The sequence below is a fragment of the Erinaceus europaeus genome, chromosome 3, assembly GCF_950295315.1.
Source record: "Erinaceus europaeus chromosome 3, mEriEur2.1, whole genome shotgun sequence".
Lineage (NCBI taxonomy): Eukaryota > Metazoa > Chordata > Mammalia > Eulipotyphla > Erinaceidae > Erinaceus > Erinaceus europaeus.
In genome coordinates this window covers 76,998,564-77,142,742 of record NC_080164.1, presented here as the reverse complement: position 1 = coordinate 77,142,742, position 144,179 = coordinate 76,998,564, and the positions used below count along the sequence as shown (strand labels likewise).

The 144,179-nt window shown below is 40.0% G+C and overlaps 1 pseudogene; it reads left to right on the top strand.

Moving 5' to 3' along the window:
• The first annotated feature begins 45,009 nt into the window (after window positions 1-45,009).
• Window positions 45,010-134,433, top strand: LOC132537494 (small ubiquitin-related modifier 2-like; annotated as a pseudogene).
• The last annotated feature ends 9,746 nt before the right edge of the window (window positions 134,434-144,179 follow it).

The window sequence follows — 144,179 nt, the reverse complement described above, 5'->3', positions numbered from 1 at the left end:
CATCCTTTCACTTTATGTCTGTGTTTATCTTGTTGTGACAGATGGGATTCTTACAAGCAGCATATGGTTGGATTATGTTTTCTGATCCATCCCCCAAGTCTGTGCCATTTGATGGGTGAGTTTAAGCCATTGACATTTATTGATATTATGGATTTAATGTATTGTAGTGCCATTGTTCAAAAGAAAAAATTTTTTTGTTTGCTCTGATATATTGCCAGTATTATAGTGATGTTCTTGTTTATAAGAGGTCTTTTAGAACCTCTTTCAGGGCCGACTTGGTGATGGTTGCCTCCTTTAACTGTTGTTTGTCTAAGAAGGTTTTGATCCCTCCATCTAGCTTGAATGAAAGTCTAGCAGATATATTATCCTTATTTGAAACCCTTTTTCATTCAGGGCTCGATAGATATCTTGCCAATCTCTTCTGGCTTTTAGATTTTGAGTGTAGAAATCTGCAGATAATCTTATGGGTTTTCCCTTGTATGTGACTTTTTGTTTCTCTCTTGTAGCCTTTAGGATCCTTTCTTTATCCTTACTTCTTCTCATTGTGACTATGATGTGTCTTGATGTCTTCAGGTCTGGGTTGATTCTGTTTGGTACTCTCTGGGCCTCTTGAATCTTGATGTCCTTTCTATTATTCAGGTCTGGGAAGTTTTCTTCTATTATTTCCTCTAGAATGTTTCCTTCCCCTTCCTCTCTTTCTTCCTTGTTTCCAGAAAATGTGGTCAGAGCTCAAGCCATTAGCAGCTTCTCAGTCTGCCATCTTCCAGGAACCTCCCTCTTAACATTTTTCAAATGAGTATTCTGAGATCCTTTTCACAAAATATAAACAACACATTTGCATTCCCACCAAGTCTGTCTTTTTACTGTCCAAAAGAAATTATTGTTCAGTCTCAGAAATATTATTATGATTTAGAATAGAAAAAAAATCAGTTAGGAGAAATGAATCTCAATTATCAATAAATCTAAATATAAAATAGTTTTAATTATTATGTTTAATACATTCCAGTTAAAATGAAATTACTAGTCATGTCTTTCTGCACAGGTAGTTTAATGAACATCTGTATGAACAGTACACCCTGGGAATTAAAAACAATTCTGAATTCATTTTTTTAAGTTTATTTTCTTAAGAAACAAACCCTCTGGCCTCTGTCCCTACTATGACTCCATCCTAACTTGCCTGGGCAGACAATCTCACTAGTGTGTCCTAGAACCTCACCTCCCCAGAGCCCTGCCCCACTACAAAAAGATAGAAACAGGTAGAGGGTATGGATTGATCTGTCAATGTACATGTCAGCAGAGACGCAATTACGGAAGCCAGTCCTTCCACCTTCTGCTTCCCACGAAGATCTTTGGTCCATACTCCCAGAGGGATAAAGAATAGGGAATTTCCAGTAGAGGGGATGGGATACGGACTATGGGGGTAGGAACTATATGGAATTATACCACTCTTTTCTTACAATTTTGTTAATCATTATTAAATCACTAATTAAAATTATTTTTATTTATAAAAAGGAAACATTGACTAAACCATAGGATAAGAGGGGTACAATTCCCACCACCAGAACTCTGTATCCCATCCACTCCCCTGATAGCTTTCCTGTTCTTTAACCCTCTGGGAGTATGGACCCAAGGTCAAAGTGGTATGCAGAAAGTGGAAAGTCTGGATTCTGTAATTGTGTCCCTGCTGAACATGGGCGTTGACAGGTCAATCCATAATCCTAGCCTGTCTCTCTCTTTCCCTAGTGGGGAAGGGCTCTGGGGAAGCAGAGGTCCAGGACACATTGGTGGGGTTGTCTGTCCAAGGAAGTCTGGTCAGTATCATGCTAGCATCTGGAACCTGGTGGTTGAAAAGAGAGTTAACATACAAGGCCAAATTGTTGACCAAACATGGACCTAAAGGCTGGAATAGTGCAGATGAAGAGTTGGTGGGCCTCCATTTTGTAGATAGCTAGTAGGCATATTTTAGTTATATTCCAAAGGGCCTGTGGCTATACTAGTTTCCTTCTTCTCCTTCCTCCTCCTCCTCCTCCTTCTTATTCTTCTTCCCCCTGAGCCTAAAATCTGATAAGCAGGTGGATCCAAATTATTGTCTGGGGAGATAATGTCATGGCTGGAAGAAAAACCAGAAAGCTGGATCAGGAAAGAGAGTAGCTCCCTAATATGGGAAAGGGGCATAAATATTGTTGACTGTAAACCCCATGAATTTGATGTGATCAGGGGCCCATATTAAGCTGAGGAGCCTATGTGACCTCTGGATCCCTGTAGATCTGAGCTCACATTCTTTGGTCATGAGTAGGAACACTTCAAGCTGCCCCAATATCAACCCATCTTCCTGAGGTGTAGTATAGATTATGTTGTCCATCCTCCCTTTGGAGGATGGAACATTCTTTACTATTGTTGATCCAAGTTGAGGGCAAGATCCTATGGGGACCCACAAATAGGTCTATTGTGTTATTCCTGATAGAAATGACCAGTAACAATGGAGAAAGGGATTTATTCGAGGTCTAGGCCCATCATGTCTGTTTGGGAATCTCAGGACTTTGCGAATGGGGCCCCAGTTGATGGGGTGGCCTGATAGTGACTAAAGAGTTATCATTCTGGATTCTGTAATTGCTTCTCTTCTGGATAAGGGTGTTGGCAGGTTGAACCATACCATACCCCCAGCCTATTTCTCCTTTTCCCTAGTAAGGTTGGGCTCTGGAGAGGTAAGGGCATGTTGGCGAGGTCATCTGGCTGGGGATCCCAGGAACATGCATTGTTTTAACCTCTATTGTCTAGTCATAACTCTGTTTTGACAATGACTAGTAATTATTTTTCTCTGGAGGCACTTAAGGTATGTTACCTGGAGTTCCCAGATAAGGCATTAAGGGTAAGTACAGTCCTCAGTAAATTGTTGCTGTGTCAACTTCTTTTTTTTTTTCCCCTTTTGTTGCCCTTGTTACTTGTTGTTGTTGTTGTTATTGATGTCATTGTTGTTGGATAGGACAAAGAGAAATGGAGAGAGGAGGGGAGGCAGAGAGGGGGAAAGATACCTGCAGACCTGCTTCACCACCTGTGAAGTGACTCCCCTGCAGGCAGGGAGCCAGGGACTCTGGTCCCTGTTTCAAGCCATGTGGCTTAACCCACCACTACTGCTTACTCCCCTGAGGTTATTCTTTGTTATTCAGTGAGTGGACTGAAAACTTTGTGACACCATCTGGAAGCTTTCTGGTCCTTTTTCCAGCCATGATATCATCTCCCCAGACAATAACTTGGATCTACCTGTGTATCAGATTTCAAGTTCAGGGGAAAAAAAACTAGTATAGCCACAGGCCCTTTGGAATATAACTAAAATATGCCTACTAGCTATCTACAAAACAGAGACACCCCCCCCCCTGCATGCACCAACTCTTCATCTGTACTACTACAGCCTTTAGGTTCATGTTTAATCAGCAACTTGTTTTGCTTTGTATCTTAACTCTCTTTTCAGCCACCAGGTTACAGATGCTAGCATGATGCCAAGCAGACTTCCCTGGACAGATGACCCCTCCAATGTGTTCTGGAGATCCATTTCCCAAGCACCCCACCCCACTATGGGAGAGAGAGACAGGCTAGGAGTATGGATCGACTTGTTCAGTGGGAAAGCAATTATAGAAGCCAGACCTTCCACCTTCTGCATCCCACAATGACCTTGGGTCCATAATTCCAGAGGGTTAAAGGATAGGGAAGCTATCAGGGGAGGTGATACGGAGATCTGGTGGTGGGAATTGTGTGGAGTTGTACCCCTCTTGTATCCTATGGTTTTGTCAGTGTTTCCTTTTTATTAAAAAAAATGCAGAATTTTGGGCTTCTGGGAAATAGCTCAACTGGTAGGACAAGGGGCTCCTGGTTTAAACCCCAGAGCTATATGTGCTGGAGTGGTGCTCTGGCATCTCACTCTCTCATGTGAGACACTATCACATATGGAATAAATTGAGTATTGTGTAAAGAAAAAGAAATGCAGTCTCTAGAGCCCACTCATACCCACTGATGAGGTCTCCAGCTTATGCTCATTCACACTGAAATCTGAAAATATGCACTACTATAGTTGAGCACCACTCTGTCTTAACTGTACATTAGAATTACTTGGGATATTTACCTACTTAAAATCTTAAACCAGTTCTTAACTGGGGGGTAAGAGATGGGGTTGACTTTGCCCCTCTACAGGCAGTTGACAACATCTGGTGACATTTTTGGTTATCAAAGCTGTAAGGGCATTGACTGACATCTACTAAGTAGAAGATTCTGTCAAACATCCTAACAAATAGCTGACAATCTCTTCAGCACAATGATGTATCTGATTCAAAGTGTCAGTAATCCTACATAGTGAAACCATGTTCGGGACCAAGTTTATAAGGATCTCTGTGAAGTGGGAACCATTGATCACACATATTTTAAAGAATACCCCCCAAATGACTCAATGTTCAGTCAATGTTGAAAACTATATGTAGATTTTTTTTAATGTAGACCCAGTAAGACAAAGAGTTGGGACCCAAGAGGACCAGAAAGATTTGCCCTCAGTATAAAGTAAGTTGATAAATAAATAAGCAGATTCAGAGATTTACTCTAGTTCCAGTGCAGGGAACTAAAAGTTATAAATTAAGACCAAAAGTCTAGTCATAGACATTTGTTCTAGTGATTTATTTCTGTAGAAACAAACCACTCCAAAATCTTAGTCATTTTAGATAGGAATTGCTAATCATCTATCATAGTGCTGTGGCCTGACTAGGTTCAGCTGCACATTTCTTTCCTAGGGCTTCTCACACAAATGCTGCCAGGTATTGTCTGAAGCTTCAGGTTTCTGAAGGCTTTCCTGTGCTGGACATTTGGGATGATTCAGTTACAAGACACTCAATTGATGTCAGCTGTGACTGAGAGTCCAGTAAAATGATCATCTGGGAGTGCAGAGCAGAATATCTCCTCATGACTTCCCCCTATGCTTTGGATTTCTTTCAGTCTAGCAACTAAGTTCCCAGAGGGAGCCTCTCAAGTGCATGCATTATATGAGTGTAAGAGTTGAGTTGTAACCTAGGCTTCTTATGATGTGACTTTATTTTTACTAATTTATTTATTTTTTATTTTATTTATTTATTTATGTATTGGATAGAGACAGCCAGAAATTGAGAGGGTAGGGAGATAGAGAGGGAGAGAGAGATCTGCAACACTGCTTCACCACTTGTGAAGCTTTTCCCTTACAGATAGGGACTAGGGGTTCAAACCTGGATCCTTGCACATAGTAACACGTGTACTCAACCAGGTGTGCCACCGCCTGGCCCCTATTTTATTTATTTTTTTTATTATTGGATAGAGATAGAGAGAAGTTGAAAGGGGAGGTGGAGATAGAGAGGGTGAGATACAGAGAGACACCTGAAGCCCTGCTTCACCACTTGTGAAGCTTTCCCTCTATAGGTGGGGACCAAGGTCTCGAACCCAGGTTCTTGCTCACTGTAATGTGTGTGCTTAGGCAAATACAGCACCAACTGGCCCCATAATGTGACTTTAGAAGACAGCCTGTGCTGCTTCAGTTCCATTCTGTGCCTCAAAGACCCCAAGACCCACTCAAATTGAAGGAGGTTAAGAAGCACATTTTAGCTTTTGACTAGGAAAAAGACAGAAGGGCATATAGGGTAGGTGATATTGTAGTTTTATTATTATTGTTTTTTTGGGGGGACGGGAGAGGGGAAATACCATGTAGCATAGGGGCCAGGCAATTATAGTGAAGGTTAGGGAAAGGAAGTCTGCTGCTTTATAAGGTCTAAGATAGATGGGAATTTCTTTATGGTCTAGGGACTTCTATAGTGCTCCTAGGTTAGATGTGTTTTAGTCAGAGTATTTATTGTAGGAACCTGTTTAGCAGATGATTTGTTTTAGATGCATCTAGAAAGGATTGGGAAAAGCATGAGTGCTATGAAGACCCAAGATGGGCACCCATTTATACTTTTCCTGAATTTGAGATTATACTGTGTATGATGAGACTGGTAAATAGTCTCTCAATCACCAGCACTCACATCTCAAAGTGGTTGTCTAGAGCTTTGTATATAAGCTTTCTCTAATATTATAGGGGCCAGGTTTTGAACATGGTAAAGTAGCACACTCACCAATTGAACTATCCTGCTGTCCTTATCTATGTCTTTTAAGATGTTGACATCTGCTGATGTTTTCTCAGGAATATTGATTTCTGGGAATTGAAAACTTTATGTAATTAAACTTGTAGACTTAGGTCAGGTCTTGTTGCTCACAGTTCTGGTGATAAGATTAAGAGTTAATTCCATAAGTATTGGAATAAATTTATATTGAAATATCTGTGAAACAAAGGACAGCTAATCAAATATAAAATATCAAAACTCCTACCTTCTGCACCCTATAAAGAATTTTGGACCATACCCCTGGAGTGGGGGTAGGGGGGTGGTGGTAAATGACCAGAGATTTCAGGACCTCGGTTCTACTGGTACCCAAAATGTTTGTCACCTGGAATCTTTGTTTTTACACCATCACAGAAAAGGAAGCAAATCTGGAAAACACCAGAGGAAGTCAGGCACAGCTCTGCCTACCTGAGAGAGAAAAGAAAAAAGGAAAGACACTCTCAAGTATTAATAGGTATAGGTGTGACTGAGAAAGGGAGTGAAGGCAAGACCATAGGGAAAAAAAATGGGCAGATATAAATACAGATTTAGATAGGTATAAAGTCACCTGTATCTGTGACCCTGGAAGAACTATTGCAATTTCTGCTGGAGAGGGGTGGGGATACAGAACTCTGGTAGTAGGAACAGTGTAGAATTATACCCCTATTATCTTATAATTTTATAAATCACTAATAGTATGTTTTTTAAAAAATGATGCATGATAGCAGAGACATTACCTTAAGTGAATTATTCCCTTTTTAAGGATCAGTGAACTACAGACCAGATAATGCATTTCACCAGGGTAAAAGGTGCCAGCAGATTAAGGGGAAACTTCCCTACAGTTTGCTACTTGCCGTTGCCAAGGAAGAAAGCCAAGCAATGATTTGAGCTGCCTGCCTTTTTCAATAATACACTTCACATTTCCAGCTGGGAGAAGGGCTGTATGTGGGACTGATATTCCCCCTGCTGCTCAAGCCCACCTTCGGCATTTTAAAGTCATCAGCTTTAACATAAGTCGTAGGGGTTAAACAAATGAGTCAAGAGAGCAGATTTTTAGTTTAAAGAGGGATTTCAGGAAGTCAATTCTAGTCCCTACAGGACAGAGGTCAAGCTACAATCCAGTCAAGACAGACTAGCCTTCTGGAATTTACACAGATCTGTGGAAAGGTTATGTCTCCCTCCACTCATGATAGAGGAACGCAGAAGGTTTATATGACTTTGTTCTCCTTTGGCTTTTGTCCAAGAGAAATGCTCTCATTTCATTCTGGTGGTATTTACTTGCAGTAAAATCACTTCAAAAGTACATCCTCTCTTACCTGTAAATTTAGTCAGTCACTTGAGGATGCCAGTGGCTAAGGAGTCTTCTGGGCACATTATTTAAATTCTGCTGACTCCCAGTGAGAAAAAGGCAGGTCATTGTTTGGAGATCTCTGGCAAAGTGCAAACCTATCTATAGATTCTCTGCTTGGTTCCATGTGTAATATGCCATCCCACTACAGTTGTCACCTGTTAAAAAAAAAAATGGTTAAGTAGTCTTGATTATTGACTCTCCAGAGAAACAATTCTAATTAATCTTAGAGAATACTTCACCTGTGTAAACTATGGGACATGTCTACTACTTTTTTTATCATGGCCCTAAGAGACAACTCTAAACAAACTTCAAGTACATGGATAGCACTTAATTCTGAATAGACCCTCTGCTCTGAAGCCCTGCAGGAAAAGGTATTGATAATGAAAAAGAGAACTCTGGCTTTCCATTTACCTCATTTGCTGAAACCCTCATACCCAATCCAACTCATTAATTTCCTGACTGTCTCTCCCTTTGACTATATTCTAGCTTCTCTTAGGTAAGTAGGGATATTTTTTGTTTGTTTTGATTTGTTTTTGCTTTGTCTGGGGGGAGAGACTGCAGGAAAGTCTCCAGGGACATTTAGCAATGTTTAAGATCCTAATGGCTTACACATTAATGAGAGCTTATATAACTTGGGGGGTGGGGGCTCGCTACTAGTATCTCATGTATTACTTGAGGTCTTGCAATACACACACAGTAGCAGTAAAGTGAAGGACTCTTGAGTAGATGTGGAGAGCACGTTGAGAGGTCAGGGGAGACCTAATACACAGTGGTGGAGAAGGACTTAGGTTGGTGATGGGAGTGGTGTGCCGATATCTATAATAGGGAGATAAGAAATTGTATTCATTTGGGCTAACAAAGTAACTCACATGGATAGTGTGCTGCTTTGACATGTTCATGACCCAGGTTGGGGCCCAAATGTCACTATATTTAAGGAAGTTTAGTGTGTTCATGTTACTTAAATATTTGCTGAAGGAATAAATCACTCACACTCCTCATGTCTATAAAATTAGCTTTCCTGTAGTCAACATCCCAGGACTTTTTCAGGCAGTGTGTACAGTGCAGCACTTCTCAAACTTTAATATACATATAAATCATCTGGATCTCTTATTTAAAGTGTAGGTTATGATTCACTGGATGGAAGATGAGATTCAAGCGTCTGCATGTCCTATAGGCTTCCAAATGAAGCCGGTACAGCCCGGATCATTCTCTGTGCATCAAGAAAAAAACTCTATAGTTTTGTATACTCTATAAAAAACTCTATAGTTTGTATCCCAAAATAAAAAATTCCTAGTTGTTATGGTTTAGTAGATTTTATTCAGTTCTCAAAATACTCAGTTTTTTTTCTCCACATAAATTATTGCTAATAGCATTCCCAGATGCTACCCCACCCCACCCCTAAAGAATCTACCAAACCACACTTAGTGGGAATTTCTGCTTTCAAATATCTTGAAAAAGCTTCATGCATGATGGTGGGAAAGGACCTAAGTTGGAAGTTAGAGTGTTTTGTGGACACCCATCACAGGGAGATGAAAAATTGCACCCACGTGTCAACAACTCTTCTATAAACCATTAACTCCCCCAATAAGATGATACTAAAATAGTCAAACAAATGAAAATAAAGCACAGAGGATAATCCACTCACTGCAAGTGCCACAAGAAAAAAATCATTACAATAATTAAACTACAATTTTTAATTGATTTAATAATGATGAACAAGATTGTAGAACAAGAATACTGTATTCTATCCCCTTCATTGAAAGCTTCCCTATTCTTTTTGTTTTATATAATTTTTATTCATAAAATAGAAATACTGGGGAGTCAGGTGGTAGTGCAGCAGGTTAAGCGCACGAGGCACAAAGCGCAAGGACTGGGTAAGGATCCCGGTTCAAGCCCGTGGCTCCCCACCTGCAGGGGATGAAGCAGGTCTGCAGGTGTCTGTCTTTCTCTCCCCCTCTCTGTCTTCCCCTTCTCTCTCCATTTCTCTCTGTCCTATCCAACAATGATGAAATCAATAACAACAACAATGAAAACAAGGGCAACATAAGGGAAATTTTCTTAAAAAATAGAAATATTGACAAGCCCATAGGGTAAGAGGGTACATTTCCACACAATTCCCATCACCAGAACTCCATATCCCATTCCTTCCCCTGATAACTTTCCTATTCTTTATCCCTCTGGGAGTACGGACCCAGAATCATTATGGGGTGCAGAAGGTGGAAGGTCTGGCTTCTATAATTGTTTCCCCGCTGAACATGGGCGTTGACAGGTAGATCCATACTCCCAGCCTGTTTCTCTCTTTCCCTAGTGGGGCAGAGCTCTGGAGAGGTGGGATTCCAGGATACATTGATGAAAGAGTCTACTCAGGGAAGTCAAGATGGCATAATTGGTAGCATCTGGAACCTGATGGCTGAAAGGCAGTAAGATATAAAGCAGAACAAATTATTTAATAAGCAGGAACCTAAAGGCAAGAATAGAGCGGATGAGATTTGGGGTCTCCATTTTGGAAAAAGCTAAGAAGTCTATTTTAGGTAATTCTAAGGGGTGCATGACTTTACTAACTTTTGCCTGAAACTGACAGCTAACATGCAGGTGGGCTAAAGGTATAAACAACAAATTTTTTTTCTGTCACAATCTAGACACTTTACAAGGGACTTCACATATAAAAAGCTAAACTCTTCCCTCCTTAAGTGAAGAAACAGAGGCCTGAAGTCAGCTTTACTTGCCCAAGGTCACACTGGTAAATGAGCACAGAGCTTGAAGCAAATCCTCACCCTGATTGCCACTTCCCAGATCCATATCCTGACAGTGCACTGCCTGGTGCCCGGCTGTTGTTTACTTGCCTTTGCTTTTCCCCCTGATGGTGTTGCATAATGCCTCAGCTAAAAATGAACCCCAGCCGTTCCTCCATACTCACGGGCCACTCCATCCACATCCCACTGCCACATCCAGGGAGACCAGTCAGCTCATGCTACGGCCCTGAAATCAGTCTTTACACTTTGCTGCCCCATTTTGTGTATCATGATGTCCTTACACTAGGTTTGGCTTCCCTGAAGTATAAGAGAAGTACAAACCAAATTAACTGCAGAGGGGAATAAAAAAAAAAAATTAAAAATTAAAAAAAAAGAGTAGTCAGCCTGATTCCAAGCAACTCAGCAGGCAACAAACCGGGATTAAAACCCCACTTTCTGATTCCCTGTGCATGCTCTAAACCTCTTCAGGGAGAACACAGCCCTTCACTGTTTACACCAAACCCTCATTAGTGCAACAGCCTGTTGTCTTAATACTGAAAACCTGCTCATCAATAGCAATTTAGGTGAAAGGAAATTATATTTAAAGAGAAACATTCTATCGTTTATAAGTTGGCTTTGAGGGTTCTACCCACCAATTGTCTCAAAATAATTCTGGGCCTGTTTTTCTTCTCCTGCAAAGTAGATAATAATGTACTAAGAACTGAAGTTGTTTTCCTGTCCTAGGTCTCATTGCCCCATGGACTATCCTGTGGATTTTAAGTGCCATCTAGTGGTAAATCTTCAAATGGTAAAAATAAACATGTGTCTCCAGGTAATGGAATAATCTCTATATTTAGGAATCACTAGGTTGGACAAGGAGAAAATATAGTGGTTAGGCAAAAAATTATTTCATGACTGAGGCACCAAAGAACCCAGGTTCAATCCACAGTGCCACCAGAAGCCAGAGCTTAAGAAAATCAGTAATACAAAAATACTGTATAGGTTTTTTTTCCAAATAATCCTGCATATGAGTTGGAGTATCTTTTTTAAAGACTCTACAGTTTCTAAATCAGAACATAATTGGAAAAAAACCTATCAGTTTTTTGTTTACCCTATAGACAAATTGGAACATTTTGAATAAAACTTTAATTTGAAAGACAAGGTTTTTTTTTAAACCAAAAATTAACTTACCCCTTCTGAGTATCTTTCATATTTTTTTTTCTATTTGCTTTGACAACTCTACAAAAAGGAAAAGCAACTCAAGGTTTCATTGTACAGAGATAAAAAAAAAAATGTAACTTTCTTTCTCTTCCTCAGAGGGAGATTAGAAAGATTGAGCCTCACTTTAATGATGGACTTTTTGGACAATGTCAGGCCACTCCATCATTTGAGGATCTAGTCAGGAGATCCTTGGATTCCCACATAGATATGATGGGCCTAGACCTCTCATAGACCCCTCTCTCTTCCATCACTGGTAATCTCCATCAAGAACATCATCCTAAGACTTCTTTGGGCCTCTCCAGGACCTTGCCCTCACTGTAGAGCAGCAATAGTATGGACTGCCCCACTTTCCAAAAGGAGGATGAGTCAACATACACAGCTACTCAAGAAAGACTGGTCCTGAAATGAGTGCAGCCTAGAATGTTTCTAGCTATGACTTTGACTGTGAGCTCAGACTGACAGGGATCCAGAGGTTACACAGGCTCCTGTGCTAAATATGAATATATCTGGGTCCTAGGTCAGATCTATGGGGTAAAGAATTAATGGTATGTATATACTTTCCTTATGTTAAGAAGCTACTCTCTTCTCTAATTCAGCTTTCTAGTCCTATTCTCAACTCTGACACCATCTTCCCAGAGTAGATATTTAGGCCATCTGCATGTTAGCTATTAGGCTCAGGAAAAAATTAGTAAAATCATGAGCCCCTTGGAGCATATCTAAAATAGACACCCTAGCTTCTTCCTACACAAAGACTCCTAATTTCATCTGCTCTGTTCCTATCTTTGGATTCCTGCTTATTAAATAATTTGTCCTGCTTTATAGCTTACCATCTTCCAGCCACCAAGTTACAGACACTACTAGGATTCCATCCTGATTTCCCCTGGCAGATGACCTCACCAATGTGTCCCAGAACCTCGTCTCTCCAGAGCCCTACCCCACTAGGGAAAGATAGTAACAGGCTGTGGGGTATGGAGCCACCTGACAATGTCCATGTCAAACAAAGAACCAATTACAGGTGCCAGACCTTCCACCTTCTGCAGCTCATAAAGATTTTTGGTGCAACCACTGGTCGCTTCCATCAGCAACGGCATCTTGTGGGCCCTCCCAAGACCTTGCCCTCACCATAAAGCAGTGCTGGTAGGGCCAGACCCAGTCTCCAAAGGGAGGCTGGGGGTATCCTGCCCTGCCACTCAAGAAAGACTGGTCCTGAAATAGGTGCAGCCTGCAGTGTTCCCATCTGTATCCATGAGCTGCGAGCTCAGACCAATAGGGATTTAGAGGTTACACAGGCTCTGGCCCTAAATATTTATATGCCCTGGGCCAGGTGGATGGAGGTAAATAGTTCATTTTACCCACAGATTTCTTTGTTCAAGAACAGGAGCTACTTACTACCCTAATCCAACTTTCTAGCCCTTTACTCTGGCACCATTCTCTCAGACAATATTCTTTTTTTTTTTATTTAAGAAAGGATTAATTAACAAAACCATAGGGTAGGAGAAGTACAACTCCACACAATTCCCACCACCCAATCTCCATATTCCACCCCCTCCCCTGATATCTTTCCCATTCTCCATCCCTCTGGGAGCATGGACTCAGGGTCATTGTGGGTTGCAGAAGGTAGAAGGTCTGGCTTCTGTAATTGCTTCCCCGCTGAACATGGGCGTTGACTGGTCGGTCCATACTCCCAGTCAGACAATATTCTTATCCAACTTCAGATTAGCTATCAAACTCAAGCAAAATTAGCATAGTTGTGTGCCCCCAGGAACATGCCTAAAATGGGTTTTCTAGCTTTCTCCTACCCTAAAATCCTTAATCTCATCTTCCCTAATCCTACTTTTTGGTTCCTGTTCATTAACCATTTTGTCTCAACTTAGGTCATGCTACCTTCCAGACACCAAGTTACAGATGCTACCATGATTCCATCCTGACTTCTTTGGGCAGAAAACCTTACAGGTGTCCTGGATCCAACAACCAACAGGTGTCCTGGATCCTCACACCTCCAGAGCTCTGGTCCAATAAGGAGAGATAGAAACAGGTTGGGGTATGGATTGAATTGTCAATGCCCATGATCAGCCCCTGCAGCTACAGACAGACTATGACCCACATAGTCAACGACTGCCACCTCTCCAGATTCAAAGGAGGTCTCGAAACTTTACATCAGGCTCAACCTGACGCTGTTGACTGACTACGGAAGAAGGGCAAACGCTAGAAGAAGAAGAAGCAGAGAAGCAATTACAGAAGCCAGAACTCTTATCTTCTGCACCCCATAAACAACCTTGATCCATACTCCCAGTAGGGGAGAAGTGATAGGAGGAAGAAGATAAGAGGGCTCTGAATTCCAGTTCCATCAGCACCCAGAGAGAAGGAAAAGGAGAGGGACATAAGGAGGTAGTAATGTTGTCATGAGTGGCTTGGAGGGCAAAAGAAGATTGGATCAGGAAGAAAACTGGGGCAATTTTGTGTAAATGTACAGATAGTTGTAGAGATGATGGTTGGCCCATGTCTACAAATTTAGGGGAACTGTGGTGGATTACAATGAGGTGACTGAAAATTCAGAATACTGGTGGTGGGAATGGTGTGGATTTAAACCCCTGTGGCATGTGATTTTATAAAATAAAAAAAATTAATAAGTAAAAAAATAATTTTGGTGCGTACTCCCAGAGCGATAAAGATTAGGGAAATCTTCAATGCAGAGGGTAGGACACGGAGCTCTGTTGGTTGGAACTGTATGGAATTGTACCCTTGTTATCTTACAATCTTATTAATCCTTATTAAATCACTAATAAAACATTTTTTTAAAAGAAGCTTGGGGATGGGTGGTAGCACATCTGGTTGAGTGCACATGTTACAATGTACAAGGACCCAGGTTCGAGCTCCTGGTCCCCACCTGCAGGGGGAAAGCTTTGAGAGTGGTGAAGCAGTGCTGCAGGTATCTGTCTCTCTTCCTTTCTACCTTTCCCTTCCTTCTTCTACCTCCCCAGTTTATGGATTTCCCTATCCAATAAGTAAATGAATAAATGAATAATTTAAAAAATTAAAAAAGAAAAATTCTTGAGTCTTTCTTTTCTCTCCTCCACCCACAAAAACTATCAGTAAGCACTTCTTCCTGGATTTGAGAACTCCTAGCCCACCACCTTTGTTTACAGGAATCTGGCTCAGTGCTACCTTATTTTGAGCATTCTATCCATTTTCTGTACAGCTGCAGAAAAAAAATAGTAACAGATAAGAATTTTTCTGCACATGTCTCATCAGTTCATAACAGAGTTGGAATCATGATTTAAATTCCCAGCTCCTTGTACCTCAAGATCAAAGAGTTATGGGGAAAATGAACTTACAAAAGTAGACAACAGGTACTCAGAGAAATATGCACAAATGAAATCAGTCAGAGAGATATTATTATTATTGCAGCACAAGCGGAAAGTTCAGAAGGAATTGTCATTAAAAATGATTAGGTGGGAAAAAAATAGTTAGATGTCCTTTAGAAGCAGCTATTACTAAATGATAGCTCACCACACTTACTTCTTTTTGTTTTGATAACATTTTCTTTTATGAGTAAAAAGAAATTCAGGCATAAGTATAATATAGAATATAATTTATCCTTCCTACATCCTATAGATAAAAACCCTACTAACTAAAAACTCCAGAGTTTTCTGCTGCTGATATATAAATAAAAACTGGCATTATATATGCAAAATTTTTTCCAATAATATAGTATAAAATGTTCCAATATCATTAAATTAATTTGCAATATCAAAACATCCCACTTTATGAATATACATGTATAAACTAGCCAATATTTACTGATATTAGACTGTTTCTAATTGCATACTTTATATCTAAATAATTCTGAGATAATCTTTTCTGCTTAAAAATAAGAAACACGTAAATATTTATTCTAAATTTATTTATAGTACTTGAACTGAAGGGTCAAAGAATGTAAATTTTTTTAATTTATTGTATAGAAGCACAGAGAAATTGATAGTAAGGGGAAGAGAATGAGAAGAGAAGAGAGACATTTGCAGTACTGCCTCACCACTTGTAAAGCTTTCCCCCTGCAGGTAGGGACCAAGGTCTTGAATGTAGACCCTTGAGCATTGTAATATGTGTGCTCAACCACATGCCCCACCACCTGAACCCCCAAGGATGTGAATGTCTTAAGTTTTGTGATGCACAACAGCAAACTGATCACTAGTTATGTACCTTTCACTCTGTCCAGGGCATTTTCTCAGACCACCAACCTTTCCCAGGGTGTCTCCTTGATCATACAGCAGGTCTGATTAAAAGAGTCAACCATTGGGGTTGGCAAAATAACTCACTGGGTTAGTGTGTCCGCTTTCCCATGCCTGTAACCTAGGTTTGAGCCCCCACCACATTGGAAGAAACTTTAGTGATGTAGTGTTCTCTTTCTCTCTCTCTCTCTCTCTCTCTCTCTCTCTCCCTCTCACCACAGTTATTGCTGGGGCTCTATACCTGCACAATAAATCCACTGCTCTGGGAGCCCTTTTTTTCTCTCCTTTATTTTATAGGACAGAGAAAAATTGAGATGGGAGGGGAAGATTTAAAAAGGAGAGGAACAGAGAGATACCTGTAGTACTTGCTTTACTGCTCACAGATCTTCCCCCCTGCAAGTGGAGTGTGGGGGCTCAAATCCAGTTCCTTGTGCATGGTTAAGTGCATGTGCACTTAACCAGATGTACCACCACCTAACCCCTTCTCTCCCCACCATCTTTTTTTTTTTTTTTTTTTTGCCTCCAGGTTTATTGCTGGGGCTCAGTGCCTGCACCACCAATCCACTGCTCCTGGAGGCTTTTTTTTTTCCCCTTTTGTTGCTCTAGTTGTGGTTGTTTTTTTTTATCATTGTTGTGGTTATTATTATTAATGTTGTCATTGTTGGATAGGACAGAAAGCAATGGAGAGAGGAAGGGAAGACAGAGAGGGGAAGAGAAAGACAGATACCTGCAGACCTGCTTCACTGCTTTTGAAGTGACTCCCTTGCAGGTGGGAAGCGGGAGGGGGAGGGCTCGAATTAGGTGGGTCCTTGCACTTTGCACCATTTGCACTTAACCTGCCGTGCTACCACCCCACCCCTCCCCTACTATCTCTATCTCTCTTTCTACCAGTTGGAGCAGTGATACCCTGATAACGACCAAAAAAAAAAAAAAAAACTTCAACTTTTTAACTTCATAGTGTAAAAGGCAGTAGCCTTGAAATTCCCTTTTTATGCAGTTGTTTGTTAAGTGCTTTTAGTATGAGTTGCTTGTAGTATGAGGTGGAAAATTCCTTGCCCTTTTCCCTTTGAAGAACGGGACTAATCAGTGAAGGCCATCAGGTGTTTTGCAGAAGTTCTGTGTGAGGGCTAGCCTTATCAGGACCTCTGCACAGCCCCAGCAGTATACTGGTAGCCAGATGGCCTGGTATGGCCTGGTAGGGGGATGTGAGGACCTAATACCTGGTCAAGTCTTATTGGTTGTCTGGTTTTGCAAGATTTGAAATTAGCCTGCACTTTGCTTTGTATGGACCCCGCTTTTTGCTAAGTTTGAAATGATTGGATTTTGTGTTTGCTACAGCCTGTTATTGGATGTAGGTTGATAAGGTGATGTGCTCCACCTCCCTGAGTGTAGTCTGAATTCCTATAAATTGTGTGGCTTGAGCCCTGTTCGGGGTCGAGCTTGGTAGACTAACACCAGTCACCATCTCGGCCCGGATTGCAATTCGTCAATAAACATCTTTGCTTCCTTGCAGTGGATGGTGGTTTGATTTATGCTCGCTAACACATAGTTAATGTTTACAGGCTTTGAAACAGACCTTGAAAGTGTAACAAGGAGTGGTGGGAATTGTAACTCTATTATACCAAATCTCAGTGATTATTAAATCACTATTAATAATAATAATTTTTTAAAAGTGGAACAGAGAATTTAGGGTTTTTTTTTTTTCCTCCAGGGTTATTGCTGGGCTCGGTGCCTGCACCATGAATCCACCGCTCCTGGAGGCCATTTTGCTCCCCTTTTTGTTGCCCTAGTTGTTGCAGCCTCGTTGAGGTTATTATTGCCATTGTTGACATTGCTTTGTTGTTCGATAAGACAGAGAGAAATGGAGAAAGGAGGGGAAGACAGAGACAGAGGGGGAGAGAAAGATAGACACCTGCAGACCTGCTTCACCGCCCGTGAAGCGACTCCCCTGCAGGTGGGGAGCCGGGGGTTCGAACCGGGATCCTTACACTGGTCCCTGCACTTAGCGCCACGTGCACTTAACCCACTGCGCCACCGCCCAACCCCCTGTTTTTTTTTTTTTAACCAAAACACTACTCAGTTCTGGTTTATGGTGGGGGTGGGGGAAGCTGTTTGGTGGAATGAACCTGGGACTTTGGAGCCTCAGGCATGAGGGTTCATTTGCATAACCATTAAACTATCTACCCCGCCCAAGACCTTGAAAGTGCAAATGCCTCCAGAATTAGTTTAGGTTCTCTCACACAGTCTATATAAGATGATCATAAATTCCATCTCATGGTTTTCCAAGAAATTTTAGTTGTTCTGTCTTTTCTTTTTCTGTATAAGTTTGATAAAAATCTGCTCCTGTGGATGTCTCGGCTGTAGTTTGAATGAAGTTTGCTAAGCTTGTTAGTTGTCAACCCTTGTTTTAGTCCCCTAAAACAACTTTGTGTCCACTCTTACTCAATGGCCACCCCTCACTTTTTTCATGCAAGTCTAATAATCACCCAATATTAAAAATATGTATCTCCAGGCTGGGAGTTTGGACCAGTCTGTCAACGCCCATGTTCAGTGGGAAAGCAATTACAGAAGCCAGACCTTCCACCTTCTGCACCCCATAATGATCCTGGGATTAACTGCCACGGATTAAAGAATAAGAAAGCTATCAGGGGAGGGGATAGGATATGGATCTCTGGTGGTGGGAACTGTACCCCTCTTATCCTATGGTCTTGTCAGTGTTTCCATTTAATAAATAATTTTTTAAAAAAAAAAAAATCTCTCCCATATTGGTACAAGCTATCTTTTGGTTGTGAAATTCTCTAATTTCTCCCAACACATGATGAGAATTGAAAATTTTTCAAACTACAATTAAGTTTTCTTGACTTCTTACATCATCATTTTGTTGATAATAGCTGATATCCTTTTATCCTTTTTAATTTGAGCATGTATCAAAGTCACTACTTAAGTTAGTAAATTGTACTCAAAAATTTTTTTATATATATATTTTTGTTGATAGAGTTTACTTTGTCATGCTTGTTTAAGTTCCCTTCAGTAGAAGCAGAGGACTGGCATAAGGATCCCTGTTGGAGCCCCAGACTCCGCACCTACAGGGGAGTTGCTTCATAGGCAGAGAAGTAGGTCTGCAGGTGTCTTTCTCTCCTCGTCTCTGTTTTCCCCTCCTCCGTTCATTTTTCTCTGTCCTATCCAACAACGATGACATCAATAACAACAATAACTATAACAACAATGAAAAACAACAAGGGCAACAAAAAGGGAAAATAAATAAATAAATAGAAAATTAAATAAATAGAAAATTAAAAAAAAAAAGAAGTTAAATTCATCAGGTGTAATGAGCCTTCAGCCTCATTACTCCGATGAGACCTTTTCTTTCATAATATTCTCTAATTCCATTCCAGGTGTTTCACTTCCTAAAAAAGTCCTAAAACCTAGATATAGACCAGGTCCCATGACATAGAGTATATAAACTAGGGCAAAATATATACCTGAAAGCAAAAGTACATAATAGTCTGCAGTGAGTACCCCCCCCCCCAACACTTCATCTGCACTATTCTAGCCTTAGGTCCATGATTGCTCAACAATTTGTTTGGCTTTGTATGTTAACTCTCTTTTCAGCCACCAGGTTCCAGATGCCAGCATCATGCCAACCAGACTTCCCTGGACAGATGATCCCACCAATGTGTCCTGGAGCTCTGCTTCCCCAGAGACCCACCCTATTAGGGAAAGAGAGAAGCAGGCTGGGAGTATGGATAGACCAGACAATGCCCATGTTCAGCGAGGAAGCAATTACAGAAGCCAGACCTTCCACCTTCTGCATCCCACAATGACCTTGGGTCCATACTCCCAGAGGGATAAAGAATAGGAAAGCTATCAGGGGAGGGGATGGGATAAGGAGTTCTGGTAGTGGGAATTGTGTGGAGTTGTACCCCTCTTATCCTATGGTTTTGTTAAGGTCTCCTTTTTAAAATAAATTTTAAAAAGAAGAAGTTAAAGTCAGATATAATGAGGCTATTTCATACAGTGTTACTCCAAGGTTATAAAAGGTGTTAACTGCTTTACAAGTCTTGACCATAGCCCAGCCCCACCACAAGGTAAAAATCAAATGGACATTATTTACTCATTATTAGAAACATATCTTTTGTTGGAATCATTAAACCCAAATATTATTCTCTCTAGATCATTAATTTTGAAATTTCCTTATGAATGTTAATAATCTACTTAGCTTCCTGTGAGACCTTGTAACTATATTGGTTATTTTACTTTCTTTGCCTTGAGCATTTAGGATCTTAGGGTTTAATATCTCTGGAAATTTATGGAGCTTGTCTAAAGAGATGGCCACAGTGGTTATCTTATATGTTAAATAGCAACTAAATTGTAGTTAATTCTTCATCTGTCCAGAACTTCTTGAGCTTCAAATAGTCACATTCTTAACAATTTTCTCAAGACAAATCTCTGTTCTTTAAGCACTTGAGACAAGTATGTTTCTTCAAAGCAATTTTAAAGTTCAAATATCACATGTTTATAACCATCTGCTTCTACAAAACTTCAATGGGTATTTGAAACCCTAGCAAGTTTTCTGTCTCTTGTAGCCAGAAGGAATGCCTGCATGTCTTTCCCATGATAGGTAAATACTTCTGTTTATTCAACAGTATATAAGTGATGATAGGTGAGACTAGCATGCAACAGACAAATATGCTGTTCGTGGCATAAAATTTATCTTTCTTTTCTTTATTTCCTCAAGGTTATCATTGTATTTCATGATCCCCTAAAACTGTATTCACTTTTTAAGGAGCAGAAAACATTCATGTAAATAACCTTTGAATAAAAATATCCCTTTGTGCTATCAATGAGCAATATAGCTCAACATCTGAGTTCTTGACAGCATTCTGCCTGGAAATGGCAAGGACTGTGAACTGGTTTTACTCATTTACTCACTGTGACACCAAGAGGGTGAATACAGCCCAGTTTGGGTTATAATATAGAGGAAAAAAGAAGGAAAAACATTTTTATTATTCCCGAAGTGCACCCCAGACTCCCCCATAACCAGACCCTGGGTGCCAAAGAGCTACTCCTAAGAGGCTTCCCTGCTGAGCTTCTTTCTTTACCAAGATTCCTGGCTCAACAGGGGTTGCATTCCAAGTCTATTCCTTTCTGAAACCCTTGGCTCTTTTTCTTTCTAAATGGCCAATTGGACCTACAAAAGGGAAAGACTGCCCTGAGGTTTTTTGTTTGTTTGTTTTTTGTTTGTTTTACTTTCTTAACAATCAGATGCTTCTGCTCAGGGGGCTTGAGGCAATCTGGGACAGGTTTTTTAACCCTGCTCTATTTTATTATTAATATTATATAAAGGTGTATCTCTTTCCCCCCCTCCTTTATGTTGGCCAGAATTAACTCTTAGTGTATTTTCCATTGCTAGGGGACCGAGAGTCTTATCCATTGCAAGAGGAACTTGTCTTACTACTTTTACCTCCTCTACCCACTCTCCCCTTCTCCCTCCTCCTAGATAATTAAAAAATAAAATAAAAATAATTAATTAATTAATTTAAAAACTTTCCTTTCACTGCTCCCTTATTACATTTCTATTCCTTATCTTTTTTTTTTTCTTTTCTCTCTCTTGTATTTCGTCCTTTTTTTTTTTTCTTGTCTTCCATTCTTCTTTCCTTCTGCTTTGGCTGTCTGAATTCACTGATGCCCATTTGTGAATTATTTCGTGGAAAAACCTGACTCAGAGTGGACTCTCTATGTGTGTATCTCTGCTCTATCTCCCACTCTTCTTGCTACCCCTAGAATATACAGTGGATAGTAAATTTGCATAATTGTCTATTCTTGCTATCCCTTCTTTCCTTTCTCTTTCTTCTACAATTGGACTTGGTTGCTATTTTTTCATGGACTAGAAACATTGTTGGGCTAACTGGTAGTGGTTAAACTGCTTCAATCCTTGCTTGAGTTGCTACTGTAATTTGTGAGGTTGGTGGTTGAATTTGTAATAAAGGTATTTAGTACAGTGTTGCTTGTACTCAAAACACAACAATTGAGGAACAACAGAACATAAAAATAAGAAACACATAAATCAAAAACCGGGTAAATCAGAGCAAATAAAACTACTACTATAATGAATGAAGACAAGAGCCCAGAAGAAACAACAAAACAGCCAGAAGTAACAATAGATAAGAAAAGTATGCAAGCAATAATAAACTTATTAATCACAGAAATGTAAACAACTTAGGAGGAAAGGAATGGCAGTATTAGAGAAACAACAGATGAGACCCTCCAGAAAAATACTGATTACCTTGAGGCAATTAGAAACTGAAAGCTGAAATAGCTAAACTGAATAAAGCAGCTGAGGGAAGGGAAAGAAGACTAGCAAAAGCAGAAAACAGAATTAGTCATACAAAGGATGAGCTAGAGAAACCTAAGAAAGAGGTGAAAGAGCTCAAAAAGAGATTGAGAGACACTGAAAACAACAACAGACACATATGAGATGATCTCAAAAAAAGTAACATTCATATAATTGGACTGCCAGAGGAAGAAAGAAAAGAAGGGGAAGCAAACATTCTAGAGGAAATTATAGAAGAAAACTTCCCAAACCTGAATAACAGAAAGGACATCAAGATTCAAGAGGCCCAGAGAGTTCCAAACAGAATCAACCCAGACCTGAAGACACCAAGACACATCATAGTAACAATGAAAAGAAGTAAGGATAAAGAAATAATCCTAAAGGCTGCAAGAGAAAAACAAAAAGTCACATACAGGGGAAAACCCATAAGATTATCTGCAGATTTCTCCACTCAAACTCTAAAAGCCAGAAGAGAATGGCAAGATATTTATTGAGCCCTGAATGAAAAAGGGTTTCAACCAAGGATAATATATCCTGCTAGACTTTCATTTAAACTAGATGGAGGGATCAAAACCTTCTCAGACAAACAACAGTTAAAGGAGGCAACCATCACCAAGCCGGCCCTGAAAGAGGTTCTAGAAGACCTCTTATAAACAAGAACATCACTATAATACTGGCAATATATCAGAGCAAACAAAAAATTTTTTTCTTTTGAACAATGGCACTACAATACATTAAATCCATCATATCAATAAATGTCAATGGCTTAAATTCACCCATCAAAAGGCACAGAGTTAGGGGATGGATCAGAAAACATAATCCAACCATATGCTACTTGCAAGAATCCCATCTGTCATAACAAGATAAACACAGACATAAAGTGAAAGGATGGAAAACTATCATACAGGCTAACGGACCACAAAAAACGGCAGGAACAGCCATTCTCATCTCAGACACGATAGATTTTAAATTAAATAAAGTAATAAAAGATAGGCAAGGACATTACATAATGATTAGAGGATCAATCAGCCAAGAAGACTTAACAATCATTAACATCTATGCACCCAATGAGGGACCATCTAAATACGTCAAGCACTTACTGAAAGAATTTCAAAAATACATCAATAGTAATACAATAAAAGTGGGAGACTTCAATACCCCACTCTCACACTTAGAGAGATCAAAAAAGCAGAAAACCATCAAAGATACAAGAGAATTGAATGAAGATATTGACAGACTAGACCTCTTGAACATTTTCAGACTCCTTCACCCCAAAAAACTGGAATATACCTTCTTTTCAAATCCACATAATGAATACTCAAGGATAGACCACATGTTAGGCCACAAAGACAGCATCAATAAATTCAAGAACATTGAAATCATCCCAAGTATCTTCTCAGACCACAGTGGAGTAAAACTAACATTTAACAACAAACAGAAAATTATTAAAAGTCACAGAATTTGGAAACTAAACAACGTACTCCTCAAGAACCACTGGGTGAGAGATTCACTCAAGCAGTAAATTCAAATGTTCCTGGAAACAAATGAAAATGAAGACACAACATATCAAAATATTTGGAAAACAGCTAAAGCAGTACTGAGAGGGAAACTTGTAGCCATACAATCACATATTAAACACCAAGAAGAAGCTCAAATGAACGACCTTACTGCACACCTCAAGGACTTAGAGGAAGAGGAACAAAAGAACCCTAAAGCAACCAGAAGGACAGAAATCATTAAAGTTAGAACAGAAATAAACAACATCGAAAATAAAAGAACCATACAAAAGATCAATGAAGCCAAATGTTGCTTCATCGAAAGATTAAACAAAATTGACAAACCCCTAGCCAGACTCACCAAACAAAAAAGAGAGAAGACTCAAATTAAAAGAATTGTAAATGACGGAGGAGATATCACAACTGACACCACAGTAATCCAGAGAATCCTGTGAAACTTCTATAAAGAACTATACGCCACCAAGCTAGAGAATCTGGAAGAAATGGAAGAATTCCTAGAAGCATATGCACTTCCAAAACTGAACCAAGAAGAACTACAAAATCTAAATGCACCAACCACAGACAAAGAAATTGAAACCATAATTAAGAACCTCCCCAACAACATAAGTCCTGGACCAGATGGCTTCACAAATGAATTCTACAAAACTTTAAGCAGACAGTTAGTACCCATACTTCTTAAGCTTTTCCATAAGATTGAAGAAACAGGAATATTCCCTTCCACCTTCTATGAAGCCAACATCACCCTGATACCAAAATCTGATAGAGTCAGAACAAAAAAGGAAAACTATAGACCAATATCTCTGATAAACATAGATGCCAAAATATTAAACAAGATCTTGGCCAACTGGATACAGCAACATATCAAAAAGATTGTTCATCACAACCAAGTGGGATTCATCCCAGGAATGCAAGGCTGGTTCAACATCCTAAGTCAATCAATGTCATTCACCACATCAATAAAAGCAAAGCCAAAAGCCACATGATTATCTCAATAGATGCAGAGTAAGCCTTTGACAAAACCAACACCCATTCATGCTCAAAACTCTAAAAAAAAATGGGAATAGATGGGAAGTTCCTCAAGATAGTGGAGTCTATATATAGCAAACCTACAGCCAACATCATACTCAATGGACAAAAGCTGAAATCATTCCCCCTCAGCTCGGGGACTAGACAGGGCTGTCCACTGTCACTGTTACTCTTCAACATAGTGTTGGAAGTTCTTGCCATAGCAATCAGGCAAGAGAAATAAATCAAAGGAATACAGATTGGAAGGGAAGAAGTCAAGCTCTCACTATTTGCAGATGATATGATTGTATACATAGAAAAACCTAAAGAATCCAGCAGAAAACTACTAGAAGTTATTAGGCAATATAGCAAGGTATCAGGCTACAAAATTAATGTACAAAAATCAGTGGCATTCTTTATACAAACACTAAATCTGAAGAAGAAGACATCCAGAAATCACTCCCATTTACTATTTCAGGAAAAATCAATCAAATACCTAGGAATAAAGTTGACCAAAGAAGTGAAAGACTTGTATGCTGAAAACTATGAGTCGCTACTCAAGGAAATAGAAACTGATACCAAGAAATGGAAAGATATCCCATGCTCATGGATTGGAAGAATAAATATCATCAAAATGAATATTCTCCCCAGAGACAGATACGAATTTAATGCAATACCCATCAAAGTTCCACCAAGCTTCTTTAAGAGAATAGAAAAAACACTACAGTCATTTATCTGGATCCAGAAAACACCTAGAATTGCCAAAACCATCTTAAGGAAAGGAAAAGAAATGGAGGAATCACACTCCCAGACCTCAAACTTTATTATAAAGCATTCATCATCAAAACAGCATGGTACTGTAACAAAAATAGGCACACAGACCAGTGGAACAGAATTGAAAGCCCAGAGCCAGAGCTGAGCAAGGCTCTGGTCTCTATCATCTATTTGTCTGTCTATCTATTATCTGTCTCTCTCACTAAATAAATCAATTAAATACTACAAAGAAAAAGATTCTCCTGGGATTCGACTTCCGGAGGCGGAGCTACGAGCAGCAGATCGCTTTCTCTCCTCTCCTCTCCTCTCCCGGATCAACTAGGAATACCAGAGGAGACTACCCAGACCGAAACAAGACAGGACTAGAATGACCACAGGAACCCAGTAAATCACCCGTGAGTACAAACACGCGTGGCTGGTGACAGAGAGGAGAGAGGGGCCTAAGGAGAGATTAAGTGACTGCTAACAGTTCAACAGTTTGTCAGTGGAGACACCACCTCCAGTCTGCTCCACCAACAAGGGGACAGCTGAAGGGAGGAAAGGACTCCCCAGAGACTCACCAAGTGCAACTCTGAGTCTTCATTGCTACTACCCTCAGAATCTGGAGCAGCAACAGGGATGGACACCAGGGTACAGAGATCTAACCGGGAAACTCAGGAGAAGACCTATACCTCGGTGGCATAGCTGAGGGGCTGTGAAAGTCTCTTTGCATAACCACTGGATTATCTCTGCCACACCCTGCTTTATCTCTTGGTCAGGAGTCAGTGATTAAGCTAAGAAGCCTATTGATAGTTTAAAAGCCCTCAGGCTCCCATAGCCTACAGGGGAAAAAAAAATAGGCTTTTACACCACTGAACTCCAACTCAGGGATTGAAAAAACTGTTAACTTATATAAAATGGTTAAAACAACAAGAAAAAATATTGGAGACTCGAACCAGGACAAGAGTCCAGCTAAAAGTCCTCCAGAGGGTGAAGCACAAAACAACGAGTTCAACATCCAAACATTAGCCAAGGAAATAATAACAGGAGTGAGTAAAGAATTTGAAAAAATTGTAATCAGAAATGCAGGAACAACAAATGAGAATATGGAAGAAAATTCTAATTATCTCATGGTTATTAGAGAGCTGAAAGCTGAAATCGCTGAGCTAAGAAGGCAACTAGCTGAACAAGCTAAAACAGTATCAGAGCAGGGCAACAAAATAGATGAACTCCAGAAAGCAGTAGAGGGCAGAGAGAATAGAATCAATGAGGCTGAAGACAGAATTAGCAAGATTGAGGACGAATTAGAGACAACTAAAAAAGAAGTAAGAGATCTCAAAAACAGATTAAGAGATGCTGAAAACAACAACAGAGTCCTATGGGATGACTTCAAAAGAAACAATATACGCATTATTGGCTTACCAGAGGAAGAAAGAGAAGGGGAGGAAGAAAGCATTCTCCAGGCCATAATAGCTGAAAATTTCTCTAGTCTAGACAACACCAAAGACATAAAGATTCAAGAAGCCCAGAGGGTCCCAAACAGAATTAACCCAGACTTAAAGACACCAAAACATGTCATACTTAGATTGGAAAGGAATAAGGATAAAGAAAGGATCCTCAAGGCTGCAAGAGAAAAACAAAGAGTCACCTACAAAGGAAAACCCATAAGATTAGCAGCAGACTTCTCCATAGAAACATTACAGGCCAGAAGAGAATGGCAAGATATCTATCGAGTGCTCAATGAGAAAGGCTTTCAGCCAAGAATACTATATCCTGCTAGATTGTCATTCAGACTAGATGGAAGCATCAAAACCTTCTCAGACAAGCAACAGTTGAGGAAGCAACCATCACCAAGCCTGCCCTGAAAGAAGTTCTGAAAGGTCTCCTATCAACAACCAGACCACCACAAATAGGACATATATCAAAACACTCTAAAACTCTACAAGAATGGCGTTAAAATATCTTCAATCTTTGATATCAATAAATGTGAATGGCCTGAATTCACCTATTAAAAGACACAGAGTAGGAAGATGGATCAGAAAACACAACCCAACAATATGTTGTCTACAGGAAACTCACCTAACGCAACAAGACAAACACAGACTTAAAGTGAAAGGATGTAAAACTATCATTCAAGCCAATGGCCCACAAAAAAGGGCAGGAACAGCTATTCTCATATCTGACATGATAGACTTTAAAATAGATAAGATTAAAAAAGATAGGAATGGACACTACTTAATGCTCAGAGGATCAGTCAATCAAGACGACTTAATAATTATTAATATCTATGCACCCAATGAGAAGCCATCTAAATACATCAAACTTCTACTGAAAGAGCTACGGCAATATATTAACAGTAACACAATCATAGTAGGGGACTTCAACACCCCACTATCTCAACTTGACAGATCATCCAGGCAGAAAATCAGTAAAGACATAAGGGAGCTAAATGAAGAGATAGATAAACTAGAACTATTGGACATTTTCAGAGTCATTCATCCCAAGAAACTGGAATACACATTTTACTCAAATCCACATGGATCATTCTCAAGGATAGACCATATGTTAGGCCACAAAGACAGCATCAGCCAATTCAAGAGCACTGAAATCATCCCAAGCATCTTCTCAGACCACAGTGGAATTAAACTAACACTTAACAATCAACAAAAGATTAGTAACAGTGCCAAAATGTGGAAGCTCAACAGTACACTTCTTAACAACTTCTGGGTCAAAGAGGAAATCAAGGAAGAAATCAAAATGTTTCGAGAGTTCAGTGAAAATGAAGACACAAGCTATCAAAATATTTGGGACACAGCTAAAGCAGTCCTAAGAGGGAAGTTCATAGCTATACAAGCACACATTAGGAAACAAGAAAAGGCACAAATAAACAGCCTGATTGCACATCTTAAAGACCTAGAAGAAGAACAACAAAGGAATCCTAAAGCAACCAGAAGGACAGAAATTACTAAAGTTAGGGCAGAAATAAATAACATTGAGAATAGGAAAACCATACAAAAGATCAATGAAAGTAAATGTTGGTTCTTCAAAAGAGTAAACAAAATCGACAAACCTTTAGCCAGACTCACAAAACAAAAAAGGGAGAAGACCCAAATAAATCGGATAGTAAATGAAAGAGGAGAAATCACAACAGACACTGCAGAAATTCAACATATCATGCAAGGCTTCTATGAACAACTATATGCCACCAAGCTAGAGAACCTGGAAGAAATGAATGATTTCCTAGATACCTACCAACTTCCAAAACTAAGTAAAGAGGAAGTGGATAACATGAACAGGCCCATCACAGCTAATGAAATTGAAACAGTTATCAAAAATCTTCCCAAAAATAAAAGTCCTGGACCAGATGGTTTTACAAATGAATTCTACAAAACTTTCATAGAAGAACTAATACCTCTACTTTTAAAAGTCTTCCAGAAGATTGAAGACACTGGAATACTCCCTGCCAACTTCTATGAAGCCAACATCACCCTGATACCAAAAGCAGACAGGGACACAACCAAAAAAGAAAACTACAGACCAATATCTCTGATGAACATAGATGCGAAAATATTGAACAAAATTCTAGCCAACCGGATACAGCAGTATATCAAAAAAATTGTTCATCATGACCAAGTGGGGTTTATCCCAGGCATGCAAGGTTGGTTTAATATACGTAAATCAAACAATGTGATCCACCACATCAACAAAAGCAAGACCAAATACCACATGGTCATATCAATAGATGCAGAGAAAGCCTTTGACAAAATACAACATCCCTTTATGATCAAAACACTACAAAAAATAGGAATAGGTGGAAAATTACTGAAGATAGTGGAGTCTATATATAGCAAACCTACAGCCAACATCATACTCAATGGTGAAAAACTGGAAGCATTTCCCCTCAGATCAGGTACTAGACAGGGATGCCCACTATCACCATTACTATTCAACATAGTGTTGGAAGTTCTTGCCATAGCAATTAGGCAGGAGCAAGGAATTAAAGGCATACAGATTGGAAGAGAAGAAGTCAAACTCTCCTTATTTGCAGATGACATGATAGTACACATGGAAAAACCTAAGGAATCCAGCAAGAAGCTTTTGGAAATCATCAGGCAATACAGTAATGTGTCAGGCTATAAAATTAACATTCAAAAGTCAGTGGCATTCCTCTATGCAAACACTAAGTTAGAAGAAATTGAAATCCAGAAATCAGTTCCTTTTTCTATAGCAACAAAAACAATAAAATATCTAGGAATAAACCTAACCAAAGAAGTGAAAGACTGGTATACTGAAAATTATGAGTCACTACTCAAAGAAATTGAAAAAGACACAAAGAAGTGGAAAGATATTCCATGCTCATGGGTTGGAAGAATTAACATCATCAAAATGAATATATTACCCAGAGCCATCTACAAATTTAATGTTATCCCCATCAAGATCCCAAGCACATTTTTTAGGAGAATAGAACAAATGCTACAAATGTTTATCTGGAACCAGAAAAGACCTAGAATTGCCAAAACAATCTTGAGAAAAAAGAACAGAACCGGAGGCATCACACTGCCAGATCTCAAACTGTATTATAGGGCCATTGTCATCAAAACTGCTTGGTACTGGAACATGAACAGACACACTGACCAGCGGAATAGAATTGAGAGCCAAGAAATGAGGCCCCACATGTATGGACATCTAATCTTTGACAAAGGGGCCCAGACTATTATATGGGGGAAGCAGAGTCTCTTCAACAAATGGTGTTGGAAACAATGGGTTGAAACATGCAGAACAATGGAACTGAATCACTGTATTTCACCAAATACAAAAGTAAATTCCAAGTGGATCAAGGACTTGGATGTTAGACCAGAAACTATCAGATACTTAGAGGAAAATATTGGAAGAACTTTTTTCCGCATAAATTTTAAAGACATTTTCAATGAAACGAATCCAATTACAAGGAAGACTAAGGCAAGTATAAACCTATGGGACTACATCAAATTAAAAAGCTTCTTCACAGCAAAAGAAACCACTACCCAAATCAAGAGACCCCTCACAGAATGGGAGAAAATATTTACATGCCATACATCAGATAAGAGTTTAATAACCAACATATATAAAGAGCTTGCCAGACTCAACAACAAGACAACAAATAACCCCATCCAAAAATGGGGGGAGGACTTGGACAGAATATTCACCACAGAAGAGATCCAAAAGGCCGAGAAACACATGAAAAAATGCTCCAAGTCTCTGATTGTCAGAGAAATGCAAATCAAGACAACAATGAGATATCACTTCACTCCTGTGAGAATGTCACACATCAGAAAAGGTAACAGCAGCAAATGCTGGAGAGGGTGTGGGGTCAAAGGAACCCTCCTACACTGCTGGTGGGAATGCAAATTTCTCCAACCTCTGTGGATAACAGTCTGGAGAACTCTCAGAAGGCTAGAAATGGACCTACCCTATGACCCTGCAATTCCCCTCCTGGGGATATATCCTAAGGACCCCAACACATCCATCCAAAAAGATCTGTGTACACATATGTTCTTGGCAGCACAATTTGTAATAGCCAAAACCTGGAAGCAACCCAGGTGTCCAACAACAGATGAGTGGCTGAGCAAGTTGTGGTATATATACACAATGGAATACTACTCAGCTGTAAAAAATGGTGACTTCACCGTTTTCAGCCGATCTTGGATGGACCTTGAAAAAATCATGTTGAGTGAAATAAGTCAGAAACAGAAGGATGAATACGTGATGATCTCACTCTGAGGCCGAAGTTGAAAAACAAGATTAGAAAAGAAAACACAAGTCGAACCTGAAATGGAATTGGAGTATTAGACCAAAGTAAAAGACTCTGGGGTGGGTGGGTGGGTGGGGAGAATACAGGTCCATGAAAAATGATGAATGAAATAGTGGGGGTTGTATTGTTAAATGGGAATCTGGGGAATGTTATGCATGTAAAAAAAAAAAAAAGTAGAAACGCAAAGCAGAAATTGACTGAGTTTGGAGTATGGCACCAAAGTAAGAAAGCAGAAGTACACTAGAGTTTGCAGTGAATACCCCCCTAACACTTCCTCTCCACTATTCCAAGCTTTGGGTCCATGATTGCTCAACAATTTGTTTGGCTTTGCATGTTAACTCTCTTTTCAGTCACCTGGTTCCAGATGTCATCAGGATGTCGGCCAGGCTTCCCTGCACTGAAGACCCCACCAATGTGTCCTGGAGCTCTGCTTCCCCAGAGACTCACCCTAGTAGGAAAAGAGAGAGACAGACTGGGAGTATGGACCGACCAGTCAACGCCCATGTTCAGCGGGGAAGCAATTAGAAGCCAGACCTTCTACCTTTTGCAACACACAATGACCCTGGGTCCATGATCCCATAGGGATGGAGAATGGGAAAGCTAACAGGGGAGGTGGTGGGATATGGAGATTTGGTGATGGGAATTGTGTGGAATTGTACCCCTCCTACTCTATGGTTTTGTTAATTAATCCTTTCTTAAATAAAAAAAAAAAAGAATGATCTAGTGAAGAAAAAAAGATAAAAAAAAGAAATGTTATACATGTGCAAACTATTGTATTTTACTGCTGACTATAAGCCATTATTTCTCCAATAAAGCAATTAAAAAAAGAAAGAAAGATTAAACAAAACTGACAAATCCCTACCAAGACTCACTAAACAAAAAAAGGGGAAGACTCAAATTCATAGAATTGTAAACGATAGAGTTGATATCACAACTGACACCACAAAAATCCAGAAAATCATGCAAAACTTCTATGAAGAACTATACTCCAACAAGCTAGAAAATCTGGAAGAAATGGAAGAATTTCTAGAAGCATATGGTCTTCCAAAACTGTACCAAGAAGAACTACAAAACCTAAATGCACCAATCACAGACAAAGAAATTGAAACTGTTATTAAGAATCTCCCCAACAACAAAAGTCCTGGACCAGAAGGCTTCACAAACAAATCCTACAAAACCTTCAGGAAACAGTTAGTACCCATACTTCTTAAGCTTTTCCATAAGATTGAAAAACAGGAACACTCCCTTCCACCTTCTATGAAACTATCATCACCCTGATACCAAAAGCAGATAGGGACACAACAAAAAAGGAAAACTACAGACCAGTATCTCTGATGAACATAGATGCCAAAATATTAAACATGATCTTGGCCAACCGGATACAGCAACATATCAAAAAGATTGTTCATCACAACCAAGTGGGATTTATCCCAGGAATGCAAGGTTGGTTCAACATCCATAAGTCAATCAATGTTATTCACCACATCAATAAAAGCAAAGCCAAAAACCACATGATTATCTCAATAGATGCAGAGAAAGCCTTTGACAAAATCCAACACCCATTCATGCTCAAAACCCTACAAAATATGGGAATAGATGGGAAATTCCTCAAGATAGTGGAATCCATATATAGCAAACCTACAGCCAACATCATACTCAATGGACCAAAGCTGAAAGCAGTCCCCCTCAGATCAGGGGCTAGACAGGGCTGTCCACTATCACCATTACTCTTCAACATAGTGTTGGAAGTTCTTGCCATAGCAATCAGGCAAGAGAAAGAAATTAAAGGAATACAGATTGGAAGGGAAAAAGTCAAGCTCTCACTATTTGCAGATGATATGATTGTATACATAGAAAAACCTAAAGAATCCAGCAGAAAACTACTGGAAGTAGCAAGGTGTCAGGTTACAAAAATCAATATACAAAAATCAGTGGCATTTCTTTATGTAAATACTAAATCTGAAGAAGAAGACATCCAGAAACCACTCCCATTCACTGTTGCAGCAAAATCAATAAAATGCCTAGGAGTAAAGCTGACCAAAGAAGTGAAAGACTTGTATACTGAAAACTATGAGTCACTAGTCAAGGAAATAGAAACTGATACCAAGAAATGGAAAGACATTCCATCCTTATGGATTGGAAGAATAAATATCATCAGAATGACTATTCTCCCCAGAGCAATATATGAATTTAATGTGATACCCATCAGAGTTCCACCAAACTTTTTTAAGAGAATAGAACAAAAACTACAATCATTTATATGGAACCAGAAAACAGCTAGAATTGCCAAAACCATCTTGAGGAAAAGAAACTGAAATGGAGGCATCACACTCCCAGACCTCAAACTTTATTATAAAGCCATCATAATGAAAACAGCATGGTACCAGAACAAAAATAGGCACACAGACCAGTGGAACAGAATTGAAAGCCCAGAACTAGCCCCCCACACCTATGGACATCTAATCTTTGATAAGGGGGCCCAAAGGATTAAATGGAAGAAGAAGGCTCTCTTCAATAAATGGTGCTGGGATGACTGGGTTGTAACATGCAGAAGAATGAAACTGAATCACTTTATCTCACCAGAAACAAAAATCAACTCCAAATGGATCAAAGACCTGGATGTTAGACCAGAAACAATCAAATACTTAGAGGAAAACATTGGTAAAACACTTTCTCACCTAAACCTCAAGGACATCTTTGATGAATCAAACCCAATTGCAAGGAAGACTAAAATAGAAACAAATCAATGGGACTACATCAAATTGAAAAGCTTCTGCACAGCTAAAGAAACTATCACACAAACAAAGAGACCCCTCACAGAATGGGAGATCTTCACATGCCAAACATCAGACAAGAGACTCATCACCAAAATATACAAAGAGCTCAATAAACTTAGCACCAAAAAAGCAAATGATCCCATCAATAAATGGGCAGAGGATATGAACATAACATTCACTCCAGAGGAGATTCAAAAGGCTAACAGACATATGAAAAACTGCTCCAGGTCGCTGACTGTCAGAGAAATTCAAATAAAGACAACATTGAGATACCACCTCACCCCTGTGAGAATGGCATACATTAACAAGGACAGCAGCAACAAATGCTGGAGAGGCTATGGGGACAGAGGAACCCTTTTGCACTGCTGGTGGGAATGTAAATTGGTACAGCCTCTGTGGAGAGCAGTCTGGAGAACTCTCACAAGGCTAGACATGGACCTTCCATATGACCCAGTAATACCTCTCCTAGGATCTACCCTAAGGACTCCATAACACCCTGCCAAAAAGATGTGCATACTCCTATGTTCATAGCAGCACACTTCATAATAACTAAAACCTGGAAGTAACCCAGGTGCCCAACAACAGATGAGTGGCTGAGAAAGTTGTGGTATATATACACAATGGAATACTATGCAGCTACTAAGAACAATGAACTCAACTACTCTGACCCATCTTGGTCAGAGCTAGAAGGAATTATGTTAAGTGAGCTAAGTAAGAAAGATAAAGATGATTATGGGATGATCCCACTCATCAACAGAAGTTGAGAAAGAAGATCAGAAAGGCAGGATCTGACTAAATTGAAAGTAGGGCACCAAAGTAAAAACCCTGTGGTGAGCGGGAGGGTGGACATGTGGCTTCCTGGGCCGTCAGGGGGTGGGGGTAGGGGTGGGTGGGTGGGTTGAGACAGAATCTTTTGGTGATGGGTATAGTGTTTATGTATACACCTATTAAATTGTAGTCATATAAATGACTATTTAATTAATATGAGGGGGGTTGATTTTATGTCTAACAAAGGGACTTTTCAAAGTTAACCCAATTACCAAATAATTTGATGATGACAGTAACTATCCATTGTCTTCTTGAACCCTAAGACAGCAGAAATCTCACATTTCCAATATAGAGCCTAAACTTCCCCAGTCCTGGGACCCTAGGGTAGGGCCCACTTTCCTGTATGCTTCTCCCAATTCTTATAAAATAATACTGCATCTGCTGATTGCAACCTAATCAACGCAACAAGTGCCACCCCAGCATGCTTCACCTCAGACTGTGTCCAGAGACTTCAGGTGTGGAAAGACAACCCTTCAGCTTCATCATTCAGGTGAAACCTTTCCTTTCATAGTATTCTCTAATTCCATCCCAGGTGGTTCACTTCCTAACAAAGTCCCAAAACCTAGATATAGACCAGGTTCCAGGAGAGAGAGCATATGTTCACACGTATCCATAAACTAGGGCAAATATATACCTGAAAGCAGTAGTACACTAGTTTGCAGTGAGTACCCCCCAACACTTCATCTCCACTATTCCAACCTTTGGGTCCATGATTCTTCAACAATTTGTTTGGCTTTGTATGTTAACTCTCTTTTCAGCCACTAGGTTCCAGATGCCATCAGGATACCAGCCAGGCGTCCCTGGACTGAAGACCCCACCAATGCGCCCTGGAGCTCTACTTCCCCAGAGACTCACCCTACTAATGAAAGAGAGAGGCAGACTGGGAGTATGGATCAACTGGTCAACGCCCATGTTCAATGGGGAAGCAATTACAGAAGCCAGACCTTCCACCTACTGCAACCCACAACGACCCTGGGTCCATGCTCCCAGAGGGATAGAGAATGGGAAAGATATTGGGGAGGGGATGGGATGGGATGTGGAGATTGGGTGGTGGGAATTGTTTGGAGTTGTAACCCCCCTATCCTATGACTTTGTTAATGTCTCCTTTCTTAAATAAATTAATTAATTATTTTTAAAAAACTGAGCTTACTGTGGAAATATCAACTAACTAGTACTATATATTGAAATGAATATTTGGTCTCAAGCTCTCTGCCTGGACCATCATCCATCAAGTCCCAGATGCTGCCACAACCCCACCCTGACCCCCTGCACAGATGACCACATGGTGAGGTATCCAGAAACCTCATCTCTCCAAAGCCCTACCCTACTAGGGAAATATTAGGGACAGAGCAGGTCTGTCTAGGAGTATGGGTTGACCATCCAACAGCCTACATGTCAGCAGGAAGCAGTTATAGAAGTGCAAATCTCTGTCCTTCAGCATCCCAAAGACAATTGTGGGTCCATACTCCTAGAGGGTAAAATGTTGAGGGACAAGAAGTACCTGGAGAGTACCACTAGGAAAACAAGAGTGGTTATAGGTGTGGCTTGGAAACGTGGAGGCGGTGCTTGGGTTTTTAAAAGCAAGACCTCTGTCCTTATGCCAGCTCTCTAGCTCTCTTCCCAGACCATCATGTAAGTGGTAATTTGGTTTGTTCTCTCTCTCTCTCTCTCTCTCTCTTTCGCTCTGTCTCTCTCTCTCTCATTCTCTCTCTCATGCCATAACATGTGAATGTTCTCAATTTTCCCAAATAAAATTTTAAGTACCTGAAAAATAAATAAATAAATTTTTTACTCCTTTTGTACCATAGATATTAACACAGGCAAAACAACAATCTGTGTTCCCAGAACAGCTATGTTTATTTGGTATTTATTGGACTCAGGCAGTAGAATGCCCTCCATTCATCTAGACTATCAGAAACTACTGTAGCTGAGAATTGAAAATGTTAATAGGGATATGCAGCTTTTATTTGATCTAAGACTTTGGTTTTGAGAAGTAAAAATGTTAGGGTTCCTTTCACACATTAAAATACCACATGAGACAAATCTGAGTTTCAAAGGGTCTGAGAAAAGAAGGTGAACATAATTTCAAATTTAAGGGATAAGTGCAAGAATCTCACTTCACAGAATTCAGCAAGCTGGTCTCCCAACTTACCTGGAGGATTAGTTTAACTTCCTCTGATGAATGTTCTCAGAAAAGAAACCAACTCGCCAGTCCGTTTCAAAAACCCATGGATAAGAAGTGCGTTAATGCTGCAATATATTTCTGGTGTGATCTCAAATACCCAGGATTCTATTTGCTGTATGCACAGTGATTTGAAGGAACATAGATTTGTTCACTAAAGGGCTATAAGATTCAGGTGATTTATTAAAAGATCTGCTTACTTAATGCAGAACGGTTAGTGTAAAAGGTATGAATGGAAGTAAGGGTATCTACCCAAGACAGGAAGCCCATTGCCTGATGTAAAAACTGTAAAAGCATCAGGTATATTTTCCAAAAAAAAAATCTTTACAATAAGAAAAATAATGATAATTTTAAAAACCTCTCATGTACAGAAATATTGGAATTGATAAGCCCTGCTGTGAACATGTTCAATGATTCTATTAGACTTCTTCACTTAACTAGTATTAATGATGTGAATTCATGAAGGAATACTTTGGCAATTTTCATTAAAGCTTTTGAAGAGGATCAAAGAGTGTGGACATTGACAGATTCTGATTAAACAGAAAGTTTAATCACATTTTTGCCCTGCGTCTTGGCTACGAGGTCCTCAGTCATTTTGCAAAAACTTTTGTTGAACTGTTTTGGGAACAGACTCGCTTGCCAAATACAATTAACAATAGAGAAGGACTGAAATACACAGAATTTCCTCTCTGCAGTTTCCAAACCCTAAGTATAAAGAAAAGATATTTTTTAAAGGGAAGACCATCTCTTTTTACCTTCACCTGCAGAGGCAGTGCTGTAGACTTGACCTTTCATCCAGGATATAGACCATCTAAATTATCCAGCCAGCACTGCCACTTTGCAGCAGGATAACTCTGCTGGGGTGTTTAAGCTCTCCTCCGACAACTTCCACTTCTACACAATGAGGAGTTGGAATAAATGACCACTGAGTTGACTCCTTTCCCTTCTAACACAGGGCGTCTTGGATACAGTTATGAATCAGAAGCTTCATGTTGAGTCAACAAAGAGAACAGAGAGTACCATTTAGGAAGGTTGGTGAAGACACCAGCAGATTTGGAGGATTTTCCTTTGTCCAGAAGGAAGAGCGATGTGCTGACCCTCCACACTGCGGTATTGAACTTCCACCTGCAGATATAAGCTCTTCACACATACAAGGCTCTGACCAACATTAATGGAACCTGTGTGCACACATCAATGCTAGGATCAGTGACTGTGCTTCAGAAGCCCCCGGTATATAGCCAAAAGGAAAACTATGACTAATTTAAAGTTTGTCTTCTGAAAAAAATGAATTTGATTTAGAAGGAATAAAATGGGCAAATTTTATTACCTCCCTGAGAACACTTACACTTCACCTTATGGGGGAAAGTGGAATTAGGAAGCCTGGTTTTAGTGAATTAGCTCTTTCAAAATGGTGATTGCAAAGAACAAAAGAATGGTCTCTCAGTGTATGTGTTTTCACTATACAGTTTATCTCATCACATGATAATAGTCTGGCATGTGATGCAGCAAAAGGGAATGTAGAACCATTTTAAAAGGTCGTTTTTGTTTGTTTTCACTAAGTAGCACTTACAGAATTAGTAGCAACCTAGCACAGAGCTTTTCAAAATTCAGTATAGAAATGATTTCAATTGCCTTTGCAGTTTTTGATAAAAATTAATTTGATGATCAGCCAGATACCATCAGCACACACGATTATCCATATATAGAATGTGATATGAGAAGCTAAAGCAGAACATTAATAGCATTTCAGAACTTTCTGGGATGGAATAAAAATTTTAAATAGATAGTGGGAAGTAGAGAATACATCAAGTAGTGTAAGGTTATGCTAAAAGATATAATTTATCTGAGTATCCAAGAGAGGTCATTTTTATGTATTGTTCTATTTATTTTTTCTTTATATTTTTTATAGAATAGAAATATTGGCAAGACCATAGGATAAGAGGGGTACATTTCCACACAATTCCCACCAACAAAATTCTGTATCCCATCCCCCTCCCTTGATAGCTTTCCTATTCTTTTTTTTTATAAAATGGAAATATTGACAAGACTATAGGATAAGAAGGGTACATTTCCACACAGTACCCACCATGAGAGCTCCATATCCAACCCACTACCTTGATAGCTTCCCTATTCTTTATTCTCTATGAGTATGGACCCAGGATCACTGTGGGGTGCAAAAGGTGGAAGGTCTGGCTTCTGTAATTGCTTCTGAACATGGGTGTTGGCAGGTTGGTCCATACTCCCAGCATGTCTCTTTCTTTCCCTAGTGGGGCAGGGATCTGGGGAGATGAGGTTCCAGGACACAACATTGGGGTCATCTGACCAGGTAAGTCAGGCTGGCATCATGGTAGCAACTGGAACCTGGTGGCTGAAAAAAGAGTTAAGATATAAAGCAAAACAAATTGTTGAATAATCATGAGCCTAAAAGCAAGGATATTGCAGATGAAGATTTGGGGTCTCCATTCTGGAAAAAGCTAGTAGGCTTATTTTAGGTATATTCTAAGGGGCCTATGATTTTACTAGTTTTTGCCTGATCCTGACATCTAATGTGTAGGTAGACCCAGGTTATTGTTTGGGGAGATGGTGTCATAGTTGGAAAAATGACCAGAAAGCTGGATCAGGGAAGAGAGTAGCTCCCAAATATGGACAAAGTATATAAATGTTGTTAACTGTAAACCCCATCAATTTGATCATGGCCCATATTCAGCACAGGAGCCTATGTGTCCCTGTATCCCTGTAGGTCTGAGCTTGCATTCTGTGGTCACAGGTAGGAACATTCCTGGCTGCACTAATTTCAGGACCTATCTTCCTCAGGTCCTTCAGAGAATGGACCATTCCCTTTGTTCATCCACAGTGAGGACAAGGTCCTATAGGGGCCCATAAAGGGATCCATTATTTAGTCCCCGACGGAGATGACCAGTAACAGTGGAGAGAGAGAGAGATCTGTTAGAGGTCTAGGTCTGCATGGGAATCCCAGGACTCCCCTAGTAGGGCCCCAGGTGATGAGGTAGCCTGGTAGTGACTAAAGTGTCATCATTAAAGTATGCCAGTCTCTTGCCCTTATTCAGTTTTTGTAGTCCTCTCTTTGTCTGACAAGGTTAGCATTGGAGTTATTGAGGGACATGTAATAAATAGAAGGTAGGTGAGGAGGATATCTAAGACTAAGTAGAAACTATCTCATTAAGTACTTTATGGTGTCTTTTTTGGTCTCTCTACTTGCTTGTTTCATTAATTAACTCTGCAAACTATTGTGCACTTTCCCCCCCCTACTTGAGGATACATGTTTACATAAGCCCTATCTCATAGGACCTGGTCTATATCTAGATTTTGAGGTTTTGTTAAGAAGTGTACCATCTGAAATGGAACTGAGGAGTCCTGTGAGCTAGTAAAGGTCTCACCAGAGTACTGAAGCTGAATGGTTGACATTCCACATCTGGCATCTCTGGACACAGTCCGAAGTGAAACATGCCAAGGTGGTACTGGTTGCATTGCTTACGTTGGGATCAACAGGTGCAGGATCTGTCAGGTATGACTTGAGATAAGCAGGTAGGAAAGTGAGCTCCACCCTAGAGGTTCCAGGCCTGAGAGAAATATGGGCTTTACAGAGAAAGGGGAAGATTACTGCTGTCTAAGGATTTAACAAGACAATAGATAGTTATTGCTATAACCAATTTATTTGGCAATTGGGTTAACTTTGAAAATCCCATTGTTAGCATTTTCTGTATTATATAAGACCTCACCATAATCTATGTCCTTTTATGCTCTTTATATATAGCCGTATCTAATAAAGTAATGCCACCAGTTGCTTCTGTTCTCCCTGGTCTAAGTTTTTAGGAGATTTAATATTTCAAAGAAGAAGTCATTATTAGGAATGAATTAACAATTTGAGCCCTCTGCTAAAATTCAATTCTATTACCACTTTGAAGTTTTAAGTGCTTAGATTGAAGGGACATATACTCAGAGCTATGGATCTATGCATCAAAAAGTTTAAGACATTTGATCCATTTTTCCCCTCTCATATTAATTAAATAGTGATTTATGAGACTATAAGTTAATAGGAATGTATACTAACACCATTCCCACCACCAAATGGCTGTGTCCCATTCTGCTCCCTCCCCCCCCCCCCCCCCCCCGGTGAAGCTGAACATCGACCCTCACCTTCCACCCAGAGATTTTTACTTTGGTGCCCTACTCCAAACTCATTCAGATTCTGCTTTGTTTCCCTTTCTGTTCTTCTTTCTAAACTTCTGTTTATGAGTGGGATCATCCCATACTCTTCTTTGTCTTTCTGACTTATCTCACTTAACATAATTCCTTCTAGCTCCATCCAAGATGGGTCAGAGAAGGTGGGTTCACTTTTCTTAATAGCTGCATAGTATTCCATTGTGTATATATATATATTTTCTTTTTTAAAAAAATATTTATTTTATTTATTTATTCCCTTTTGTTGCCCTTGTTGTTTTATTGTTGTAGTTATTATTGTTGTTGTCGTCATTGTTGGATAGGACAGAGAGAAATGGAGAGAGGAGGGGAAGACAGAGAGGAGGAGAGAAAGATAGATACCTGCAGACCTGCTTCACCGCCTGTGAAGCGACTCCCCTGCAGGTGGGGAGCCGGGGTTTGAACCGGGATCTTTATGCCGGTCCTTGTGCTTTGCGCCACCTGCGCTTAATCCGCTGCGCTACAGCCCGACTCCCTCCATTATGTATATATACCACAACTTTCTCAGCCACTCATCTGTCGTTGGGCACCTGTGTTGCTTCCAGATTTTAGCTAGTACAAATTGTGCTGCTGTGAACATAGGTGTACACATATCTTTTTGGTTGGGTGTTAATGGAGTTCTTAAGATATATTCCTAGGAGAAAAAAAACTGGGTCATATGGGAAGTCTATTTCTAGCCTTGTGAGGTTCTCCAGACTGCTCTCCATGGAGGTTAGACCAATTTATATTTTCACCAGCGGTTTGGAATGGTTCCTTTGTCCCCACGATCTCTCCAGCATTTGTTGCTGCTGTCCTTTTTGATGTATGCCATTCACACATGAGTGAGGTGGTATCTCAATGGTGTCTTTATTTATATTTCTCTGACAATCAGTGACCTGGAGCAATTTTTCATATGTTTGTTAGCCCTTTGGATCTCTTCTATAGTGAATATTCTGTTCATATCATCAGCCCATTTTTGGATGGGGTCATTTGCTTTTTTGTTGCTAAGTTTGCTGAGCTCTTAGTATATTTTAGTGATTTGTCTCTTGTCTAATGTGTGGCATGTGAAGATCTCTCATTCTGTGAGGGGTCTCCTTGTTTTTGTGGTGGTTTCTTTGGCTGTGCAGAAGCTTTTCAATTTGATGTAGTCCCATTGATTTGTTTCTATTTTAGTCTTCCTTGAAATTGGGATTGTATCATCAAAGATGCCCTTGAGGTTTAGATGAGAAAGTGTTCCACCAATATTTTCCTCTAAATATTTCATAGTTTCTTGTCTAACATCCAGCTCCTTGATCCATTTGGAGTTGACTTTTTTTCTGGTGAAATAAAGTGGTTCAGTTTCATTCTTATGCATTTTTCAACCTGGTTTTCCCAGAACCATTTATTGAAGAGAGCCTCCTTCCTCCATTTAATATTTTAGGCCCCTTTATCAAAATTAGATGTCCATAGGTATGGGGGAGTAGTTCTGGGCTTTCAATTCTGTTCCACTGGTGTGTGTACCTATTTTTGTTCCAGTACCAGGCTATTTTGACTATGATGGTCTTATAAAATAGTTTGATATCTGGAAGTGTGATGCATCCATTTCTTTTTTTTATTTTTTTATTTATTTAAAAAAGGAGACATTAACAAAACCTTAGGATAAGAGGGGTACAACTCCACACAATTCCCACCACCAGATCTCCGTATCCTATCCCCTCCCATGATAGCTTTCCTATTCTTAATCCCTCTGGGAGTATGGACCCAAGATCATTATAGGATGCAGAAGGTGGAAGGTCTGGCTTCTGTAATTGCTTCCCCGCTGAACATGGGCATTGACAGGTCTATCCATATTCCCAGCCTGTCTCTCTCTTTCCCTAGTAGGGCGGGTCTCTGGGGAAGCAGGGCTCCAGAACACATTGGTGGAGTCGTCTGTCCAGGGAAGTCTGGTTGGCATCATGCTAGTACTGGAACCTGGTGGCTGAAAAGAGAGTTAACATACAAGCCAAATAAATTGTTGAGCAATCATGGACCTAAAGGCTGAAATAGTGCAGATGAAGTGCTGGGGAGGGGGGTTTACTCACTGCAGAGGATACTTTTGCTTTTGCTTTCAGGATATATTTTGCTTTCAGGATATATTTTGCCCTAGTTTATGGATATGTGTGAACATAGGCTCTATCTCATGGGACCTGGTCTATATCTAGGTTTTGGGACTTTGTTAGGAAGTGAACCACCTGGAATGGAATTAGAGAATACTATGAAAGGAAAAGTCTCACCTGCGTAATGAGGCATAAGGGTTGGCATTCCATACCTGAAATCTCTAGATACAGTATGAAGTGAAGCATGCTGAGGTGGTAGTCGTTGCATTGATTAGGTTGGGATCAGTGGATGCAATATTATTTGGTATGAACTAAGGGAAGCATGCAGGGAAATGCACCCCACCCTAAGGTTCCAGGACTGGGGAAAATATAGGATGCCCCCATTTCTGTTTCTTTTCCTCAAGATTGTTTTGGCAATTCTAAGTGTTTCTATTGTTTTATTTAAATGTTCTGATGTTCATTTCTAAATGCATTATAAATTGCAACTAGCACTGTGTCTCTGTCCTGTGCATTGTTTTAAACATTTCATTTATTCACTCAGCAAATACCCACTATAGAGTACAGATTACTTGTCTGGTGTAGTCTGAGTCATCAAGTGTTCAAATCCTGCTCCAACTACACCCTCATTAATCAAAAGAGCATGCTCAGAACTTCAAATAGTGAGCACTGTGGCTAAAAATAATAATAATAGGGAGTCGAAAGGTAGCGCAGCGGGTTAAGCACAGGTGGTGCAAAGTGCAAGTACTAGTGGAAGGATCCCAGTTCAAGACCCCGGCTCCCCACCTATAGGGAAGTCGCTTCACAGGCTATGAAACAGGTCTGCAGGTGTCTGTCTTTCTCTCTCCCTTTCTGTCTTCCCCTCCTCTCTCCATTTCTCTCTGTCCTATCCAACAATGACAACATCAATAACAACAATAATAACTACAACAACAATGAAAAACAAGGGCAACAAAAGCGAAAATAAATAAATAATTATAAAATTAAAAATATATTTAAAATAATAATAATAATAATATAATATAATATAAGAGAGTGTAACTGGAAAAGAAAGGAGAAAAAAAATGCCTTTTCACTTTTTTTTTTAACCAGAATACTGCTTATCTCTTGTTTATGGTGGTGTGGGGTATTGAAAAACAAGATCCGAAAATAAATCACTAAGCAGAACTTTGACTGGAGTTGGTATATTACACCAAAGTAAAAGACTCTGGGGTTGGTGGCTGGGTGAGGAGTTCTGGGCTTGGAACAGGATGGCAAAGTACCTAGTGGGGGTTGTACTGTTGTGTGGAAAAATGAGAAATGTTATGCATGTACAAACTATTGTATTTACTGTCAACTGTAAAGCATTAATCCCCTAATAAAGAAATTATTAAAAAGTGGGGAAAGATAAACAGGGACTTTGGAGCCCTGATTCGATTCTCAGGCATGAGAATCTCTTTGCATAACCATTGAAAATGCCTTTTTAGTTGACAACTGAGTAGTTTCCTTCTGGCAGAGGAAGGTAGGAGGAAAAGCATTAGAAAGAAGACTGACAGAAGAATATGGGTAAGGGATTTGGGGCAAAGAGGTAAACACAATCTCTACTCCTATTCAGCAAAAAGGTTAACTGATGCTTAGAGAGATGAAGTCAGGACTCAGGTCTATTGTACCAAAGGACTCTGGGGAGGGTGGGGGGAAGGTCCAGGTCCTGAAACATGATGGCAGAGGTAGACCTAGTTGGGGGGTTATAGTGTTATGTGAAAAACTGAGAGAGAGATGTTACACATATACCAACTGCTGTGTTTTACTGTCAACTGTAAAACACTAGTCCCCCAACAAAGAAAAAAAAATAATAATAATTTCAAAAAAGAAAATACGAAGTCACTTTGTCTAAGTCAATGCAGTTAACAAGTGGCAAGCTACACATTAAACACAGTGCCAAGTTTCAAATAATGAAGATACCTAAAGAAAATGCATTCTCAGCAGTTACAGTGGTGAGTTTATCACATCTATGCTTCAGATCAAATGCCTCTCCTCTGAAGATATCAAAAAACGAAAGTAGTTCTCATGTCATACACTGCATTGTACAATGCCTGGAAAAATCATTATTGTCATTATTATTATTTGGCTCCCTCAGAAGCTCCCAGCTCTGGAGCACTGCCAATGACAGGAGATACGAGGTTCGCTGAACCAGAAGAATTGTAACATAAATCCTGATGCCATTTTGAGAACAGTAAAAAGCAAACAACCCATAACACTATAGAGCAAGAAGATGAACAAATATCACCTCCCCCCCTGAATATCAGAATAAAGTGCATTAGACAAATAATAGGCTGACCATAAAACATAAAGGAGATACTGATGAAAAATGGGTGAACAAAATTAATCTCTCTCTCGACAAGACAAGTCAGTGTATACCATAGATATATACAGAGCTGTCAGAAGTAGGTTCTATTCTGATGAGGGTCATTAATATAATTTGCTCCTAACACACACCTAAAAATTTAATAGGTGAACACAAGGGTCTCTCCAAAGTCTTCTATAAATGCCTCATACATTGCAAGTCCTGTGCTCCAGCTCACTGAACAAGAAAATACTTAAATATGGGGCTTAATCTCACAGAATGGGAGAAGATCTTCACATGCCATACATCAGACAAGAAACTAATCACCAAAATATATAAAGAGCTCAGCAAACTTAGCACCAAAAAAGCAAATGACCCCATTCAAAAATGGGCAGAGGATATGAACAAAACATTCACCTCAGAGGAGATCCAAAAGGCTAACAAACATATGAAGAACTCCTCTAGGTCACTGATTGTCAGAGAAATACAAATTAAGACAACATTAAGATACCACCTCACTACTGTAAGAATGGCATACATCAAAAAGGACAGCAGCAACAAATGCTGGAGAGGTTGTGGGGACAGAGGAACCCTTTTGCACTATTGGTGGGAATGTAAATTGGTACAGCCTCTGTGGAGAGCAGTCTGGAAAACTCTCAGAAGGCTAGACATGGACTTTCCATATGATCCAGTAATTCCTCTCCTGGGGTTATACCCCAAGGACTCCATAACACCCAACCAAAAAGAGGTGTGTACTCCTATGTTCATAGCAGCACAATTCATAATAGCTAAAACCTGGAAGCAACCCAGGTGCCCAACAACAGATGAGTGGCTGAGAAAGCTGTGGTATATATACACAATGGAATACTATGCAGCTATCAAGAACAATGAACCCACCTTCTCTGACCCATCTTGGACAGAGCTAGAAGGAATTATGTTAAGTGAGCTAAATCAGAAAGATAAAGATGAGTATGGGATGATCCCACTCATCAACAGAAGTTGAGGAAGAAGATCTGAAAGGGAAACTAAAAGCTGGACCTGACCAAATTGTAAGTAGGGCACCAAAGTAAAAACCCTGTGGTGAGGGGTAGACATGCAGCTTCCTGGGCCAGTGGGGAGTGGGAGTGGGTGGGAAGGATGGGTCACAGTCTTTTGGTGGTGGGAATGGTGTTTATGTACACTCCTAGTAAAATGTAGTCATATAAATCACTAGTTAATTAATACGAGAGGGGGGAAATTAATTGTATGTCTCAAAGATTTTTAAAACATAGACTGAATCTTTTTAATATATAGGCTGTGTAATTGATATGCAGACTCTCTCAAAAGCCTAGACCAAGTAGATCAGAAGCAACCAATAGCACAGCTATATACAAGATACTGGGTACTGTACAGCAAACCCTATCAAAAGGACTTTTCAAAGTTAACCCAATTACCATATAATGTGATGATAACATTAACTATCGATTGTCTTTTTGAACCCTAAGACAGCAGGAACCTCACATCTCCACTATGGAGCCTCTACTTCCCCCAGTCCTGGAACCCTTGGATAGGACCCACTTTCCCGTATGCCTCTCCCAATCCATATCAAATAATATTGCATCTGCCAATCACAGCCTAATCAATGTTGTTGAGGTGGTCTGGTGTCGGGCTGCACCACGGAGAAGAGAGCGGACGTCCAGAGCAAAGGGGTACACAAATCTTTATTATAGGATGGGGGGGGGAGGTTTGGTTCAGACCACGTGGAGCCAGCCGGCAATGGCCGACCGGGGGGGGGGGGGGGGGGGGGGGGGGGGGGGGGAGCAGGGAGTGAGACCTCAGAGAGGGAGAGCCGAGAGCCCAGAGAGAGAGAGAGGGGAGGGGTGAGGGGGCTTTTTATTGGGAGACAACCAGGGGTGACGTGTAGGGCCAGGATTGGTTGAAAGGGGGCACTCTAGGATTTAGCGAGGCATAGAAAACCTGGGGGCGGAGCCAGGATTGGTTGAAAGGAGGCACTCTAGGATTTAGCGGGGCATAGAAAAACCTGGGGGCGGAGACTGCATCAGAATAAGTCCTCAGCAACACAACGCAATGATTGCCACCTCAACATGCTTCACTTCAGACTGTGTCCAGAGACTTCACGTGTGGAATGACAAACCTTCAGCTTCATTACTCGGGTGAGACCTTTCCTTTCATAGTATACTCTAATTCCATCTCAGGTGGTTCACTTTCTAACAAAGTCCCAAAACCTAGATATACACCAGTTTCTGTGAGAGAGAGCATATGTTCACATGTATGCATAAACTACTGCAAAATATATACCTGAAAGCAGAAGTACACTAGAGTTGGCAGTGAGTATCCCCCTAACACTTCCTCTCCACTATTCCAAGCTTTGGGTCCATGATTGCTCAACAATATGTTTCGTTTTGTATGTTAACTCTCTTTTAAGTCACCAGGTTCCAGATATCATCAGGATGCCGGCCAGGCTTCCCTGCACTGAAGACCCCACCAATGTGTCCTGGAGCTCTGCTTCCCCAGAGACCCACCCTACTAGGGAAAGAGAGAGACAGACTGGGAGTATGGACCGACCAGTCAACGCCCATGTTCAGCAGGGAATCAATTACAGAAGCCAGACCCTTCTACCTTCTACAACCCACAACGACCCAGGGTCCATGCTCCCAGAGGGATAGAGAATGGGAAAGCTATCAAGGGAGGGGGTGGGATATGGAGACTGGGTGGTGGGAATTGTGTGGAGTTGTACCCCTCCTACCCTATGGTTTTGTTAATTAATCCTTTCTTAAATAATAAAAATAAATTAAATTTTTTTTTAAATATGGGGCTAAGTATCCCATTGAAAATAAAGGAAGAGTCCTCTTCCCTCGTTTTCCTTAAAGCACTGATTGTGACACTTAAAATTTTTTTTTAATTTTTATATTTATTTATTTATTCCCTTTTGTTGTCCTTGTTGTTTTATTGTTGTAGTTATTATTGATGTCATCGTTGTTGAATAGGACAGAGAGAAATGGAGAGAGGAGGGGAAGACAGAGAGGGGGAGTGAAAGACAGACACCTGCAGACCTGCTTCACAGCCCGTGAAGCGACTCCCCTGCAGGTGGGGAGCCAGGGGCTCAAACCGGGATCCTTCCTCTGGTCCTTGTGTTTTGCGCCACCTGCGCTTAACCCCCTGCGCTACTGCCCGACTCCCGACACTTAAAATTTTAAGAACTTTCTCCTCCATTGTAATGTATGTAAATCTTTTTTGAAAACTACATTGGGGACGGGGGCAAGCAGGCTCATACATTACCGTGCATGGAGACCTAGATTTGAGCCACCTCTCCCCCTTTCCCTGCAGGAAGCTTCACAAGCCCTGTAGCAGGATTGCAGGTGTTTCTCTTTTCTCTCTTTCTCTACCTCCCACCCCCTCTCTATTTCTCTCTATCCTACTCAACAAAAATAGAAAGGGTAAAAAAAAAAAAAAAAAAAAGGAAAAAATTAAAAAAATATGGCTGTGGTGGTAGATTCCTAGTGTAGGCACCAAATCCCAGCAATAACCCTGGTGGCCATCTAAAAAAAAAAATTGCATAGATAGACTGTCAACCAAGAATGTCTGTTTCAAAAACCTGAGAGATGTCTTTTCCAAATGCAAATATCAAGGGAGAAGGGTCAGGAGCTAGCTTACCCAATAGAGAAAATGCCCTCCCATGCAAGAGACCCCAAGTTTGAGTGCCAGCATCACAAGGGAACACCAGGGGGAGCTCCACAGATTCTGAAGCAGTACTGTGATGCCTCTACCTTTCTCTCACCCCCCCGCCCCTTTCCGTAGCTAAAAATAATGTAAGAATGAAAAAAATAGGCGATCCCAGGGATAGGCTGGGGTAGTGAGACACCTCCTCCCCCATTTCTGTGATAGACTAGGAACCTAAATTTGGAAGGTGTTTTGCTCCAAGTTACAACACAATCTGTTGTCATAAAGATAGACAAGATTTCTTGCTTCTCTGGATAGTCAATTAGCTAATTATTCCAGTTACAATACAAAAAGTTAGAATGAACTGTGTATGATCTAGAATTCTGTCAAGCCCTTTTACTCAAGGACTTGTTTTTGTTTTCCTTCTCTATTGGTTTAATGACTTAATGGTTTACCTTACAGTTGCTGACACATGGGTACAATTTCTCATGTCTCTATGACAGGTGTCTGTAAAGTACTCTCACCTCCAACTTTAGTCCTTTTCCACCATCATGTACCAGGACCCCAAAGCCCTCCCGCCAGCCCCTCCCTACCCTCCCTACTCTTCCTACCCTCCTTCCCCAGTCCTTTGCTTTGGTGTGATACACCACACTCAGTCCAAGTTTTACTTTGTGTTTTCCTTTCCTGATCTTGTTTCCTAAATTCCACCTGTGAGTGAGATCATCAGACATCCTTGCCATTTTGGTGTATCTCACTTAACATGACTCTTTCAAACTGTATATGTTATTTTTTGTGTGTTGTAACTTTTTTACCAATTAAAAATAATCTTTCTAGGAGTCGGGTGGTAGTGCAGCGAGTTAAGCGCACATTGCACAAAGCGCAAGGACCAGCATAAGGATCCCGGTTCAAGCCCCGGCTCCCCACCTGCAGGGGAGTCGCTTCACAGGCAGTGAAGCAGGTCTGCAGGGGTCTCTCTGTCTCTCTTCCTCTCTAACTCCCCCTTCTCTCTCAATTTCTCCCTGTCTCTATCCAATAACAAATTTTAAAAAATTTTAAAAAGAATGATCTTTATTTCCATCTTTGTAAACTTGTAGCAGATTGCCTGTAATGAACATTACCTGCTGGTTTAATACTTTTTTTTTTTTTTGTATTGCCACCAGGGTTATCTCTGAGGCTCAGTGGCTGCATAAGGGATCTTTTTTATTAATTTTTTTAAAATTTTCTAGGACAGATAAATTGAGAGGGAAGATAAAAGGAGAAAAAAGAAAAACAGACACCTGCAGACCTATTTCACCACTCATGAAGCTTCCTCCCTGCAAGTAGGGAGTGGGGGCTTGAACCCGGGTCCTAGCCTGGCTTAATACTTAGTGTTATAGTGTTTCTATTTGCTACTGCCTTTATGGAGAAACTTTATGAATTGGAAGAAGGCTTTTTTCTTTTAATTTTATTTCTCCAACAATAATTGACCTATCCAAGTGTTCTATGAATCCCAGTAGCATCTAAACAGACAAAAAAAATCCTGATTGTTTCAGCTGAGCATTGCCACTCTAAGGAAGCAAAAATATGTAATTCCAAAATATGTCTCTGGCAAAAATGGGAATGTCTAGAATAGATTGCCTTTAGAAAAGATACTAATATGTAAACCTCTCCTTTAAGGGCATCTGGGAGAATATTTAATCCTCTCTCTTTTCAGGTAGAATGCAAATTTAAATCTGCATAGCTTCTTTGTTCTTCTCTATCTGACTTGACTGCTGACCTTTATTCCAACTAAGTCAGTTTAAGGATGAATTCTCCAGACCATGACACATAGGTGAGTTCCTGAGCTCTAATGGCTATCTCCTGTGTACTCAAATTGTTTAAAAACATACATGCACACACACACACACACACACACACACTCACTCTCTCAAAAAGACTATTTCTTTTATCAACTATCCAACACTTGGATTTTAGGCCTCTGAAAAACCCAGAGGGGTGTGGAATGATTTCTTCTGAACCTTGACACCTCTTTGCCTCGAGAAATGATGTGAACCTCTTTTGCAGTCACCAGAAGAGCACTGAGAAAATTGCACCCATGCAATCAGTAGTTTGACTGTAATATATATGAGCTAATGTATGCAGTCAGCAGACCTGAATACACAAGGAAGCCCAGGGGGGAAAAAAAAAAAAAAAAAAAGGAAACACTGTGAGAAATGGTACAACCACCACTTGACTCTACTCACTGAGCATGGAAAGCTGGCTTCCCAAATATCATCTTCACAATCTGTGGATAGACAAAGCTGAATTTAGTGTCACTGTTATCAAATGCCAAGGTTTGGGGCCACCAATCAAAAGGCCAATTAAGAAGCAAGGACTGATGAAAAATTTTAAAAATTAAAAAAAAAACAAACCAGCAGCAGCAAACTTAAGACCTGCAAAATAGCTCACTTGTGCTTACTTTGTCATAGGCATGACCCCAACACACTGAGGGAAGCTTTGGTACTGTAATGTCTTCCTCTCTGTCTCTCTGTTTGAAAAAAGTCATCCTGAAGAAGTAATGTGCCAGTGATAGCCAGTAAAAAAAAAAAAAAATGAGTTTATAGTCAGGTGATGAGAAGATGGTAATGTCATGTCAAAAAAAAAAAACCTCACTCTCAGAAAAGAGTAGGTGAGTGAAACAAAAGGGAATCCAATCCCTTGGCAATCCAGCTGGCTTCGCGATTTGATGAACACCCAGTTCACCACACAGGGCAGTCTGTTACCTACAGAAATTGGAGAGACATTACAAAGCCCCCTCTGTAGGACAACTTCCAAGATGTCTCCAGTGAAAAAAATCTCTCCTACTCTTATTCACTGCATCCCTCTATCTGTGATTGGTTCTTCTTATAAGACAGAGAGAAATTGAGGGGGAAGGAGGGGAGAAAGAGGCAGAGAGACACCTGCAACATCATCATTCATGAAGCTTCCCCCACTGAAGGTGAGGACTTGAACCTGGGTCCTTGCACACAGTATTGTGTGTGCTTAAGCAGGTGAGCCACTGCCCTCCATCCCCCCTTTTTTTTTTCTTTAATCTTTATTGTATAGTGACAGAAAGAAATTGAAAGGGAATGGAGAGGGAGGGAGGGAGGCAGGAAAGGGAAGAAGAGGGAGAGAGAAAAAAAGAGATGGAAAGACACCTACAGCACTGCTTCACTGCTTGTAAAGTTTTCTCCCAGCAATGTGTGCTCTATCAGAGGCACCACCTTCTGGCCCCATTTGTGACTGATTCTTCTTAACGCACAATGCATGAGAGTGTTCATGCTTCTGTGTCATGTAAGTTAAAGACCCACAGGGAGAATGAAATATATGGGAAAACAAGATGACTTCTACTGTCGATTCATTATTTTTCTTTCTTTTTTAAATTTTTTAAAATATTTATTTATTCCCTTTTGGTGACCTTGTTTTTTTTTTATTGTTGTTGTTATTGATGTCATTGTTGTTGGAAAGGACAGAGAAAAATGGAGAAAAGAAGGGAAGACAGAAGGGGAGAGAAAGAGAGACACCTGCAGACCTGCTGCACTGCTTGTGAAGTGACTCCCCTGCAGATGGAGAACCGCGGCTCGAACCAGGATCCTTACGCAGGTCATGCGCCATGTGCGCTTAACTGGATGTGCTACCACCTGACTCCCCATTATTTTTCTTTATTTATTTCTTTTTTTCTTTTTAAAATTTGTTTTTAGTGGTGCAGGAGGTGGCTCAGCAGAGAAAGAATTGGACTCTCAAGCATAAGGTCCTGAGTTTGATCCCCAGCAGCACGTGTACCAGAGTGATGTCTGGTTCTTTCTCTCTCTCCTCCTATCTTTCTCATTAATAAATGAATAAATAAATAATATATATTTTAAAATTTTTGTTTTTATTAGGGATTTACAGGATCGTAAGATTATAGGGGCAGTTTCATATCAAAAACACCACCACAGGTCTGCGTCCTGCCTCCCTCTAGCCTCCCAAGGATAATCACCATAGATTTCACATTTTTCTTACAGGTTCCTGTGTTAAAATTCTTTATATTATGCACATGATCCAAACCATCCAGTAGCTACCTTTCTGATAAACATGTAGGTCATTTGTTAACATGTATTTATTTATTTAATTAATTTTTACTTTTGGTTCATTTTTCTAATGACTAGTCCATTACATGACCCCACACAAGGGAGAAAACCACCCTGCACTGCTTTCTTTGGCAGTGTCCCAGAAAAGGAGAGTTTAGGTCAGACTATATTAAGAGCTAGAAATTTGATTTAAGGCAAGTTTATCAGGGATTTGAGGAGCAACTTTGAGATATGATTAGGATAATGTAAGGATTACAAAACAAAAGTTCAGGATTGGTGAAACAGTAAAATTAGGATATTGAGGAATAGAATTATAAAAGAGTACTATAGCTTAAATTGTCTCTTGATGTTTTCCACTGAAGAGCTGATGAGTCTTTGGGGAAGTTCCTAGAATGAATAACCATGCCATTTACCTGAAGAATCGAGTTATGCTAATGAAGACAGAAATAGCAGGACGTCATGTAAATACAGACCTTACAACACAGTTTCAGCACTCAATGTCCAGGCTGAATGGAAGAGGTAAACAGTTTTTGATTACCAGGAGCTCAGTTTACAAGTCAGATGTACAGGACACAAACACTCTATTTTTCTCTTGCTTATCTTATTTTCTAGTTTGGACCTTGTTAAGATTTTTGTTTGTTTGTTTGTTTTCATCAGTATTTAAATATACAAGAGGTCCCTGGAGCAGAGAAGATTATCTATCAAAACGTAAGAGGACTAATTTTCCCTTAGGTCCTGATTATACCAGAAAATTAATCTCAGCTCATTAGGGTCCATCATGCAAAATTCCCCAAGGATGCAAGTAGGTTTCAGAAACTCTCAAAGTACAAGCAAAAGGAGGGAGCCATTTCCAATTTTCTGTGCCATCTGGTCTGCAGGGAGCCCTTAGCATGGTCTTTGATCATTAGTCCAGCATTTACCCCAGACATAGCCTTTGTCCCTTCACTTGGTCCTCCCTGTCCGGCAGCTTATCTCTCTGCTGCAGTCTATCTCTTATTCTCTGGACTAAAAGATAGCTACCACTTTGGATTGTGACTGTTCAGTTTTTTTATAAGTGTTTTATTTATTTATTCCCTTTTTATTGCTCTTGTTTTATTGTTATAGTTATTATTGTTGTTGTTATTGATGTTGTCGTTGTTGGATAGGACAAAGAGAAATGGAGAGAGGAATGGAAGACAGAGAAGAGGAGAGAAAGACAGACACTTGCAAACCTGCTTCACTGTTTGTGAAGCGACTCCCCTGAAGGTGGGGATCTGGGAGCTCAAACTGGGATCCTCACACCGGTCCTTGCACATTGCATCAAGTGTGCTTAACCCATTACACTACCACCTGAATCCCTGACTGTTCATTTTTTTAATATCTTTTTACGTATCTGTTATTGGATAGAGACAGAGAGAAGTTGAGAGGGGTGGGGGAGATAGAGAGGCAGAGAGACACCTGGAGCCGTGCTCCACCATTCATGAAGATTTCCTCCTTCAGGTGGGGACAAGTGACTTGAACCTGGGTCCTTGTGCACTGCAGTGCACACAATCAACCAGGTGTGCCACTGCCTGGCCCCCTACAACTGTTCATTTTTGAAGCTGTCCAATTGTACTTCTTGATCCAGACTCAATTTACTTCCCCACTGGGTCCTTCTGTTTCTCCAGAGAGCAACCCAGAATCAAGACACAGCACCTTTATGTAGGGAAATACCCTCATACACATTGTGGCATTTACCTCTTTCCCTCTACCTTTATACAAGCTTCTGAAACCCAGGGAATGATAAGGGATTAGGAGAAACCCTCTCAGCTTCAAACTCCTAACTTTCAAACATTCTGTCTTTGTCTTTCTGTATTTTTAGAGAATGATCTCTCAACTTTGTCACCAATAACCAGATCATTTTTAATGGGAGCTTTCCTGTAGATTGTCAGATGTTTAACAAAAGCTTACACATAACCTACTAGTTGTGACAATCAGAAATGCCTGCTGTATCCTACAGGAAGAAAAAAACAACATAGGTTGAACTTAAAACAGAAACAAAAACAGAAGAATGGGGTCCTGATAGCAACTGCAACTTGGTAGCTGAAAGATGGTAAGATATAAAGCAGGACAAAATGGTTAATGAACAGGAACCAAAAAGCACGAACAAAGCAGATAAGAATAGGGAACTTAGGATGGAAGGAAGTTAAGAAGTCCATTTTAGGCATGTTCCTAGGGACCCATGGCTCTTATAGCTTATTCTTGAGTTTAATAGCTAATGTAGAATTCAATGAAAATATTGTCTAAGAAGACGGTGTCAGAGTAGATAGAGAAAAGGGCTAGAAAGTTAGTTTAGGATAGAGAGTAGCTCCCAATCATGAAAAAAATCTAGAATAAAATTAACTGTTTAACCATGGTCCAGGAGGTGGCACAATGGGAAAACCTTTGAACTCTCAAGCATGAGTTCCTGAGTTCAATCCCTGGCAGCAAATGTACAAATGTACAAATGGCAGAGTGATGTCTGGTTCTTTCTCTCTCTTCTCCTATCTTTCTCATTAATAAATAAAAAAATATTAAAACAAAAAAGATATGATGCCAGACAAAATGTTTTTAAAAATATTAACTGTTTACCCTCATCTACCCAACCCAGGGGATATATATATATAATCACAGGAGCCTGTGATAACTCTGAGTCCCTGTTGGTCTGAGTTCATAGTTCATGGTCACAGCTGAGAACATTCTAGGTTGCACGCATTTCAGAACCAGTCTTCCTTATGTGGCAGGACAATATACCCTAGCCTTCCTTTGGAGAGTAGGGCATTCCCAACTATTGCAGCTATACGGTGAGGGCAAGGTCCTGGGAAGGCCCGCAAGAGGGCTTATAATGATATTCCTGATGGAAGTGACCAGTAATGGTGGAGAGTGTTTCTCTGTTTCTCTGTCTTATTACCCTCTATAGTGGAGAGAGGGAGGATTTATGGGGAGGGGGGAGTAGTATCATGCTACAAAGTCCCATGATAGCCCTGCTAAAAAATAATAATGATAATAATAAAACTGGACAAGTTAGAGGGACAGCATAATGTTTATGCAAGACTTTCATGCCAGAGGCTCTGAGGTTCCAAGTTCGATCCCCAGCACCAGTATAAGCCTGGGTAGTCTCTCTATATATACCAGTTTAAGCCTGGGGAGTCTCTCTCTCTCCCTACTCTCTATCTTTTTATCTGTCTCTATCTATCTATCTCTATCATTCTATCTCTCCAATAAAATAAATAAATATAAATTTAAAAGAAATACAGGAGAAAACTCCCTAAGCATTCTCTACCTATCTGCCTCATTTTTCCAGAGATACTGAATTCAAGAGTGTTGCCCTGTGTTGAGGGTTAGGGAAAAACCAAGCAAAGGAAAAGGGTACATAGATTAATGGTGGAACACAGATTAATATTTTTAAGTAGTCTCCTTTCCATTGCCCATACCATTTCAGATATATTAGAGATTATGTAGGGATTCCTGACATATAAAGAGTCTTGGGCCTCCATCTATATCTTCTGAATTACAACCTTTGAGGTTGGACCCAGAAATAGATAGTTTCACTTGGTCTTTGGGTGATTCCTATGCCATGTCGAAATTAATGAAGACCATCCAAATGAGACCAAGCAAAGACTTGCTACTAGAGCTTATAATAACAAAGGATTCACTTAGCATCACTCACATTTAGCACAGACTCAGTGGTAGGCAGGGGAGCAGAACAGATTTATAGTAGAAAAAAGAAAAGCCTTCAGGAGTTCCCTAACTGGATGCTATTGACATGAGGAAGCTGGAAGCACCTAACTATAAGTGAGATTTCTATTTATTTATTTATTTATTTTCCCTTTTATTGCTCTTGTTGTTTTTCATTATTGTTGTAGTTATTATTGTTACTGATGTCGTTGTTGTTAGATAGGACAGAGAGAAATGGAGAGAGGAGAGGAAGACAGAGAGGGAAAGTGAAAGATAGACACCTGCAAACCTGCTTCACCACCTGTGAAGTGACTCCCCTGCAGGGGGGTAGCCAAGGGCTCGAACCGGGATCCTTAGGCTGGTCCTTGCTCTTCACACCACATGCGCTTAAGCCTCCGTGCTACCACCCAACTCCCTATAAGTGAGATTTCTTATGTGATTGCTTTGAGAATATATTTCAAGGTAGGGAAGTTAGTATAATAGTGATGCAAAAAGACATTCATGCTGAGGCATGTAAGGCCTTAGGTTCAATCCCCAGTACCAGCATAAGCCAGAGCTGAGCAGTGCTCTGATAAAGTAATTAATTAATTAACTTTTTAAAAGAAAAAGAATATATTTAACCTTTTCCTGCTGGCTCTGAGCATAAATTAATGAAGCTGACAATTACTGGTCAAGTTTAACTGTTCTAAGATAATGGCTACTGGGGTGATGGCTTGGTCCCCCCAGTTGCTGCAGAGGCTCTCAGGTTCTATTGTCATATAATTGGCCATTGTCTGCATATACATTGTCTTAACCACTAAAGCTTCAGAATCACTGTTTTTTTCCAACCACCTAATGTCAGTCAAAGTTCAGGGCGCCAGTATGCCGGGCTAGCCTTGCGGTGGGAGACAGACGACCAGGAACACATGGCTGAGTGGAAAAGCAGTATTTCTTCATTCATGAGCAAACGGTTCAAAAAACTAATCTAATCTAATCACAACCCCATTCTGTCCTGCTTCCTTCTCCTCCAGCTGAAGAGAGTCCCGAACAAAGGAAATACATAGTATAGGGGGCGGGGAGAGGGAAGAAGCCAACTAGCAAGGACTAAACCAAAATCTCCCGGAGGCAGGGGGAGTGAGACCAAACCAATGTAACAGAATGACCATGTAAATAGACCACAACGTCAAGCAATGTAACAGAAGGGATCCCAGAAGCAGAACTAGAAGCATACCAACAACCTAACTAAGTCAGGTGCTGCAGATACTCATAAGGTGCCCTTGAGGGGCTGACATTTAAAACAAAAAGAATAACACCAATAACTAAGTTACCTGCTATGCAAACCACACAGATGCAGAATTTAATAAAGATGCCAAAACAAGACTCCTTGAGAACAGAGAACAGGGAGTGATTCCCTCCAGAAGGGAAATTGGGGAAAGATCCAAGTGATGCAGCATGGGTATTAAAATTTGAGAGATCTGTGGGATTTCAAATTAAAAAAAAAAAAAGGAGAACTAAGATAACTCTCTTACTTCTGACAAAAATATTTTAGTCAAGAGTAAGAGTTTACATTATTCAAAAAAAAAATCTGATCTCATTAAGCTAGAGGGAAGTAATGGATCATACAATTTCTCTAGCACCCCACCTATTGTTCAGATATAAAGTTGTTTCTTTGCACCAGAAAAGACATAAAAGACCAGAGCTGGTTATAGGCTGAAGTAATCAGAAACAACTGGTTCTTGCTTTCTAGAAAAGAACATCTCTGTCACCAGCCCTTAAACACTAAAAGACATTGGGCCGACAATCATGCAGCAGGTTAAGTGCACATGGCATGATGGACAGGAGCCGCATAAGTATGTGGGTTCGAAAACCTGGCTCCCCACCTGCAGAGGTGTCGCTTCGTAAGTGATGAAGCAGGTCTGCAGGTGTCTTTCTTTCCCCCTCTGCCTTCCCCTCCTCTCTCAGTTTCTCTCTGTCCTATCCAACAACAACAAAAGCAATAACAATAACAACAAGGGCAACAAAGTGGGAAAAATGGCCTCCAGGAGCAGTGGATTCGTAGTGCAGGCACCAAGTTCCAGTGACAACCCTGGAGGCATATTTCACCCAGTCCTGGAAATTCCAGGGCACACCTTATCTTCATGCCTGCTTCACTTGATCCATACCATTTAATACTGCATCTATTTTCTTCTAGCGTTTGCCCTTCTTCCATAGCCAGTCAACAGCGTCAGGTTGAGCCTGATGTAAAGTTTCGAGACCTCCTTTGAATCTGGAGAGGTGGCAATCGTTGACTATGTGGGTCATTGTCTGTAGCCACAGGGGCAGTTCGGGTCGTCTCTGGCTCCCCAGTGATGGAACATAGTGGCGCACCGGCCATGGCCTGTTCGATAGCGATTGAGGAGGACCCAATCATAACGTGCTAGGTCAAAGCCGGGTTGACGCTTACAGGGGTCTGTGATGAGGTGTTTGTTCTTTACCTCAGCTGACTGCCAACTCTGTTTCCAAGAGTCTGGAACAGAGAAATTCAGTGTAGGCATAGGGGACCAGACCAGATTGGGTGACGAGATGTCAAGCGTTGGACAGGGTGGGCGAAGATATCCGCGTATATTGGCAGGTCCGGTCGAGCGTAGACGTGGGAAATGAACTTAGATGATGCCGCATCCCAACGAATATCTGGCGGGGCGATGTTGCTAAGAACTGGCAGCCATGGAACCTGGGTGGAATGGATGGTTCCAGAAATTATCCTCATGGAGGAATATAATTTGGAATCGACCAAGTGGACATGGGGGCTACGGAACCATGCTGGGGCACAGTATTCTGCAGTGGAATAGCATAATGCCAGAGATGATGATCGTAGTGTGGAAGCGCTTGCGCCCCATGAGGAGCTGGCCAGTCTTGCAATGATGTTATTCCTCGCGCCCACCTTTGCTGCAGTTTTTATGAGATGTTCGTGAAATGACAGAGTGCGATCGAGAGTAACGCCAAGATAGACTGGCTGGGCTTCATGCCAGATTCTCATATCGCCAAGCTGCACATTAAGCTCACACGAGGCCAAGGCATGGTGTAGATGGAAAACAGATGATACCGTTTTTGCAGTGCTAGGGATTAGTCGCCATTTTTTACAGTAATCAGTATTCTGCATCTATTGAGCTCAACCAAATCAGTGCAATTAGTACCACTTCCACATGTTTCACTTCAGATTGTGTCTAGAGACACCAGGTGTGGAATGTCAACCCTTCAGCTCCAGCACTCTGATGATATGTTCCTAGCTCATAAGATTCCTCAATTCCATATCAAGTGGTACCTCACAACATTGTTGATGTCTTTTGTTTAAAAAAAAAAAAGAAAAACCTAAGGACACTCAAACAGCAAAACATGTGTAGCAGGAAGAAGCCTGGGAAAGTGCCAAATCCTAGAAAAGGAGAAGAAAGCGAAACTGACATGGATAATTTGTGCAGAGAATAGAAGAAAGGCAAGGGGGGTGAGGTGGGACTGAATCCCAGCAAAGAAGGAAGTCAACAGCAAATAAATAAATAGGAAGGGAAAATTAAAGGGAAAAAAAGGGAGGAAAGGAGGGAAAGGAAGTGTTGGAGAAATCATCCCCAAACAGGAGATGAGAACAGGGTATGGTGAATAGAGAGAAGGATCCAACTGGGATCCTTGTGCTTCATAGTATGTGCTCTTAACTTTGTGTGCCTCTGCCCCCCCCTTCTATATTTAACAATGTGTATAATCATAGTCAAGTTTCTAAGAAGTAAAGGTCAAAACTTTGCTTATTCCAATGTTTTGCAAATGTATTCGCCTATGAGACCCATCCTTCAAAGTACTAGTGTCCTTTAACACACATTTGAGAAAATATACTCAGTTCTAGGAGACCAGCAACAAATTCTTTCCACAGAACAAAGTTCTGTGGGAATTGAAGGAGACATTGTGAAGACTGAGCATGTAGGCAAGCAGAGATGTACTGCCATAAAGGTAGAGAAAGAATTTGAGAGTCAGTGTAACAGAGCTCAGAACTCATTTCCACCTTTTTCTAAGGAAGTGGTTTGGTTTGTTAACCACTTAGGCTCAGTGTTTAGCTGTCAGAATTTCATGGCTGCCTTTCTATTGTTTGAATGAAGTTTTATGTGCTTGATGCATGACTTGGTGTCATAATCAAATACTGATTTTCTGCCTTGGTTTCCCCTCATAAAAAGACTAGTTATGGGGCCAGGTGGTGTCTCACCTGGTTGAGCATACATGTCACAATGCCCAAGCACTCCGGTTCAAGCTTCCCAAGTAGTGAATCAGTGTTGCTGGTGTTTCTCTATGTCTCTTTCTCTCACCCCTCCCTTCTCAATTTCTAACTGTATTGATCCAATAAATAAATAAAGATAATTTTTAATTTTTTTAAAAGTAAGCTTATTTAAAAAAGAAAACTAATTGTGTTATAGGGATTCCATAACCCTCTTTGGGCCTATGTTCTTGCCAGCTCTACTGGGCAGGAATTTCAGAATGCAGATACCCTCAATGAACCTGACAGAAATATTTAAGAAAATAGAGAATAAGAAGTGAAAGTACATGCCCCAAAGCCAGGAAAAATGGAATCTGGGGTGGAGTTGGGTGGTAGTTACTGCTCTGAAGTCAGGTACTTCCCAGGTTTCTAAGGATATTTTCCTTGTCCTCTTTCTCATTCCTCAAGTCCAGTGGCCATTGGCTACCAGTGCCAGGGAGAAAAGAGTATCTTTATCTACCTGTGATTGACTTGGCCCTCTTAGCCTGGTATGTTTGGAATGAGAGGTCCTTCAGCCATGTTAGATTTGGGTCTCTGTTTTCTCCTCCCTCTACTCTGTTATCTACTCTAACAATTACAGATACAATAGTCTTTATCTGAGGGCTGGCTCTCTCAATGACAATTCTACCTGTGTGATTATTGAGCAATGACTCTTTGTTTCAGGACTGTCACTTGGAAAAGACAGAATATTTTCTGTTGAGAATGAAATGAGGAGAAGACATTGTGGATCTGAAATAATGGATATCCGTATTTGAACTGTGACTGAAATAAAAGCTGGGTTTGTCTTTTAACGTAGGCCTTAAAGGTCAAGGCGCTTGGAAGATTAGTTTCAGCCTCTCTCTGGCTTTTCACTGATCATGAAGATAAAAGTTGAATACCTGAGGAGCCAAGATGGCGACTGAGAAGGAGCTACTGTCCTGAGTCCTGACAATAACTCCTGGAAACGGTAGGATTTTTTGCCTTCAGCAGGACAGTAAATTCGGGGTCCTAGCTGTGATGCCAAGGGGGTGAATATAGCTCAGTTTGGGTTAGAATATAGAGAAAAAAGAAAGGAAAAAATTTTATTACTCCCGAAGCGCACCCCTGCACCCTCCCAGAACCAGACCCTGGGAGCCAGAAAGCTGCTCCTAGCAGGCTCCCCTGCTGAGCTTCTTTCTTTACCAAGATTCCCGGCCCAACAGGGATACATTTTAATTCTATTCCTTTCTGAAACCCTTGGCCCTTTTTCATTCTCTCTAAGTGGCCAATTGGACCTACAAAAGGGAAAGACTGCCCTGACTTGTTTTTGGTTTTGTTTTTTCCCTTTTGTTTTGTTTTTGTTTTGGGGGGGGGGTTTTTGTTTGTTTGTTTTACTTTCTTAACAATAAGCTGCCTCTGCTCAGGTGGCTTGAGGCAGTCTGGGACAGGTTTTTCACCCTGCTCTACTTTATTATTAATATATATAGGTATATCCCTTTCCCCCCTCCTTTAGGTTGACCAGAATTAACTCTTAGTGTATTTTCCATTGCTAGGGGACTGGGCATCTTACCCACTGCGAGAGGAACTTGTCTTACTACTTCTACCTCCTCTACCCACTCTCCCCATCTCCCTCCTCCTAGCTAATCAAAAAATAAAATAAAATTTAAAAAAATAAATAAATAACTCTTTCCTTTCAGTGCTCTTTTAGTACAGTTCTTTTTCTTATCTTTTCTCTCTCTTGTTTTTCTTCTTTTTTTTTCTTGTCTTCCTTTCTTCCTTTCTCCTTCTTTGGCTCTCTGAATTCACTGATATTCATCTGTGAATTATTTTGGGGAAGAAATCTGACTCAGAGTGGACTCTCTATGTGTGTATCTCTACTCCACTTCCCTTTCTCCTCTTGCTACCCTAGAATATATAGTGAATAGTAGATTTGCATAATTGTCTCTTCTTGCTATCCATTTTTTCCTTTCTCTTTCTTCTTCACTTGCACTTGGTTGCCATTTTTTCATGGACTAGAGACATTGTTTGGCTAACTGATAGTGGTTAAACTGCTTTAATCCTTGCTTCAGTTGCTATTGTAATTTCTGATGTTGGTGATTGCATTTGTCATAAAGGTATTTACTACAGTTTTGCTTGTACTCAAAACATGATAACTGAGGAACAACAGAACATAAAAATAAGAAACACATTAATCAAAAAAATGGGTAGATCAAGAGAAAATAAAACTGCTACTCCAATGAATGAAGACAAAAGCCCAGAAGAAACTACAAATCAGCCATAAGTAACCATAGATAAGAAAAGTATGAAAACAATAATAAACTTACTAATCACAGTAATGAAAACAACATTGGAGGAAAGGAATGGCAGTATTAGAGAAAGAACAGATGAGACCCTTAAAGAAAATACTGATTATCTTGAGGCAATGAGAGAACTGAAAGCTGAAATAGCTGAACTGAAGAAAGCAGCTGAGGGAAGGGAAAGCAAACTAGATGAAGCAGAAAACAGAAATAGTCAGAGGATGAGTTAGAGAAAACTAAGAAAGAGGTGAAAGATCTCAAAAAGAGATTGAGAGACACTGAAAACAACAGCAGAGACATATGGGATGATCCCAAAAGAAGTAATATTTATATAATTGGCCTGCCTGAGGAAGAAAGAGAGGAAGGAGAAGGAAACATTCTAGAGGAAATTATAGAAGAAAACTTCCCAGACCTGAATAACAGAAAGGACATCAAGATTCAAGAGGCCCAGAGAATTCCAAACAGAATCAACCCAGACCTGAAGACGCCAAGACACATCATAGTCACAATGAGAAGAAGTAAGGATAAAGAAAAGATCCTAAAGGCTGCAAGAGAAAAACAAAAAGTCACATACAGGGGAAAACCCATAAGCCTATCAGCAGATTTCTCCACTCAGACTCTAAAAGCCAAAAGAGAATGTCAAGATATCTATCGAGCCCTGAATAAAAAAGGGTTTCAACCAAGGATAATATATCCTGCTAGACTTTCATTCAAACTAGATGGAGGGATCAAAACCTTCTTAGACAAACAACAGTTAAAGGAGGCAACCATCACCAAACCGGCCCTGAAAGAGGTTCTAAAAGACCTCTTATAAACAAGAACTTCACTATAATACTTGCCATATATCAGAGCAAATAAAAATTCATTGAACAATGGCACTACAATACATTAAATCCATAATATCAATAAATATCAATGGCTTAAACTCACCCATCAAAAGGCACAGAGTGGGGGGATGGATCAGAAAACATAACCCAACCATATGCTGCTTGCAAGAATCCTACCTGACACAACAAGATAAGCACTGACTTAAAGTGAAAGGATAGAAAACTATCATACAGGCTAATGGACCACAAAAAAAAGACAGGAACAGCCATTCTCATCTCTGACACAATAGATTTTAAATTAAATAAAGTAATAAAAGATAGGCAAGGACATTACATAATGATTAGAGGATCAATCAGCCAAGAAGACTTAACAATTATTAACATCTATGCGCCCAATGAGGGACCATCTAAATACATCAAGCACCTACTAAAAGAACTTCAAAAATAGATTTGCTATATATAGACTCCACTATCATCAGGGATTTTTCCATCTATTCCCATTTTTTGTAGTGTTTTGATCATAAAGGGATGTTGGATTTTGTCAAAGGCTTTCTCTGCATCAATTGATACAACCATATGGTTTTTGGTCTTGCTTTTGTTGATGAGGTGGATCACATTGATTGACTTACATATATTAAACCAATCTTGCATGCCTGGGATAAACCCCACTTGGTCATGATGAACTATCTTTTTAATATACTGCTGTATCCGGTTGGCTAGAATTTTGTTCAATATTTTAGCATCTATGTTCATCAGAGATATTGGTCTGTAGTTTTCTTTTTTGGTTGTGTCCCTGTCTGCTTTTGGTATCAGAGTGATGTTGGCTTCATAGAAGCTGGCAGAGAGTATTTCCTTTAGATTTAACTGGTATAAAATTGCCTGTTCCCTCCCGTTGTCTTGGAAACTTCCCTTACTTCTCCCACATAGTCTCCTGAGGGAGTTTCAGGAAGGCTTCTCCTTATTGCTTATTTTCTCATCCAACCATGATTATTTTGCCTTCTTCTGAAAATGAAAAATACATGAACACAGAGTGCACACTCTCCTGATTCACTCTATGTAGATATTTTAGTCTATGTGCCTGGTAGAGATTTGTATTTCCTCTGTGATATAGGGACATATAGCCTAAGTCTGTATTTCCTCTGTGCTGCATGGGCTTCACAGCAATCAGTGACTGCAGCTACCTTACCTCTTATCTCCACATTCTTAAGCAGGACAGCTAGAGAGGAATCCAGCCTAGCTGGAAGAGATAAGACCCCAGTATCCAACTAGCACCAGGGCCCAAGATCATGTGCCTACAATGTAGCAATGTCTGCTTCTTTTTGTAACCAAGATGTAAAACTCTATATAAACAGTGCTGTTCCTTTGTTCAAGGTGCAGAACTTCCTGGAGAGATTCAAGATCTCTTGCCCACTCTGGGGGAGGGGGGTTGTTATCGTTTCACAAGCATGAGGTCTGCCAGTGTCTTTCTCTCTCCTTCTCTATCTTCTCCTCCTCTCTCAAATTTCTCTCTGCCCTATCCAATTAAAAAAAAATGGAGAAAATGGCTTCCAGGAGCGGTGGATACTTAGCACAGTCTCAAAGCCCTAGCAATAACCCTGGAGTCAAAATTAATTAATTACAAGATAGCAATCCGGTTGAGTGTGGGTGTTGGGATGATGAATTTTAATTCCCTGAAAGTACTTGTGATAAACTAATATAATTCAACAGATAAACTCATAGCCAGATCACTAGGACCTTGGCCGAGTTTCTTAGCCTCCCAATGACATACACAATGGAAAACAATTAAGAAAACTTACCACTTTTATAGGTCTCATTAAATGTTAGCTGAAAGGATAGCTACAAAGCATGTTACAGCCATGAAAATGTGCCCCCGCCCCAGCCCCCATATCTTCTGCTGCTAGGAATGAAGTCACAGCACATTATTGCTACCAATATTCTACATCCAACACTGCATCTGTGCTGAGGTTGCACTTTCTCTCTGGAAGTCCACAGTGTGCATACTAGTGTAATGGGATGTGGATCCTCTAACAGGCAGGCCATAACAAGTAAAGAGCACATTTCTCGAGGTCCTAGTCTCACTAAAACTTTACAACTTTGTGTGGAGTTGTACCCCTCTTATCCTATGGCTTTGTCAGTATTTCCTTTTTATAAATAAATTAAAAATTTTTAAAAAGAAAAAAAAACTTTGCAACTGTACTTTAACCTGAATGCACACCCAATCCTCCTCTTTCCCTCTCCCTTTCTACCTGCACCTTCTTGCCCTTTATTCTTCAGTCATTTCCCTAATAAATCTCTTATGTGTCTTACTCATTTTAGCATCTGTTTTTCTGGAAAACCTGAACTGATTTAGCCTGGTATAGTCGGTCAGAACCCACAATGTTAATTGCTTATAAAATCCCTCACTCACAAAGCATCTCATGGGATACATCCATGCAAAAATGTTGGGAAGTAAGTGAGTATAAGGTGCATGCAGTCTGCCTTTAGATAGAGACATTTTAGGTGTTTGCCTCTAGGGAGGAACGAGTAGGAGGTTAGAGCAGAAGTATTTTCATATCAATCCAAAATCAAGTTATATACAAATTAACTACTCAAGTTAGCACATATGACTGGTTCTATATGACCATAAGACAAGAGGTAGTGCTAGTAATTGGAGACAGGAAACTCTGAACTTCCTTCCTGCCATAGAAGCCTGTTACCTTGAATTCACTCTATGAGAACCTAGTTTGCCTTGGTTTAACTATAAACCAAGTAGAGGAGAGGGCAACAATTATATAACACCATTTCTCAAATGTACTTTAACAAATAAGCACTGGATTCACTCTGCCCTAGTTTGACTCTCAGATACTCAAATAAAGGGATGCAGGAGACAGATGTGGAATTAACAAAATGCAATAAAGGCATAAGAGAGAAATAAATGCTATAAGAACACATAAGAAAAAAACTCAACTTTGCCTGAAACTAAGAAGCAATCTTTTTGTTTGTTTTGTTTTTTTATTGTGAACATTAAGGGTTTTTGTTTTTTTTTTCCTTATTGGGGGGAATCAGTGGTCTACAATCAACAATAAAATACAGGAGTTTGTATGTGTGTAACACTTCTCAGTTTTCCACATAACAATTAAACCCCCTCTAGATCCTCCTCTGCCATCATGTTTTAGCACCTGAACACCCCTACACACACATATACACACCCCAGAGTCTTTTACTTTGGTGCAATACAGCAAAAATAATCTAAGTTCTGCTGGTGTTTTCTTATTTTTCAAATTATTATTATTAGTGATTTAATAATGGTCAACAAGATTGTGGGATAAGAGGGACATAATTCAAACAGTTCCCACTACCAGAGTGCCACACCCCATACCCTCCACAGGAAGCTTCCCTATTCTTTATCCCTCTGGGAGACTGAACCAAGAATTTCTGTGGAGCACAGGAAGTCAGAGGTCTAGCTTCTGTAATTGCTTCTCTGCTGCTGGACATGGGCATTGACAGATCCATCCCCCCAGCCTGAGAAGAAATCTTGAAGAATGACTAGGACAAGAATAACTCTATCACAGAGAAAGTGGTGGGGAATAAAGAAAAAAAAAAAGATTGAAAGTATGAGAGAAGATCGTTCATAAAGCTGACACAAACCCTAACATCTAGAAAGAGAGCTCATGGATCTCAGTGGGCTTCCTGGAATACTCCTCAGTGTGCATCCACTCAGGGGCCCCTGTGTTCTAACTAGACTTAGTGAAATAACTGATGTGGAAAAGACATGAATGCTTCCATTTGGGAAATTTGTTGAAAGTACAATGTTACATATTACTGGCTGTGTCTTTTAAATTTCCACAACAGTCATGCTTGCACCTTTGTAACATATGCCCTCAACCAGGTGTGTCACCACCCAGGCCCGTTGCTTGCATCTTTGTATGAAAATAACAAGTAAACATATTTCATATGAAATAAACAAAACATTGTGTGCTTCCCCACAGCCGAAGAGATAAAGAACCATCCAGTCCTGCTTGACATCAAGTCCCAAACGCTCAACATAACAACACTGAAAACTTCCCTTGGGTGAGCTGGGCTCAAAGAGGTAGGTTTATAGACCAATCAGTTCTTTGTATGGTTATAATAAGATGGAAATAAAGCACATAGGAATTTTCAAAAGAATACATGTCTATTGCAGCTCTTTTCCCAGAAAAAGCAAGCCTATTATATTGATACTGAATTTATTTAAATCACTTACTGGTGAAACAAATGTGTGTATTTTCTACCACACCAATAATGTAAGTCTAATTATATTTTGCTTAAGATAGAATTGAAAGCCAACCCCACACCTATGGAAATCGAATCTTTGATAAGGGGGCCCAAAGTATTAAATGGAGGAAGGAAGTTCTCTTCTATAAATGGTGCTGGGAAAACCAGGTTGAAACATGCAGAAGAATAAAACTTAAACACTTTATCTCACCAGAAACAAAAGTCAATGCCAAATGGATCAAAGACCTGGATTTTAGACCAGAAGCTATCAAATACTTAGAGGAAAACATTGGTGGAACACTTTCCCATCCAAACCTCAAGGACATCTTTGATGATACAAACCCAATTGCAAGGAATACTAAAGCAGAAACAAACCAATGGGACTACATCAAGTTGAAAAGTTTCTGTACAGCCAAAGAAATCATCACACAAACAAAAAGAACCCTCACAGAATGGGAGAGAATCTTCACATGCCATACAACAGACAAGAGACTAATAACCAAAATATACAAAGAGTTCAGCAAACTTAGCAACAAAAAAGTGAATGACCCCATCCAAAAATGGGCAGAGGATATGAACAGAACATTCACGACAGAAGAGATCCAAAAGGCTAACAAACACATGAAAAATTGCTCCAGGTCACTGATTGTCAGAGAAATGCAAATAAAGACAACACTGAGATACCATCTCTCACCCCTGTGAGAATGGTATACACCAAAAAGAACACCAGCAACAAATGTTAGAGAGGCTTTGAGGACAAAGGAAGCCTTCTGCACTGCTGGTGGGAATGTAAATTGGTCAAACCTCTGTGTAGAGCAGTCTGGAGAACTCTCACAAGGGTAGACATGGACCTTCCATATGACCCAGTAGTTTCTCTCTTGGGGATATACCCAAAGGACTCCATAACACCCAACCAAAAAGAAATGTGTTCATAGCAGCACAATTCATAATAGCTAAAACCTAGAAGCAACCCAGGTGCTGGAGAGGTTGTGGGGACAGAGGAACCCTTTTACATTGCTGGTGGGAATGTAAATTGGTCCAGCCTCTGTGGAGAGCAGTCTGGAAAACTCTCAGAAGGCTAGACATGGACCTTCCATATGATCTAGTAATTCCTCTCCTGGGGTTATACCCCAAGGACTCCATAACACCCAACCAAAAAGAGGTGTGTACTCCTATGTTCATAGCAACACAATTCATAATAGCTAAAACCTGGAAGCAACCCAGGTGCCCAACAACAGATGAGTGGCTGAGAAATCTGTGGTATATATACACAATGGAATACTATGCAGCTATCAAGAACAATGAACCCACCTTCTCTGACCCATCTTGGACAGAGCTAGAAGGAATTATGTTAAGTGAGCTAAGTCAGAAAGATAAAGATGGGTATGGGATTGTTGTTAAAATTCGGCGGCTCCTGCCGGGCGGGTTGGCTTCATGGGCGGGTAACAGAGACGCGGAGACAATGGCTGGGCAGGGAAGCTGTATTTCTTTATTCAGGAACAACGATTCATAAACTAAGACAAACTAATCACCAAATAGAACTCTGCTGTCTCTTTGTGGCGGTGCAACTCTGCTGTCTCTTCCTCTGTAACTCAGGAACCCTCCAACTCTGGAACTCTGAAACTCTCCAACTGTGGAACTCTCGCGGGGTTCCTTCGGGGTGGGGCCAAGCAGGCCCGCGAAACTAACTGGACTGATCTAATTCTCTTGGTGGGGGAGGGCTAGAACAAACCAATGTAAAGCATACGACAATTCCCCCTTTTCTTTTTAACTAAATGACTATAGTATCAAGGGTGTGGGGTGAACAGAAACATATATCATACAGGCATTTTTATAAAAAGAAACTGGCACAAACATGGAGAAACATGTAAGCAAGTAACAAGAACCAGTGTACTGCTAAGGGAAGGCCTGAGGGGGCCATATCTACCTCTGTGGGCTAAATTTTATCAGCTTAAAAAAAAACATTTCTTGCCTCTGGGGGGCGTACCTGTCTCGACGGACATTTGTATGGGGGTGGGGAATGGCCTAGAGTCCCAAAGGCAGCTGGTTGCAATTTACTTACTATGAAACAAAACTTGTTATTAGCATATTTCTAATAGAGAAGGAATTTGAGACTTTTACATAGCAACAACGTCCTTTTAACCTTTTGTTACACCCATTCAAGATGGAGTCAGGAAAGGAAACCTCAGGCATGAGAATAATTAGCATAGCCATTGTGCGATCTACCATTTCTAATAGAGAAGGCAATGGAGAGTTTTACATATCAACAAGTCTATTTAACCTTTTGTTTAGACCAACTTAGTTAAAATATATTGCTTGTTAACTAATTTTTACCTCAGACTTTAAATGTAAGTTAATTTTATCTTTATGAGAATTACGTTGAAAACCTTTTTCATTTAACTTTGACTAGTAAGAATTTAGCCTTAAAGTTACTGTTTACCAAACTTTAAACATACACATAAACATGGTCATTAATACACTAGGAGAGAAACCTTTGTTACTAAGACATGTCATTTCAAACATGAATTTAAATCTGTACTGTCTTAGTTGTTGGGGGGGGGGGGTTCACCATCCGGAGGTGGCTTCCCATGCAGCTTCACTTCTAGGAATTGCAGGTTGCAATCTCTGCGTACTCCAGCTTGTCTGCCTTCAGACTGGACCGGCAGCTGGAGATCTCGTGTGCCCAGTTTCGGCAGGGAGTCTGGGGGTCCGGGAGGCCTGGGATAGTTCCAGATTTCATAGCAAGAGGGCAGGCAGGCCAGTTTTGTAGAAGGCGTGGGTCTAGATGCCCAGGGGTGGCGGCCATGATAGGCCACTGTGGCCCTGCCCCATGGCCCTGCCATGTCTGCTGTCCTGCTCGCAGTGGCCGAGCAGTGTGGAGGGATCACGCGTCCAGTGCCCTGCACCACGCGGTGGAGAGCCGGCTCCTGTGGGCTGGCCTGCGTGCTGGCATCGGGCTCTTGCGTGGTGGAATCGGGCTCCAGCATGTTGGCATCGGGCTCCAGCATGCTGGCGTCAGGCTCTTAGGGCTCTTGTGTGCTGGCGTCGGCCTCCTGCGGGCTGCGGGGCTGCAGGGCTGCAGGGCTGCGGGGGCGGTGCGCGGGGTTGTCTGGGCGCAGCCGGCTGGCTGGCTGTTTAACCAGGTGGAAACAGCAGCTCCGTGCCTCGCCTCCCACCCGCTGGCTCTTCCCACTGGCTGTTCTGAGTTCGCCCAAGCGAGTGGAAACCACAGAGTGGTCCAGAGATAAATGTTCCAGAAACAGTAAAACAGTCTCGTGAAGAAAGAGCAGAGGCCTTTGGAGATCTCTTCACAAGCAGAAGAGAAGGCCATAGTACATAGGTAGCCAAATTGTCTTCACTTATCTGAGAGATGCGCAGGTCAGGTCCACGTGGGCGCCATTTGTTGTTAAAATTTTTCGGAGGCTCTTGCTGGCTGGGATAGCTTCACGGGTGGGTAACAGAGACGCAGAGACAACGGCTGGGCAGGGAATCTATATTTCTTTATTCAGGAACAACGATTCATAAGCTAAGACAAACTAATCATCAAACAGAACTCTGCTGTCTCTTTGCGGCGGCACAAGCACTCTCTCTTTCTCTGGTACTCAGGAACCCAGGAACTCTGTAACTCTGAAACTCTGGCGGGGTTCCTAGGGGCGGGGCCAAGCGGGCCTGCGAAACTAACTGGACTGATCTAATTCTCTTGGTGGGGGAGGGCTAGAACAAACCAATGTAAAGCATACGACAGGGATGATCCCACTCATCAACAGAAGTTGAGTAAGAAGATGAAAGGGAAACTAAAAGCAAGATCTGACCAAATTGTAAGTAGGGCACCAGTAATAACCCTGAGGTAAGGGGTAGACATGCAGCTTCCTGGGACAGTGGGGGGGTGGGAGTGGGTGGGAGGGATGGGTCACAGTCTTTTGGTGGTGGGAATGGTGTTTATGTACACTCCTAGTAAAATGTAGTCATATACATCACTAGTTAATTAATACAAGAGGGGGAAAATTAATTGTATGTCTCGAAGTTTTTCAAAACACAAACTGAATCTTTTGTCAATATATGCAGTGTAACTGATATGCAGACTCTCTCAAAAGCCTAGACCAAGTAGATCAGAAGCAACCAATAGCACAGCTATATACAAGATACTGGGTACAGCAAACCCTAACAAAAGGACTTTTCAAAGTTAACCCAATTACCAAATAATGTGATGATAACATTAACTATCGATTATCTTTTTGAACCCTAAGACAGCAGGAACCTCACATCTCCACCATAGAGCCTCTACTTCCCCCAGTCCTGGAACCATTGGATACGGCCCACTTTCCCGTATGCCTCTCCCAATCCATATCAAATAATATTGCATCTGCCGATCACAACCTAACCAACACAACGATTGCCACCTCAACATGCTTCACTTCAGACTGTGTCCAGAGACTTCACATGTGGAATGACAACCCTTCAGCTTCATTACTCAGGTGAGACCTTTCCTTTCATAGTATACTCTAATTTCATCTCAGGTGGTTCACTTTCTAACAAAGTCCCAAAACCTAGATATCCACCAGTTTCTGTGAGAGAGAGCATATCTTCACATGTATCCATAAACTACTGCAAAATATATACCTGAAAGCAGAAGTACACTAGAGTTTGCAGTGAGTATCCCCCTAACACTTCCTCTCCACTATTCCAAGCTTTGGGTCCATGATTGCTCAACAACTTGTTTGGCTTCGTATGTTAACTCTCTTTTCAGTTACCAGGTTCCAGATGTCATCAGGATGCTGGCCAGGCTTCTCTGCACTGAAGACCCTACCAATGTGTCCTGGAGCTCCACTTCCCCAGAGACCCACCCTACTAGGGAAAGAGAGAGGCAGACTGTGAGTATGGACCGACCAGTCAACACCCATGTTCAGCAGGGAAGCAATTACAGAAGCCAGACCTTCTACCTTCTGCAACCCACAATGACCCTGGGTCCATGCTCCCAGAGGGACAGAGAATGGGAAAGCTATCAGGGGAGGGGGTGGGATATGGAGATTGGGTGGTGGGAATTGTGTGGAATTGTACCCCTCCTACCCTATGGTTTTGTTAATTAATACTTTCTTAAATAAAAAAATAATTAAATAAAAATAAATAAATAAATAAATAAAGCTCAGGCCAGGGAGAACAAAAATTGTACAAAAATTGGCACAGCTATATTCAAATGTCAAAGGATATAAATTATAGTGATGTTCTGTACGATACAACAAATCCTAACAGAGGGATATTTCAAAGTTAACCCAATTACCAAATAATATGATTATAGCAATAACTATCTATTGCCTTCTTAAACCCTAAGACAGCAGGAACCTCCCACTTCCTCTATAGAAGAAGACTGGTTCCCCAGTCCTGGAACCTCGAGGGTGGGGCTCACTTTCCTGCATGCTTCTCACAGTTCATACCAAATGATATTGCATCCACGAACCCCAACCTAATCAACGCAAAGAATACCACCTCAGCATGCTTCACTTCAGACTGTTCAGAGACGTCAGGCATGGAATGACAACCCTTCAGCCTCATTACTAGGGTGAGACCTTTTCTCTCATAGGATTCTCTAATTCCATTTCAGGTGATTCACTTCCTAACAAAGTCCCAAAACCTACATATAGACCAGGTCCCATGAGATAGAGCATATGTTCACATGTATCCATAAATTAGGGCAAAATATATTATACCCGAAAGCAAAAATACACAATAGTCTGCAGTGAATCAGTGTAAAGTTCATAATGAAATAGTGTCTACTTAGACTTAGATACCCTCCTTACCAACTTCCTATTACAGTTTTCTCACTCACTCCAAAGCTAACCTTATCGAAGTAAGGACTGCAAAAGCTGAATAAGGGCAGAATACTGGCAGTTATCTATAAAACAGAGACCCCCCAAACTCTTCATCTGAACTATTCCAGCCTTTAGGTTCATGTTTAGTCAACAACTTGTTTGGCTTTATACATTAACTCTCTGTTCAGCCACCAGGTTCCAGATGCTAGCATGATGCCAACCAGACTTCCCTGGACAGACAACCCCACCAATGTGTCCTGGAGCCCTGCTTCCCCAGAGCCCTGCCCCACTAGGGAAAGAGAGAGTATGGATTGACCTGTCAATGCCCATGTTCAGCGGTGAAGCAATTACAGAAGCCAGAACTTCCACCTTCTGCATCCCACAATGACCCTGCACCCATACTTCCAGAGGGTTAAAGATTAGGAAAGCTATCAGGGATATGGTGTTCTGATGGTGGGAATTGTGTGGAGTTGTACCTCTCTTATCCTATGGTTTTGTCAATGTTTCCTTTTTATAAATAAATAATTGAAATCCAATAAAATAACTCACCTCGTTAGTGTGCTACTTTGCTGCATATGATTCCCAAGTTCAAAGTCAGTACCCACTTCATTGAAAGAAACATCAGTTGTGCTGTCTCATACTCTGTGTCTGTGTTTCCATCTACAGAGACAGATAGGGAGAGAGAGAACTGAGAGTGCAGAGAAAGTTCTGAGTTTTTCTTACTAGTAAATACCAGGGTAAATTACAGTTAATAAAAAAAATTCAAACTTTGAAAAAAACAATAAAACTGTCAATGTTCTTGTACCATGTGGCTGTTCTCTGTGCCCTCATTTTACTATATATGCTCAGGTGTTTTTTTTTTAAATCCATGCATATTTTATGAACTGAGCTGAAATGTCCCATCATCACAAATTTCTAAGACTTTCTGCTCAGGAACTGATCATTAGTGAATTCATTTTGTATTCTAGTGGTTGTCAAAGGCAGTTCTGAAGGTGTTGCACTGAGTTTTGACATTAATTGATGAACATTTAAACTCATCATAACTCTGCGGGGACTCGGAACAGCAGAAATTAGAAAGATGAATTTCAGGAGATGAAACCATTGAAAAGAAATGTGACTTCAGAGCCATCAGTGTTGAATGTTCAGAGTTCCGTGACATCCACACAGAATGCAATGAGTGCTCCTAGCTGCAGTCAAGCATAATGCTTTCATAGGGGGAAGAAATGGTGATTCTGTATGTTTCAAGCAGCAGTGGACTGAATAATCAGTGAAACTCACAGTCCTCTATCTTGAGCATATATAAGAATTAGGTTTGCCTTATTCCATTAACCAAAGATGAGTATCTTCTCAAGGTGGGGAGGAAAATATTTAGGTGGAAATCATAAAGTGTTCTTATTTCTATTACTACCAAAGGATTTATAGAAATGGAAAATGTCAGTCTTAGTCTAGCAGACAGAAATCAGAGCCATAGGATCCCATCAGCTTTGACAAGTAATTATTAAATAAAGTCATGGAGCTAAGGGAAATCAGAGCAGTTTTCCTTGGTGACAAGGGTACTTCCCTAGCTATGTACTGTGAATAACTTATTGGGAGCTTGGTAAGTTTCTTGATATCACAGGGCTTTCTGAAACAGGCAAAGAAGATCATTCTACAGTCAAAAATCAATAACCACTGAAAAAGCTACATTTGTCATCTCAGTGGGGATTTCCGGGGTCACATTCTTATAATCAAAACTCTAGTCAGCACAAATGACATTATTTCTTTTTTACACTTCAGATCTCTGCAAGAAAGTTTGTTTGGCTTCGCTTTCTTCATGTTTTCTAACTTACTGCTTTCAGATGGTCACAAGAAAGATCATGTGCCAAAATGCATGGAAAAGGTTATTCAAGGATTTTTTTTACATTTTATTGTGGGGTTAAAAGTTAGCAGCACGGGCCACTGGGTTAAGCACACATAGTACAAAAAATAACGACAAGTACAAGGATCCTAGTTTGAGCCCCTGACTCCCCACCAGTGGTGGGGGGGGGGTCTCTTCGTAAGTGTTGAAGGAGGTCTGCAGGTGTCTATTTTTCTCTCCCCATCTCTGTCTTCTCCTCCACTCTCAGTTTCTCTCTGTCCTAGCCAATCAAAAAAAAAAAGGAAAATGGCCTCTAGGAGCAGTGCATGGAGCCCTAGCAGTAACCCTAGAAGCAAATAATAATAATGATAATAATAATAATAAAGTTATCAACACAGTTATCTACACATGGGCAAAATTTCCCAGCTCCACATGAAGGGTATCAACAAAATAGTCTCACCTCTAACTTAGGACCATCAAATCCCTCAAGCCCTGTTCTCCCACTTCTTCTCTGTTATGTCCCTTGTTTTGGTGAAGTACACCACCCCAAGACCAAGTTTCACCTAGTGTTCTCCTGAGTTCCATCTACATGTGAGAACATCCAGTATTCATCCTTCTTTTCCTCACTCATTCTGCCCAACATTTTTCCTTCAGGTTCCATCCAAGACTGAGGCAGAGATTGAAACTTTAGACTTTTTGGCCTAAGATCTTTCGGGAGTCTGGCTGTAGCGCCACGGATTAAGCACACGTGGTGCAAAGCACAAGCACCAGTGTAAAGATCCTGGTTTGAGTCCCCCGACCCCCACCTGCAGGGGAGTCGCTTCACAGGCAGTGAAACAGGTCTGCATGTGTCTCTCTTTCTCTCCCCCTTTCTGTCTTGCCCTCCTCTCTCCATTTCTCTCTGTCCTATCTAACAACGACAACAACAATAAGAACTATAATAATAATGAAAAACAATAAGGGCAACAAAAAGGAAAATAAATATTTAAAAGTATTTTTTAAAAAAAGATTTTTCACAGTTGGCCTTGGTTCACCAACAATGATCATATTGCTATATCCATTTTTCTCTCCATTTTCCTATGTTTGCTTTTTTGTGTTGTTCTTTTGTGTTCCAAGTTCATGTCCAGAAAACAAGCAATTATAGGAACCAGACCTCTGACTTTCTGTGCCCCATAAAATCTTTGGTCCATACTCCCAGAGAGATAAAGAATAAGGAAGGGATGGGATATGGAGTTTTGGTAGTGGGTATTGTACTCTCTTATCCTGTAGTCTTGTCAGTGTTTCTATCTTATAAATAAATAAATTTTTAAAAAAGGAATAGAGAAGCTTCCAATGGAAGGGATGGGATAAGGCATTCTGATGGTGGAAATTGTATGAATTATACCCCTCTTATCCCACAGTAGTGTTGTTCATTATTAAATCAGTAATAATGAAAAAAAAGTTTGTTGTGTTGCACCAAGGTAAAAGACTCTGGTGTGTGTGTGTGTGTGTGTGTGTGTGTGTATGGGGGGGGGGTGTTCAGGTCCTGGAAGATGATGGCAGAGAAGGACCTAGAGGGGGGTTGAATTGCTATGTGGAAAACTTAGAAATGTTACACATGTACAAACTACTGTATTTTACTGTTAACTATAAACCACTAAACCCCCCCATAAAGAAAAATATCCTAAATTCAAACTCAGACATTTTTTCCAAATCTTTATGAGTTTGAACAATTGAATTTTTTTTCTCTGTTGTGTTATGCATGGTCTCTGCTTTTCAGCCAGCAGGTGATGTTGTGCATATGTGTTTGTATGTCTCAAGGTGAAGAGAGAGTCTTTCATATTCCCTTGGATAGATCTGGGCAGAATAGTTTCTTGCGATCTTGTTTCAGACTATATATACTCTGGCCTCTGGAAGCCTGCTATCTGCATACCAAATGGTTCCAGCAGCTGCCTTCCAGTTTAAACTTCTTTTTATTTATTTGATAGAAGGTGAGACAGAGGGATAGAGAGCAAGAGAAACAGAGGGATGCATGAAGCACTGTTATGCCATTCATTTACCTCCCTCCCCTGAAAGTGGGGACAGTGGTCTTGACCCTGGGCCCTTGCACCTAGTAACATGAGTGCACTGCACCAGGTGCACCATAACCCAGTCCCTTAAAAATATTTTATGTCTACACTTTAATAGGATTGTACATAAACACCACTCCCACCACCAAAAGACTGTGTCCCATCCTCACCACCCACCCCCGTCCCCCCAACCTCCACCATGCCGGGAAGCCCAATGGCCACCCTCCCCTTCACCACAGTGTTTTTACATTGGTGCCCTGCTCTCGATTTAATCAGATCCTGCTTTTAGTTCCCCTTTCTTTTCTTCTTTCTCAACTTCTTTTGATGAGTGGGGACATCCCATACTCATCTTTATCTTTCTGACTAGGCTGACTTAACATAATTCCTTCTAGCTCTGTCCAAGATGGGTCAGATAAGGTGGGCTCATTGTTCTTAATAGCTGCATAGTATTCCATTGTGTATATGTACCACAGCATTCTCAGCCACTCATCTGCTGTTGGGTACCTGGGTTCCTTCCAGGTTTTAGCTATTATGAATTGTGCTGCTATGAACATAGATGTACACACATCTTTTTGGTTGGGCATTATGGAATCCTTGGGGTATATCCCCAGGAGAGGAATTACTGGGTCATATGGAAGGTCTATGTCTATCCTTGTAAGAGTTCTCCAGACTGCTCTCCACAGAGGCTGTACCAATTTACATTCCCACCAGCAGTGTAGAAGGGTTCCTCTGTCCCCACAGCCTCTCCAACATTTGTTGCTGCTGTCCTTTTTGATGTATGCCATTCTCACAGGAGTGAGGTGGTATCACACGCAATGTTGTCTTGATTTGCATCTCTCTGACAATCAGCGACCTGGAACAGTTTTTCATATGTTTGTTAGCCTTTTGGATCTCCTCTGAAGTGAATGTCTTGTTCATATCCCCTGACTATTTTTGGATGGGGTCATTTGTTTTTTTGGTGCTAAGTTTGCTGAGTTCTCTGTATATTTTGGTGATTAGTCTCTTGTCTGATGTTTGGCATGTGAAGATCTTCTCCCATTCTGTGAGGGGTCTCTTTGTGTGATAGTTTCTTTGGCTGTGCAGAAGTTATATAAACCACTATTTAATTAATATGAGAGGCAAAAAACTGATGATATGTCTAGAACTTCTTAAAACACAGACTGAGTCTTTTTAATACATAGGCTGCCTTTGATATGTTCTCTCCCAAAAGCCTAGACCAGGGAGAACAGAAGCAACTGACAACACAGCTATATACAAGATGCTGTGTTGTTGAGCGTGGGCTGCGGAGAAGAGAGAGGGGGTCCGGAGCGAAGAGGAAACACAAATCTTTATTTGCGCTGGCACCTCAGAGTTGGGTGCTAGAGAAGCAGGTTGGGCCACGTGGAGGTAGCGAAAATGGCCGCCTCACGCAGTAACCTTTCCTGCATCTGAACACCAGAGTGAAGCGCTGGCAAGAGGGCGAGATGCGGAAAATGAAGGGTTTTTATAGGAGTAGCTTTCACGAGAATGGGAAGGGGGAGGAGTAACCATAGCACTCCAGGATAGGATAACTCTCGTGAGAATGGAAGGGGGGAGGAGTAACCAAAGCACTCCGGATATCGCGGGGATATAGACAATGCTCTGAGGGCACAACATGGCTGAACAGGCACTCCGAGAATGTCCCAACTCTCATGGGAACTAGTAGCCTGAGGGGAAAACATGGCAGATGTGAATGCATCTGCACAATTTCCCAGCCATGCTGGGTACTATACCCCAAACCCTATCAAAGGGACTTTCCAAAGTTAAACCTATCACCAAATAATGTGATGATAACAATAACTATCCATTGTCTTCTTGAACCCTAAGACAACAGGAACCTCACATTTCTACTATAGAGCCTATATTTCCCCCAGTTCTGGAACCTTAGGGTGGGGCCCATTTTCTGCATGCTGCTTTCAGTTCAAATCAAATAATATTGCATCTGCAGATCACAACCTAATCAACACAACGAGTGCCACCCCAGCATGCTTCACTTCAGACTGTGACCAGAGACTTCAGGTGTGGAATGACAACCCTTCAGCTTCATCACTCGAGTGAGACCTTTCCTTTCATAGTATTCTCTAATTCGATTCCAGGTGTTCCACTCCCCAATAAAGTCCCCAAACCTAGATATAGTCCAGGTCCCCTGAGATAGAACATAGGTTCACCTGTGCCCATAAACTATGGAAAAAATATATACCTGAAAGCAGAAGTACACAAGAGCATGCAGGGAATACCCCCAACACTTCATCTGCACTATTACAGTCTTTAGGTCCATGGTTGTTCAACAATTTGTTTGGCTTTGTATGTTAACTCTCTTTTCAGCCACCAGGTTCTGGATGCTGACTAGACTTCCCTGGACAGAAGATCCCATCAATGTGTACTGGAGCTCCACTTCCTCAGAGCCCCACCCTACTAGGGAAAGAGAGAGGCAGACTGGGAGTATGGATCGACCAGTCAACGCCCATGTTCAGCGGGGAAGCAATTACAGAAGCTAGACCTTCCACCCTCTGCAACCCACAATGACCCTGGATCCATACTCCCAGAGAGATAGAGATGGGAAGGGTATCGGGGAGGGGGTGGGATGTGGAGATCGGGTTATGGGAATTGTGCGGAATTGTACCCCTCTTATTCTATGGTTTTGTTAATGTCTCCTTTCTTAAATAATAAAAAAAGGCTAGTTCCTAAAAAAAAAAATTATGTTTTATTATAATCATGTTTCTTTTTTTCTAATCATGTTTCTATACAGATAATGTTGATATACAAATAAATTACTGAGAATCCTACAGTCTATGTACTGTACATTATAAATAGCATATTACTCTGAGACTACATAATCCTTCAAATTTTCATTTTAGAGATTCTGTACTATTTTGATAGTTGAGTACTCCGTTCATATTTATAAATTGACATTATTATCTATTTAAATTGTTATATGTTGTTGACTTACCCCACCCCATAAAATTTACAACTTATTCTACAATCACAATGAGGTGGTCAAATAAAGGAATGAAACTATTTCCCAAAACTAGACTTAGGTAAGTGAATGCCATACTATCTTATGTAAGGTTTTTGAAACGAATTTTTTTCAGTTTCAAAAGGCATATATTTTCTCTGATAAATAAAATGCTTTTTCCTATGGTTTTGTCAGTGTTTGCTTTTTTATTTTTTAAAAATATTTATTTATTTATTTCCTTTTATTGCCCCTGTTGTTTTATTGTTGTAGTTGTAATTGTTGTTGTTGTTGTTGGATAGGACAGAGAGAAATGGAGAGTGGAGGGGAGACAGAGAAGAGGAAAGATAGACACCTGCAGACCTGCTCCTCTGCAGGTGGGGAGCTGGGGGCTTGAACCAGGATCCTTAACGCTGCTCTTTGCGCTTAGTGCCACTTGCACTTGACCTGCTGTGCTACCGGCCAACTCCCCAGTGTTTCCTTTCGATAAATAAATAATAAAAATGTTCTTAATTTATTCTTAGTGATTTACCGTCATACAAATAAAAATGTTTTCCCTTTAATCTGGGAACTTTAATTTTTTCCCTATTATAAATAACAATGTGAAAACTCTCCTTGTAGACCAGGATGCAACAAGCAGGATAACTGGGCACACTTGACCCTGGCATTAGCTATAAGTGGCTGCTACTCTGGATTCTATTGCAATCTCCAGAGTTTTTCTGCCTTTGCATCCTTCCCCACTCCCCACTCCCCACTCCCAACCTGTGGCATATTTTGCCTAGCCTGCATATAAAGAAGGTAGTATTTTTATACTCTTGATTGATTTAGTTCTCTCTATATAATCTTGTTTTGGTTTATCCTGGAAATATCATTATGTCTTATGTTCATCATTTCAGAAGTCTCCATTTGTGTAAATTTTGAGTGTCCTCATCTTGTTCCAGTAACATATTTTATGTTTAATTAGCTGCATGTATTTCAATAGCAAATGATAGCTTGGCTCAGACTAATTACAGCTATTAATGCAAGATAATGATATAGTGGTAATAAAAAGACCACATCTTTTTCCTATTTTGAAATTAACTGCAAGGTATTCTGTTTCTCTAAAGGATCATGTTTTCATTGTTAATCTCTGAGACTAAAAGGAATGTCAGAAATCACATTTTAGTACACCATTTATATTTATTTGCCTAGTTGGCTGTGCAGGCTTTCAGATGGCAATCAAATCTCTTTTATAAGCTTTTCTACCTAATTCTTGGCTTTATTCCCAGATTAGATACTAAACACTATTTTAGCTGCTAGTTTCTATGGACAGGCCATCAGTACTTTAAAACAGAGACAACATTTTCCTCTGTAGCCACTTCTCAAACTGTAGAGATAACTGATACAGTTTGAACCAAAGCAGCTCAGAAAATACATCAGTTAATATCCCTGTTGAACCAGAAAATTAGCTCACTTAGATAGTGCCATGTGTGCTACCCAAGTTTGAGCCCAGACCTCATCACATTTGAGGAAGCTTCGTACTACTGTCTCTCTTACTCTTTCTTTCTGTCTCTTTGTGTCTGTCTCTATTTGAAAAAAGTGAAGATCCTAGAACAATGACAAATATATAAATATCCCACTGTTTATAGTTCTGTCAAGGGTCCAGAAACAGGTAAAGTGGCTAATAAAAGAATTGACAACAGCTTTTTAAGAATATTAGAATTTTTAATGTATTTTTATGATAGAGAAATAGAACAGGAGAGTGAAAAAAGAGTGTGAGGTAAAGAGAGAAACCTGCAGCCTGATTCACCATTCATAACCTCCCACCCCCTGGCAGATGAAGACCAGGGGCTCAAACCTGGGTCTTCTTTCTTGGTAATTTATGTGTTTCACCTGTTGAACATCCATCCTTTATATTTGCTTTTTCACTTAAGAATGCAAAGAAAGATAAGATCACCAAAACTTCTAAAACCATAAATATAATGGCATGGAGTTATTCCAGGATTTAGTAACATTTGTCTCACAAAGAGGTGACAGAAGATTACTAGAGGTCATTGATAATCTGAGATTAATATTTTTCAAAGTGCAGTACAAAATGGATTTCCACAGATGAAATGCAAAGTATTTTTTTCTTATGACATAGAAGTACAAAACAACCTGTTGTGGTGGTTTCTTATGTGATATAAAGATTAAGACATGAGAACTGATTTAGAAAACTAAAAAAATTATCAAAAGTATAGAAAAGCCATAGTTAGTGCCATTGCCACAAACTACTTTAGGAGGGAAAAGCTAACACCCTTAAAGTTTTAGTGAGTGAACTACGTGAAAACTCTGTTCTGTATTCCTATAAAAATTAAGGTTCCAGATGCTACCATAATGCCAACCGGACTTCCCTGGGCAGACAACCCCACCAATGTGTCCTGGAGCTCCACTTCCCCAGAGCCCTTCCCCACTAGGGAAAGAGAGAGACAGGCTGGGAGTATGGATCAACCTGTCAATGCCCATGTTCAGGGGGAAGCAATTACAGAAGACAGACCTCCCATAATGTCCCTGGGTCCATACTCCCACAGGGTTAAAGAACAGGAAAGCTATCGGGGAGGGGACGGGATATGCAGCTCTGGTGGTGGGAATTGTACCCTTCTTATCCTATGGTCTTGTCACTGTTTCCATTTTATAAATAAATAAAAAATTAATTAATTTTAAAAAAATTAAGAGACTGAAATTTGTCTGCTTCATTTAATCCCAAATTGCCCAGGGCTTAAACCTAATTCCAATCCTAGGCTGATTTTTTTTAAATGTGCCATAAATTCTCTTTTTAAAACCCCATAGAGATATCATTCTCAAAAGCTCTCTCCTTTGCTTGGAAAAACATGAAGAAGCAGGCTTGTCTGTAGTATCATGGCATTTCCTCATACCTTTCAGAAATCTGAACACAAAGAAGTTGATTTTTTATTCTTGTGTTGGTCCTGCGTTTCTTCCCGTGCTTGTTTAGTCTTTAGATTTTCATATACTTTATTGTGATAAGAACACTCAACATGAGATTACACACTTACATATTTAATGCACAATACCATACCATTAACTGTAGGCACAAAATTGTACCGGAGTTCAATCGCTACCATTTCTTAATCTAGTAAGATTGAAACTCTAAACCTACTGAGTAAATTCTCATTTACCTAATCCTCATATACCTGTAGCTACCATTCTACTCTCAATGAGTTTAACTATATTCCATATATTATGTAAGTGGAATCAGGCAGTATTTGTCCTGGGACTGCCCTTCAATAACATGCTAAGTGACTTATTTCATATAACATAATGTCTTCTAGGTTTGTCTATGTTACCACAAGGTTTTCCTTCTTCTTTATAATATTCACTGTATGTAAATACATGTCAGGCAGACATTTAGGTGTCAGGTTTAGATAGCATAATGCTTATGCAAAGAGATTTTCATATCTGAGGCTCCAAGGATCCAGGTTCAATCCCCAACATCACCATAAAAAAAAAGGCACTTTATCTACCACCTCAGGAAGATGGGTTCTGAAATTGGTGCAACTTGCAATGTTCCTACTCATGACCACAGAATGCGAACTCAGACCTACAGGGATGCAGAGGTTACACAGGCTCCTATGTTGAATATGGGCCCCGGATCAAATCAATGGGATTTACAGTTAGCAATATTTATACACTATTCCCATATTTGGGAGCTACTGTCTTCCCTGATTTGGCTTTCTAGCCCTTTTTCCAACAATGACATCATCTCCCCAGACAATAACTTAGATCCACCTGTATATCAGATGTCAGGCTCAGGAATAAACTAGTAAAGTTTATGGGCCCTTCAGAATATACCTAAAATAGACCTAATAGCTATCTCCAAAACAGAGACCCCAAATTTCATCTACAATATTCCAGCCTTTAGGTTCATGATTAGTCAACAATTTGTTTGGCTTTGTATGTTAATTCTTTTTTCATCCACCAGATTCCAGATGCTACCATGATGCCGACTGGACTTCCCTGGGCAGACGACCCCACCGATGTATCCTGGAGATCCACTTCCCCAGATCCCTGCCCCACTAGGGAAAGAGGGGGACAAGCCGGGAGTATGGATCAAACTGTCAATGCCCACATTCAGCAGGGAAACAATTACAGAAGCCAGACCTTCCACCTTCTGTACCCCATAATGTCCCTGGGTCCATGTTCCCAGAGGGATAAAGAACAGAAAGCTATCAGGGGAGGAGATGGAATACGGAATTCTGGTGGTGGGAATTGTGTAGAATTGTACCCCTCTTATCCTATGGTCTTGTCAGTGTTTGCATTTTATAAATACAAATTTTAAAAAAGAATAAATAAATAAAATCTTTAAAATAACGGACAATTAGGTGGTTTCACATAGTGCCCATAATGAATAGCACCACAATTTGCATGGAGGTGCATATATCCCTTACAAATCCTGATTATAATTCTTTTTTGATAAACCTCCAGAGGTAGGATTACTATATCACATGTTAGCTCTAGTTTCAATATTTTAGCAACCTCCCAATGTGTTTCAACAGTGACTGCATAATTACACATTCCATGAATAGTGTCTTGAGGTTCTAATTTGTCTCTATCCTTGCCCAAACTGGTGGTTTTATTTTTATAACAGTCTTTGCAACATGTCTTAGATAATATTTCATTGTGATAATGATTTATATACCTGGTGGTTAGTAGCATCAAGCATCTTTGTGCATGCCTATTGATTATTAGTAGTTTGATATAATTCTGTTTGTCTACTTTTATTTCTGTTGCCCTGACATTCAGTGTCATATCCTAGAAAGAACTGCTAAAACCAATATCATGAAGTCTCCTTCCTACTTTTCTAGAAATTTAACAGTTTCAGCTTTGTGTTTAAATGTAATGTGTTTTTGAGTTGTTTTTCCATGTGACTTGAGAGTTCAGTTTTGATTATCTATTGCATGTAAATATTCATTTTTCACAAAACTCTTATTGATAGGATTATCCTTTTCTTTTCTTTTTTAATATTTATTTTTATTTATTTATTCCCTTTTGTTGCCCTTGTTGTTTTATTGTTGTAGTTATTATTGTTGTTGTCGTTGTTGGATAGGACAGAGAGAAATGGAGAGAGGAGGGGAAGACAGAGAGGAGGAGAGAAAGATAGACACCTGCAGACCTGCTTCACCGCCTGTGAAGCTACTCCCCTGCAGGTGGGGAGCCGGGGTTCGAACCGGGATCTTTATGCCGGTCCTTGTGCTTTGCGCCACCTGCACTTAACCCGCTGCACTACAGCCCGACTCTCAGGATTATCCTTTTCTTATGGGTAGTCTTCAAGTAAACTTATGCATATACAGCCAAGATTCCAAGGTCACATGGGATTTTTTTAAACTGGAAATTAAAATGAAATCTATGCAACACTAGTTTTGCATTGTGAAAACCCCTTCTAACATACTATGCACCCCAGCTACTATTTTTTGACCCACTGAATATTCATACAATATATCTTACCCCTGCCTCTTCACCAAGCATCCTCTCAGTATTATGAAACCATGATCCATGCACAACATGCTGAGGCCTCTCCTTCAAGGGCTCCAGTACCAACCCTATTAATTTCAGAGGCTTGCAAAGTTTTCCTTCTCTTCCCAAAAATGTCTCCTAATCTTAGAAAGTATTGTCTAAATACTGTGTAAAAGTAATAGAGGTATGTTTAAAAGACAAGGGACAGACTAAATTGTGACGGCTGTACAAACTTCTTTGGCCAACAGAACTATTGTCTCACATGAACAACTGAGTTTGTGGAGTGGAGAACATACGTAGATATATTTTATTGACCTGAAAATTTCAGTTACATGTTTTCAGTTTCAGAAAAATGCTTTATACACGCACACACACACACAAACACACAAATACATATCCCACAACCACCACCACCACCACACCAATGGCATCAATTTTAAAAGGACTCAAAACCTTATATGTTTTGAAAATCAACCTTCGTTTGCCTATCTTCTCCCTCTTTTCCTTTCTTAAGTATCTCAGTATATGATGAGTTTAATGTGCATCAGAAGCATCTGGAGGGGCTGTGAAAACACTGAGCTCCAGCATAAGAGTTTCTAGCTCAGGAGATCTGTAATGTTACCCAAGGGTTTGCATTCCTATGATAATCCCAATGATGACAATCATCCAGAGATCTCTGAGAACCACAAATGTAGATCATCTTAGCTTCTCAGGCTATGATCTCTTCTTTTTCTCCTGTCTCTATAATTTTCATTCTCCCAGTTCTCTACCACAAAATGCAAGTCTGAAAAATAATTAACTCTCCTGAGATGGTAATGACATATTTTAGCTGGGTGATGAATAGGAGAAAACTAAGTAGTCTCATTAATGACGATTGTACTATAATTATATAAAATAACCAATCAATCTACCAATGCCCATGCCCAGTGGAGAAGCAATTACAGAAACCAGATCTTCTACCTTCTGCACCCCATAAAGATCTTTGATCCATACTGCCAGAGGGGGAGAAGTGATAGGGAAAAGAGGATCAGAGGACTCTGAACTCCCACTTGGGACCCAGAGAGAGAAGAAAAAGAGGGGGCATTTGGGTGTAGTAATAGGATTATGTGTAACTTGGAAAGGAAGAGAAGATGGAACTTTAAAAAGGGGCCAATTATATACAAAATAGACAGTTGTAGAAATAATAGTTAACACATATCTGCAACCTTAGCTTAAAATGGAGGGATTGGGGATTCAGAACTCTGGTAGCAGGAACGGTGTGGAATTATACCCCTGCTGACTTGTAATTTTGTAAATCACTATTAAATCACCAATGAAAGTAAACTATAATAATCAACACCATGGGCAAATCTCAGAAACATTGTGCTAAGAGAAATAATTCAAACGCAAAATTTTACATGCTGTATGGTTCCATTTATATGACATCCTAGAAATAACAAAAGCATAGCATAGTGACATGACGCAAAGCACAAGGACCTGTGTAAGGATTCCGGTTAGAGCCCCGCCCCCCGCCCCTCCCCCCACCCCTCCCCCCACCTGTAGGGAAGTCGCTTCACAAGCAGTGAGGCAGGTCTGCAGGTGTCTTTCTCCCCCCATCTCTGTCTCCCCTCCTCTCTCAATTTTTCTGTGTCCTATCCAACAACATCAATGGCAACAATAACAATAACGACGACAACAAGGGCAACAAAATTGGGGCTGAGGAGATAATGGCCTCCAGGAGCAGTGAAGCAGTGGATTCTGGTGCAGGCACCAAGCCCCAGTAATAACCCTGGAGGCAAAAAAAAAAAAAAAAAGTTGCCTCAAACTGAAGAGCTAGGGATGAAATTAACTACAGGGAGGATAAGGAAGCTTTCTGAGTCGCAAAATGTTCCAAATCCTGATTGCACTGGAGGTTTGCTAGTTCTGTAATATTGCCAAATCTTACTGAAGTGTGCATTTAAAATGAGTAAATTTATCAAATAATGAAACTATGCCTAAATAAATCAGGGGAAATATATATATATATATATGTATATTTCATTTTATTTACATTTTACTTAAAGTCAACTAGTGGATTCTACTCAAACTTCTTCTGATTTTTCAGAGTATTTGTTATCTTTGGTTTGTCTTCCACCTCATGTGCTAAATTAGGACACGTATCCAGCCCATATTACATATAATCTGTCTCAAGTAATGAAAGTGAAGCAACTCTCCTCCTGCAGGGTGGAAGGCAGATAGATGGCTGCAGTACTGCATTTGTGCACGAAGGAATACTGGCTACATTAGCTTTAGTTTAAACATGATTTAACTGATGAAGGAAATGTACACAAAGTTTAACAAAAGAAACAGGCAAGCAGCAGCTTAGGGCAGATCTTCACAAATCTCTCTGTGGCAATGCTCAGTAAGTTCCCTTCTTTTCCATCCCTCAGAGGAATAATTACACAAGTTCTGCTTTCTGCTCACCTGCCCCCTCACATCAGATCTGGCATCTCTATTGCAAGATAATTGGTGCCTAGAATATTCAATTATCTTTTAATTAAATATTGCTCATTAATATAGCTGCAAGACAATAAAACATATGTCATTTGATTAGCCAAAAATTCAAATATAAATCACTTTCATTTTTATGCCAACATGCACTTTACCTAATGAGACATTTGTCACCCTGCTATAAAAAATTATATGTGATCTTATTTTCTTTTAAAGGTTTTTTAATGCCTGCAAGCAAAGTTTTAAAATTATATGCAGCAACACATATCCTTTTCCTTTTCTCTACATTAACTATCTAAAATAGAAAGTGATATACAGTTACATACAATGAAACTTTGTAACAATAGGCATTTGGCTACTAGCTTAATTCCTACTTTATATGTCAAATATGTAAGAGAACATACATCTTTTAATTTATCAATGTATTTTTCTGATTATAAATATATACTTATATAAGAAATCTGTGAAATTACAGAAGGAACAGTTATTAATACCATAATATATTTTCTTCCATTTCTGTTAATTTAAATTTTTTTCTTGTTTCCTATTCTGTTCTTAAAAGTCAAACTCACATCACATATCATAAAATTTAATTTTACTTTTTTTAACATTTAATATTGTATTTGGCTATGTATCACATCACTGACTCTCCTAGAAATAAAATCTATATAGTTTCTATAATATACCAAGATATCAATCATAATTTTGAACATAAGGCTTTTCCCTCCATTTTTCACCATTGCAGGCAAAAGTAAGGCAAGAATATTTCTGCATAAATCTTAACCACATCTCTGATTATATCCTTAAAATTTATTTCCAAAAATAGTATTACTGAACCAGAAGTATTAAGGAACAAGGACTAGCAAGATAGTTCACTTGGATTGTGCTTCTCCTTTGTAGTGCACATGACCCAGGTTCAAGTCCAGTCCACATGGGAGTGCAGGATCCTCAGCTTCAGTGCTGTGGTATCTTTCCCTCTTCCCCTCTGTCTCTTCCTCTCTATCTGAAAACAAAGTCAGCTCAGAGTAGAAAATCTCAATGATTTAAGAAAGAAAAAAAAGTATGATATTTGAACAAAAACAGGAAGTACTAATCAATTAAATAGAATAGAGAATTCAAAAATAAATGCACACAGGGCCAGCAAAATAGCTTACTTGGATAGTGTGTTGCTTTGCCATATGTAAGACCTACTTTCGAGCCTGGCACCCACTGCATTGAAGAAAGCTATGATGCTGTGATCTTTCACTCCCTGTCTATATAGTATAATATAACTAATGTAATGTAAATAATAATGTAATATGATATAATATATTCTGCACATATATAATAGCTATTTTACAACAAAGATGTCGGGCTAGTGACACAAGAGAGATGACCCAGGAACCAAGCTCATGGCAGTGAGGCCATTCAAATCTTTATTCATCCAAGTGCCCCAGAGTCAGGCGGTAGCACACAGGGTTAAGTGCACATGGTACCAAAGCGCAAGGACCGGAGTCAGGATCCTGGTCTGAGCATGTGTGCCCTTTGAAGCTGGAAAATAGAAGTTACAAGTTGGAAATGGAAGTGGCTTGACAATACCATACATGATTAGGAGAGGGGCAGAGAAAGGTAAAAGGGAGCTGGGAAAGGTAGGAACTTCCTTAGCAACAGTTGTGAGGGGTTTAACTAGTAGGATTAATAATACCCTGCAGGCAGGGAGGGTCTTGAGGGTAGGAAAAGAATATATCAAATGAGCAGAGTGGGTGGGGAAATAGGGAGGAGACCTTAAATTATTTGTTAGACAAAGCAGAGCATTGATATGTAGATAATAAGAGAGCGGTCCATTGTATCAAAGAATGCAGAGCTGGCTTAATATTTTAAGGAATGCTGAGCCCCTGGAGGCAGAAAAATGCAGGGTTTCTGGAGACAGGAAGTAGCTGACAGGGAAGCAAAAACTGGGACCCACACTTCTCCCCAGTTCAACCTTAGCAAGAGGAAGTCTGACAGGGAGATTTGTTTCCTCAGTTTCCCATTTTTCAATGGGAAAAGCCTCACCACGCTCAACCTGGTTCTCACAGTATTCCCAGCATAAAGAAGACCATACAATGGAGAGGACACCTTCAAGAAATGATGTTGTGATACTCTGCTATTCTAGGAAGACTGATCCTGAAATAAGTTCAGCCTAGGATGTTCCTAGCTATGACCATGGAATGCAAGCTCAGACCAAAAGGTATGCAGAAGTTACAAAGGTTCCTGTGTTAAATATAAATATAAAATATGTATGGGCCCTAGGTCAGATTGATGGGGTTTACAATTAGTGGTATTTATATACTTTCCCCATATTTGGGAGATTCTCTCTGTCCTGATCCAGCTTTATGGTCCTCTTGCCAGCTCTGACACCATCTCCCCAGACAATAATTTTAGCCCACTTACGTGTTAGCTTTTGGGCTCAGGAAAAATTTTGTAAAGTTATAGGCCCCTTGGAATACACCTAAAATAGACTTCCTAGCTTCTTCCAACATAAGTACCCCAAATCTCATCTGCTACATTCTTATCATTAGGTCCCTGATTTTTAAACAATTTGTTCTGCTTTATATCTTTTTTTTTTTATTTAAGAAAGGAGACATTAACAAAACCATAGAATAAGAGGGGTACAATTCCGCACAATTCCCATAATCTGATCTCCATATACCATCCCCTCCCCTGATAGCCTTCCCATTCTCTATCTCTCTGGGAGTATGGATCCAGGGTCATTGTGGGTTGCAGAGGGTGGAAGGTCTGGCTTCCGTAATTGCTTCCCTGTTGAACATGGGCATTGACTGGTCAATCCATACTCCCAGTCTGCCTTTATCTTTCCCTAGTAAGGTGGGGCTCTGAGGAAATGGTCTGCTTTATATCTTAATGATTTTCAGCCACCAGGTTGCATCATGCCAACCTGTCTTCCCTGAACAGGCAGCCTACCAACGTGTCCTGGAACCCTGCCTTCCCAGAACTCTGCCCCACTAGGGAAAGATAGAAACAGGCTGGGGGAGAGGGGTATGGATTGACCTATCAACACCCATGTCCAACAGAGAAGCAATTACAAGCCAGATTTCTTACCTTCTGCACCCCATAAAGATCACTGGTCCATACATCCAGAGGGATAAGGAAAAGGGAAGTTTCCAGTGGGAGGAGGGAATATGGAATTTTGGTGGTGGGAATGGTTTAGAACTGTACCCTTCAATCTTGTTGATCATTATTAAATCCCACAATCTTATCAATCATTATTAAATCACTAATAAAAAAGGGAAAAATAATAATTTTTAAATATTTTAAGTAAAGCAATTTTTTTTTTAATGATTAAATTAGTACAGCCTGAAATTAGTGCATCCTGCAGTTTTCCTAGCTGTGATCACAAATGCAAGCTCAGACCTACAGGGATGCAGAGGTTATATAGGTTCCTGTGCTGACTATGGGCCTCAGATCAAATTCATGGGGTTTACAGTTAACAATATTTACGTACTTTTCCCAGTTTGGGGAGCTACTCTCTTCCCTGATCCAGCTTTCTAGCCCTTTTGCCAACTATGACACTATCTCCCCAGACAATACCTTTGGTCCACCTGCATGTTAGCTGTCAGACTCAGGCAAAAAATAGTAAAGTAATGGGCCCCTTGGAGTATACCTAAAATAGACCTACTATCTTTTTCCAAAATAGAGACCCCCAAATCTTCATCTTCAATATTCTTGCCTTTAAGTTAATGATTAGTCAACAACTTGTTCTGCTTTATATTTTAACTCTTTTTTCAGCCACCAGGTTCCAAAAGCTACCATGACACCAACCAGACCTCCCTGGTCAGACAACCTCACAATTGTGTCCTGGAACCCCACTTCCCCAAAGCCCTGCCTCACTAGGAAAAGAGAGAGACAGGCTGGGAGTAGGGATCAATCTGCCAACACCTATGTTCAGTGGAGAAGCAATTACAGAAGTCAGACCTTCCACTTTATGTACCCCATAATGATCCTGGGTCCATAATCCCAGAAAGATAAAGAATAGGAGAGCTTTCACAGAGGAGGGATAGAATATGATAGGAAGTTCTGGTGGTGGGAATTGTGTGGAATTGTATGCCTCTTATCCTATGGTCTTGTCAATATTTCCATTTTATAAATAAATTAAAAATATTGAAAAAGAAATGATGTTGTGAAAAATGGACAGACACATGCAAAAAAGGAAAAAGAGAGAAAGAAGGAAAGAAAATAACTATTATATTTAGCATCATACACAAAAATTAATTCAAATGGATTAAGGATAAATTATGCTTGGGTTATTACACTTAGTGAAGTAAGCAGTAGAAAAAAAAATTACAGGATGGTATCAACCATATGTGGAATATAGAGAATAGAAACAAACAAGCTTACAAAAAAATCATCAAGTTCTCTCCACTCCCTCTCAAGAGTTGTGTTTGAGGTTCCAACTTCAATAGTAAGGGAAACAACATCAGAAAATAAACAAAGGATACCACATCAAATTAAAAAAAAATGTGACGATAAAGAAAAACCAAATAATTTTTTTTGTGTGTGTGTGTGTAGTCACTATATATAGCAAAGCTACAACTAACATCATACTTAGTGGTGAAAAACTGGAAGCATTCCCCTTCAGATCAGGTATTAGACAAGGCTGTCCAGTATCACCATTACTATTCAACATAGTGTTGGAATTTGTTTCCACATAAATCAGGTGGGAGCAAGGAATTAACGGGATCCATATGGAAAGAGAAGTAAAACTATCCCTACTGGTGATAGTGAGGCAGGGCTTTGGGGAAGTGGGGTTCCAGGACACAATTGTGAGGTTGTCTGATCAGGGAGGTCTGGTTGGTGTCATGGTAGCTTTTGGAACCTGGTGGCTGAAAAAAGAGTTAAAATATAAAGCAGAATACATAGAAGAACCTAAAGAACTCAGCAGGAAGCTTTTGGAAATTATCAGGCAATGTAGTAAGGTGTCAGGCTACAAAATTAAATTCCAAGGCTGGGGAGACAGTATAATGGTTAAGCAAAGGACTTTCATGCCTGAGGCTCTGAGGTCCAGTTCAGTCCCCTAGACAGAGCACGCAGTACCCTGCTAAATAAATAAATAAAACAAAACAAAATGAACTTCCAAAAGTCAGTGGCATTCCTTTATGCAAACACTAAGTTGGAATAGGAAGAAATCCAGAAATCAATTTATTTTACTATAGCAACAAAAACAATTAAATATCTAAGAATAAACCTAATCAAAGAAACCTAACCAAAGAAGTGCAAGACTTGTATAATGAAAATTATGAGACATTGGAGTTGGGCAGTAGAGCAGTGGGTTAAGCACATGTGATGTGTGTGAAGCTCAACCACCAGCCTAAAGACCCTGGTTCAAGCCCCAGGCTCCCCACCTGCAAGGAGTCACTTCACAAGTGGTGAAGCAGGCCTATAGGAGTCTATCTTTCTCTCCCTCTCTCTGTCTTCCCTCCTCTCTCCATTTCTCTCTGTCATAACAATGAAGACATCAATAACAGCAATGATAATAACTACAAAAACAACCTTTAAAAAAAGAAAGTTATGAGTCACTACTCAAGAAAATTGAAAAAGACACAGAGTAGTCCAAGTGGTGGCTCAGTGGATAAAGCATTAGACTCTAATGCTTGAGGTCCTGAGTTCAATCCCTGGCAGCAGCATATACAAGAGTGATGTCTGATTCTTTCTCTCTCTGTTCCTGTCTTTCTCATTAATTAATAAATAAAAGCTTTAAAAAAAAAAAAAAGAAAAAGGCACAGAGAAGTAGAAAGATATTCCATGCTCATGGATTGGAAGAATTAACATCATCAAAGTGAATATACTACCCAGAGCCACATAAAATTTAATGCAATTCCCATTAAGATCCTAACCAATTTTTTTAGGAGAATAGAACAAAAGCTACAAATGTTGGTCTGAAACCAGAAAAGAGCTACAATTGACAAAAATCTATCTTGAGAAAAAAGAACAGAACTGGAGGCATCACACTCCCAGATCTCAAATTGTATTTATAGGGTCATTGTGATCAAAAACTTCATTGTAATGGAACATAAATAGACACACTGACTAGTAAAGTAGAATTGAGAGCCCAGAAGTAAGCCCCACACCTATGGGCATCTAATCTTTGACAAAGGTGTCCAGACTGTTTAATGGGGAACAGAGACTCTTCAACAAATGGTGTTGGAAAAAAAATGGATTGAAATATGGAGTAAAGTGAAACTGAACTATGATATTTCACCAAACACAAAAGTGTTGAAGAAAAGCTTGAAGAAATCATGCTAAGCGAGATAAGCCAGGAAGATAAGGATGAATATGGGATGATCTCACTCATAGGCAGAAGTTGAAAAACATATCAGAAGTGAAAACACAGGTAGAACCTGAACTGGAGTTGGTGTATTGCACCAAAGTAAAAGACTCTGGGGCGGGGGTGGTGGGGAGGAGAGTACAGGTCCAAAAAGGATGACAGAGTACCTAATAGGGGTTATATTGTTATGTGGAAAACTGAGAAATGTTGTGTACAAACTATTATATTTACTGTTGAATGTAAAACATTAATCCCCCAATAAAGAAATTTTAAAAAGAAGGAGAAGGAGAAGGAGGAGGAGGAGGAGGAGGAGGAGGAGGAGGGGAAAAAAGCAGGAGGAGGAGAAGAAAGAAGAAGGGAAAACGCAAAGCAGAAACTGAACTGGAGTTGGTGTACTGCACCAATGTAAAAGACTCTGGGATAGGGGGAGGGTTCAGGTCCTAGATCATGATGGCAGAGGACCTAGTGGGGGATGAATTGTTATGTGGAAAACTGGGAAATGTTATGCATGTACAAATTATTGTATTTTACTATTTACTATAAACCATTAATCCCTCAATAAAGTAATTTTAAAAAAAGAAAATAAAAACAACAAGGTAACTGAGACTTTTAAAATATAGTGATTATCAGAGAGAAATGGAGAGGGAAGCATAAAAAATGAAAGCAATTCATTTTGATATTGTGGTTGCACTAGATTGAGTACAGTAAACTCAAAAAAATTCAGACACATAGTTATCTTCTCAAAATACTACAGTATTTTAAACCCTGGTAAATAAAAAAATGTGATTAAATTTTTTAACTAAAAAAAATTGCAAATTCATCCATGGCAGAGTAATGAAGACAAAAAGTGTGTGTGTGTGTGTGTGTGTGTGTGTGTGTGTGTGTGTGTGTGTGTGTGTGTGTTGAACAATAAAAGACAAGTAAGACTGACAGTTATTAACATGTCTCACATGAAGTCCACAAATTAAAAGTAATAATAGAGCAGTAACTTTTGACAAATTAATGGTTGTGATTTGAGAATAAACCCTAAGATCAAATATTAAACTACAACTCTCAAGTAAGATAAACAAATATAAATTCATACATTACCTAAAGGAGTAGAACAAAATAGAAAATCTTAAAAGGTATCAGAAATAAAAGGTAATTATTTTTAGAAAACCTGAAATTGGCAAGAAATTTATCTTTTCCAAGAAAAATAAGATTTCATAGAATAATAGAGTAAAATCTTAAAAGCATCTTTAAAAATGTTTTTCCTCATGATATCTCCAATACTAAACTGTTGAGATATCCTAGGGTTTAGTCCTTGGCTCTCTTCCTTTATCTCATCTCACTCCCTCATGACTCTCAAAACTTTATTTTTTTAATTTTTTTTTTACCAGAGCACTGATCAGATCTGGTTTATGGTGGTGCAGGGGATTGAACCCGGGACTTCGAAGCCTCAAGCATGACAGTCTGATTGCATAACCATTATGATATCTACCCCTGCCCAACTTTCATAACTTTAAATGTTATCTATACATCAGTGAATTGTGTTTCAGTTGCCTATTGTTATATTTAAAACTTCCCTAAAATTTAATGACTTATAATAACAATTTGTATCATCTTCTGAGACATCTGAAGTAGAAGTAAAGTGTTACTCCTTTACTGATTTGGTACCTGAGCTGGGATGACTGGTACAGTTCAAGTCAGATATCTCTATAAAGTGCTTTAACTTCCTCATGGTAGTCTTAGTATACCAGAACATCTTACATGGTCGTTACTGAACAAATTTTCGATTCAAAAACAGAGGTGGAAACTACAAATGCTCTTTTCTTAAAATTTATTTATTTATAAAATGGAAACACTGACAAGACCATAGGATAAGACGAGTACAGTTTCCATCACCAGAGCTCTGTATCCCATCCCCTTCCCTGATAACTTTCCTATTCTTTAATCCCTTGAGAGTATGGACCCAGGGTCATTATAGGGTGCAGAAGGTGAAAGGTCTGACTTCTGTAATTGCTTCTCCACTGAACATGGACGTTGACAGGTCAATCCATATTCCCAGCCTGTCTCTCTCTTTCCCTACTGGTGCCGGAATCTAAGAAAGCAGAGCTCCAGGACACATTGGTGGGGTCATCTGTCCACAGAATTCCAGTTGACATCATAGTAGCATCTGGAACCTGGTGGCTCAAAGAGTTAGCATATAGTCTCCTCTCCTCTCCTCTCCTGAATCAACTAGGAAAACCAAAGGAGACCACCTGGGACCGAAACAAGACAGGACTAGAATGACCACAGGAACCCAGTAAATCACCGGTGAGTACAAACATGTGTGGCTGGTGACAGAGAGGAGAGAGGAGCCTAAGGAGAGATTAAGTGACTGCTAACAGTTCAGCAGTTTATCAGTTGAGACACCACCTCCAGTCTGCTCCACCAACAAGGGGACAGCTTAAGGGAGGAGAGGACTCCCCAGAAACTCACCAAGTGCAACTCTGAGTCACCATTGCTACTACCCTCAGAATCGGGAGCAGCGACAGGGAGGGACACCAGGGGACAGAGATCTAACCAGGAAACTCAGGAGAAGATCTATACCTTGGTGGCATAGCTGAGGGGCTGTGAAAGTCTCTTTACATAACCACTGGATTATCTCTGCCACACCCTGCTTTATCTCTTGGTCAGGAGTCAGTGATTAAGCTGAAGCCTATTGATAGTTTAAAAGCCCTCAGGTTCCCATAGCCTACAGGGAAGAGAAAAAAAAAAAAGAGGCTTTTAAACCACTGAGCTCCAACTCAGAGATTTAAATACTATTGAAACAACTGTTAACTTCCGCCATGTGAACCCTTTAATTAACTTACTTAGACACAAGTCAATCCAGGCAATAATGATCAATAATTTGAAAAGTACTGATAAAGGGAACTCATAACATAATATATAAAATGGTTAAAACAACAAGAAAAAATATTGGAGACTCGAACCAGGACAAGAATCCAGCTAAAAGTCCTCCAGAGGGTGAAGCACAAAATAATGAGTTCAACATCCAAACATCAGCTAAGGAAATAATAATAGGAGTTAGTAAATAATTTGAAAAAATTGTAATCAGAAATACAGGAACAACAAATGAGAATATGGAAGAAAATACTAATTATCTCATGGTTATTAGAGAGCTGAAAGCTGAAATTGCTGAGCTAAGAATGCAACTAGCTGAACAAACTAAAACAGTATCAGAGCAGAGCAACAAAATAGATGAACTCCAGAAAACAGTAGAGGGCAGAGAGAATAGAATCTACGAGGCTGAAGACAGAATTAGCAAGATTGAGGATGAATTAGAGACAACTAAAAAAGAAGTAAGAGATCTCAAAAAGAGATTAATAGATGCTGAAAACAACAACAGAGTCCTACAGGATGACATCAAAAGAAACAATATACGCATTATTGGCATACAAGAGGAAGAAAGAGAAGGAGAGGAAGAAAGCATAATAGCTGAAAATTTCTCTAGTCTAGACAACATCAAAGACATAAAGATTCAAGAAGCCCAGAGGGTCCCAAACAGAAATAACCCAGTCCTAAAGACACCAAGACATATCATACTTAGACTGGAAAGGAATAAGGATAAAGAAAAGATCCTGAAGGCTGCAAGAGAAAAACAAAGAGTCACCTACAAAGGAAAACCCATAAGATTAGCAGCAGACTTCTCCATATGAACACTACAGGCCAGAAGAGAATGGAAAGATATCTATCGAGTGCTCATGAGAAAGGCTTTCAGCCAAGAATACTATATCCTGCTAGACTGTAATTCAGACTAGATGGAGGCACCAAAACCTTCTCAGACAAGCAACAGTTGAAGGAATCAACCATCACCAAGCCTGCCCTGAAAGAAGTTCTGAAAGGTCTCCTATAAACAATCAGACCACCACAAATAGGCCATATATCAAAACACTCTAAAACTCTACAAGTATGGCATTAAAATATCTTCAATCTTTGATATCAATAAATGTCAATGGCCTGAATTCACCTATTAAAAGACACAGAGTAGGAAGATGGATCAGAAAACACAACCCAACAATCTGCTGTCTACAGGAAACCCACCTAACACAACAAGACAAACACAGACTTAAAGTGAAAGGATGGAAAACTATCATACAAGCGCCAATGGCCCACAAAAAAGGGCAGGAACAGCTATTCTCATATCTGACATGATAGACTTTAAAATAGATAAGATTAAAAAAGATAGGAATGGACACTACTTAATGCTCAGAGGATCAGTCAATCAAGAGGACTTAACAATTATTAACATCTATACACCCAATCAGAAGCCATCTAAATACATCAAACTTCTACTGAAAGAGCTACAGCAATATATTAACAGTAACACAATCATAGTAGGGGACTTCAACACCCCACTATCTCAACTTGACAGATCATCCATGCAGAAAATCAGTAAAGACATAAGGGAGCTAAATGAAGAGATAGATAAACTAGAACTATTGGACATTTTCAGAGTCATTCATCCCAAGAAACTGGAATACACATTTTACTCAAATCCACATGGGTCATTCTCAAGGACAGACCATATGTTAGGCCACAAAGATAGCATCAGCCAATTCAAGAGCATTGAAATCATCCCAAGCATCTTCTCAGACCACAGTGGAATTAAACTAACACTTAACAATCAACAAAAGATTAGTTACAGTCCCAAAATGTGGAAGCTCAACAGTACACTCTTAACAACTTCTGGGTCAAAGAGGAAATCAAGGAAGAAATCAAAATGTTTTGAAAGTTCAGTGAAAATGAAGACACAAGCTATCAAAATATTTGGGACACAGCTAAAGCAGTCCTAAGAGGGAAGTTCATAGCTATACAAGCACATATTAGGAAACAAGAAAAAGCACAAATAAATAGCCTGATTGCACATCTTAAACACCTAGAAGAAGAACAACAAAGGAACCCTAAAGCAACGAGAAGGTCAGAAATCACTAAAGTTAGGGCAGAAATAAATAACATTGAGAATAGGAAAACCATACAAAAGATCAATGAAAGTAAATGTTGGTTCTTCGAAAGAGTAAACAAAATTGACAAACCTTTAGCCAGACTCACAAAACAAAAAAGGGAGAAGACCCAAATAAATCGGATAGTAAATGAAAGAGGAGATATCACAACAGACACTGCAGAAATTCAACATATCATGCAAGGCTTCTATGAACAACTATATGCCACCAAGCTAGAGAACCTAGAAGAAATAGACGATTTCCTAGATACCTACCAACTTCCAAAACTAAGTAAAGAGGAAGTGGATAACATGAACAGGCCCATCACAGCTAATAAAATTGAAACAGTTATCAAAAATCTTCCCAAAAATAAAAGTCCTGGACCAGATGGTTTTACAAATGAATTCTACAAAACCTTCAAAGACGAACTAATACCTCTACTTTTAAAAGTCTTCCAGAAGATTGAAGACACTGGAATACTCCCTGCCAGCTTCTATGAAGCCAACATCACCCTGATACCAAAAGCAGACAGGGACATAACCAAAAAAGAAAACTACAGACCAATATCTCTGATGAACATAGATGCAAAAATATTAAACAAAATTCTAGCCAACCGGATACAGCAGTATATCAAAAAGATTGTTCATCATGACCAAGTGGGGTTTATCCCAGGCATGCAAGGTTGGTTTAATATACGTAAATCAATCAATGTGTTCCACCACATCAACAAAAGCAAGACCAAAAACCACATGATCATATCGACAGATGCAGAGAAAGCCTTTGACAAAATCCAACATCCCTTTATGATCAAAACACTACAAAAAATGGGAATAGATGGAAAATTCCTGAAGATAGTGGAGTCTATATATAGCAAACCTACAGCCAACATCATACTCAATGGTCAAAAACTGGAAGCATTTCCACTCAGATCAGGTACTAGACAGGGATGCCCACTATCACCATTACTATTCAACATAGTGTTGGAAGTTCTTGCCTAGCAATCAGGCAGGAGCCAGGAATTAAAGGGATACAGATTGGAAGAGAAGAAGTAAAACTCTCCTTATTTGCAGATGACATGATAGTATACATGGAAAATCCTAAGGAATCCAGCAAGAAGCTTTTGGAAATCATCAGGCAATACAGTAAGGTGTCAGGATATAAAATTAACATTCAGAAGTCAGTGGCATTCCTCTATGCAAACACTAAGAAGAAATTGAAATCCAGAAATCAATTCCTTTTACTATAGCAACAAAAACAATAAAATATCTAGGAATAAATCTAACCAAAGAAGTGAAAGACTTGTATACTGAAAATTATGAGTCACTACTCAAAGAAATTTAAAAAGACACAAAGAAGTGGAAAGATATTCCATGTTCATGGATTGGAAGAACTGACATCATCAAAATGAATATATTACCCAGAGCCATCTACAAATTTAATGCTATCCCCATCAAGATCCCAAGCACATTTTTTAGGAGAATAGAAAAAAATGCTACAAATGTTTATCTGGAACCAGAAAAGACCTAGAATTGCCAAAACAATCTTGAAAAAAAAAAAAACAGAACTGGAGGCATCACACTCCCAGATCTCAAACTGTATTATAGGGCCGCTGTCATCAAAACTGCTTGGTACTGGAACATGAATAGACACACTGACCAGTGGAATAGAAATGATAGCCCAGAAATGAGGCCCCATACCTATGGACATCTAATCTTTGACAAAGGGGCCCAGACTATTCAATGGGGAAAGCAGAGTCTCTTCAACAAATGGTGTTGGAAACAATGAGTTGAAACATGCAGAAGAATGAAACTGAATCACTGTATTTCACCAAATACAAAAGTGAATTCCAAGTGGATCAAGGTCTTGGATTTAGACCACAAACTATCAAATACTTAGCGGAAAATATTGGCAGAACTCTTTTCCACATAAATTTTAAAGACATTTTCAATGAAATGAATCCAATTACAAAGAAGACTAAGGCAAGTATAAACCTATAGGACTACATCAAATTAAAAAGCTTCTTCACAGCAAAAGAAACCACTACCCAAACCAAGAGACCCCTCACAGAATGGGAGAAGATCTTTACATGCCATACATCAGATAAGAGTTTAATAACCAACATATATAAAGAGTTTGCCAGACTCAACAACAAGACAACAAATAACCCCATCCAAAAATGGGGGGAGGATTTGGACAGAATATTCACCACAGGAGAGATCCAAAAGGCTGAGAAACACATGAAAAAAAGTTCCAAGTCTCTGATTTTCAGAGAAATGCAAATCAAGACAACAATGAGATATCACTTCACTCCTGTGAGAATGTCATACATCAGAAAAGGTAACAGCAGCTGGAGAGGGTGTGGGGTCAAAGGAACCCTCCTACACTGCTGGTGGGAATGCAAATTTCTCCAACCTCTGTGGATAACAGTCTGGAGAACTCTCAGAAGGCTAGAAATGAACCTACCCTATGATCCTGCAATTCCTCACCTGGGGATATATCCTAAGGAACCCAACACATCCATCCAAAAAGATCTGTGTACACATATGTTTCTGGCAGCACAATTTGTAATAGCCAAAACCTGGAAACAACCCAGGTGTCCAACAACAGATGAGTGGCTGAGAAAGTTGTGGTATATATACACAATGGAATACTACTCAGCTGTAAAAAATGGTGACTTCACCATTTTCAGCCGATCTTGGATGGACCTTGAAAAAATCATGTTGAGTGAAATAAGTCAGAAACAGAAGGATGAATATGGGATGATCTCACTCTCAGGCAGAAGTTGAAAAACAAGATCAGAAAAGAAAACACAAGTAGAACCTGAAATGGAATTGGCGTATTGCACCCAAGTAAAAGACTCTGGGGTGGGTGGGTGGGGAGAATACAGGTCCATGAAGGATGATAAATGACATAGTGGGGGTTGTATTGTTAAATGGGAAACTGGAGAATGTTATGCATGTACAAACTATTTTATTTACTGTTGAATGTAAAACATTAATTCCCCAATAAAGAAATAAATTTAAAAAAAACAGTTAGCATATAAAGCCATACAAAATGAAACTATAAATGTTCTTATTCTCTCACGTTGAAAGTCCTAGAGCATCATTTCTGCCACATGATCACATGAGTCACTAAGGCTAAGTGTCACTTCCAACCCAATTGTTAAAGTAGCTAGTTTAAGAGCTTTGTTTAATTATTAATGGGGGAGGATCATAGCGTCACTCTAGTTTATAAAATACAGAGAATCCCTCTTAAGACTTCATGTTTGAGAGTCCAATGATTCATTCACACACCACCTTTAAGGTCTGCAGAGTGGTTATTTTTAATCCATATTAGATCATGTTATTTCTTTTCCCAGTATCCCCCTTATGACTTCCTATATCATTCAGAATTTGAAAAACAAAATATTTACACTGGATGATATTACCTCATCCGAGTAGATCTTTGTCCTTCATTGATTTAATCTCAAACTATTCTTCCCAAATACTTCACCACCTTTGTCTCACTCTATACATGTCAGATACTTTCATCTTCCTTGAATACATCAGCTGATAGTGTCCTAATACCTCAGGACACTTCAGGGTTTTCTTCTACTCAAACCATTGCAAACTGGTCTGTAGAACTTGCTAACCTCCTCAGAGATTTGCTCAGATACCAACTGTACAAAGAGTCTTTGCAAGCAAATCTCAGCAGGCAATAATTTTTTTAAATGATGCCATGATAAATGGTGGGGTTTAGTATTTATACTATGAATCTACTTCTCCATGCATCCATATATTCCTTTTTCTTTTGTTCTTTTTTCTTTATATAAAGAAAGACAGAGGTGGCCAGAGAGTGAAGGAAACAGAAACACCTGCAACGCTGCTCCACCACTCATGAGTGCTCTCCTTCCTTCAAAGGTCCCCACCCCAGTATTTGACCCCAGGTTCTAGTGCACAGTAGCACCTGCACTCTACCAGGTTCACCACTGGCCACTCTGTCAACACTTTTTATACCCTCCTCTACTTCACAGTTTTGTCACTCAATTATGATTATCAGAAATGCAATTTTACCAGTGGTGAAGCAATTGCAGAGGCCAAATCTTCCAACTTCTGCACCCCATAATGATCCTGGGTCCATGCTCCCAGAAGGATAAAGAATAGGAAAGCTTTCAATGGAGGTGATGGGATGTGGAACTTTGGTGGTAGGAATTGTGACCCTCCTATCCAATGGACTTGTTGATCATAATTAAATCAATTTAAAAAATTTAAAAATGAAATACAATTTATCTTTGTGTGTGTGTTTAATTCTAATTAGCAATTACCATCTGTGCCACAAAAATAGTTCTTAAAGATAAATATTTCTATCTATTTTGTTCTCTAATGTATCACATTCCTAAAAGAACTTGGCTTAATTGTAGGTACTCAATAAATAATCCTGTGCTGATAAATGTTTAATGACAAGCTCTCAAAAGCAAACAATTTATTATGTTTTTTTCCATTCCCATGGTATATATAATCCCACCTAATAACAAGCCATGTGTCACTGAACATGGAAGCAGTAGGGAGAGGTTCTATTGGGTCTTATGAGCCAGTACCAACTGGCTCTAGCTCATCATTATTAACATTTGCTAAAAGAATGAATAAAGGAGGACAGAAGAAGAGAGGGAAACTTGTCTACCATAACTCAAAATGGAGTGGAGTAAGTATGTAAATTATAGTACACACAGTAAACAGAATGCCTTGCACTGCCTAAGGAACAAGGCTTGAGCCCCTAGCATTACATAGGAGCATCATGGACAGCCTAAGGTAAGTTACACAGGCAGTGGAGCAGTGCCATGGTGTCTTCCCTTCATGCTCTGTCACTCTCTCTTTCCCTATCTTAAGGACAAGTAAATTTTTTTAAGTGGGTCAGGACCTAGGGATATACCCCAAGGACTCCATAATACCCAACCAAAAAGAAATGTGTACACCTATGTTCATAGCAGCACAATTCGTAATAGCTAAAACCTGAAAGCAACCCAGATACCCTACAACAGATGAGTGGCTGAGAAAGCTGTGGTATATATATATACAATGGAATACTATGCAGCTATGAAGAACAATGAACACACCTTCTCTGACCCGTCTTGGATGGAGCTAGAAGGAATTATGTTAAGTGAGCTAAGTCAGAAATATAAAGATGAGTATGGAATGACCTCACTCATAAACAGAAGTTGAGAAAGAATAACAGAAATGGAAACTCAAAGCAGAATTTGACTAAATTTGGAGTAGTGCAACAAAGTAAAAACCCTGTGTTGAGGGTGAGGGTGGATGTTCAGCTTCATGGGGTAGGGAAGGGTGGAATGGGGGGGATGGAACACAATTTTTTGGTGGTGGGAATGGTGTTTCTGTACACTCCTATTAATTTGTAGTCATATAAATCACTAAGTAAGATGAGAGGGAAAAAAACTGATTGAATGTCTCAAACTTTATAAAGCACAAGCTTAATCTTTTAAATACATAGGCTTTGTCTTTGATATGTTGACCCTCTTAAAAGCTTAGTCCAGTGAGAATAGAAGCAACCAGTGGCACAGCTATATATACAAATAATGTCAAAGGACATAAAATATGGTGATGATGTGTATGATACAGAAAATCCTAGTTAGCAAAAAAATTAGCAAATCCTAACTTTTTCAAATTTAACCCAACTGCCAAACAATGGGATTATAGCAATAACTAGCTATTGTCTTCTTAAACCCTATGACAGCAGGAACCTCACACTTCCTCTATAGAGCCTATATTTCCCCCAGTCCTGGAACCTCTAGGGTGGGGCTCACTTTCCTGCATACTTCTCTCAATTCATACCAAATGATATTGCATCCACTGATTCCAACCTAATCAATGCAATGAGTACCACCTCAGCATGCTTCACTTCAGGCTGTGTCCAGAGACGTTAGGCGTGGAATATCAACCCTTCACCCTCATTACTCAGGTGAGATCTTTCCTTTCATGGTAATCACTAATTCCATTCCAGGAGGTTCACTTCCTTACACAGTCCCAAAACCTAGATATAGACCATGTCCCATAGGTAGAGCATATTTTCACATTAGGGCAAAATGTATACCTGAAAGCAAAAATACACAGTAGTATGTAGTGAGTAAGTATCAAGTTCATAATGAAATAGTATCTACTTAGACATAGATACCCTCCTCATCTACTTCTTATTACAGTTCTCTCACTCACTCCAAAGCTAATCTCATCAAAGCAAGGACTGCAAGAGGTTGGCACACTTTAACGATGACTCTTTAGTCACTATCAGGCCATTCCATCAGTTGGGCCCGTAATTGGGGAGTCCTGAGATTCCCAAACATACTTGATAGGCCTAGACCTCAAATAAATCTCTCTCTCCATTGTTACCAGTCATTTCTATCAGGAACAACACAATAGACTCCTTTGTGGGACCCCATAGGACCTTGCCCTCAACTTGGATCAACAATGGTAGACAATGTTCCATCCTCTGAAGGAAGGATGAATAGCATACTCTATGCTACACCTGAGGAAGATGGGTTGATATTGGGGCAGCATGGAATGTTCCTACTCATGACCTAAAAATGTGAGGTCACATCTAGAGGGATGTAGAGATCACATAGGTTCCTAAGCTGATTATGGGTCCAAGATCACATCAAACCAGTGGGGTTTAGAGTCAACAATATTTATACCCCTTTCCCATATTAGGGAACCACTCTCTTCCCTGATCCAGCTTTCTGGTCCATTTTCCAGCCATGACATCATCTCCCCAGACAATAACTTGGATCCACTGGCATATCAGATTTCAGGCTCAGGGGCAAAAAGAAAAAGGAAAAAAAAACTAGTATAGCCATAGGCCCTTTGGAATATAACTAAAATATGCCTACTAGCTATTTACAAAATGAAGGACCCCCCAATTCTTCATCTGCAGTATTGCAGCCTTAGGTCCATGATTGGTCAACAATTTGTTTGGCTTTGTATGTTAATTCTCTTGTCAACCACCTGCTTCCAGATGCTAGCATGATGCCAACCAGACTTCCCTTGACAGACAACCTCACCAATGTTCCTTGGAGCTCTGTTTCCCCAGAGCTCTTCCCTACTATGGAAAGAGAGAGACAGGTTGGGAGTATGAATCGACCTATCAATGCCCATGTTCAGCAGGGAAGCAATTACAGAAGCCAGACCTTCTACCTTCTGCATCCTACAAAGACCTTGGGTTCATACTCCCAGAGGGTTAAAGAATAGGAAAGCTATCAGGGGAGGGGATGGGATACAGAGTTCTGGTGGTGGTAATTGTGCAAAGCTGTACCTCTCTTATCCTATGGTTTTGTCAATGTTTCCTTTTTATAAATAAAAAAAAAATTTTTAAATAAAGAATTTTTTTTTACAAAAGAAAATTTCAGAATGTAATAAGTAAATAACCTCATGCTTCCTCTATAGAGCCTATATTTCCCCCAGTCCTGGAACCTCTAGGCTCATTTTCCTGCATGCTTGTCTCAAAAAAAATAAATAAATAATTTTTTTTTAATACTTGGGTCAGGAATAGCAGAATTGCCAAAATGTGAAGACCCAATGCCAACAAAATGGAGGGGCCAAAACCTTATTTAGATAAACAAAGATTATGTGACTACAGATCTTCATTGAAGGAATTAGTTAATGTTTAATTAGGAGTGTAAAACTAGAAAGACTATGGAATACCAAAAATAAGAGCAGTGCAGAATCTGATTTAAATGATTGCTAAGGACTGGGAAGATAGTGGAGTGGCTATGCAAAAAAGGACTTTTATGACTGAGGTTCTGAGTTCCCAGGTTCAATCTTCAGCACTAACATAAGCTGATCTCTTCTAGGAAGGAAAGAAGGAAGGAAGGAAGGAAGGAAGGAAGGAAGGGAGGGAGGAAGGGAGGGAGGAAGGAAGGAAGAGAGTGAGATGCTATCCTGCATTCACAGTAAAAAATAACAAAGTACATGGATTTACTTGTGCTATATTCTGAAATCTCCCTTAAATTGGTAGTTAATGTTCTAAACAACTAAATCTACAGAATTAAAAACAATAAAAGAAAAAGACATCAAGCATAAAGTTTTGAAAGATGTAAAGGCAGTGGATTTTTGACAATTGACTTAGAGAATAGTGGGGGGGAAAAAAGCAGGAAAGCAACCTGACTTTTAGATGAGATTCAAAGTGCATAGAATTTGGAGGCATTAGGGATCTCTGAAATGGGAAAAATAATAAAAATGATACTGCAAATAGAAAGACTGTCTCAGAGTATTTACGAAGCAGCTCCCCAGATCCTCTCATAAAACTATTTGAGGATTATGAGTAATATATGTAAAGCACATACAGAACTGTCTGGCACAAGGCAAATGTTCTATATATGTTTGCTCTTATTGCTCCATAATGAGAAGCTAATAGATAATTCTACCAAAAATGGAGAAGTAGCAAGATTAGCATAGAGATGGAGATAAATACTAAAAGAATCATCTAAAAGAATATAAACGTGCTTTGTCAAGGACACTGGGGGGAATTTGAGTGTTATTAGATTTGCAATAAGCTTCCTAGAATATTTCTTTCTGTGACTGTGTCAAAAATAAAAAGAAGATGTAAAAACAGGGAAGCAAGCAGGAATACTGGCAAATACTAACCAGAGGAGTAATAATACTCATAGCAGATAGAGTCTTCAGTTATTACGCTACTACAAACATATAATACAAAGAGTCTTTAAATAACATCTTTTTTTTTTGTATCATGGGTAAAAAAAAAAAAAAAAAAAAAAAGGAAAGAAAAATTCCAGGTCATGTTGAGTGAAAGAACATTTTAGCTCACTTTCCTCCCCTTAAAGCCAATTTCCAAGAAACTATTGCTTACATTAACAACTGATTATACATTTCAATTTGTGTGTATCTGGTAGTAGAGCTTCACAACAGATAAAACAAAGCTGGGCAGGATGATAATAAGAAATACTCTTGGAATTCGGGCGGTAGCGCAGCAGGTTAAGCCCACATAGCGCGAAGCACAAGGACCAGCAGAAGGATCCTGGCTCACAGGTGGAGAAGCAGGTCTGCAGGTGTCTTTCCCCCTCTCTGTCTTCCCCTCCTCTCTCCATTTCTCTCTGTCCTATCAACAATGATGACATCAATAACAACAACAATAATAACTACAACAGCAATAAAATAACAAAAGCAACAAAAAGGGAAAATAAATAAATATTTTTAAATACTTAAATATATATGTGTATGTATAAAATATGTGTTCATGCACAAACACGCACAAATATGTAGTCAGAAGTTGATATATTACAGTAAAGTAGAATATGGATTGTGTGAGTGGTAAAACTTAACAAATTGTGGGAGACAGGAGATAACACACCTGGCTAGACATACATGTTACTATGCACAAGAACTGGGGATTTGAGCCCCCACTGCCTAGTTGCATAGGGAAGCTTCAGAACCAGTGAAGCAAATACTGCTGATGTCTCTCTGCCATTCTCCCTCTCTATCCCCCTACTCTCTTAATTACTCTGTCCTATCAAATAAAGGTGGAGAGAGGTAGAAAAAAATGGCCTCCAGAAGCAGTGGATGTTTTCTGGAGGGACTAATTCCCAGTAATAACCCTAGTGACAAAAAAAAATAAGCTAAAAAATAAAACAGGAGGCCAGGCAGTGTATGCACCCAATTAAATGCACATATTACAAAGCATAAGGACCCAGGTTCAAGCCTCCACTTCCTACCTGCAGAAGGGGATGCTTCACAGGCTGTGAACTAGGCCTGCATGAGTCTCTTTTTCTCTCTTCCTCTCTATCTCCCCAACCTCTCTCAATTTCTCTCTGTCCTATTCAAGAAAAAAAAAATTTAAGGGGGGGAAGGGCTGCCAGGAGTGCTGGATTTGCACCAAGCCCCAGTAATAACCCTGGTGGCAGAAAATTAGTTACTTAACTAGTTGATTAATTAATTTACAATATTAGTTATCAGAGTCAGTCCAACATCCAACAATCAGTACATAAAGGCAGCGTCAAAATGGCTGCATTAATACAACACTTAGGCTGACTGTCCTCAAGAAATCTCTTCAGATCCTGGCATCTCTGAATGGAAGAGGTATCTCTAGGCCAGTAGAGGGAAAAATTAAAGTGCAGGAGTGCCAATAAATTAAAGAGCATTGAAAACATCCCAAGGATCTTCTCAGACCACAGTGGAATTAAACTAACACTTAACAACAAACAAAAAATTAATAAAAGTCCCAAAAATAAAAAATAAAAAAGGCGAGTCGGGCTGTAGCAAAGCAGGTTAAGCACAGGTGGAGCAAAGCCTGTGTAAGGATCCCAGTTCGAGCCCCCGGCTCCCCACCTGCAGGGGAGTCGCTTCACAAGCGGTGAAGCAGGTCTGCAGGTGTCTATCTTTCTCTCCCCCTCTCTGTCTTCCCCTCCTCTCTCCATTTCTCTCTATCCTATCGAACAACAATAATAACTACAACAAAAAAAGGTAACAAAAGGGAATAAATAAATTAAAAAATTTTTTTTTAAAAAGTCCCAAAATATGGAAACTCAACAGTATACTACTTAACAACTACTGGGCTAAAGAGGAAATTAAGGAATAAATCAAAATGTTTCAAGAATTCAATGAAAATGAAGAAACAAGCTATCAAAATATTTTGGTACACAGCTAAGGCAGTACTGAGAGGGAAGTTCATAGCCATATAAGAATGCATTAGGACACAAAAAAAAGCTCAAATAAACCTCCCTGAACACCTAAAAGACTTAGAAGAAGATGAACAAAGGAACCCTAAAGCAACCAGAAGAACAGAAATAACTAATTAGGGTAGAAATAAATAATATCAAAAATTAGAGAACCATACAAAAGTTCAGCAAAAAGGAGAAGACTCATATAAATAGGATTATAAATGAAAGAGGAGGCATCACATAACAGACACCACAGAAATCCAATATATCATGTGGGGCTCCTTGGACAACTGTATGCCACCAAGCTGAAGAACCTGGAAGAAATGGATTAGTTCCTAGATACCTACAAACTTCCAAAATTAAACAAAGAGGAACTAGAAAATATGAACAGGCCAATCACAGACAAAAAAATTGAAAGACATATCAAAAACCTTCCCAACAATAAAAGCCCTAGACCAGATTTTAGAAATTAATTCTACAAAATCTTCAAGGAACAGTTAATACCTCTTCTTTTAAACTCTTCCAAAACTGAAAACTCAGGAATACAACCTTCCAGCTTCTATGAAGCCAACATCATAACATCACTCTCATACCAAAAGCAGACAGGGATACAATAAAAAAAAAAAAGAGAGAGAGAGACCAATATCTCTGAAGAACTTAGATGCTAATATATTGAACAAAATTCTAGCCAACTGGATACTGCAGTATATTGAAAAGACTGACCAAGTGGGATTTATCCCGGGGATGCAAAGTTGGTGTAATATAAGTAAACCAATTAACATGATCCACTATATCAATAAATGCAAGACTTAAAACCACATGGTTATATCAATAGATGCAGAGAAAGCCTTTGACAAAATTCAACATCCCTTTATGACCAAAATGCTACAAAAAATGGGAACAGATAGAAAATTCTGCAAAGGGGGTCAGGCGGTAGTGCAGCGGGTTAAGCACAGGTGGCGCAAAGCACAAGGACAGGCTTAAGGATCCCGGTTCGAGCTCCTGGCTCCCCACCTGCAGGGGAGTTGGTTCACAAGTGGTGAAGCAGGTCTGCAGGTGTCTATCTTTCTCTCCCCCTCTGTCTTCCCCTCCTCTCTCCATTTTTCTCTGTCCTACCCAACAACAAATGACATCGACAATAACAGTAATAACTACAACAAGGCTACAACAACAAGGGCAACAAAAGGGGGGGTGGCCTCCAGGAGCAGTGGATTCATGGTGCAGGAACTGAGCCCCAGCAATAACTGTGGAGGCAAAAAAAAAAAAAAAGAAAGGAAATTCTGCAAGATAGTGGAGTCCATATACAGCAAACCTACAGCAACATCATACTCTCTAGTCAAACACTGGAAGTATTCCCCCTAATTGCACACTAGACAGGGCTGCCCATTATAACCATTACTATTCAACATAGTGTTGGAAGCTCTTGCCATATAAATCAAGCAGGAGCTGGGATCTGGGCAGCAGCCAGCAGGTTAAGCACACATGGCACAAAGTGCAAGGGCCAACGTAAAGATCACAGTTCAAGACTCCGGCTCCCCAACTGCAGGGGGGTGGCTTCGCAAGTGGTGAAGTAGGTCTGCAGGTGTTTAACTTTCTCTCTCCCTCTCTGTCTTCCCCTACTCTCTCAATTTCTCTCTGTCCTAACAAGAGCCATGACAACAATAACAAGAACAACTACAACAAGCACAACAATAATGGCAACAAAATGGGAAAAATGGCCTCCAGGAGCAGTGGATTCATAGTGCAGGTAGCGAGCCCCAGCAATCACTCTGGAGGCACAAAAAAAAAAAAGAAAGAGAAAAGAAAAGAAAAGAAAAGAAGGAAGGAAGGAAGGAAGGAAGGAAGGAAGGAAGGAAGAAATCAGGCAGGAGCAAGGAATTAAAGGGATCCAGATTGGAAGAGAGGAAGTCAAGCTCTCCTATTTGCAGATGATATGATAGTACACATAGAGAAACCTAAATAATCCAGCAGGAAGCTTTTGGAAATTATCAGGCAATATATAAGGTGTCAGGCTACAAAATTAACATTCAAAATTCACTGGCATTCCTCTATACAAACACTAAGTTAGAAGAAGTTGAAATCCAGAAATCAGTTCCTTTCACTATAGCAAAAAACAATTAAATATCTAGGAATAAGCCTAACAAAAGAAGTGAAAGACTGTATACTGAAAATTATGAGTCACTATTCAAAGAAATAGACAAAGACACAGAGAAGTGGAAAAATATTCTATGTTCATGGGTTGGAAGAGTTAACATCATTAAAGTGAATATACTGTCCAGAGCCATATAAAATTTAATGCAATTCCCATTAAGATCCCAACCAATTTTTTAGAATAGAAAAAAAGCTACAAATATTTGTTTAAAACCAGAAAAGAGCTAGAATTGACAAAAATCTATCTTGAGAAAAAAGAACAGAACTGGAGGCATCACACTCCCAGATCTCAAATTGTATTTATAGGGCCATTGTGATCAAAATTTCATTGTTCTGGAACATAAATAGACACACTGACTAGTAAAACAGAACTGAAAGCCCAGAAGCCCCACACCTATGGGCATCTAATCTTTGACAAAGGTGTCCAGACTGTTTAATGGGGAACAGAGTCTCTTCAACAAATAGTGTTGGAAAAAAAATGGATTGAAACATTAAGTATAGTGAAAATATATGAACTATGATATTTCACCAAACACAAAAGTAAATTCCAAATAGATCAGGGACTTGTATATTAGAACAAAAAACTATCAAATACTTAGAGGAAAATATTGGCAAAACTGTTTTCCATCTAGATCTTTACATACCATAATCATATAAGAGGCTAATAGCCAAAATATATAAAGAGCTCACCAAATTCAGCAACAAGAAAACAAATGACCCCATCCAAAAATACCTATGTTCATAGCAGCACAATTTGTAATAGCCGAAACCTGGTAGCAACCTAGCTGTCCACCAACAGATGAGTGGCTGAATAAGTTGTGGTCTATGTACACAGTGGAATACTACTCAGCTATTAAAAATGGTGATTTCACCAATTTCAGCCTATCTTGGATGCAGCTTGAAGAAATCATGCTAAGTGAGATAAGCCAGGAAGATAAGGATGAATATGGGATGATCTCACTCATAGGCAGAAGTTGAAAAATACTTTTCTGGACAGATGACCTCTCCAGTGTATCCTTGAACCCACCTCCCCAGAGTCCCACCCCACAAGGGAAAGGGAGAGACAGGCTAGGGGTATGGATTGACCTGTCAACATTCATGTCCAGGAGAAGAAATTACCAAAGCCATATCTCTGACCTTGTGCATCCCATAGAGATCTTTGGTCCATACTCTCAGAGGGAAAATGAGGAAGCTTCCAATGGAGGGGATGAGATATTTCAAAATTCAGAAAGCACTCCCAAATATAAAGAAGATATTTATAATAATAAAACTAACAAAAGTATAGATTTAGAATACATAAGGAATACTCAAACATCAGTATAAGAAAAATTAAAAGTGGATGATGAAATATGAAGAGGAAATATTAAATTAAAAAATGATCAGGAGAGTGTCAATTAAAATTATACAGAAATCTCAGGCATATTCATCAGATCAGTAAAATTCTGAAGTCTGATGATTCCAGGGACCAGTGAAAAAATGGAGCAACAAGAGCTCTGGTTTTTTTTTTTTTTTTTTTTTTTGTAAAAAGGAAACATTCTGATTGCTCAACAATTTGTTTGGCTTTGTATGTTAACTCTCTTTACAGCCACTAGGTTCCAGATGCCATCAGGATGCCGGCCAGGCTTCCCTGGACTGAAGACCCCACTAATGTGTCCTGGAACTCCGCTTCCCCCAGAGACCCACCCTACTAGGGAAAGAGAGAGGCAGACTGGGAGTATGGACCAACCAGTCAACATCCATGTTCAGCAGGGAAGCAGTTACAGAAGCCAGACCTTCCACCTTCTGTAACCCACAATGACCCTGGGTCCATGCTCCCAGAGGGATAGAGAATGGGAAAGCTATCAGGGAAGGGGATGGGATATGGAGATTGGGTGGTGGGAATTGTGTGGAGTTGTACCCCTCCTACCCTATGGTTTTGTTAATGTATCCTTTCTTAAATAAAAAATAAATTAAATTAAAAAAGGAAAAAAAAAAAAGGAAACATTGACAAAACCATAGGATAAGAGGGGTACAGCTTCACACAATTCCCACCACCAAACCTCTGTATCCCATCCCCTCCCCTGATAGCTTTCCTGTTCTTTAACCCTCTGGGAGTATGAACCCAAGGTCACTGTGAGATGCAGAAGGCTTGAAGGTCTGGCTTCTGTAATTGCTTCCCTGCTGAACATGGGCTTTAACAGGTCGATCCATACTCCCAACCTGTCTCTCTTTTTCCCTAGTGGGGAAGGGTTCTGGGAAATTGGAGCTCCAAGGCACACTGGTGGGGCTGTCTATCCAGGGAAGTCTGGTTGCATCCTGCTAGCATCTGGAACCTGGTGGTTGAAAAGAGAGTTAACATACAAAGCCAAACAAATTGTTGAACAATCATGGACCTAAAGGTTGGAATAGTGCAGATGAAGTGTTGGGGGGGGTCCTCCATTTTGTAGATAGCTAGTAGGCATATTTTAGTTATATTTCAAAGGGCCTGTAGCTATACTAGTGTTTTGTTGTTGTTGTTTTGTTTTTGGTTTTTTGCCTGAGCCTGAAATCTGATATGCAGGTGGATCCAAGTTACTGTCTGGGGAGATGATATCATGGCTGGAAAAAGGACAAGAAAGCTGCATCAGGGAAGAGAGTAGCTCCCTAATATGGGAAAGGGGTATAAATATTGTTGACTATAAACTCCATCGATTTGATGTGACCTGGGGCCCATAATTAGCTTAGGAGCCTGGCAACAAGAGCTCTTACAAGACCATGAAATTAAACAAGCCCTCCAGCAGTTACAAGTCTAAAAAAAAAAAAAAAAAACCCTTAAGAAACTATTCTTGGGAGTAGTCAAGAATAGCTCAGTGGGTTAAGTGCACGTGGTGCAAAGCACGAGGACCAGAGTGAGGATCCCAGTTCGAGCCCCCAGATCCTCACCTACAAGGGAGTCGCTTCACAAGCAGTGAAGCAGGTCTGCAAGTGTCTGTCTGTCTCTCCCCCCTCTGTCTTCCCCTCTTCTCTCCATTTCTCTCGGTCCTATCCAACAATGATGACAACATCAATAACAACAATAACTACAACAAGAATAAAACAAGGGCAACAAAAAGTAAATAAATAAATATATCTTTAAAAAATGAAACTTCTTATTTATTATACAAATCAATCTAGTTCTTTCTTCTTGTTTTGCCTTTACCCCCTCCAGAGGAGGCTCCAAGTATGTTCTGCTATTTTCTTATAACAAATATAAAAACAACTTCCCTGAGATTACACTACTATCCAATAATGCAGCCACTGCTACAGTCAATTCTGTTTAAAATAGCAGCTTTCCTGCCCATCACAGATATAAATTCCATTTTAGTAAGAAAGTATTGCCAGAAAAAGCAATAAAAATGGTAGTTATCTTAGAGTCCCAGTACATTTAGAATAAAGCCCAAAATCCTTAGCAGGATGTGTGAGATCATATGTGCTTTCTCCCAGCCCTGCCTCTCCAGCCCCCATTGACCCTACCCAGCAAAAGGAACACTGCTCACTTGCTCCATGAATTAATTCATTTTCCCTCTCTCACCACAGGGCTCTTGCTGATCCGTTAGCCTGAAAGCTGTCTACCTCTTTGTCTTGCTAACTCATGCTCAATTTACTGGAAACATTGCTTGGCAAATCATAAATTCTTAGTAACTACCTTTGGTAGGGCTTAGGCTGAAGAAATCTACAGATGATTTTTCCTGTCTGATGACTTGTCTTTAGGAGTTGACAAAATGGTAGAATGCCCTTCAAAACTCTGCAAAGTAGGAGCTGCATCCAGTCTCAGGGGGATTGGCAGCTTCTTGAGGCAGATAACAGGGTGATACCAGGACCACAATTGTAGTAGGAATGGGTAACGGATCGATAAATTTTATCTTTTTTTTTTTTTAAAAAAAGTTTCCGGGGCCAGGTGGTGGCGCACCTGGTTAAGCGCATGTATTCCAATGTGCAAGGACCCAGGTTCGAGCCCCCAGTCCCCACCTGCAGGGGGAAAGCTTTATGAGTGGTGAAGCAGGGCTGCAGGTGTCTCTCTCTGTCTATCATCCCCTTCTCTCTTGATTTCTGGCTGTCTCTATCCAATAAATAAATATAATAAAAAATTTAAAAAAAAAAGTTTCCATTCCTCTTGACTCATAACAGAAGTGGACATGGAAAGGAATGTTCTACAAAGCAAGACCATTCCAAGGTCATATAGTATTCCTTTTAGCACAGCAACTTTTTTTAGTAGTTCTGCTGGAAATATCAGAAATGTGGCTTTTGAAATTTGATCTAGAAAAACATAAGTCAACAAAATCTTCTTCTTGTTTGATTTGACAAGCCAGAGGGTGTCATGGTACTGTCAAAATTCACAAGCAAGGTATCCCAGGAGACAGCAAGTCCCGGGGCACTGGTTCTCAGAGCAGAGTTACTTGTGGCTGCCTTTCTGATTCTCTTACCAAACTGCACAACTGTCAGCCCAGAAGCTTTCTTAGGATGATGTTGTATGCTTGAAACTGAAGCACAGATTCCAGGAGAAAGCAAGCTTGTGCCCAGAAATTTAGACTGACTAGTAAAGAGTAAGACACTCCAAAATACAACACTAGAGCACTGTGAACGTCTCTCTCAGACCACAAGGGAATCTGTCATGCCATACCATGTTCCTCTTAGGCAGGCTTCCAGCAGCCTACAGGTCAGCAGAACTATCTCCTCAGGAAATCTGACCACAAACACACCCAGCCTCCTGGAAACTTGGCACATATGCCCTGACCTCATCACTGAAATGTATAGGGAAGAATCTAGGAGCCCAGCAGTGGTGCACCTGGTTGAGTGCACATGTTACCATGTGTAAGGACCTGGATCCAAGCCCCTGGTTCCCATTTGAAGGGAGGAAACTTAATTGCCGGACTAGCTTCACGGGTGGGAGAGAGATGACCAGGGGCTCATGGCTGAGCTGGGAACGCAGTTCAGTCTTTATTGATGAGTAGGGATGCAGTGCAATCAATCTAATCTCTAATCATTAGAAAATCCTGTCCTTTATATCTCCTGAGGAGGAAGTTTCAGGAAGAGGAAGTATGTAGGATAGTGGATGGAGTGGTAAAAGAGCTCTAACCAGTGGGGATTAAACGGTAGAAAACAGGATGTGACTAGGAGAGGGGGCGGAGCGAAAAGAGAGTGCAAACCAGTGGGATTAAACCAATGCCCTGTAGGCAGGGTGGGTCTCAGGTAAAGCAGTGATTATGTAAATAGACCACAGCATTAAGTGAACCTAACGTGATGATCAAAACAGAAGGGGTCTTAGGAGCAGAATTAGAAGCAGACCAACACTTCATGAGTGGTGAAGCGGTGTTGCAGGTTTCTCTCTTTTCCTTTATATCTTCCCCTTCCTTCTCAATTTCTCTATCAAAAAAGGAGGAGGAAGAAGTAGAAAAAGGGAGGAAGGCAAGCTGGCTGCTGTGAGCTTAAGTTCTTTGTGCAGATACTGAGTTATGGCAATAACCTTGGTGGCAAAGAAAAAAAAAAAAAGGCAAGGACCTGGGGATAACTTAGGGTCAGATGGAGGCCTTAGGGGAAGAGTTTCCAATTTATTTCCTGAACAAGCTGTTCTTACCCTGTTCAAGACAAAAATGACTATTATGGAATGGACTGTGCTATGTTGCTATGCATATGAGGCATCTTGACACAACCTATTGCCCCAGGCCAACCACAGGGGCCAATAGAAGAAAGGACAAACCTGCTCCCATCTAGATCTTCCAGTGGCCTATAAAACTACTTTGCCCCAGGATGCCCAGGTCATTGTCTGTGGTATTCTGCACAGCTGTGTCACTCTTCAGCTTTCTACCCCTACAACTGAAATTCATTTTGCCTGGCTCATGGGGTTCCACTGATTTTTTGTGGTGACTACCAAGATAGACCTTGTTCTGAGAAACCCCATGGGGCTTCCTGAAGAGAAGTAGGACATTCCACCAGACCTGGGAACCTGTTTTTACCCAGAACCTGGTAGGTCCATCGGGGATTTGAGCTGTGACACCACTGGACCTGGAAAACTGCTTCTTCTGCAATAGGGTGAAGGGTCATGCACAAAGCCAGTACCCATGGGGGAACTAGTCTGCATACTAGATTATTTGCTTACCACCCAGCAGAAAAATGGGTTGTAGGATCCAGACGAGTCCATTATTTGTCATGAATGTATCTATTTCAAAATCCTGAAGATGCCAGAAACTGTGAGTAGCACTTCACCAAGGGAATTTTGAAGCTGTCACCTAGAAATGCCCAGTCACCCAAGCCTTGAGCATCTATTTTAGGCCAGGCTGCCAATTATCTTGCTTTGTTGAGCTTAGCATGGAGGGCCTGACTGATTTCAGGTAACATACAGAAGAAGAGATAAGATCCACTTCACTTTTTCTTTTTCAAGCTTCTGGTCACTCATTTTTATTAACTTTGAAGTCACTATAATAGCAGTACTTACGGCTAATTGTAAACATAATGATATTTATTTATTTATAAAATGGAAGGATTGACAAGACCATAGGATAAGAAGGGTACAGTTCTACATAATTCCAGCCACCAGAACTCCCTACTCAATCCCCTCCCTTGATAGCTTCCCTATTCTTTATCCCTCTGGGAGCATGGACCAAGGATCACTAATCAGGGAGTTCTGAGATTCCCACACAGACATGGTGAGCCTAGACCACTTCACCTTCCTACCAGGCAGCAGCTGCGCCATGTGAGGGTCTCCAGTAAACCTAAAACCTGCTATGTTTTTTGTTTGCTTGTTTGTTTGTTTATTTTTGGTTGACACTGTGGCTTCACTACTCCAAACCAAATTTTTCCCCAGATAGTTGGAGACAGAGATAGAGAGATAGAAGGACACCACAGCACCAAAACTCCTTTCAGTGCAGCCAAGATAGGGCCCATAAGCTGTGCCCAAGACAAAGCAAGTACACCATGCAAGTAAGTTATCTCAGGAGCCTGAAACCTGCCATTTCTGGGTACACTGAGGTTCCTAGAAGGGGAACTACATCAGAGGGCAAAATGGGAAGTGTGTCCTTACAAAACTGTCAAAGCCAAAATAGACACTGCCCTCATGTGGAAAGAAAAACAGTTTTTATTAGTGATTGAATATTGATTTACAAAATTATAAGATAACAGAGGTATAATTCAACAATGTTACCACCACCAGTGTCCCCATTCCCTCCACTGGAAACTGCAGTAGTTCTCCCAAAGTCACAGATATGGACTGACTATTATTTCTCTCCCTCTCTCTCTCTCCCTCTCTCTCTCTCTCTCTCTCTCTCTCCATATATATATATATATATATATATATATATATATATACCCATTTTTCTATGTTCCTGCCTTCCTCTTCTTTTCTAAGTCATACTTAGTGCTTTCAATTGTTCTTTTTATTCCCCTCTTCTCTCTTCAGGTCCTGATGGAGTTGGAGTTCAGAACCCTCTGGTCATCATCCCCTAATACTTTCCCTCCTCTGGGGATATGAACCAAAATTCTTTATGAGGTACAGAAGGCAGGAGTTCTGGCTTCTGTAATTGCTTCTCCACTGGACACTAGTATTGGCAGATTGATCCATACTCCAGCCTATTTCTATCTATGTGGAAAGAAAATTAAGAAAACAACACCTATAGATTATCTGTTGCTAATGAATACATTTCATAAATATACAAGAGGTCATGTACAATCCATCAAAAGAACCAGCCTCTGATAATCCATGTTAGCTACGGTTTTAGAGCCAAACATCACACAACCAAGTACTGAGTAAAAGAAACAAAACATTAACTATCGATTGTCTTTTTGAACCCTAAGACAGCAGGAACCTCACATCTCCACCGTAGAGTCTCTACTTCCCCCAGTCCTGGAACCATTGGATAGGGCCCACTTTCCCGTATGCCTCTCCCAATCCATATCAAATAATATTGCATCTGCCGATCACAACCTAACCAGCGCAATGATTGCCACCTCAACATGCTTCACCTCAGACTGTGTCCAGAGACTTCACGTGTGGAATGGCAACCTTTCAGCTTCATTACTTTCCTTTCATAGTATACTCTAATTTCATCTCAGGTGGTTCACTTTCTAACAAAGTCCCAAAACCTAGAACAAAAAAAAAGTCCCAAAACACCAGTTTCTGTGAGAGAGAGCATATGTTCACACGTATCCGTAAACTACTGCAAAATATATACCTGAAAGCAGAAGTACACTAGTGTTTGCAGTGAGTGCCCCCCTAACACTTCATCTCCACTATTCCAAGCTTTGGGTCCATGATTGCTCAACAATTTGTTTGGCTTCCTATGTTAACTCTCTTTTCAGCCACCAGATTCCAGATGTCATCAGGATGCTGGCCAGGCTTCCCTGGACTGAAGACCCCACCAATGTGTCCTGGAGCTCCACTTCCCCAGAGACCCACCCTACTAGGGAAAGAGAGAGGCAGACTGGGAGTATGGACTGACCAGTCAACGCCCATGTTCAGCGGAGAAGCAATTACAGAAGCCAGACCTTCTACCTTCTGCAACCCACAATGACCCTGGGTCCATGCTCCCAGAGGGATAGAGAATGGGAAAGCTATCAGGGGAGGGGGTGGGATATGGAGATTGGGTGGTGGGAATTGTGTGGAGTTGTACCCCTCCTACCCTATGGTTTTGTTAATTAATCCTTTCTTAAATAAAAAAGAAAAAAAAGATAAGACTTAGCATATAAACATTAAATGCAAGAAGTCACCTGACGTTCAACATAACATGATGATTTATATTTAGTTAAAGGCAAAAAGTAACTGGAATATCTAGCTCACATAAAATGCATACCTTTTTCCCCCACCAAATAAAAGTGAATTCTTTTTTCAAAAGGTAGTTTGAAGAGGTACAGAATTCATCTACCTACCTGGGTACCCATCTATTTCCATTAGATTCTATCAACAGAGCCTAGCTATCTACAAGTGGAAAACAGCTTGATTTCATAAGACCAGTTTGAGGGATTGTTTGTTTATTTGTTTGTTGGATGGTTGGGTTTTTCCCTGATAGTGGCAGGAACTGGGTGTTTAGATGCACTGCCCACTGAGTTAAATCTTTGTTCCTTCCTCAAAACACACAATTCCTGCATTCCTACAGGGAGACCGAGTGGAGAAGGGATGAAGGAGATCCTTCCTAAAAAAGGAGGCAAAGATGAGAAAAAATAGCAGGAGAGTCCAAACTCCACGGAACTGGAGAACTTCACTGTTCACCAACAACCACAGAGAGCCTTGTTGGGTAGGTGAGCATAATAGTAATCTACATCACTATTTTGGCAAATAATAAGGCAACAAATCAGGCCTTTTCTCCTAGAGAGTTGGTTGCCAACACACCACTGATCATATTTATTCTTCCCTTCACTGACTAGATAGATAGATAGATAGATAGATAGATAGATAGATAGATAGACAGATAGATAGATTTATTGATAGATAGATATAGATATTCTTTACTTGTTATATATCCTTGCCCTGAATGAATTTGAATATATACATTGAATAGCATACAACTTCACAGTCTCCTCAGTACCTCTGGGAGTCTATTTACATATACATAACCATTTTACCCAATCTTAAATGCACCTAGTTCCTCCAAGGAACCATTCTCCCTTACTCTTCCCAAACATAAGATTATCTGCTTGTAGTCTCATGCTTTACCTCAAGAAGAAGTCTCAAATTCTTCTGGGGAAGAAGAGTAATCTCTCTAGTAGCAGTATCAGCATCACCTAGGAGTTTTTCAGAAGTGCACATTCTTTCTTTTAATTTTATTTTTAATAGTGATTTATAAAATAAAAGGGGTACAATTCCACACTGTTACCACCACCAGAGTTCTGTGTTCCCATTCCCTGCATTGGAAACTTCAGTGACTCTCCCAAAGTCACAGATACGGGTTGACTATTATTTTTATCAGAATGGTGCTCGGTTCTGGCTATTGATGGTGTCAGTGACTAAACCTAAGATCTCTCACAGGCATCTTTTTCATAATCAATGGTAAGAACATTCCTTTTATCATATTTTTTATTCTTGGGAGGGCATCACTTTATAGTGCAGTCATTGACATATTCATACAAATTCAATATATAATAGGCCCCCAAAGTTTTCTTCCTCTCCTCCCTCTTCCTCCCTCCCCAGAGTTCTTTGCTTTGGTGCAATTTACCATGTCAAGTCCATGTTTCACTTTGTGCTCTCCCTCTTTATTCCCTACTTTATTATGCTCCACTAATAAGTGAAACCACTTGACATTTTCCTTCTCTTTTTGACTTATCTCACTCAACATGATGTCCTCAAGTTTCATCCAAGAGGGTTCAATGGAAACAACTTCATTTTTAACAGCTGAGTACTATTCCACCATATATATATATATGTCACAATTTTTAGCCACTCATTTGATGTTGGACATCTGGGTTGCTTCCAGGTTCTGATAATTACAAACTGTGCTGGTATGAACATAGATATACATAGATCTCTTCTAATAGGTGGTTCTGTTTCCTTTGGGTAAATCCCCAGAAGAGGAATTGCTGGGACATAGGGTGGGTCCGTTCCTAGTGTCTAGTAAGTCTCTAAATTCCTTTCCACATGGTTGGACCACTTTGCACTCTCACCAGCTGTGCACAGATGTCTCTTTTTCTCCACATCCTCTCCAACGTTTGTCATTATAGTCCTTTCTGATGTATGACATTTTCACAGGTGTAAAGTGATATCTCATTGTTGTCTTTATTTACATTTTTCTGATGATTGGTGACTTTGAGCACCTTCTCATATATCTGTTGACCCTCTGGACCTCTTCCTCAGTGAAATTTCTATCCATGTCCTTGCCACATTTTCGTTCTTTGTTTGGGTAACGGTACCCTTTGCTGTGAAGAAGCTTTTCAGTTCAATGTAGTCCCATTGGTTTGTTTTCTTTGCTGTTCGATTTGAGTCCGTGAAGATTTTTTTTGAAGTATAGGTCATGAAGTGTCCTGCCAGTATTTTCTTCTATATATTTGATAGTTTCTGGCCTAATGTCCATGTCCTTGATCCACTTAGAGTTGTCTTTTGTGCATGGTGATAAGTGATGGTTCAATTTCATTCGCTTGCATGTTTCAGTACAATGTTTCCAGCACCATTTGTTAAAGAGACTGTCCTTTCACTATTTAGTGGTTTGGGCCCTCTTACCAAAAATTAGCTGACCATAGATGTGAGGGCCATTTCTGGATTTCTAATTTTTAATAGTGATTTAATAATGTTTAATAAGATTATAAAACAACAGGGGTACAATTGCATCCAGTTCCCACCACCAGAGTTCCATGTCCCATCCCCTCCACTGGAAACTTTCCTATTCTTTTTTTTAAGATTTTATTTATTTATTAATGAGAAACATAGGAGGAAAAAGAACCAGACATCAATCTGGTACATGTGTTGCCAGGGACTGGACTCAGGACCTCATGCTTGAAAGTCTGATGTTTTATCCACTGCACCACCTCCCAGACCACAAAACTTCCCTGTTCTTCTTATCTCTCTGGAAGTATGGACCAAAATTCTTGATGGGGTGCAGAAGGTAAAAGGTCTGGCTTTTGTAGTTGTTTCTCTTCTGGACATGGACATTGGCAGGTCTTCAGTTTTATTCCACTGGTCTGTATATCTATTTTGGTTCCAGTACCAGGCCATATTGATTGCAGTAACTCTGTAATATAGCTTGATGTCAGGTAGTGTAATGCCTATAGTCTTGTGGTCAGAACATTCTTGATCTACTCGCTCCATCACCAAAATGTTTATATCTACATTATTTCACTTTATTTTATTTTAATTAAAGAATTACTCTTGTTCCTTTTTTTTGTAACTCAATTTTGTCATCTATAAAATGGGGATAAATTATAGTGACCTTATGGGTACTCGTGAATATTGAATAAGTTATTCTTGGTAACTTTTAAAACTATTTTATTGAAAAAAACTATTTTATTGATGTTATTCACAAACCATAAAATTCACACACTGAAATAATCTTTTACAATACTCACCAAGTTTTACAACCATCCTCACAGTCTAAATTTAGAATGTTTTTTATTGTGCCAAATAGAATCATTAACCATTAGCAGTCACTTCCTATTTCCCTCTTCCTGTGGCCTCTGACAACAACTAATCTAGTTTCTGTCTCTAAAGATTTGCCTATTCTAGGCATTTCATATAATTGGAATTATGCATTACCTATCCATATGTGGTTGGTTTCTTTTATTTAGTGCCGTGTTTCCAAGGTTCAATGTGCAAAGCTTTTAGACCAGTCTCTGACACACAGTAAACATGTTATAAGTATTACTGTTTGCAATTATTATTTCCTATGTTTAGTCTTCCCCAAGAACTAGATCCCAATCCTTTTTATTCTTTTGAGATTCCAGTAATTGTTTTCTCTTTGCAGTATTTAAGTATTGTCAATTCTCCCTTTCTACTTTCATCTGCCTTGGAATATATAAACCCTCTCAGGCATATCCAATATCTAGTTACCTTCTCTTCAGATAAAATTAATTTAGAAACTAGTCAACTGTTTTATCATATTTTTCAACTAACTTCTAACAACTAATCTGGCATCTAAAAGTGAAAACGCTTCTCTGAAATTGCCACAGGCTCTCTGAGGACCCTAAATGCCATGTTTATACTATTTTAAGTTACGTTGTGTGCAGTGTGGCAATAGGTAGAATAATAGTTATGCAAACATGCTCTAATCCCTGAGACTCCAAAGTTCCAGGTTCAATCCCCTGACAGAGATGATCAGTGTTCTGGTTAAAAAAAAAAAAAATGTGTCCAATGGCCAACATGCAGCCACATTTGACTTTAAAAAAAATGGCAATTTAGAGCCTTTCCAGGACCTTGTTTTCAATATAAAGCAAAAATGGTAGGGAAAGCCCCAGTTTCCAAATAAGACTAGGGTATCCTACCCTGCCACTCAAGGAAGACTGGTCCTGAAATGAGTTCAGCCTGCAATGTCCCCACGTGTGACCATGAGCTGCAAGATCAGACCAGCAGGGAATTAGAGGTTACAAATGTTCTGGTGTTAAATATAAACATATATGTGGGCCCTGGGTCAGTTGGATGGAGTTAATTTTATCTATAGAATTTTTTTCAAGAATGGGAGCTACTCTCTGCCTTAATCCAACTTTCTAGCCCTTTTCTCCACTCTGACACCATTTTATCAGATAGTAGTTTTATTCAACTTCATGTTAGCTATCAAATTCGAGCAAAAACTATGATAGTTGTGTGCCTCTAGTAACATGCCTAAAATGGACCTCACAGCTTTCTTCCACCCTATGATCCCTAATCTTGTCTGCTTTGTTCCTACGCTTTGGTTCCTATTCACTAACCATTTTGTCCTGCCACCTTCCAGACACCAAGTTGCAGATGCTACCATGACTCCATCCTGACTATTCTGGGCACCACTGTGTCTGGAACCTAGCCTCTCTAGAGCTCTGGCCCACTGGAGAATGATAGAAACAGGCTGAGGGTATGGATACACCTGCCAACACCCATGTCCAATATAGAAGCAATTACAAAAGCCAAAAATTCTACCTTCTGCACCCCAGAAACAATGTTGATTCATACTTCAGGGGGGGCAGGAAGAAGTGATAGGAGGAAGAGGATAAGAGGTCTCTGAACTCCAACTCCATTAGGACTTGGAGAGAGAGGTGGAAAAGGAAGGGATATTTAGATGTAGTTATAGTTATATGTGGCTTGGAGGAGAAGAAAGGACTGGACCTGGAAGAATAGGAGGGTAGTTATGTACAAATGTGGACAACTAGTTGTAGAGATGATAGTTGATCCATGTCTACAACCTTGAGAGAAACTGTGGTGGCTTTCAATGGAGGAATTGGGGATTTAGAACTCTGGTGGTGGGAACAGTGTGAATTATACCCCTACTTGACATGTAATTTTGTAAATCAATATTAAATCACTAATAAATTTTTTAAATTCCTGGTGACAGGCACTTCAGGTCCTGTTTAAACTGGGGTCCTTGGTGGCCTAGCAGTGGGGCTCTGAGAGTCTCTGCATAACCACTGGATTATCTCTGCCCCACCCTGCTTTATCTCTTGGTCCAGAGTCAATGATTAAGCTAAGAAGCCTACCTATAGTTTAAAAGCCCTCAGGCTCCTATAGCCTACAGGGAAGAAAAAGAACAAAAATGGCTTTTACCCTACTGAGCTCCAACTCAGGGATTAAAATAATATTGAAACAAATGTCAATTTCCACAACTGTGAACTCTTTAATTACCTTACTTAGACAAAAATCAATCCATGTTAAATGAAATAAGTCAGAAATAGAAGAATGAATATGGGATGATCTCACTCTCAGGCAGAAGTTTAAAAATAAGATCAGAAGAGAAAACACAAGTAGAACCTGAACTGGAATTGGCATATTGCACCAAAGTAAAAGACTCTGGGGTGGGTGTGGGGGAGAATACAGGTCCAAAAAGGATGGCAGAAAACCAAGTGGGGTTGTATTGTTATACAGAAAACTGGGAAATGTTATGCATGTACAAACTATTGTATTTACTGTTGAATGTAAAACATTAATTACCCAAAATAGAAATTTAAAAGTTTTTGAAATGTAGACTCTAATTAGAAATGGACATCCAGCAGTCAGAAGAAAATGCTATGTATCTGAGATAAACACCATGGAGTTAAATAAGATATCAAATCTTAATGTTACCAAGCAATGTCTATCCATGGAGGCCCAAAAGCAGTTCTTTTTATATTTTCTCTTCAGTTGAACTCTTTAAAAAAAAAACATTTTTATTATCTTTATTTGTTTATTGGATAGAGATAGCCAGAAATAAAGAGGAAGGGGGAGATAAGGAAGGAGAGAGACAAAAGAGACACCTGTTTCACTGCTTCACCACTTGTGAAGCTTTCCCCCTGCAAGTGGAGACTGGGGACTTGAACTTGGGTACTTGCACATTGTAACATTCACATTCAACCAGGTGCACCCTGCCCCAGTGGAATGCTTTTTATTCATATAAGACATTTAAGCCATATAAGGCTTAAAGAAGAAACAAGACACAAGATCAGTGTGCAAAAAAAAAAAAAAAAAACTATTGTGTTTCTGCATACTAGCATAAACAATTTAAAATTAAACCAAAAACTACAATAGAATAAAAAGCACGAACTATGGATCAACAACAGTAGAGAATGTTTCGTCCTCCAAAGGGAAAGTGGACAACATACTCTATGCTACACATGTGGAAGATGGGTCCTAAAATTGGGGCAGCTTGGAATGTCCGTACTCATGACCACAAAATGTGAGCTCAGATCTACAGGGATGCAGAGGTCACATAGGCTCCTAAGCTGATTATAGGCCCCAGATCAGATCAAATCAATGGGGTTTACAGTCAACAGTATTTATACACTTTTCCCATATTTGAGAGCTAATCTCTTGCCTGATCCAGATTTATGGTCCATTTTCCAGTCATGACATCATCTCCCCAGACAATAACTTGGATCCACCTGCATATCAGATGTCAGGCTCAGGAAAAAAAAATAATATAGTCATGGGCTCTTTGGAATATAACTAAAATAGGACTACTAACTATCTACAAAACCAAGACAACCCCCCCAACTGTTCATCTGCACTACTCCAGCCTGTAGGTTCATGATTAGTCAACAATTTGTTTGGCTTTATATGTTAACTCTTTTTTTAGCCACCAGGTTCCAGATGCTACCATGATGCCAACCAAACTTCCCTGGGCACACGACCCCACCAATGTATCCTGGAGCTCCACTTCCCCAGAGCCCTGCCCCACTAGGGGAAGAGAGAAAGACAGTCTGGGAGTACGGATCAACCTGCCAACACCCATGTTCAACAGGGAAGCAATTACAGAAGCCAGACCTTCCACCTTCTGCACCCCATAATGACCCTGGGTCCATACTCACAGAGGGATAAAGAATAGGAAAGCTATCAGGGAAGGGGATGGTATACGGAGTCCTGGTGGTGGGTATTGTATGGAGTTATACCCCTCTTATCCTATGTTTTTTGTCAGTGTATCCTTTTTATAAATAAATTTTTTTTTAAATAGTAAAACCAAAAAAAAGCATGAACTATCTAGGTGATTAACTGAGTATCAAACATGCAGACTGGAAAAATAACACAGCTGGTAGAACACCACTCTTATATGTCTGAAGAGCAAATTTATCAATACCTCCTTTAGAAGAGTCAATATTCTATTTTATTTTATTTTATTTATTTTACTTTCTTTACTTTTTGCCAGAGCACTGCTCAGCTCTGACTTATGGTGGAGCTGGGAGCTGAACCTGAGGCCTCAGAGACTCAGACATAAAAATCTTTTTCCATATCCATTATGCTATCTCCTCATCTCCTCTTATCCAGCATGTGAATGTGTGTGTGTGTGTGTGTACTAGAAATGTAACATTCTAGCAATTAAATGGACAGCATGATATAAATCTCCTATAATGTTCAATCATATTAACTTAGACTAGAATCTAGAATTAGAAGGAATGATCAAACACAAATTTTTTTGGGGTTTTGTTTTGTTGGTGTTGGTGATGACGGTGGTGGTTGTTTATTTGTTTTTTTGTTTTTACCAAAGCAATACTCTGGTTTATGGTGGTGTGGAGATTGAACCTGAGACTTTAGAGCCTCACGTATAAAAGTCTTTTGTATAACCAGTATGTTGTCTCCCCTGCTGGAATTATTTATATCATTAATTATTTTTTTTTAAATCAGAGCACTGCTCAGCTCTAACTTATGGTGGCATGGGGAATTGAATCTGGGACATGGGAGCCTTAAGAGTGAGACTCTTCCATGAGTCTCTTTACATAATCATAATGCTATCTCCCACACCCCTCAACACGATTTTTTTTACTTAATTTTTTAAATTTTTATTTATAAAATAGAAACACTGACAAGACCATAGGATAAGATGGGTACAATTCCACACAATCCCCACCACCGGAAATCCATATCCCATCCCACCCCCTGATAGCTTTCCTATTCTTTAACCCTCTGGGAGCATGGATGCAGGATCATTGTGGGGTGCAGAAGGTAGAAGGTCTGGCTTCTGTAATTGCTTCCCCGCTGAATATGGGCATTGACATATTGATCCATACTCCCAGCCTGTCTGTCTCTCTCTTTCCCTAGTGAGGCAGGGATCTGGGGAGGTGAGGCTCTGGGACACATTAATGGGTTTATCTGCCCTGGGAAGGCAAGTTCACATCATGGTATCATCTGGAACCAGGTGGCTGAAATAGAGTTAAGATAAAAAGCAGAACAAATTGAAGACTAATCATGAACCTTTTAGGCAAGAATATTGTGGATGGAAATTTTGGGGTCTCCATTTTGGAAAAAGCTAGTAGATCTATTTTAGGTATTCAAGGGGTCCATGACCCAACTAGTTCTTGCCTGGGCGTGACATCCAATATGCAGGTCTGGGGGATGGTGTCACAGTTGGGAAAAGGATCAGAAAGCTGGATCAGGGAAGAGAGTAGCTCCCAAATATGGGGAAAGTATATGCATATTGTTAACTATAAAAACCCATTGATCTGATCTGGGGCCCATAGTCAGCACAGAAGCCTATGTAACCTCTGCATCCCTGTAGGTCTGTAGCCATTCTGTGGTCATGGCTAGGAACATTCCAGGCTGCAACAGTTTTAGGACCCATCACCCTTGGGTGATAGGCAGAGTATGCCACCCAACCTCCCTTTGGAGAATGGAACATTCCCTACCATAATTGATCCACATTGGGGGCAAGGTCCAATAGTGGCCCACTATGTTATTATGTTGTTATGTTGTTCCTGATGTTGAAAGTCAGCTGAGGTAAAGAACAAACACCTCATTACAGACCCCTGCAAGCATCAACCTGGCTTTGACCTAGCACGTTATGATTGGGCCCTCCTCAATCGCTATCGAACAGGCCATGGCCGGTGTGTCACTATGTTCCATCACTGGGGAGCCAGAGACGACCTGAACTGCCCCTGCGGCTACAGACAGACTATGACCCACATAGTCAACGACTGCCACCTCTCCAGATTCAAAGGAGGTCTCGAAACTTTACATCAGGCTCAACCTGACGCTGTTGACTGGCTACAGAAGAAGGGCAAACGCTAGAAGAAGAAGATTAAAGTATGCCAGTCTCTTGCCCTTATTCATCTTTTGTGGTCCTTACTTTTGTCTGTCAGGGTTAGCTTTGGAGTGATTGAGGGACATGGAATAGAAGGTAGGTGAGGAGGGTAACACAAATAGTTTTTTTAAACAATGTTTAAAAAAAAAAAAAAACATGGGAACGTAAATGGCAGTTCCAAGAGAGAATCAATCTTACTGCTATTGTGATTAATGTCAATAATTAGGTCTTGAGAATGAAATGTCTAAAAGTACTCTCTTTTTCAAAAACAGAGACCCCCAAATCTTCATCTGAAATATTCTTGCCTTTAGGTTCATGATTAGTCAACAGCTTGTTCTGCTTTTTTCCCTGGGAAGACGACCCATCAATGTGTCCTGGAGGCCCACCTCCCTAGACTCCTGCCCCACTAGGGAAAGAGAGAGACAGGGTGGGAGTATGGATCAACCTGCCAAAACCCATGTTCAGTAGGGAAGCAATTACAGAAGCCAGACCTTCCACCTTCTGCACCCCACAGTGACCTTGGGACCATACTCCCAGAGGGTTAAAGAATAGGAAAGCTGGGGGTCGGGCAGTGGCACAGTGGGTTAAGCGCATGTGGCGCAAAGCGCAGGGACCGGCATAAGGATCCTGGTTCGAGCCCCTGGCTCCCCACCTGCAGGGGAGTCGCTTCACAGGCAGTGAAGCAGGTCTGCAGGTGTCTGTCTTTCTCTCCCCTTCTCTGTCTTCCCCTCCTCTCTCCATTTCTCTCTGTCCTATCCAACAACGAATTGTGTCAACAAGGGCAATAATGATAACCACAATGAAGCTACAACAAGGGCAACAAAAGGGGGGAAAAAATGGCCTCCAGGAGTGGTGGATTCATGGTGCAGGCACCGAGCCCAGCAATAACCCTGGAGGAGGAAAGAAAAAAAAAAAAGAATAGGAAAGCTGTCAAGAGAGGGGATGGGATATGGAGTTCTGGTGGTAGGAATTGTGTAGAGTTGTATCCCTCTTATCCTATGTTTTTTGTCAGTGTTTCCTTTTTATAAATAAAAATTTAAAACAAAGGAAGAAAGTGAAAAGTCACAAGCTTCCTCTACACAAAGATGCTGTCACCACCCTCACCTCAGCTGCCGAGTCCTTCATTCCCACCATCAGTGTTAACACCAGGCAATGTGGAACTAAGTATAACTAAAGCCCTGGAGGAGGGGACGTGATACCTAATGTCACAAGTCCGCTGTTCTCTAGTCCCTGCATTTGGCAACTTTCCACAGAACATCATTTTTCCTCAGCTGCCAGAACCACCACCACCTCCAAGTAATAAAGTCGTACTCTACCCTTTGAAATGTTTCACAACTCTCTTTACTTGAGATTCAGGTTCTATCATGCTGTATACAAGCATGTCCTAAATACTGTATGGAATATACTTACACTGAAAAAAATTCTTATTTATCTGAAATTCTAATTTTACTAGGAATGCTATTTTTTTTTCTTCTGAGCCTGGCAACTTTATTCTAAGCCTTTATTCTGCTGTATCTGAGGTTAAAGGAGGAGACCCTGGGTTCTCATTTTGCAAAATAAGTTCTCTCTCACCCTATCCCATTCTGGCCATATCCAGAGCATGTCATTTATTTTGCTTCTTTGCCAACAAACATATATTTAGACTTTTCATAACAGAATTTTTTTTCTTTCTGTCTCAGTAATATAACAGCTCCTGTCAACATGTTTGCATCACACAAGTCAAACACAGTCATTTGTTTTCTATTTCATGACTGTGATTGAACCAAGGTGTCTCAAAATCACCTCCTCCACACATTTGGCTCATCGAATCCATGTTAGTTCAACGTACACTCTACATTAGACACTATGCTAAATATGAGGATATCAACATGAGTAAGAAAAGGTTTGTATATTGGTTGTTTGTGGGGGGTTTTTGTTTGTTTGTTTGTTTGTGACAGAGAGACAAAGTAAAAGAGGGATGCAGAGATCACATAGGCTCCTAAGCTGAATATGGGCCCCATATCACATCAAATCGACGGGGTTTACAGTTAATAATATTTATACACCTTCCCCATATTTGGGAGCTACTTTCTTCCCTGATCCAGGTTTCTGGTCCTTTTTCTAGCCATGACATCATCTCCCCATACAATAACTTGGATCCACCTGCATATCAGAAGTCAGGCTCAGAGGTAAAAGAAAAAGAAAGAAAGAAAACTAGTATAGTCATGAGCCCTTTGGAATATAACTAAAATAGGACTACTAACTATCTTCAAAACTGAGACTCCCCCCGCCCAACTCTTCATCTGAACTATTCCAGCCTTTAGATTCATGATTAGTCAACAATTTGTTTGGCTTTATATGTTAACTCTTTTTTCAGCCACCAGGTTCCAGATGCTACAATGATGCCATCCAGACTTCCCTGGGCAGACAACCCCATAAATGTGTCCTGGAGGCCCACCTCCCCGGAGCCCCGCCCCACTAGGAAAAGAGAGAGACAGGCTGGGAGTATGGATCGACCTGTCAATGCCCATGTTTAGTGGGGAAACTATTACAGAAGCCAGACCTTCCACCTTCTGCTCCCCACAATGACCTTGGGTCCATACTCCCAGAGGGTTAAAGAACAGGAAAGCTATGAGGGGATGGGATACGGAGTTCTGGTGGTAGAAATTGTGTGGAGTTGTACCCCTCTCATCCTATGGTTTTGTCAGTGTTTCCTTTTTATAAATAAAAATTAAAAACAAAACAAAAAAGAAAGAAACCATAGCACTGAAGTTTCCTTCAGTGTAGTGGGAGCTGAGCTTGAACCTGGGTCATTCACCTGGCAAAGCAGCAAACTATCCAAATGAACTGTTTCACCAGTCCGAGGGGCTGAGACTAAAGAGGCAGTGTGGTTTAAATAATGAAGACTCAGCTTGTTTGGTGTAAATCTCATACCTCTTTCATGAAGTGGCAAGTGAGGAGACTCCAGCATTCACTGTGGCTGTCAAAAAGCCCAAGGAAGGAGTCAAGACAGAACAGCGACCATAGTCTGATGGTGGCAGGTCAGGATCCATCAGTGGTGCAGTTTGAGATTAAGAGGCACGTACCACTTAGTGAACTAATGAAGCCTATTGTGAACGATAGGGATTGTCAGTGAGGCAGATCAGATTCCGATTTGTTGGGCAGCCAATCAGTGAAGCAGACACATCTGCACAGATGAAAATGGAGGATGAACATACAATTGATGTGTTCCAGCAGCAGACAAGAAGTGTCTACTAAAAAAAGAACCTGCTGCTTTCCTCCATAATTCTGTTCCTCCAGACCAAGGAGACATTCTCAATTAGAAAACCACAATTTGGGAGAGTCAGGAGGTAGTGCAGCAGGTTAAGCGCACATGGCACAAAGTGCAAGGACCAGCTTAAGAATCCTGATTCAAGCCCCTGGCTCCCCACCTGCAGGGGAGTCACTTCACAAGCGGTGAAGCAGGTCTGCAGGTGTCTTTCTCGCCCCCTCTCTGTCTTCCCCTCCTCTCTCCATTTCTCTCTGTCCTATCCAACAACGATGACATCAACAACAACAACAACAATAATAACTGCAACAATAAAACAAGGGCAACAAAAGGGAATAAATAAATAAATATTAAAAAATTTAAAAAAACACAATTTGGTTCCACCACATCCTGACTACTACAGTATATATTTTTCTCCATTCTTTCATTTCCCCCTTTCCCATTCCTTTATTGTACATAAAGTAACTGGTATATGTAGACAAGCATATTGCATTTTTTTTAACTAAATGGCCAGTAGTATGTTTTGACTGAATCAAATGGAGATGGGATAGGAAAAAATATTGGTTCTGTGAAAATGCCCCTTTCTCCATTAGTGACATGCTCGTTCAGCTCTTATCTTTATACTCCAGTAAGTTACTTTGCTCTCAATGCTTTACAAAAAGAACAACACAAAAATTCTTGCACACCTTGTTTGATTGGAGAAGCATAATGTTTTTTTTTTAAGATTTTATTTATTTATTAATGAGAAACATAGGAGGAGAGAGAAGTAGCCAGACATTGCTGGGAAATTGTGCAGATGCAGTCACTATGGTGGTTATCACCAAGTAAGAGGGGGTGATGGGAGTGGTTTAGAGCTATGATCCTATTATCTTATAATCTTGTAAGTCACTAATAAAACACTATGTGAGGAAAAAAAGAAAAGTACGATATATGAAAAGGAAATAATAATGGATGCCAGTAGAATTGCTCAATGCATCATCATATAGATAGGTAATTGTAGAATCAGTCTGTATTGGTGACCTTGGGAGAACTACTGCAGTCTCCAATATAGGGGATAGAACACAGATATCTGGTGGTAGGAACTGTATAGAATTATACCCCTATTACTTTATAATTTTGTAAATTAATATTAAATCACTTGTAAAAATAAATAAAGTTAATGTCCGCAACAAAAATAAAGTAAAATAAAATAAGAAAAGGGCTTGAAAATCTGAGGTCCCAGGTTCAATCTGCAGCACAGCATATGCCTGTATGAAGCACATGGTATTTCCCTCTGGTATTTCTCTTTCTTTCTCTCTCTCTCTTTCTCTCTCTCATAAATTAAATTTAATTAATTAATTGTGTGGAGTTTTACCCTTCTTATCCTATGTTTTTTGTCAGTGTTTCCTTTTTATAAATAAAAAATTAAATAAATTTTTAAATGAAGAGATAAATAATATAATAAACTGTATTAGCAAGTTAAGAATCCATAAGCCCGTGAAGATGCAGATACCAATACAAACAAATGAAAACTCAGTGAGGATAAGGTAACATTATCTCTTAGAGTAGTATGCCAACTAAGAAACTCAGAAGAATTTATAAAATAAAAATGTAGGCATGGATCCTAAAAATAGTGTGCAAAGCTTTGCTAAGCAAGGGTATTTACAGTGTCTGGTTATCAACAGGGAAACTGATAACTACAAACTGGGAAATTGCAACTTCACAGGGAAGAAGCTTGAAACAAACATACTACTTTGCCCAAGCCATCAAAGTTAGTGCCAATTGTAATGTATAATGTCAGGCACCTTTGGCTGAGTCCACAGCTACAGCATCACATCCTTGGCATTTCCACCAAGTGTGAATGATTTAAGTCAGACAAGTTCAAATCCACAGACATTCTGCAAAAGAATTGATCTGCCTGTTTGAAATGGTTAAAAGTTGGGAAAGGAGTAAGCACATGCTCAGATGTTGCTATGAGCCCTGTGGACTCTGGTGCTGCAGAAACTATGACCAATGCTGCCCACAGTAGCGGCTTGCGGACTTAAACGTGGAAAGCATGTCGCAAAAGTTTCTTGTACTTACTGACTATCGTTTCCTGATAAGATTAATTTTAGAGAACCTAACTTAATATCCCTTTCTGGAAGGCTGCTAAGAAATGTTGTTCTACAAGTTCTTAGGTAAATGTCCCCTTTGTATGACATGTGAGTATTTACACGTTAATGTGAATCCTTTGTGTACATCTTACTAGCTATGTTACAGCCGCATGGCATAACTGAGTCTTTTGTGCCTTGGTCAAGGTTTGACCTCTTGTGTAGATGGATATTGTATCATATAAAGTTGCAACATAGTAGATTTAAGATGCTGTTTAGACTATTGCATCCAGTTTTAAGGAACACGTTGTACAATAAATGTTACTCTGTGTCGGATTCAGTAACAGTTTGCTATCTGGATTTGATTCATAGAATACTTTCTAAACAGGTATACAAATTAACTGTACTGGTCTACAGTTTCCGTTTTAGTTTTGGTACTTGCTAAATAATGTAAGTACTTACTACTCTCAGTAAACTATTGGGCTTTCAAAGAAAGGAACTCTTTAAGAAACTTAAGCTTTATGATAGATTTAAAAGCAAGCAAAGCAAATAGAGAACTGACAAAGAAATTCTAAGGAAACAAGGTAGAGGATCAACTATAGAAAAGGAATTAAAAAAAAAATGGGGCGAGGAGAACCATAATGAGATGTTTAAACACCAAGGTTATGGCCAGCCTCTTACGTTTTGCTGGTTGTTAATTTTGTGGCACCACTAAGACCATGCATGACTTCATTATTTCAGGTGCTTTACATTTTATTTATTTTATTCAGATAGAGACAAAAAGTGAGAGGCACCACATCACTAGAACTTATCCCAGTTACCATGTGACAGGGTCTCAAACTTGTGCATAGCAGGGTAGGCACCATACTTACAGGCTATTCCACAACTAAAGGCCATCATTTTGGTGGTTGGTGCTGGGGGGAGGAAGTAATTCATAATGACTAAAAGCATCTAAATTTAAAACTTCTGAAAAATCCATTTGTTCTTGCCAGTTTTTATTTCTCCTTGAATTTTTTTTTCCTTTATTGGGGGATTAATGTTTTACATTTAACAGTGAATACAATAGTTTGTACATGCATAACATGTCTCAGTTTTCCACATAACAATACAACCCCCACTAGGTCTTCTGTCAACCTTTTCCAGGAGCTGTACTTTTACTTGGTGCAATACACCAACTCCAGTTCTCTCCTTGAATTAGCCTGTAATATCTTGTGCACTTCTTAAGAGCAGGCAGAATCTCTGGCTCTACTTCTTTCTTGACTCTTGGTTTTTTTGTTGTTGTTGTTTGTTTTTCAAGATGTAAGAACTGTGTACCTTGTGAAGATGCATGATGTAGTTAAGATTTCACAAAATTTGATTTTCTTCCTGCATATTACAGCTTTCATGTTGTGGGGCAGTGAGCAATTTCAGTTACCAGAATGTGGATGAAAGGACTTTCTAAAGTGTCATTAGGGGCTGGGTGGTGGCACACCTGGGTGAGCGCGCATGTTCCAATGGCAGGGACACAGCTTCCAGTGCTGGGTCCCTACTGCAGGGGGAAAGCTTTGGGAGTGGGGAAGCAGGGCTGCAGGTGTCTCTCTGTCTTTCTCCCTTACCTCTCAACTTCTGGCTGTCTCTTCCAATGAATAAAGATAATTAAAAATTTAAAAGTAAATAAATATTAATTTAAGAAATGAAAAATAAAATGTCATCAGTGGCCAGTTTGTATCTGGTCAGGAATTCCACAGCTTTTCTGGGTTTTGTGAACTTGATACTTTTTATTTATTTACTTACTTATTTATTTATTTATTTATTGGTCTCTTGCTGGGGCTCAGTGCCTGCACTACGAATCCACTTACTGCTCCTGGAGGGCATTTTTTCCTTCTGTTGCCCTGGTTGTTTATCATTGTTGTTATTATTATTATTGTTGTTGCTCTCGTTGTTGGATAGTAGAGAGAGAAATCAAGAGAGGATGGGAAGATAGAGAGAGGAAGAGAAATACACCTGTAGACCTGCTTCACCGCTTGTGAAGCAACCCCACTGCAGGTGGGGAGCCTGGGGCTCAAACCGGGATCCTTAAGCCGGTCCTTGCGCATTGCACCATGTGCGCTTAACCCGCTGCACTACCACCGGGGCCCCAAATTTGATACTTTTAAAAACATCCACTAGGTCTACAACAGAAAGATTTTTTTTTCCCAGAAAAGGCCTGTGATAAAGTGGAACTATACACAGAGAGAAGAAAACCATTTAGCAAGGACCTCATGGCACAATGTTAGCACATCTAACTCCAAAAAAAAACATTTAGCAAAAAAATTTTAGTGGAAGGTGGTGGATCCATGTGTCCAAATTATGCTAGAAACTATGTATATGCAATGAAGAAATCTTTAGTTTTTAGGGACTGTCTAGATATTATGTAAAATGCGATTAAACAAAGATCTTTCATCAGATTTGAAAACTGGGAAAATGACTAAGTCAAACACTGAATATGCAACTGAGACAAGTATTGTTTGTTATTACACCCCAACAGCTAGCTATACCTGACAATATTATAGTACCACCCAAATTTACAGATAGGATTCAGTGAGTTAAATAAGTTTCCCCAATGTTACTAAGTATTGAAGTCAGGTATTTTCAAAATAAGTGTGCTTTCTACCTTAACATGTTGACACTGGCAGAAATAATGCACAGCTGTGCTAGCAAATAATCACACCCATTAGTGGTTACTGCATTGCTCTCAGCATGGCTTAGCTTTGTTTTGCTTTATTTTCAATACCATTCATGCCATGTGAGCTTTTTAGTCAAGAACAATATATGAATTATTGGGCTAGAATCAACAATTGCTACTAGTCTTAAGAACACAATATGTTACCTTAATGTTACCCTAACTTTTTTTTTTTTACTTTCTTGGATAGAGACAGAAATTGAGAGAGACCTAGAGATGTACAGCACTACTTCACCATTTATAAAGCTATTCCCCTGCAGGTGGGGGCTGGGTCTTGAACCTGGATCCGTGTCCCATGTTAATGTGTGCACTTAACTGGGTGCACCACCGGTCTTTCTTACCCTAATGTATCTTTATTTTTTTAAGCCTTTTCTTTTATTATTTATGTATGATTGGATAGAGACAGAGAGAAATTGAGAGGAAGGAGAAGATAAGAGAGGGAGACCCCTGCAGTTCTGCTTCACCACTGTTGAAGCAGGTGGGACCAGGGGCTTGAACCTGGGTCCTTGTGCACTGTAATGTGAGCACTTAGCCAGGTGTGCCATGGCCTGCTCCCCCCAGTATATTTTTACATAAAATTTAAAACTATTTTATGTAGGGCTGAGGTGATAACGTAATTGTTATGCAAAGACATTTGTGCCTGAGGCTCTTAAGAGCCCAGGTTCAATCCCCAGCACCAGGATTAGACCTCTTTGCAGGTATGATGTGCAGCATGTATTTTGTGGTAGTTATGTGTAGAATTTCCTCTTCAGCCATTCATACAGTTATGCTAGAAATAATGAAATGGTAAAATGCAACTTTTTCTATTGGCAGGAAAGAAAATTTTCATTTATTTTTGGGACATGTTCATAGCACTAAATGTTAACAGCACCCAGCCTATATTGAAAGCTCTAGAAGGATACTGCTATTGAATGTCGGAGTGCAGTAGCTGTGACTGCACAGAAATGGAAATTTTCCTCTTGATTCGCTGGATTCTTTATGTTCAAAATGACATCAGACAAATTAGCAGGCGAGAAAACAAATTTAATTACTTAGCAGGGGGTCCATATAAGCTATATATGTATACCCCCTCACACATACACCTTTTTTTAAAGATTTTTTAAATTTTGTTATTAATATTTATTCATTCCCTTTTGCTGCCTTATTGTTGTAGTTATTATTGTGGTTGTTACTGATGTTGTCGTTGTTGGACAGGACAGAGAGAAATGGAGAGAGGAGGGGAAGACAGAGAGGGGGAGAGAAAGATAAGACACCTGCAGACCTGCTTCACCACCTGTGAAGTGACTCCCCTGCAGGTGGGGAGCTGGGGCTCAAACCAGGATCCTTATGCCAGTCCTGTGCTTTGTGCCACGTGCACTTAACCTGCTGCGCCTGACTCGCACCTTTTTTTTTTTTTTAAAGAGACCATAGCACCAAAGCTCCTTCAGTCTGGTGGGGCCGAGGCGCAAATAAAGTGAGCTATTTCTCTGACCTCAGGCATATATTACAAAGGCAAGTGAATATATATATATATATATATATGTTATATATATATATATGTTATATATATATATTTATATATCTTGAGCAGAAGAAAGACAGGAGCTTTGTACTATAAAGAAAGAGGAAAACTAAGATGAGTATGGGATGATCCCACTCATCAACAGAAGCTGACTAAGAAGATCTGAAAGGGAAACTAAAAGCAGGACCTGATAAAATTGTAAGTAGGGCACCAAAGTAAAAACCCAGTGGTGAGGGGTAGACATGCAGCTTCCTGGGCCAGTGGGGGGTGGGAGTGGGCGGGAGGAATGGGTCACAGTCCTTTGGTGGTGGGAATGGTGTTTATGTACACTCCTAGCAAAATGTAGACATATAAATCAGTAGTTAATTAATATGAGAGGGGGAAAATCAACTGTATGTCTCAAAGTTTCTCAAAACACAAACTGAATCTTTTTAATATATAGGCTGTGTATTTGATATGCGGACTCTCTCAAAAGCCTAGACCAAGTCGATTAGAAGCATCCAATAGCACAGCTATATACAAGATACTGGATACTGTACAGCAAACCATAACAAAGGGACTTTTCAAAGTTAACCCAATTACCAAATAATGTGATGATAGCATTAACTATCGATTGTCTTTTTGAACCCTAAGACAGCAGGAACCTCACATCTCCACTATAGAGCCCCTACTTCCCCCAGTCCAGGAACCCTTGGATAGGGCCCACTTTCCCATATGCATCTCCCAATCCAAACCAAATAATATTGCATCCGCCGATCACAACCTAACCAACGCAATGATTGCCACCTCAACATGCTTCACCTCAGACTGTGTCCAGAGACTTCACGTGTGGAATGACAACCCTTCAGCTTCATTACTCGGGTGAGACCTTTCCTTTTATAGTACACTCTAATTTCATCTCAGGTAGTTCACTTTCTAACAAAGTCCCATAACCTAGATATACACCAGTTTCTGTGAGAGAGAGCTTATGTGCACACGTATCCATAAACTACTGCAAAATATATACCTGAAAGCAAAAGTACACTAGAGTTTGCAGTGAGTACCTCCCTAACACTTCCTCTCCACTATTCCAAGCTTGGGATCCATGATTGCTCAACAAATTGTTTGGCTTCGTATGTTAACTCTCTTTTCAATCACCAGGTTCCAGATGCCATCAGGATGCTGGCCAGGCTTCCCTGGATTGAAGACCCCACCAATGTGTCCTGGAGCGCAGCTTCCCCAGAGACACACCTTACTAGGGAAAGAGAGAGGCAGACTGTGAGTATGGACCGACCAGTCAACGCCCATGTTCAGCAGGGAAGCAATTACAGAAGCCAGACCTTCTACCTTCTGCAACCCTCAACAACCCTGGGTCCATGCTCCCAGAGGGCTAGAGAATGGGAAAGCTATCATGGGAAGGGGTGGGTTATGGAGATTGGGTGGTGGGAATTGTGTGGAGTTGTACCCCTCCTACCTTATGTTTTTGTTCATTAATCCTTTCTTAAATAAAAAATTTAAAAAAAAAAAAAAAAAGAAAGAAAGAGGAAAACTCAAGATGAAGACCAGATCCCTTGTAGTTAGATGTTTGCTCTTCCATAGAGACAAGTTTCTCCATGGGAAAGTTTATTTTGGTAATAACCCTAATTCAATTAAGACAACCTCCCCACCCCATTTTCATTCTTCTAGACTGGTAAGTGCTAAGAGTTTCTTGTGAAACCTGCAGGGTCTCAGCTGATGTCAGCTCCAAGCAATCCATATGCCTAAGTAGCAGATCTTGAAGGGGCCTGGCCTTCACTGTTCTCCAACCTCCATTCATACTTTGCACAGTTGCCATAATCTTGTTTGTGTGTTTAAGATAAAGACAGTTGGGGTGTGGCGGTGATGCACAGGTTTATGTACAAAGCACAGGGATCCAAGTTCGAGCCCCTGGCTCCCCACCTGGGGGGGGGGGTGTTGTTTCACAGATGGTGGAGCAGATCTGCAGGTGTCTTTCTCTTCCCTCACTGTCTTCCCCTCCTCTCTCTATTTTTCTCTGTCCCATCCAACTACAACAGCAGCAGCAACAACAACAAAAATTGGAAGGATGGCTGCCAGGAACAATGGATTTGTAGTGCAGGCATGGAGCCCCAGTGATAACCCTGTAGGCAAAAAAAAAAAAAAACTTGGGGGAGATTGGGGGGGTGGCACCACAGCACTGAAATTCACATATAGGTGGAACTTGAACAGAAAGGGTAAACACAAAGCAAAACAAACTATATGGAGTATATTGCACCAAAGCAAAGGACTCTGGGAAAAGAAGAGAAAGGGGAAGTAGAGTGGGTCTTGAAGCCCTGAAACCTGATAATGGAGAAGCACCCAAGTAAGCAGTAAGAGTGTTCTGTGGACACCTTCAATGGAAAGATGAGAAACTACTCGTGCAGCAACTGTAATGTAAACCTTTACCCCACCCTCAATAAAATGACAAAAAAAAAAAATCTTAGACTCCACCTGGAAAAAAAAAGTCAGGAAAGATAGAGCAAGATCTTCCACATCCTATACCCCATAGTGACCCAGAGGGATAAATAATAGGAAAGCTATCAGAGAAGAGGATGGTATATGAAGTTCTGGTGGTGGGAATTGTATGGAGTTGTACTCCTCTTATTCTATGGTTTTTGTCAGTGTTTCCTTTTTATAAATAAAAATTAGAAAATAATAAAAATATATAATCAATAATTTCTGAGAAAAAAATAATGTATCTCCTCTCTGTGTGTCTCTTTCTTCTTATCTCTTATTCTGAAAAGGAATATATATGACAAGAGTGGTGGAACTGTGCAGGTGCAAAGCCCCAATAAAAGTGCTGGTGACAAGAATAATAATGGAAACTTAAAAGAAGAATAAAGACATGGTCTGATTTTCAACAGAATTGTTAGGAAGAAATTAAAAATGTTTACCTGCTTATCCTGACAACAAAAAGAATACTGCAGGAGGTTGTATACAAGGATTATGTGCTGTAGTAAATTTAGAATGACATTAAAGTATGCCTCTCCTTTCTTCTTTTTATTTATAAAAAGGGAATACTGGCAAAACCATAGGATAAGAGGGATACAATTCTACACAATTCCCACCACCAGAACTCCGCATCCCATCCCCTCCCTGATAGCTTTCCTATTCTTTAATCCTCTGGGAATTTGGTCACAAGGTCATTGTGGGATGCAGAAGGTGGAATTTCTGGCTTCTATAATTGCTTCCCCGCTGAACATGGGCACTGGCAGGTCAATCCTTACTCCCAGCCTGCCTCTCTCTTTCCTTAGTGGGCTGGGGATCTGGGGAATCGAGCTTCAGGACACATTGGTGGGGTTGTCTGTCCAGGGTAGTCTGGTTGTAAAGTATGGCTCTCCTTTTTAAGGTGGGGAGGGAGGGAGAGCGGGAGAGAGAGAGAGAGAAAGAGGCTAAACTTAAAGCAGGGGAGTTAGAATTAGCTTCTTAAATAAAGCAGAGTAGCTAGGT